Source organism: Pangasianodon hypophthalmus, chromosome 1 (genome assembly GCF_027358585.1).
Source record: "Pangasianodon hypophthalmus isolate fPanHyp1 chromosome 1, fPanHyp1.pri, whole genome shotgun sequence".
NCBI lineage: Eukaryota > Metazoa > Chordata > Actinopteri > Siluriformes > Pangasiidae > Pangasianodon > Pangasianodon hypophthalmus.
Genome location: NC_069710.1, coordinates 34,906,047 through 35,049,630, shown reverse-complemented (window position 1 = coordinate 35,049,630; position 143,584 = coordinate 34,906,047). Strand labels below are relative to the sequence as shown.

General features: G+C 39.4%; 8 protein-coding genes across 12 annotated transcripts in view; 7 read left to right on the top strand and 1 right to left on the bottom strand.

The window, feature by feature from the left end:
• dnah3 (dynein axonemal heavy chain 3) overlaps positions 1–13,659 on the top strand; it is a 43,304-nt gene extending 29,645 nt beyond the window's left edge. Inside the window, exons 43-61 of the mRNA XM_053234633.1 lie at positions 389–512; positions 949–1,105; positions 1,211–1,354; positions 2,222–2,891; positions 3,369–3,534; positions 3,918–4,134; positions 4,231–4,413; positions 4,795–4,993; positions 5,123–6,930; positions 7,096–7,429; positions 7,638–7,863; positions 8,010–8,254; positions 8,459–8,575; positions 9,935–10,092; positions 10,281–10,448; positions 10,609–10,751; positions 10,975–11,179; positions 11,842–11,979; positions 13,143–13,659. Coding sequence (XP_053090608.1) covers positions 389–512; positions 949–1,105; positions 1,211–1,354; positions 2,222–2,891; positions 3,369–3,534; positions 3,918–4,134; positions 4,231–4,413; positions 4,795–4,993; positions 5,123–6,930; positions 7,096–7,429; positions 7,638–7,863; positions 8,010–8,254; positions 8,459–8,575; positions 9,935–10,092; positions 10,281–10,448; positions 10,609–10,751; positions 10,975–11,179; positions 11,842–11,979; positions 13,143–13,496 — 5,756 coding nt within the window. The 3' untranslated portion in view covers positions 13,497–13,659. The remainder of the gene's footprint in view (positions 1–388; positions 513–948; positions 1,106–1,210; positions 1,355–2,221; positions 2,892–3,368; positions 3,535–3,917; positions 4,135–4,230; positions 4,414–4,794; positions 4,994–5,122; positions 6,931–7,095; positions 7,430–7,637; positions 7,864–8,009; positions 8,255–8,458; positions 8,576–9,934; positions 10,093–10,280; positions 10,449–10,608; positions 10,752–10,974; positions 11,180–11,841; positions 11,980–13,142) is intronic.
• A 3,708-nt stretch (positions 13,660–17,367) lies between these two features.
• LOC113524634 (calpain-1 catalytic subunit-like) lies at positions 17,368–36,252 on the top strand. 3 transcript variants are annotated; one of them, XM_053235664.1, is made up of 16 exons: positions 17,368–17,687; positions 18,224–18,502; positions 19,482–19,521; positions 19,802–20,032; positions 21,172–21,241; positions 21,962–22,080; positions 23,137–23,270; positions 23,395–23,569; positions 24,390–24,464; positions 25,853–25,938; positions 28,716–28,790; positions 30,030–30,187; positions 30,566–30,729; positions 32,333–32,344; positions 33,422–33,609; positions 35,739–36,252. In XM_053235664.1, exons 4-16 carry the CDS (start codon positions 19,811–19,813, stop codon positions 35,752–35,754), a joined length of 1,494 nt encoding a protein of 497 aa, XP_053091639.1. In that variant the 5' UTR covers positions 17,368–17,687; positions 18,224–18,502; positions 19,482–19,521; positions 19,802–19,810; the 3' UTR covers positions 35,755–36,252. The 3 variants fall into 3 exon arrangements, with proteins under 3 accessions (XP_053091639.1, XP_053091638.1, XP_053091640.1); XM_053235663.1 differs by lacking the exon at positions 19,482–19,521 and having other exon boundaries at positions 17,370–17,687; XM_053235665.1 differs by lacking the exons at positions 19,482–19,521; positions 32,333–32,344 and having other exon boundaries at positions 17,370–17,687.
• A 2,063-nt stretch (positions 36,253–38,315) lies between these two features.
• On the top strand, positions 38,316–53,057 carry LOC113524637 (calpain-8). The gene is made up of 10 exons (XM_026910980.3): positions 38,316–38,497; positions 40,457–40,685; positions 43,313–43,382; positions 43,973–44,091; positions 44,499–44,632; positions 44,708–44,882; positions 47,708–47,782; positions 48,932–49,017; positions 52,130–52,204; positions 52,584–53,057. Exons 2-10 carry the CDS (start codon positions 40,467–40,469, stop codon positions 52,657–52,659), a joined length of 1,029 nt encoding a protein of 342 aa, XP_026766781.1. The 5' UTR covers positions 38,316–38,497; positions 40,457–40,466; the 3' UTR covers positions 52,660–53,057.
• A 3,288-nt stretch (positions 53,058–56,345) lies between these two features.
• Positions 56,346–83,700, top strand: LOC117595702 (uncharacterized). Of its 2 annotated transcripts, XM_053235648.1 has the most exons (17): positions 56,348–56,583; positions 56,748–56,829; positions 57,165–57,281; positions 59,208–59,324; positions 59,505–59,562; positions 59,706–59,754; positions 62,135–63,899; positions 68,590–68,763; positions 71,661–71,837; positions 71,950–72,126; positions 72,694–72,771; positions 76,429–76,486; positions 77,460–77,664; positions 78,189–79,959; positions 81,127–81,303; positions 83,095–83,271; positions 83,369–83,700. In XM_053235648.1, the coding sequence occupies exons 2-17, from the start codon at positions 56,777–56,779 to the stop codon at positions 83,505–83,507; spliced, it is 5,292 nt and encodes a 1,763-aa protein (XP_053091623.1). In that variant the 5' UTR covers positions 56,348–56,583; positions 56,748–56,776; the 3' UTR covers positions 83,508–83,700. The 2 variants fall into 2 exon arrangements, with proteins under 2 accessions (XP_053091627.1, XP_053091623.1); XM_053235652.1 differs by lacking the exon at positions 83,095–83,271 and having other exon boundaries at positions 56,346–56,583.
• Positions 83,701–87,168: 3,468 nt separating this feature from the next.
• LOC113524631 (NLR family CARD domain-containing protein 3-like) lies at positions 87,169–97,322 on the top strand. Its single transcript, XM_053235658.1, has 10 exons — positions 87,169–87,235; positions 87,347–87,404; positions 89,135–89,254; positions 90,818–90,872; positions 91,616–91,820; positions 91,969–93,736; positions 95,608–95,784; positions 96,214–96,387; positions 96,574–96,750; positions 97,054–97,322. Exons 2-10 carry the CDS (start codon positions 87,352–87,354, stop codon positions 97,097–97,099), a joined length of 2,775 nt encoding a protein of 924 aa, XP_053091633.1. The 5' UTR covers positions 87,169–87,235; positions 87,347–87,351; the 3' UTR covers positions 97,100–97,322.
• Positions 97,323–108,925: 11,603 nt separating this feature from the next.
• LOC113524648 (NLR family CARD domain-containing protein 3-like) lies at positions 108,926–122,051 on the top strand. The gene is made up of 10 exons (XM_053235659.1): positions 108,926–108,997; positions 109,121–109,178; positions 112,350–112,469; positions 114,555–114,609; positions 115,134–115,338; positions 115,487–117,254; positions 119,512–119,688; positions 120,566–120,739; positions 120,931–121,107; positions 121,425–122,051. Exons 2-10 carry the CDS (start codon positions 109,126–109,128, stop codon positions 121,468–121,470), a joined length of 2,775 nt encoding a protein of 924 aa, XP_053091634.1. The 5' UTR covers positions 108,926–108,997; positions 109,121–109,125; the 3' UTR covers positions 121,471–122,051.
• A 10,870-nt stretch (positions 122,052–132,921) lies between these two features.
• Positions 132,922–139,442, bottom strand: lyrm1 (LYR motif containing 1). Of its 2 annotated transcripts, none has more exons than XM_034305491.2 (5): positions 139,037–139,442; positions 136,596–136,763; positions 135,255–135,315; positions 134,087–134,118; positions 132,922–133,994 (listed from the first exon to the last, which is right to left on the bottom strand). In XM_034305491.2, the coding sequence occupies exons 2-5, from the start codon at positions 136,755–136,757 to the stop codon at positions 133,881–133,883; spliced, it is 369 nt and encodes a 122-aa protein (XP_034161382.2). In that variant the 5' UTR covers positions 136,758–136,763; positions 139,037–139,442; the 3' UTR covers positions 132,922–133,880. The 2 variants fall into 2 exon arrangements, with proteins under 2 accessions (XP_034161382.2, XP_026766784.3); XM_026910983.3 differs by lacking the exon at positions 139,037–139,442 and adding an exon at positions 138,581–138,728.
• Positions 139,443–141,566: 2,124 nt separating this feature from the next.
• dcun1d3 (defective in cullin neddylation 1 domain containing 3) overlaps positions 141,567–143,584 on the top strand; it is an 18,780-nt gene continuing 16,762 nt past the window's right edge. The window contains exon 1 of the mRNA XM_053235635.1: positions 141,567–141,905. The gene's annotated coding sequence lies outside the window, so the exon portion shown is untranslated. The remainder of the gene's footprint in view (positions 141,906–143,584) is intronic.

Sequence of the window (143,584 nt, the reverse complement as noted above, 5' to 3'; positions counted from 1 at the left end):
TCACTGTCTCTCTCTCTGTCTCTCCCTCTCTCTCTGTCTCTCCCTCTCTCTCTCTGTCTCTCTCTCTCTGTCTCTCCCTCTCTCTATCTATCTCTCTCTGTCTCTCTCTCTATCTATCTCTCTCTGTCTATCTCTCTCTGTCTCTCTCTCTCTGTCTCTCCCTCTCTCTCTCTCTCTCTCTCTCTGTCTCTCTATCTATCTCTCTCTCTCTCTCTCTGTCTCTCTATCTATCTCTCTCTGTCTCTCTCTCTATCTATCTCTCTCTGTCTCTCCCTCTCTCTCTCTGTCTCTCTCTCTGTCTCTCCCTCTCTCTCTCTGTCTCTCTCTCTCTGTCTCTCTCTCTCTCTCTCTCTCTGTCTCTCTCTCGCTGTCTCTCTCTCTCTCTCAGGTCGTTTTACACGTCACCTGAACATTGTCTCCATCGACTCGTTTGATGATGAGACTCTCAGTAAGATCTTCACCTCCATCACTGACTGGCACTTCAGCACAGGATTCGACGCCACCTTCTACAGGTGTGTGTGTGTGTGTGTGTGTGTGTGTGAGACCACTTTATTCATCATACTCATTAATCTTCTCACAGTTAACTCACTATCAGCTCTTTATCATTTCGCTTTTCCCATAAGGAGCTCTGAGTCGTGTTATTGGATTTTTGTGATTTTTGAACTTGGACTGGTTCGGACTCAAAACTATTTTTTGTCGTATAAACTGAGCTTTAGCAATAAATGGGAAGCTAAACATAGATAACATCTACTGTAACATCTACATCTACATCTATAGTTCCTGATTTGGTTAGAAAAATACAGAGAATGCAGCAGGAACTAAAACTGATTACTCCAGTGGAAATGGAAGTGTCTCCGAGTTCAAATCCCAAAAAAAGATCCTGCTGTAGAAATGTGCTTACTGCTCCTGTGTGTGTGTGTGTGTGTGTGTGTGTGTGTGTGTGTGTAGGCTGGGGAAGATCCTGGTTCAGGCCACGATGGCGGTGTATAAGGACGCGATGGAGAGTTTCCTGCCCACTCCGTCCAAATCTCACTACATATTCAACCTCAGAGACTTTGCCAGGGTTGTCAAAGGAGTGCTGCTGTGCCCACACACACACATGCAGGTAACACACACACACACACACACACACACACACCTACACACACACATACACACACAGGTTGCCTCAGGTAGCAGTACTTAGCGTGTATATTGATGTTCATGTCAGGATGGTGATAAACTGATCAGGTTGTGGATCCATGAGGTTTACCGCGTCTTCTACGATCGTCTGATCGACAGCGAGGACAGAAAGACGTTCTTCAACATCGTCCGAGAGAGAACGTCTGCCTTCTTCAAACAGACCCTGGATAAGGTACACATCATCTTCATCATCATCTTCATCATCATCATCATCATCATCATCATCAGCCCACTGTGGGCGTGTCCCAAACCACACACCTGATTCACTGTACACTCCACATCATCTTCATCTTCATCATCATCATCATCAGTCCACTGTGGGCGTGTCCCATACCACACACCTGATTCACTGTACACTCCACATCATCATCTTCATCATCATCATCATCAGTCCACTGTGGGCGTGTCCCAAACCACACACCTGATTCACTGTACACTCCTCATCATCATCTTCATCATCATCATCATCAGTCCACTGTGGGCGTGTCCCAAACCAACCATATTACCTATTTACTATGTAGTTCACACAAACACATCTCTCTCTCTCCCTTTCTCTCTCTCTCTCTCTCTCTCCCTTTCTCTCTCTCTCTCTCTCTCTCTCTGTCTCTGTCTCTCTTTCTGTCTCTCTCTCTCTTTCTGTCTCTCTCTGTCTCTCTCTGTCTCTGTCTCTCTCTGTCTCTCTCTCTCTCTCTCTCTGTCTCTGTCTCTCTCTGTCTCTGTCTCTCTCTCTGTCTCTCTCTCTCTTTCTGTCTCTCTCTGTCTCTCTCTGTCTCTGTCTCTCTCTGTCTCTCTCTCTCTCTCTCTCTGTCTCTGTCTCTCTCTGTCTCTGTCTCTCTCTCTCTCTCTCTCTCTCTCTCTGTGTCTCTGTCTCTCTCTCTCTGTCTCTCTCTCTCTCTCTCTCTCTCTCTCTCTCTGTGTCTCTGTCTCTCTCTCTCTGTGTCTCTGTCTCTCTCTCTCTCTCTCTCTCTCTCTCTCTCTCTGTCTCTCTCTCTCTCTCTGTGTGTCTCTCTCTCTCTCTCTCTCTCTCTCTCTCTCTCAGCTCCTGTGCCATCTCTCTCCGAGTGGTAAAGTGTCAGATGAGAGCATTAGGTCCCTCTTTTTCGGTGACTATGCCACACCGGAATCGGACGCGAACAGGATCTATGATGAGATCCGAGACCTTCGCTCCCTCACCAGCGTCATGGAGCATCACCTGCAGGAGTTTAACAGCATGAGCACGGCCCCTATGAGCCTCGTCATGTTCCAGTTCGCCATCGAGCACATCTCCCGCATCTGCCGCGTGCTGAAGCAGGACAACGGCCACTTGCTCCTCGTGGGCATCGGAGGATCCGGCCGCAGCAGTGCCGCCAAACTCGCCACCTTCATCAACCAATACGAGCTCTTCCAAATCGAGCTGACCAAGAACTACGGCAGGGTCGAGTGGAGGGACGACCTGAAGCGCGTGATGACCAAGGCTGGGGTGGAGGGGAAAAAGACCACCTTCCTCTTGGGGGACGGACAGATGAAGGATGAGATGTTTGTGGAGGACGTGAACACGCTTCTAAACACCGGAGACGTGCCCAACATGTTCGCACAGGATGAGCGCGCTGAAATCGTGGAGAAGATGCAGAGCGTCGCCAAGATCGAGGGGAAAAAAATCGACGCCACGCCTCTCTCTATGTACAACTTCTTCATCGACAGGGTCAAAGAGAACCTGCATATCGTCCTGGGTACTACACACACACACACACACACGCACACACACGGTGCATATTATCTTTACCTGCATTTACCACATGCCTAGCTATCATAAGTCATCTAAGAACATCAGAAGAACATGCATTCACTTCAAGGTGTGCTGTTATAGGAAAATAATCAACGGTGATGACGTGGCTTGATGACTCTGCTACTGTTACCACCATTATTTTTATACGAAAACATGTTCCAAAGTGTTTTATTCCTCTTATACCACAGCAATTTACTAATGTTTTTTAATTAATTAAAGAATGATGCATCAATTTTTTTATCCATTTACGGTTACATTTAATGTTGAGGAAAATCCATGAGACGAGTTAGTTCCTATAGCAGCCTCTCTTTTTTCTCTCTCTTGAAGTTAATAAGCCAAAAAAAACACTCACATATTCCTTTCTGTTTTCATGCATGTACCTCACACACACTGTGACACTGGTTATGGACGCGTGGCACAGCGATGAGCCCGATCGGCGACGCGTTTCGGAACCGTCTGCGCATGTTCCCGTCTCTGATTAACTGCTGCACGATCGACTGGTTCCAGGCGTGGCCTACAGACGCACTGGAGATGGTCGCTCACAAGTTCCTGGAAGACGTGGAGCTGGAGAATCACATCAGGACAGAGTGAGTGTGTGACCTTTGACCTGCAGCAGGGTTACAACTGGTGCTGTAATTTATACGTCACCGTCTGTGGTTCTGCTTCGGACTGACTCCGGACTGATGTTGCCCATAGTGACAAATCAGCAACTGTGAGAATTTTACTAGCGATGTAACTGAATACAAACACGTTATTCAGAATGAACAGATAATGTGTTTTAAACAGATACACACGTTTATTTGTTAGTTTGTTGAATTTGTCCAGGTCTCCAGAACCAACCTTAAGTGCCAGATTTCCCATGAACTTGATCTTGCATGTGCATGAGAGTATTTTATTCTTTTGTCTGTCTCTCTCTCTCTCTCTCTCTCTCTCTCTCTCTCTACCACATTCTCCACTGTCCCTCTCTCAGGGTGGTGGAGATGTGTAAGACGTTTCAGGAGAGCGTGCAGAAGCTCTCAGAGCAGTATTACTCACAGCTGCGCAGGCATAATTACGTCACTCCTACCTCCTACCTAGAGCTGATCCTCACCTTTAAGACACTTCTGAAGGCCAAGCGCAGTGAGGTGGACACTTTCAGGAACCGCTACCTGATTGGTCTGGACAAACTCGACTTCGCCGCCTCACAGGTCACAAACATTGACATATTGAATACGCACAGAATGTTAGATAGATAGTAATCTATTACGCTCGTGTGTGTGTGTGTGTGTGTGTGTGTGAAACAGGTGGCAGTGATGCAGCAGGAGCTGACTGCTCTTCAGCCCGAGCTGATCCGAACCTCGGCTGAGACAGATGAGATGATGGTGAAGATCGAGAAGGAGACGGTTGAGGTGGATGCGAAGAAAGAGCTCGTCGCCGCTGATGAGAAAATAGCCAATGAGGCTGCGGCAGCTGCAAAAGCCATTAAGGTTTAGGAATATTTCACTTATTATCTTTTATTCTAACTCACATTCCTCAGATTTGTAAAAATAAAATCAGTTACATTTCCAAGTTTAATCCAACAGAAGCTCTTTCTGCTCACAGACAGAGCTGATTAAAAATAAACGGGTATTGAATGGTGTGATGCCTTTGCCATAAAATAATGCTTTTAGAAATATGTAGATAATAGAAATGATGTGTAGAAGTAATTTTAAGTATTAGTATCTTTAGAAAGAATAAAAAAAACAATTCGTCAGGATGAGTTTGAGGAGCTGTAAAGAAGATGCATGGTGGACTAGTAACTATTAACAAATGATTCCTGTATTTATTAATTGATTGTGGATTTGATAAATTACCCAATCACTTGTCAGGACGAGTGTGAGGGAGACCTTGCAGAAGCAATGCCAGCACTGGAAGCAGCTCTTTCGGCTCTGGACACGCTGAAACCAGCTGACATCACAGTGGTGAAGTCCATGCAGAACCCTCCTGGTCCTGTTAAACTCGTCATGGAGTCCATCTGCGTAATGAAGGGTATCAAACCCGAGAGGAAACCCGATCCTGGAGGTTCTGGTGAGAGAAAAAGAGTTATCTAAACTAGTTTCTGGCAAGAATTAGTGAAAAACATCACAGCTTCACAAGAGAAGGAATGGGACAGATGCTAACATCACCTTCTTGTTTTCTTGTCTCCTTTCCACATAGGTAAGATGATCGAGGATTTTTGGGGTCCATCCAAGAAGCTGCTGGGGGACATGAAGTTCCTGGAAAACCTCAAAGCCTTTGACAAAGACAACATCCCCGCCGCCAACATCAAGAAGATCCGTGAGAAGTTTATTGACAATCCTGATTTTCAACCTGTGCTGATCAAAAACGTCTCGTCTGCCTGTGAGGGTTTGTGCAAGTGGGTCCGGGCCATGGAGGTGTATGAACGTGTGGCCAAAGTGGTGGCCCCAAAGAAAGAGAGGCTCTGCAAGGCAGAGGAAGAGCTGGCAGTTCAAATGAAGACTCTCGAAGTGAAACGTGGCGAGCTGAAAGCTGTGGAGGACCGTCTGTGCGCTCTGAATGACACGTTTGCTGCGATGATGCAGAAGAAGAAGGACCTGGAAGACAACATCGAGCTGTGCTCACAGAAACTGATCCGGGCTGAGAAGCTGATCGGTGGACTGGGAGGAGAAAAGGACAGGTGGACAGAAGCAGCACGGCTCCTGGGAATCAAATACACCAACCTGACCGGGGATGTGCTTCTTTCTTCAGCCACAGTGTCGTACCTGGGGGCTTTCACAGTGGATTACCGGGTGGAATGCCAGGAGGAATGGCATAAGATTTGCATGAAAAGGAAAGTACCATGTTCTGAAGACTTCACACTTAGCAACACGCTTGGCAATCAAGTCCTGATCCGGGCATGGAGGATTGCTGGGTTACCCGTAGACTCTTTCTCCACAGACAATGGCATCATTGTGTCAAATTCTCGCCGCTGGCCACTCATGATAGACCCTCAGGGACAGGCCAACAAGTGGATCAAGAACATGGAGAAGACCAACAAGTTGGCCATCATCAAGCTCTCTGATAGCAACTATGTGCGAACCTTAGAAAATGCCATCCAGTTTGGAACCCCGGTTCTCCTGGAGAACGTGGGTGAGGAGCTGGATGCTGTTCTAGAGCCAGTTCTCCTGAAGCAGACATTCAAGCAGCAAGGTGTGGAATACCTGAAGCTGGGTGAGAACATCATCGAATATTCCCACGACTTCCGGTTCTATATGACCACTGGGTTGAGGAACCCACACTACCTGCCTGAAGTGGCCGTGAAGGTGTGTTTGCTGAATTTTATGATCACACCGCTAGGGCTGCAAGACCAGCTTCTCGGCATTGTCGCTGCTAAAGAGAAACCAGAACTGGAGGAAAAGAAAAACCAACTCATCCTAGAGAGTGCAGCCAACAGCAAGCAGCTTAAAGAGATCGAGGACAAGATACTGGAGGTTCTCTCCTCATCCCAAGGGAACATCCTGGAAGACGAGACGGCCATCAAGGTGCTATCGTCCTCCAAGGTTCTGTCTGAGGAGATCTCAGAGAAGCAGAAGATAGCGAGTGAAACGGAGCAGGAGATCGACAGGACTAGGATGGGATATCGCCCCGTGGCTGAGCACTCATCCATCCTGTTCTTCTGCATCTCTGAGCTGGCCAACATTGAGCCAATGTACCAATACTCGCTCACATGGTTTATCGGCCTCTATCTTCTCTCCATCGCTCAAAGTGCACCAAGCGAAGACTTAACTACTCGCATTGCTAACATCCTGGAGCACTTCACTGTCAGCATCTACAACAATGTGTGTCGCTCGCTCTTTGAGAAGGACAAGCTGCTCTTCTCACTGCTTCTCACTGTCGGAATCATGCAGGGCAAAGGTCAAATCAACGACCTCATCTGGCGCTTCCTGCTCACCGGCGGCGTTGCGCTTGACAACCCGCACCCAAACCCCGCCCCCGAGTGGCTGTCAGACAAAGCGTGGTCAGAGGTGCAGTCTCTAGTTCCAGCATTCTTTACCAAACTTAACCTAAAGTTGTCTAAGTGCCATTTTTTTATTATGTGTATGTAATGAATTATTTTGTACTCTGTTTTTATAATTAAGTGTAATCTCGATTTTTGATTATCGACTATGTTTCCTTCTGTGTCCCATCAGGTGGTCCGAGCCTCAAAGCTCCCAAGCCTTGAAGGTCTCTTTGAAGACGTGCGTGACAACGTGGCTGAGTGGAAGCAGGTGTACGACTCCAGCCGGCCGCACGAGGAGCGCTTCCCAGGCAAATGGCACACCCTGGTGGGCATGGAGCGTATGGTGGTGCTGCGCTGCTTCCGCCCCGACAAACTCGTCCCTGCTGTGCAGCAGTTCATCGTGGAGAACATGGGACGAACCTACATCGAACCGCCGACTTTTGACCTGGCAAAAAGCTACAGTGACTCCAACTGCTGCACGCCGCTAATCTTTATACTCTCACCAGGGTCCGATCCCACCGCAGGTGTGTGTGTATGATATTATGTACAGTATATTGGAGATATTCTTTTACCCTCATGCTTATTGTACCACTCTGAGAGGTGGCTACTATTACATTTTTGAGCAGCCTGTATTGCATACACGCCGTTTCTCCTCGACTTGGCCTGTATTTAATATATAAACTCAAGAAACCATGTGCAGTTGATTCCCATCTCTGCCTCTCTTGCCCTCAGTGTTGTTGAAGTTTGCAGAAGACTTGAATATGGGGGGCAGTAAGACCCAGGCTGTGTCCCTCGGTCAGGGACAGGGTCCTGTCGCTGCTAGCATCATCAACTCTGCTCTTAGCAACGGAACATGGGTTGTCCTACAAAACTGTCACCTAGCAACCAGCTGGATGCCAACGCTGGAGAAGATCTGTGAGGAGGTTATCACGCCCGAGAACACAAACCCTAATTTCAGGTGAGAAACGTGTCTCTCTTTCTGTCTCCACCTTTCCTCTCTCCATTTCTGTCTGTCTCTCCTTCTCACTCTCAGTGCTTCTCTCCATATCTCTCCACCGTGTTCCTCCACGTGTTCCTCTGTCTCTCTCTGTCTCCATATCTCAGGCTGTGGTTGACCAGTTACCCGTGTGAGAAGTTTCCGGTCAGTATCCTGCAGAATGGAGTGAAGATGACTAACGAGCCTCCTAAAGGTCTGAGAGCCAATCTGCTGCGCTCCTACCTCACTGACCCACTGTGTGACCCCGCCTTCTTCGATAGCTCCACCCAACCCCACGCCTGGAGGAAGCTGCTCTTTGGCCTCTGCTTCTTCCACGCTCTAGTCCAGGAGAGGAGAACCTACGGCCCGCTAGGTCACCTGTCCCTCTCTGTCTCACCTGTCTATCTGTCAGTCTCAGAACCTTTCCCCCTCTCCGTTCTCTTTATAAAGTATCCAAATAAGGTCATTTTGACTTGTCAGTCCTGTATATTCTTTATTTAAAAGTTAATTAATCAGTTATTACTTTTTATTGACGTTTGTGTTTCGTTTGTAAACAGACGTTTGTGTCATTGTGCAGGCTGGAATATCCCATATGAGTTTAATGAGTCGGATCTGAGGATCAGCATGCGTCAGATTCAGATGTTCCTGGATGAGTATGAGGAGATTCCTCTCGAGGCACTGACTTACCTGACCGGTGTGTGTGTGTGTGTGTGTGTGTGTGTGTGTGTGTGTGTGTTTATCCGTAGTAGTCTCTCTCTGTCTTAAAAACCAAGCATAGATTTGCTTGACATTTTAATACACAGTTGCTGTTATATCAGAGTTTTTGTTTAAAATTTAAGGCATAAACCAGGAAGGGTAAGGAGCACTCTTCAGGAGCTTGAACACATTTAGCTGTTTTCTTTACAAGGTAGAAATTTGAGCTCTAATCAGATCAGACATTTCCAGTATTAAATACGTGATCGCTGTTTCTTAAACCTTACATGAAAAACAAGACAGCAGAACCAGTGGAGCTCTCATGGAACCACATCTTCTGTGTTGGCTGAAATGAACGATTATTGTGCAGACTGAAAGCTGAGCTGAAGGGATTGTCAGTGAGGAGGCTACAGGAGAATGTGGTGGTGTTTATGCAGATGATATGACAGGTTTTATTAGACACTAAGAGGATGTTCAAGTTCTCAGTTTATTGATGCAGGTGCATCTTCAGCCTGGGCCAACTGGGGCAACCAGCAGTGGGGAAAAGTAAAACTGACGTGTCTAGACGTCTTCTCAGAAACAGATATTAGTCTTGCCCTTCTGCTTCAGGCAGGCTCTGGGACAGAGCTATGGAGGAGGCCTGAAGTCCCACCACTCTTTACCCTGTTCTGCAGCTGTGGAAGATGGAGGATGGAGCTCTTTTGTCTTTTAAAACTCACAACATACATCCATGCCGGTATGAAGGTGTTGTTTGGAACCTGCATCAAAGTGATGTACAGAGGCTCTGTGGCATGAGTTAAGGAGTCACTGTGGTCAGGGTCGCTGGTGTCGGACTCTTCCCCACGAGGCTTGCTCCAGGTCCACCAACGGACCTGCGGCACAAACCGACCCACCTACAGGGAGAGAATGTCTGTCCTACGGCACAGAGAAAGCATTTCATCACCTTTAATTATAAGCATTTGATTAGATAGCTTGCTGTCTGGCTCACAAGTAAAAACAAAAATCAAGGAAGGGGGTACTGGAAAAAAAAATGCTAGATACACTAGTTAAAATCAGACTCAAAATCAAATTTCCTTTTTTTTTAAATATGACACACAGACTCCAAGAGTTCTGTCAGGTTCTCTTGATGAAGAGAAAGCAATTTAACATTTCTATAAAGAGCACCAAATCTCTTTTTGTCAGCTAGAGCAATGTTTTTGTCAAGAATTGAGATATTTGATTGAGAGATTTGATCTGCTAATAAAGGCACTTTTAAAGTCAATCTTATAGTCTATCTTTCTCTTTCTCTCTCACCCTGTCCTTCTTTCTCTTTTTTCCTCTCTCTCTCTCTCTCTCTCTCTCTCTCGCTCTCTCTCTGCAGGTGAGTGTAATTATGGTGGTAGGGTGACTGATGATAAGGATCGCAGGCTTCTGCTCTCGCTGCTCTCCACCTTCTACTGCTCTGAGCTCATACAGCAGGACAGATACAGAGTGTGTGAGGGAGACATGTACTATGTACCACCGCATGGACCCTACCAGGTACACACACACACACACACACACAGACACACACACACACGGAAGTTCTAAACTTCTAGAGTCGAAGTGTAAATTACTAACGTTTCACCAAAACCAGTGTGACATATGGAGCGTAAATGTTGATCTGCATTATGTTGGAAAAAATAAATTAATTTCACTTTACCCTTTACACTTTTTCCGTTGGTCAGAGTTACGTCGACTACATCCGCAGCCTGCCAATCACAGCCGAGCCTGGGGTATTCGGTCTCCACAGCAACGCTGACATCACCAAGGACAACCAGGAGACCAATCAGCTTTTAAACGGGGTGTTACTCACTCTGCCCAGGCAAACAGGGGGCGGAGCCAAATCTCCTCAGGTGGGTGTGGTCAGTTCTACACTACTCGCTGCTCACTGGCTGATAACATCAGACTTTATTGTCCACGTACGATCTGGAATAAGGATATTAATAGTTTACATATGTATGTATATTTACTTGTATATATTGTTTGTGTGTGTGTGTGTGTGTGTGAGAACAGGAAGTGGTAGATGAGTTGGCTGAGGATATCATGTCAAAGTTACCACCAGATTTCAACACTGAGAAGGTGATGGCTAAGTATCCAGTGATGTACGAGGAGTCCATGAACACGGTACTGCGGCAGGAGATCATACGCTTTAACAGGTGCACACACACACACACACACACACACACACACACACACACACGTTTAGTTTGCTATCTTTGTGCTATCTTTCATACTTATTATAGTGAATGAGCACTCAGATAGCTATGATTGTACAGGTGGGACAATTTCCTTCTGAGGGATCTGAAATTTCATAACAGTGAAATACTGATACTCAGATACACACTCACACACCCTGATACACACCCTGATGCTCGGCAGGTTGACAGAGGTGGTTCGCAGCAGCCTGGTCAACATCCGGAAGGCTCTGAAGGGGCAGGTGGTGATGTCCGCGGAGCTGGAGAACGTTTTTAACAGCATGCTGGTGGGGAAGGTTCCTGCCATGTGGGCCGCTAAATCTTACCCGTCCCTCAAACCTCTCGGCAGCTACGTCTCTGACCTGCTGTCCAGACTGCACTTCCTACAGGTGTGTAAATCCAGCCAGTGACACACGCACGGCAGGTGCAGGTTCGAACATGGTGTTGCACATAAAACCAAGTTTAAAACCAGAAAGTAAATTACGGGTAGTTTATAAAGCGCTGTTGAATTCTGGATTGTGATTGGTCAGAAGGTGTTGATTCATTTTCCATCACAGAAGCTCTGACAGTAGTGCACTTTATCGTTACTTTATCGTACAGCAGACGCTCCACATAAACAGATTTAAAAAAAAAGTGTAGTAGTTGATGTGGTGAGGTTTTCTGTAAGGAGATGTTTACGTAACATGTATGGAAGGAGTCTCCAGTGTCAGCGCTTTGTAACAGTCAGAGGTAAAGCTGGAACTTTAAGTTTTCCCACATCTTCAGGACAGAGGAGTTTACGCTAACATGTAACAAGCTGCGTTTTTTTTTTGTCTTATTAAAGGAGCATTAGGTAAGATTGGTCTTTTTTTTTTTAAGATTAAGTCTCTGATGATTACAAGGATGCGTTTAATATTTGATTTTTAAATTATTTTTTACTCTTTGAGCCCGTCCCATTTCCCTTCCGTGTTCACAAAGCTCCGCCCCCAAAAATAATCCCCCCAGAAATAATCAACGTTCGGGTTGGTAACAGTAACTCTGCTTTGCTTGTGTGTGTGTGTGTGTGTGTTAGGAGTGGATAGATAACGGACCTCCGGCTGTGTTCTGGCTCTCCGGGTTCTACTTCACACAGTCCTTCCTGACCGGAGTGTCTCAGAACTTTGCACGCAAATACACCATCCCCATCGACTACATCGGCTTTGAGTTTGAGGTAGGAGCATGTGTGTGTGTGTGTGTGTGTGTTTGTAGGTGTATTTACACTCTAATTATTATTATTATTATTTTTTTAAATGCGTTGCGTTCCATTTTGTAACTTTTTAAAAATATTCTAACCTACTGGACCACCATGTAGAGCTCACCAAGAGCACGGTGTGATAATAGAGGAGACCTAAGAGGAAACATTTAGTGATTTGGAAGCTACTGGTTTCTTTCGGTTCCTGTGGCCTTGCATTCGTTAGACCATTCATGGACCATTGAATGTGTGACTTTGGTCTGTTTGGTGTCCTGTACGAGACTGATTACTCTTTAGTGATCTTTAAATTTCACAGAGAAGAGAAAGGAGGAAAAAGATCCATAAACACCTGAGTAATCACCTGAGTTCAGCATGTCTGGTCAGATCCGATGGCGAGTCACTCACAGGACTAAAATGTGTGAAGTTCCAGCTAAAATTCATTGCTTACAAAAGGTCCAACATGACTGCGTTACCTTTTAATCTTTATCTATTAATGATCAGTTCATAGCTGCACTGTAAATAAGCCATCAGATTCACATTACGAGACATACAATACAGCTGTTCTGAAATTGACGTGAAGAATAAACGCACACTTCTCTGTTCAGTCGTCTTTAAACATTCTGTTTTTGTCTTCCGTTCACCAATCATGATCAAGAGATGATAAATCAGATCTATAAAGAGCTGTGAAAATCACTTTATCTCTGTAGCTAGTGTCTGGACCAGTCAGCTGCTTTCAGTTTTTTTTTCATACGTTTATCCGCTCTGCTGCAGAGATTTCTCCAGGTACTCAGTTTAAAGCATGTCCTACTCAGATGGCGTGGATTTCCAGTTTCAACCCCCCTGAAAACTGGTTAACACAACACACATACAGCGCTTATTATGATGTTAATAAAAGCTCAAAGTCAAATGAACACACGTATTACTTTGTCTATTCACATTCACATCAGCTATGGTGATAAAAGATGAAAGCTAAATCAGTCCGGATCTGGTTTTATGGTTTTAGGGTGAGTCTTAATTTCCGTTTTATTACTAACATATTTTTTTCAATCATATTCAGGTTTTTAATTTTCTACTTAATGTTATTGATAGCTCTTCTGTCTACACCTTTTCCCTCTCTGTCTCTCTCTCTCTCTTTATCTCAGGTGACGAAGCAGGAGAGTGAGATGGAGGTAAAGCCCGAGGACGGTGCGTACGTTCGCGGTTTATTCCTGGAGGGAGCTCGGTGGGATCGGGAGCGCATGGTCATCGGAGAATCGCTTCCCAAGATCCTCTTCGACACGCTGCCCATCATCTGGCTGAAGCCTGGAGAGAGCAGCAAGTTCCTGCACGAGAACGTGTACGTGTGTCCCGTGTACAAAACCAGTGCGAGGAGAGGCACGCTGTCCACCACCGGACACTCCACCAACTACGTCCTGCCCATCGAGCTGTCCTCAGACCGGCCTCAGAAACACTGGATCAACCGCGGGGTGGCTGCTCTCTGCCAGCTGGACGACTGAGCACACACACACACACACACACACACAGAATACATACATCACCACTACTAACACGTACATTATACACATGCATACATTTACACACACACTTACACATCCACACATATGTACACTACACACTACAGTAACGTATTTACAGTGTTGGGGCTAATAAACACGTATAGAAAGCTTCCTGTGTAAACACTGTCTTATTGCTCTAGTTCCTCTGGGTTGCAGATGTTCTGTGTGTTAACTCCAGTCTCGATGTTAGTATCTCTAACTCCTCAGCACAGTGAATAAGGCAGTAAGGCCATCATTCGTCGAATTCTGGATTCTGATTGGCCAGGAGACGATTTTCTATAACAGCAGCTGCAAATCATTAGCGCACTCACTTCCTTGTTTAGTACTCACACGCCCTTTTTCTCATTCCTGAACATACGAATGTTACTGATACACTGAAAAACACTACGATCTGTTAAATCTCCAGGTCATTGAAAAGGAATGTGCGTAGTGAACAGGTTTAAGTGATGAGAAGTCTGGATTAAAAATGCAGCACTTTTCATCCTTCTACAGCAGCACTTAGGCGCAGATGTTCAGACCACAGGTGAGAATTTTACATCTCGTCCTCTCTGCACTCCTCTGCCACTCGCCACACTAGCACACATCCGGACGTCTCATCCTCTCTTCCTCATGTTCATGTCCCTGGCTCAATCCTAGCGCTTGCTCCTTTATCACACTGCACCAGAACTCTTAGTACTCCAGTATTCATAAGCACTCATGGTGTCACTCCAACCCGTGGGATCCACACCAGGTGTGCGCTTTTGGTTTTTAATATTTGAAGAAATTTACTGACGCGATTACTCACTGAAGTCACACATCACACAGGCCTTTTGTTTTCCACATACACAAGCAGTCATTCATTCATTTTCCTTCCACTGGTGTGTGTCATGCTGGTACCAGGCTGAGAAGGACAGGCCAGACTGTGAGGACTAATCTGTCCAGTCAGACGTCTCTGATACACCTCTATACACACAGTGCTTTCTGTAATGAACAGCTGTGTCTGTACGAGTGTGAAGTGTGGACAGTTATCTGAAAAAAGTACACCCTGTTTCAACCAGCATGCTACAGTTAAATAATAATTCCATCTCTGAACTCACAGCTATAAAATGTCCTTTCACATTTTGTATAAAAACTATGAGAACTGAAACAATGATAGCAAGTGCATTTTATGCGTAAAGCACATTTTAAGCGACGAACGTTGACCAAAGTGCTGTGCGTAGTAAAGAACATATAAAACATAAGTTGAAAGAAAAACAAAACGAGGTTGAGGTTGTATTAACATTGTGTGGTTCTGAGTGACTGTTTTGGTGGCGTTTTGAGAAATACATGTACGCAGTTTCATAATACTGTAGTTCCTTTCATAATACTGAGGTAACTGGGAAATTCTGTAGTAACGCAGTGTAGCAAAGACAACTGACTCAACTGGAGAACACAGCAGGCTCTTGGTGAACACGTGAGCTGTTATTTGGCTCGTGCCACAACACGAAAAAGGCTTGGCTGCTTTCCAGTGGCTAAAGATGTCATGTTTTATTCTCAGCTCACCATCACACACAGAGAGAGAGAGAGAGAGAGAGAGGGACAAAGCAGCTGGTTAATATAATAATAATAATAATAATAATAATAAGTGTTTCCTGCTGTAGACTCCCACTAAACCACGCCCCCACCTTCCACACTCAGCATCTCAGCTGCTAACTATGGCAACGAGAGATATGAAGAAATATGAACTATGGCCCTGAGACACAGACAGAAGGAAAAGCTCCTAATCCTGTAGACATTATTGAGCTCTAGTCACCTTATCACACCACACTCTGCTGCTTTCACACTAAATATTTAAAGTTTTAGACTTCTGTGTGTCACTGCACTGTCAAAACAACAAAACACACCATCACAATGTATACAATCTTCTTCAGTATTATACAGTAGGTTTTTATTTCCATGTCTATTTCACTTCCGCTTTTCTTATTTGGTCTGACGTTAAATCTGTGACATTAACTTTGTGGCATAATGTGTTGTTTGTTTAGCGTAGTTTATATTGTATTATATTATATTTTCCTCCTGTCATATTTACAGCATCTACTCTGACATCTACTCCTTCAAACTCTTTTAAATTCTTTTAAACTCTTCTAAACTTGCGTAATTATGTTTAAACAGCAGCTGATTGAGAATCAGAGAGCGTTTCAGAGAGGATTAACCCTGTTAAAAGAGCTGAATGTGGAGCGTGAGAGCCGTGGGGCCGTTGCACAAACAGGTTCAGCTGCATTCCCTCCATCTGAACTGATGAAAGGAAATCGTGTAGGAGCTCCAGATAAGAACGAGTGGCTGTGTTTCACATACATGAAGTTAGAATTAAAACTAATAAAGTAATAAGAGCTAACCCCGGCCCTCACGCTAACCGTAACTGACCGTGATAGATACAGCGAGACACTAACATGCTTCGGTACTGCGAGGCAAAATCACCTGCTTGTGCTGGTTCCTCACTTAATCACGATAAACCAACAGCCGTGTCTCATTTTATCTTCAGCGTCACAGTCACTCAGAGCAGCAGAGAGACGCTCTATGAGAACATGCGAAAGCAGCCTGCAGCTATGTTTCGGAAGAAATCTCAGCAACATTCTCTAACTTTAGAGATTTTTAACTTAAACCTTCTGGCTGTTTAAATAAGAATGTGTCTCTGATTGTATCTGCAAAGTGCCGGAGAGGCCAGAGATAACCTGCGGCCACGGCAGCACTTTGAGGTGCAGAAGAACCTCCGTTATTCAGGGCAGAGTAGTAATGTGCTGAATTTCTGTGTACGTGGATTACGCATGTGGAAAAGCTGTAATAATTAACATGGCTTTGAAACCACGCAAGAAAAGGTACTTTTACACAGTGTGTTAGTGTAGGACAGAGGGAGAGGGAGAGGGAGAGGGAGAGAAAGAGAGAAGTGGGGGGGTGAGAGAGAGACAGAGAGAAAGACAGAAGGAGATAGAGGGAGAGAGAAAGAGAGAGGGAGACACAGGGACAGAGGAAGAGACAGAGAGACGGAGGGAGGGAGGAAGAGAGTGACATTGTTTTATATTTTTCTTACCTTTATTAGTAAATTCACTTTTATTCTGTAATTTTACTCATTTTATCCTTCTTTTTTCAATTATTCTGTATATATTGCCTTTATATTGTCCTTAATTTATGTACATCGTTTGCACTAGAGACAGAGACAGAGAGAAAGAGAGAGAGAGAGAGAGAGAGGGAGGGAGGGACGGGGGGAGGGACAGAGAGAGGCAGAGGGGGGGGGGGGAGAGCGAGAGGGTGGAGGAACAGAGAGAGACAGAGAGAGAGAGAGAGAGAGAGAGGGAGAAGGAGAGAGAGAGAGAGAGGGGGGGGAGGAACAGAGAGAGAGAGAACGAGAGAGAAAGAGAGAGAGAAAGAGAGAGAGTGGGGGGGACAGAGAGAGAGAGAAGGAGAGAGAGAGAGAGAAGGAGAGAGAGAGAGAGAGAGGGGGGAGGAACAGAGAGAGAGAGAACGAGAGAGAAGGAGAGAGAAAGAGAGAGAGAGCGAGGGGGGGACAGAGAGAGAGAGAACGAGAGAGAAGGAGAGAGAAAGAGAGAGAGAGCGAGGGGGGGACAGAGAGAGAGAGAGAGTGGGAGGGAGAGAAAAGGAGAGAGAGAGAGAAAGAGCGGGGGGGGGACAGAGAGAGAGAGGGACAGAGAGAAAGAGAGAGAGAGCGAGAGAGAAGGAGAGAGAGAGAAAGAGAGAGAGAGCGAGAGAGAAGGAGAGAGAGCAGTGTAACAGAGCTGAACATTGCTGTTAGTTATTGATGTTGACTCAGTTCCTCTCTATAAGAACTATAAGAACTATAAGAACTATAAGATCTACTGTACACAAATATTCCAAATGAGTTTGTTCAATTCATCATTACTTTTAGCTTCTCTCCTATTTAGTTTTAGAATTTTGTTTAATTTCATTATTATTTAAATATCAAGCAGAAGATGAACATTCGTTAGAACCCTGGACTATATGAGCATTTTTCTCCATCTGCATCTGTGTGTAAAACCTCCTAAAGCTAGTAGAGCTAGCGCACAGCGCACCGTCCGGTACAGAAGTGTAGCGAAGACATTTCAGAAACTCTGTAAATAAATCCAGAGAGTGAGAATAAAACCATGCGTGTTTTTCAAGGTAAGTTAACAACCACTTATTTATTTGTTTATTTATTTATGGATGAACCTGTGATTGATGATGTCAGGACACTCTGTCACACGGAAATAACCAACAAATTCCAGACCAACAAATACCGAGTCGAAGGAGTGCATTTTAAACACAACGCTGAACATTGTGTGTTTTTAAAATCACTGATATTTTATCACACAATCAAGCCATTCGATCTTCAGAAGTCTTTCTGCTTCTAATGTTCTAATGTGCATCTTATTTCCCAGCAATAAACTGTAGCATTACATTAAACCGGTTTACTTTAGGCTCTTTAACTATTATACATCACAACATATTCACAAACATTAATTAATTTCCACACTTTCCTCACTTTTTGCCATTTTTACTCCCTTTTCAGACTTGAATATGTTACTAATAAACCTATCAGTAACTCAGAACTATACAGAAACATCGTGTCTATCATTAATGACCATTTCTGAGATGTTATTTATGTCCGTGTCTTTTGCTGTCACTTATGTCATTTTTTTCCCCTCTTAACACGTGAGGCATCACTTCCTGTTCCTGTTGTGCTACAGAAAGCGCTTCATTGCGTGCTCAGTAAGTAAACTTCATGGCATTTGGGATTGTAGAGTCTTCCAGCTCAGCAGGTCTCATCAGGACTCGTCTCACCTGTTCTGTCAGTACGAGACGTCCCTCTGGGTCAGGTCTCGGGAGAATTCCTGCGTTTCGTCATTAGCGCTATAAGAGTCAAGGTCAGCCCTCTCTAACTGTTCCGACCTCAGGATCACTCTCAGCACACTTTCAGACGTACCTGTGATTCTCAGGTAAGAGCATTTCATTTCATTCTCTCTGGCTAGAGTCAGGTTCGGCTTCAGTGTTGCTTTTATGGAAGGAAGTAAACAGAATGTAAATGAGTGCTTTATGGAAAACAGTTTTTGGAAATGTTGTTCTCATCACCACAAAAGATCCAATATCTACAGAAGTAAGCCATTAGGGCAACAATTTTAATAATTAATAATGCACACACTCATACTAGACATTTTACACATAGCTGTGTAATTAATAACTACACATTCCTAAGCACTGAAAACAGGTTTTGTTGTAAACCCTCGCACACATCCACACACACACACACACACACACACACTTGTGCAAACACACACTAGACAATAACAGGCAGGTGTTATTGTGAGCCTGGACAATAGCAGTTACATAATCAGAACAAAAGGGAAAAAATGACAAACAACTGTAAATAATTGAATAGGTTAGTGAGGTGATTTGTCTGTAACTCTGATACTCAAAAATACTCCTTCTCTCTGTCAACATTATTAATGAATTAATCATGTCCCAGTTTCTGAACAAAGTGGGTCCCATATCGATCAGAGACTACTTTATCAAATCGTACCATATCGTACTGTAGCAGATCAAATAGCGAATCGTTGCCTTACGAATCGAAATCATACCTTATATGGAAGCGTGAAGTTGCTACACTGATACACCGCTAGTATTTAGAGGCATGAAACCATAACGCTGCTTTCTGATTGGTCGAACTCCGTGTACACAGATCCTTTACTTTCCTACATATTGCGTAATTCTATGATCATCCAGTCTGTAAAAGATTATGGCAGAAAACACGTGTTCACATATAAATGTAATCAGTAACTTATAATTTTATTTCTAGAGAGAAATAGCTGTAAAATGTTTGGTCAAAGGAGTTAAACGTCCGTTAGCGTATGTCACTGAACCGTAAACACAGTGATGTCTGCTGCTTTTGAAAGCTCGTCTCACACCGTTTCATTTCAGGTAACGTTGCATCATCGTCATTTGCATAACCTTACAGCAGGTAAAATACCCAGAACTATTATTTGCAAGTTAAAGTGACAGCAGAACAATCAAAACACTGTTATTATGGAAGTGTTTAGCATGATTAAAAAAGCTTCAGAAACATGTTTAGTATTATTTAACCTTTAAATTGTGTGTAGATGTGAGAAGTTTAACAATATTATAATGGAATACTTTTTACACGTTGTTAATTGTTAACTTTTTTTCCTTGAATAAGCCTTTTTTTCTATACCCATCAAACCTAAACTAATAAAAATTATTTTTTTTCCCCTAAAAACAAGAATCCCATAATGCCTCATGATTTAGTGAAGGAAGAGGATTTGATGGATGCAGCAGGACCTCACTCCAACGCCGCAAGATTTTTGGGGCAGAATTATGAAGAGCTCCACAGAGATTTTGTTCAACATAAAGCAAGATTCCTTGATGATAAATTTCTGCCAAATGAGAGCTCCATCGGTGAAGGCCTGCTGTCTGACTCGGACATGGCAAGAGTGGAGTGGAAAAGACCAACGGTGGGTTAGGCTTAAACATGATAATAATAACAATAACAATAATAATAATAATAATAATAATAATTCAAAGAAAGTGTTATTCAACATAAAGTAAATTGTAATTTATGGGACTGAAAACCTTTTTCAATTTTGTGAGTACTGATGGATGAATGAAAGTTTCGTCGACCCATGAATTGTGTCTAAATATCTAAATAATTGGCTACAAACTCTTATATTTCTCTTAACCTTTTTCTATAAAGTGCTGAAAAGTTGTATGAGCGTCACAGAGGCCCAGTGGCATCACTGAAAACTGTAAAAGGCAGTGAGTTAAAGGCTCTTATCAGTGGTGTCCCTCAGTTCAAAGGACTGATTTCAGTGTTTTCCATTGTTCCAGGGTTTAGAGGTAGAGTTAACAAAAACTCAAGATACTTTGCTAGAATATTTTGAGCAGTAAACAGATAGATAGATAGATAGATAGATAGTCATTGCAGAATCGTAGAGTACCATCACTTTTAGAGACCAAAACTACAGGACTGTTCCTCTCTACTGTAAAGATTCTTCACTTCCCTTTCCCTGGGTCAGCTGTTTTTTTTTTTTTTTTTGGACAGACTATTCTTCTTTATTTTTAGACAGGCTACTTACACAGTGTAACTTTAAACCATACATATGTGCATATGCAGCAACATTTTGACCTAAAGACCTTTTGAACTGCTGCACTAGTTTCCTCACTTTACTCTTTTAATGGCCTTCATGGTTTTGAGCAGGTAGTAAGGACCAAGCCATCCGAAAACAAAAAACAAAAAAAATGAACAAACTTGTTTTCATGTGACGTCAGTGAAAGCAAAATGGTGTCAAATGACTTCAAGATAAGTGAAAAAGCAAACTGATCATATCACTTTTGTGCTCGAGATACATTCTGCTGGCTCATAGCTGTCCATCTTGAAATTCTCAACTACACATTTCTGAGGTGTACTATTACTTTCTTACCATTTTATCCCAAGATTCTGTCAGGGATTTCAATATCTGCAAAAAAAAAGTACATCCAAACAAAATCTTAGAAGTTTGATTTCACCAGTAACATTTTTTGCATTTCTTGTGCACTTGATATCAGATATTAATGAAATGTGCATGTGATTTATTTCTGCTTTTCCTCTTTACAGAAAATGGTGTCTGATCCTCATCTTGTTGTAGGTGACGAGTCGAGGTTTGACCTTGCCCAGGGAGAGCTTGGTGAGTCTTAGGTTCACAAAACAAGTTAGTTCCTGTTGTCACTTACGTTATAGCAGCTATAAACACTCATTCCCTCACCAGCCTCTCTTTATTCTCTCTCTTCATGTTAATAAGACAAAAAAATAAACGCAGTTTGTTCCTCATGTTACTGAGAAACCGCAAAGAAGCGTAAACTCCTCTGTCCTGAAGATGTCGTAAAGCTTAAAGTTACAGCTTTACCTCTGACTGTTACAAAGCGCTGACACTGGAGACTCCTTCCATAAATGATAAATAAACATCTCATTACAGAAAACTTCACCATAACAACAATTACACACATTTTTTAATCTGTTTATGTGGAGCATCCGCTGTACACGTCCCTGTGAATGAGCTGCTACTACTCAATTACTACTGTCAGAGCTGCTGTTGTAGAAAACTAATCAACACCTTCTGACCAATCAGAAATCAGAATTCAACAGTACAGTGGTATAAAGGAGATTAATTAACCTTTATGGATGTCAGAGAGCATTATGTTTTCTCTGTTTCCTGTACTCTAGCTGTTCCTCACTGTAACAGACCAAATCCCTTCCTTCTGATTAACCCCCATCGCTTTGTTTTTCCTCAGTCTAATCTATTATATGGTTATTTTTTTTATTTCTTGTGTATGTGATATTCTACAGTGATTCCTGGTTTGCTAGTCTTCTGAATTTCTCTGGGATTTATTTGTAAATTTTTTTTTAGGAAACTGCTGGTTTCTGGCTGCGATCGGCGCGATTACGTTTCAGCCAAGCATTATGGATCAGATCATCCCTGCAGGCCAGTCGTTCAGAAGGGATTACGCTGGAATATTTCATTTTAGGGTGTGTATATCAATCAATCAATCCTACACCACTAACTGCTCATTAATACACAATACCATGCAATAATAAACACGGTATAATTAACACAGCAAATGCATATTGCATTTTTTTCAGATCAATTATTTCATTGCCTGATCTGATTTATAATTATAACATCATTGCAGGATCAGGTTGTAACAGAATATACAGCACTGTGCAAAAGTCTTGGCACCCTGTTATTTTTTTTAGTACAAACTACATTATTGATTCAGTACAAAACCTTTTTAGATTCCAAACATTAGTTTTCCGGCACAAAATGAAATGTCGCAGAAAAATGTTTGTATGTCAGTAAAGAAAGCAGCAGATTCCATAAGAGACACTTTTCAGATAAAAACATAATGAAGGCTGCTGGGTTTCGCTGCAGAAATAAGAAGCGAGTCGACAGTCAAAGTCTCCAGAAGAACTGTGGCTGCTTCTGCAAGATGCTCAGTAACACTTCCAGCTCATTTCCTTATAAAACTGCACAAACAGCACCTCAGATACTGTTTTATTTATTTACAGCGAAGGATCATCACCAAATATTGACTTTGTTTCTTTTATTACTGTTTACTGCTCTTTATAGGATTTTATTTAATGTAGAAACATTTAATTCCATTATTTTTGAAGGCGTCTTTACTCTACAGCATTTCTTTGCATGTGTCTAAGACTTTTACACAGAACTGTAACTGCATTACTTGTTCTCTTAGCTATCTAGAAAACACTGTTGGATAGATAGATAGATAGATAGATAGATAGATAGATAGATAAATAGATAGATAGATAGATAGATAGGCATTGCAGAATTGAAGAGTACCATCACTTTTAGAAACCAAAACTTCAGGACTGTTCCTCTCTACTTTAAAGCTTCCTCACTTCCCTTTCCCTGGGGCAGCTGTTTTTTGTTTTTTTTTGGACAGACTACTAGATAGATAGATAGATAGATAGATAGATAGATAGATAGATAGATAGGCATTGCAGAATTGAAGCGTACCAGCACTTTTATAATTATAATTTCAATTTTGTTGTACTTCTTTTCAGATCTGGAGGTTTGGGAAGTGGGTGGATGTTGTGATAGATGATAAATTACCCACAATCGATGGACAACTGATCTTCGTTCACTGCAAAACTCGCAATGAGTTCTGGCCTGCGCTGCTGGAGAAAGCCTACGCCAAGTACGTCACATTCATTTGTTCACATTCATGGGCTGAAATACTGTAGTGTGTGGCTCCTGTACAGATCTCCATGGAGGTTTTGGTGTGTGTGTGTGTGTGTGTGTGTGTGTGTGTGTGTGTATAGAGTGTGTGGCTCCTATGCAGATCTTCATGGTGGTTTGATATCTGAGGCTCTGCGTGATTTCACTGGAGGAGTGTATATAACACTCACACTGAAGGCGGATCATCCGGAGCACTGGGATATCATGCGACGAGCAGAAAAAAACCACTCATGTATGGGCTGTGGATCACACCCAGGGGTAAACACACACACACACACACACACACACACACATGTATACACACTCAATACACATTTAACAAAATATTACATGTACAGTCACAGACTCAATTTCTATTCTGAAAGACTTTCATACTAGATGAAGCTGATTCTACACAAATCTAAGCTGGGAATTATTTTTCTTTTGCCTTAATGGATTGTTAATACTTTGAAGTCACTTTGCATTAAGTGACGATGTGTATGAGCCCAAACAAGATCCGATTCGATTAGTTTAGAGCCACGTGACGGCTCAAAGAGACCGATCGTGACTTGATATTGGACGCTGCTGAGGCCAGAGTTGAACATGGCGTTAAAATCCCCCAGACGAAGCTCTGGACATCACATCCATCATTAAGCTAGAATTTTATCATCAGTAAGGTATGAGGAGTTTCCGTGCCGCACTGCGCTCTCGGCTAATCCGCGATTTCAGCCGAGCCTCCAGCTCATCCACACGAGTGCATTTTGAGAATCGTCCTTAAACAGTGTAATATGATACACAATTGTATTATTTTATTTTGATTTATTTCATTCTGTTGTTGAAAGCACAGTCTAAAAAAAGCATTTACTGCACAAACAAAACAGCCTAAAAACCAATCACATCCCTAAACGATTTTGTTTAAATTTTGGAAAAGATGAATAGTTGACTACATTTTTGAAGAGTAAAAATTAATATTCATGCAACCCATAACATTCTGATTACAATACACACACAGATACACACCTATTATGTGATGTGGGACACACACACTTAATTAACACTCACTCCACTCATACTGTCTTTGCACCATGTACTTTTTCAGGCCACTTCTGCTAATACAGAGCTTCCCAACGGTATAGTGGAGGGTCACGCCTACACCGTTACTGGAGTTACCAAGGTACGAGTCTGAAACGCTTTTTTAACTAAAATCTCTCAGGGCCAGATATAAGCATTGAAATTAACACAGTTTACTGGAGCTGTAGCTCATCACACATGCTCCTCCTGGGATCCTACTAATGCTGTGAGAGAGTGGAAATGATCAACCACAGATCTGTTTTTAAAACGCTGGAGGAAATGAAAGTTCAGTAACAAAGTGCAAAATATGTTAATAATGAAGTTCTTATTAAATGATTCTAATGAAAAGTCTGAACAGAATAATCTACAGCGTGTCCCGAAAGTCTCCACACACAGGGGAGTGTGTTTTCCAGCTCCACGTCAGTTGTGTCTTCCTCAGTGGATCTTCTTTCTTGAACGTTCGCTTCTCGGTCGGTTTCTGCAACACTTCATTGTTGTGTGTGTGTGTGTGTGTGTGTGTGTGTGTGTGTGTGTGATGTGATCGCCATGTTTCCTGTTAAAGGCTGTGAGAATGATTTCAATACCTTCTTCTTTTGTCAAAGGCATTCTGAAACTGCCTCAAGATCTCTTCAATCATCAAGTCAATTATTCATTTCAGTGCCACGTTCACGTTCCAAAACCAAAGGCTTTCTCAGTCCCAGGCTCTGGAATAGTCTCCCTTTTCATACAAGATCATCCTCCTCTAGTGATATATTCAAATCCTCTTTGAAGACTTTTATTCTTTATCTTTTAATTCAGTCTGAGCCTGGAAAATGTCCATCTGTCTTTAGGTATTTTGTATTGTTAAATGTTTCTTGTGTATAGATTTGCTTCATACTACTTGTACACCACTTTGGTTTCAACTTCAGTTGTTTTTAAATGTGCTTTATAAATGAATAAACTAAACTAAATTAAAGACTATCTAAAAAAAATATATATATATATATATCATATAAACTAAGTATGAAAAGTTTTGGAAGACATTTTGCTGTATGGAGACTTTTGGAACACTTTGTACTTTGTATAAAAGTGTGTAATTAAACCGTAAACTTCTCATTTTCGATGTAGAATAGTTACTTCACCAATGTCATAAAATGGTTTAATACGAGAACATTTATGTGAATGAATTAAAAAAAACAACAACAACAATCTGCATTCACAGTCCAAAAGTAGTTCAGTTCAGTCAATTAAGTCACTAAGCAGCTTTACAGAAATCCGGATATCGATTTACATCTGGCTTTGTGAGGTGGAAGACACACGCAAAACAAGGTGGATTGTGTAATCAGTCACACTTCCTGTTTCTCCATCCTTTTAATTCATCCTTAAAGGTGCACCCTCCATGTTTTTGCATGTTTTGCATAACAGGTTAATACTCCTGGCCTTGAATGAGTTAAGAGGATATTTGGATTTATAAGTAAAGAGTGTGTGTGTGTGTGTGTGTGTGTTTAACAGGTGATGAGTGAAGGAGAACCAGTTAAACTGGTGCGTCTCCTGAATCCGTGGGGACATAAAGAGTGGAACGGCGACTGGAGCGACAGGTAGGAGGTTACGCAGTTTCAGCTGCAGGTTCATTTTATTCTGCTTTCTCATGCTGACGTGCAGTGTTACATCACACCGGATGTACGTTAAATTAAGCGTGACTCCCCGTGGCACTTCATTGTTACTCACTGTTTCACAACAACCGAAAACCCTTCAGCGTGTTGTTTTATGTGCATTATGTAATATCAGAGAAAACAGATCAGGAAACACTGAAACAAAACACAACTCCTCCACTCAACAATGCTAATATAACAAGCTAATATAACAATATAGCTAATATAACAACGCTAATATAACTCCTAATATAACAATATAGCTAATATAACAACGCTAATATAACTCCTAATATAACTCCTAATATAACAATATAGCTAATATAACAAGCTAATATAACTCCTAATATAACTCCTAATATAACAATATAGCTAATATAACAACGCTAATATAACTCCTAAAATAACTCCTATAATAACAATATAGCTAATATAACAACGCTAATATAACTCCTAATATAACTCCTAATATAACTCCTAATATAACTCCTATTATAACAATATAGCTAATATAACTCCTAATATAACTCCTAATATAACAATATAGCTAATATAACAACGCTAATATAACTCCTAATATAACTCCTATTATAACTCCTATTATAACAATATAGCTAATATAACAACGCTAATATAACTCCTAATATAACAATATAGCTAATATAACAACGCTAATATAACTCCTAATATAACTCCTATTATAACAATATAGCTAATATAACAACGCTAATATAACTCCTAATATAACTCCTAATATAACAATATAGCTAATATAATAACGCTAATATAACTCCTATTAAAACTCCTATTATAACTCCTATTATAACAATATAGCTAATATAACTCCTATTATAACTCCTAATATAGCAATATAGCTAATATAACTCCTAATATAACAACACTAACTCCTAATATAACAATATAGCTACAATAACAACGATAATATAACTTCTAATATAACAATATAGCTAATATAAAAATGCTAATATAACTCCTAATATAACAACGCTAATATAACTGCTAATTTAACAAGATAGCTACAATAACAACGCTAATATAACAACGCTAATATAACAATGTAGTTAGGACTTTGGACTATACAGACTTTGGCCACTAGATGGAGACATTCTGCCTTTGTGTTTTTTTTTTTTGCCTTGTTAACCTGCGTTGTTAAGCTGCTCCTGCCGCTGCCTTTTGTTACCAAGTGCTTTACCTTTTGCTGCCTTTTTGACTTTTTGCCATCTTTTTCTGCTGTTGCTTTTTTTTGGAGTCTTTCATCATTTTTTCCTCTTTGGATCTTTTGTGAATTTTCTCTTATTACTACTTGCCTTTTTTGGATTCATCTGTTTTACATTTGGATTGTTTTTGGATCTCTGTTTACTCTTTTGTCAGAGTCAAACTTTATCTCTTCATCTCTTTATCTCCTGGAGTGTCTCAGCTCACTTGTTCCAAATCCTTATTTTAAATATTGCTTCAGCGTAATTCTTATTAGACTACATTCACTGCATCACTAAACAATAATACAACTCCAGTTGATCCAAAGTGCTGTACATAACATCATACAGCATCACATTAAACTCAGACTAAGAATAAAAATACGTTTTAAGAGATGATTTAAAGATGGCGTGAAAGGGGAGAGTGATCCAGAGTTTGGGAGAAACCGTGGAAAAGATTCGATCGTCCTTGGTCTTGGTACGACAACGAGAGACAGATAGAAGAAGATCTTAGTGTTCTGGTAGGAGAGGAAAAGTGAAGAAGGTCAATAATGTACTGTGGAGGAAGACCAGAAAGCGCTTTTCGGAAATTCTTTCTGTATCTGTGTCAACTCTTCAGTGATCAACAACAATAATTAACAAATACAGACAAATACAATCACTGCCATCGATGTAAAATGACAACTGTGATATCACAAAAATGGATTTAACAGAGCTATACTGGAGGATATAAAAGATCTTTGTGCATGGTCAGTCTGTAATAATGGTACCCTGTTCCTTAGACCAGATGGTAATAACTCATACTCTCCATAAAGACGATGTGATGCATCCTGAAGAAGTTCATTGCTTTTCCTCACAGCTCGAAATTCACATAGTTTTATCATACTATGCTGTTGTTTACCTGCAATCTTACTAGCCATATTAACACTTTTATTTAGTTTGTTCTTATTTACTACAGACAGTGAGAAATACCAAGCAACAAAGCTGAAAGTCAAAATACTCTCCACAAATGAACGATAGAATAGAGCCAACGTGTACGTATGTATCCACCCCGAACTGTCGAAGCTTACGCGTGAAATACAATGGTTGCAGCCCTTTCTTGTAAACAGCTGCTGTATTTACATCCCATGTCAGTTTTACATCAATGATTGTCCCTAGATATTCATATTCATTTACCACTTCAATGCCTTCACCATTAACAGTTACTTGTTGGTGTGTGTCTCTTCTCATTCTGAAGTCAAAAATCATTTCTTTAGTATTTCTGATGTTTAACTGAAGGAAACTAGATTCACACCAATCAACAAACTCATCCACACCTCTACGATACTCCACTTCATCTTCAGTGATCAAACCAACAATTGCCGTATCATCTGCATGTCTGAAACAGACCCAGATATGTGTGTGTGTGTGTGTGTGTGTGTGTGTGTATGTGGTACAGTCTTCCAGATCACATGTATTCATTTAATTTCTTTCCCAAAATGACGTTATATGTCTCTCTCTGTTCTTCAGGTCACCGCTGTGGGGATCTGTTAACCCCGAGGAATGCACAAAGCTCTTACAGAATAAAGATGATGGAGAGTTCTGGTATGCATTATTTATCATTTCATTCACAAACTGTCTCCTAGAGATTGTATAGTTTTACTTAAACCTTTTTTTTTTACACAAAAATTGAACTATATATACAAAACACTGTTTTTCAGACTTATTGGCACCTTTACTATTAATATTTTGTGACACCAGCCCTGGAGAGAATATCAGCCCTGAGTCTCTTGTTGTTCTCTTGTGATGTTTAATAAGGTTGGAGATTGATGTAGAGCATCTCAGACACTCCTCCATTTTAAACTCATTTATATTAAGTGCATATGGACGTCTCGCTTCAATTCCACAGGCTCTCAGTAGGCTTCACATCTGAGATGCTCACTGCTAAATGTTCATTTTGTGTTTCTTTAACCACTTCTATGTTAATTTCGGAGTGCGTTTGGCTCAACCTCTTCTTGAAAACTCTATCTATGGCCGAGTCTTCATCAAGAGCTTCCAGGTTCTGGGCTTAAATATATCCTGACTGGGAGTTTGGATTCAAATCATCACTGATCCACCTCCAGGTGCTTGTACTTGTGTTCGCTGTCCTTTAGTCACCAGACATCCCGATGGTGTGCAGGAGCAAATAAAAAGAAAAGGTTGATGCTGATTGTAGCTGTAAAGACACTCGGTGCAGTTCAGCCACTGCATTTTGCTTTCAGGACGAGGTTCTACACAGCTCGCTGGAACCAACGTGACATTTAACAGCTGATTTAATGTGAACATGACAACCACAAGAAACTGTGAAATCCTATAACTTTTATCTTTTTTCCCTCTTTTCTCCATACACACAGTATTTACACACTAGGGCAAGAGATTATATACAGATGAATGCAACAACAGGAATGACAGTTTGTTTTCATTTATTTCTTACATTCCTCCAGGAAATCATTAATGAAATAATTAATTAATAAATAATTAATTAATGAAATAACACCTATGGAATTCTGCAGTAACCAAGAACCAAGTGTTAAACAAATCAACACTTTCTGCATCTTCTGAACCCGCTTCCTCCAGGAGACTTTCTCACTGCTTCTCCTAAAGGAACCTTTTAAACGAAAATTTCTTATTCCTGAAAACAATTCAAGTGTAAATAAAAACTACTTGTAAAATATACTAATTAAAAACGTCTTATATTATGATTGTGAAATAGATTTCTTCTTCACTATCTGCGTTTATCTTAGAAGCAACCGGGAGCTTTTACATTACGTTACTGTATATCTCATGGTGCTTTTCTTTCTTCAGGATGTCAATGCAGGATTTCTGCAGAAGCTTTGCTAGCGTGGATATCTGCTGTCAGAGTCCAGTGTTCCTCGATGGATCTTCAGAAACAAGCTGGATGACGGTAACATATGAAGGCCGGTGGGACGAGAAGACAGCCGGGGGATCCATGGAGAACAAAAGTATGTATTTATGTACAGCACAGTAACAGCACAGAGATCTTCCAGATCCTGGATCTCCTGTATTTATGATCATATTCATTTTAATACACATTAAAACTACAGGAGAAAATCTGAAACGCCATGTTTATGCTCAGACACCGCTGGTTAGAGGATATGATGAAGATCAGACACTAATAGCAGGAGCCACATGTCCAGTGTCCCAGAATAGGTTATGAATTATTAACTTATTATCCAATTAATTAATTAATTAATTGGATCTCCAGGTGAAAGCGTGGTGTGGACACAGATGTGGCACTGTGAGAGGGTAAATGAGTATAGGCAGAGTTTTATATATTTTGTGGTGATTATTCTAACTATTTTCCGCTCTTATATATTTAGAGAGTTTCTGGATGAACCCTCAGTATCAGGTGAAGATTCCTGCGATAGAGACGGACGGCGCTGATTCTCAGGGGTTAAACCTGCTGGTGTCTCTCATGCAGAAACCCACCAGCAGACACAGATGCCTCGTCAAAAACCATCCCATTGGGTTCAGCGTGTTTGCGGTCAGTGTCTCCTCTCAGTTTTAGCATTTTTAAAGTGTGTGTGTGTGTGTGTGTGTGTGTGAAACTGCATTACGTTCATGTTAAGTATGTTCATTTAGGAATGAATGAAACCTGACTTACGGATAGTAATAAACAGGCTAGCTCGTTTACAAATAAACAACTAACCTGATCTGCTTTTTTACTCTGAGCTTCATAAAAAATGATTTAAAAATTATATTATAAATTAAGCGAAAAAAAAAAGAGGAGTGTGTTTCACGTTATAACTGTGATACTAAGCCTCTACTCCTACTACTACAAAGTTAATATTGAATAAACAAGGTATATAGACAGTATGTGTGGGTCAAATAAAAAAAATATATATATATATATTATATATATATATTTTTTTAATTCTGAATTGTTTGTTTAATAGGTGTCACAAAAGTACATCATTTCTCTACACAATCTCCATTTCTTTCAGTCCGAGTGATCAGATTCCTCGGGGGAAAAAAATTTGGATTCAATTCTACTTTATGTCGCACTTTTAAGGTCTTCGTTTGATTCGCCTTCGTAAAAACCTTAAAAACAGAAGAAAGTCGTATTTTATTGTTACAGTGTTGTGTTATTAATTGTGGGATTTAGAGCAGTTACAGTTTGTTTCTCTTACCAGGTCGAGTTATATCTGTTAATGAAGAGTTTCAGGAAACACTCACTCTGCAAATCATGATACTGTAGCAAGTGAAAACATCCTGAATATGTGAAAATATATATAATTATTATTTTGTTGAGAGTATTATACATTATAAATCAAATATAGGATTATTCAGGCTTTTTTTAGATGCTTTTACACATTTCAAGATTGACATTTTCTCATTCTGTTGGCAGATAAATTTGTTTCCTTCTAGAAATAAATGCTTAAAATTAGAAACATTATTTCAAGCTGGAAATTTGTTAAAAATAAATAAATAAGAAAAAGAAAATTTTGAAAAAAAGTCTTGAAATAGGTTTAATTATCATATATTCAGTTTATTGTAATCTTATAATTACAATAATTATTGTATTATATATATTATTATTATATTTATGCTCATAGTTTTCATAGCTTTATAGTTTCTTTATATTTACGCTTCTCATTTCATAACTGTCTCTTCTCTCTTTTACTTTCTTATCTTACCTTACAATATTTACCTTATTAACATTATTTTTTATTTCCTGTATTTTACTGTTATTACTAACCTCCAGTACAAAAAATACTAGACACATTTGACTACATTTAAGATATTTTCACTTGCTAAGATATCATTTTAACCAGCTCGTGTGTGACACACTTTGTCTGTTTATGTCTAAAATCCATCCAAATCAAATCAGTGTTAATCCACGCACATTTTCTCAACACTGATACGATATGTAGATGATCTGAACTGTGCTCTGTATCACTGTTCTCTGCATTATTATTATTATTATTATTATTATTATTATTATTATTATTATTATTATTATTATGTTATCACACTATTACATAACTATTACATGATTATCAGAAATGTAATTAATATAAAATGCCCTGTTCACTGTGTCTGTTTCATGAAAAGTGTATGAATTGTTTGTCTTCTTGTTCTTCCAGGTTCCTCCAGAGGTATGTAAAGCTTTATTTTATATATATATATTTATATAAAATATATATAAATATATTTACTCAGCTCACATTATTACAGGGTTCCCACCAGGGCCACGCCTCAGATTATTCCCTTTACGCTGTACTCAGAGATCATACACTATCTACTCAGATAGCTGATCTGATGTGGGCTGAAGTCTTCACAGAAACAATCAGAGAGTGCAGAATCCCACCTTCTGACCTTAAGCTCTTAATCAAACAGTAATATATTATACAAATGGCAAGCGGAATGGGAAAAATGTCGGAATAGCAAATCGTTTGGAAAAAAAAAAATTGTAGTTGGAAAAATATGCACCTACCCTTTTAAATCTAGATCGAGTCGTGTACACGAAGTGCTGCGTAGGTCACACCAGACTGACCCGTGGATATTTACTGAAGGACAAAGAACCACCAAAATTCAATTCAATTCAATTTTATTTGTATAGCGCTTTTAACAATGGACATTGTCACAAAGCAGCTTTACAGAAATGAATGGATTCACAAAAATATATTGTAAATATTTGAATTTATCACTGAGAATTTATAAAAATGCCAATATCGTAACACTCCCTTAACTGTAAAACATATTTTGTTGGTCTGCTCTATTTTTAATGTCATGACACAACGGCTTTAATCAGGACAAACTTTGAAAGACTTGTCAAAATTTTACGATTTTTAATCACAAGCACATTTAAAGAATCTTTTATAGAGTCGTCATGTTGCACAGAAATGTCCGACTTTTTATTTTTATTGAATTTTTTTTTTAATGATTAATACAAACTTTGAAAGACTTGTTTTGGAAGGTGGACCCAGGAAAATGTAATTAGATTTTTATTCATTTTTATCACATGTAATTTAAAGAATCTTTTATATCTGAAATATCTGACTTTTTATTTTATTGAATGTTTGATTAATATGTGTATTTGCCATGAAATAGCCCTTGAAGCTGATACGGCAATAAACTCTAATACAAACACACACACACAAAAAAAACCTCATGTGGGCTGAAAACACATCAGATCTAACATTAACGTTCACCATCTACTCTTTCTCCTTCAGCTAAAGGACCAGAAAGAGTTTCCTGCTCCCTTTTTCTCCTCCAGCGCTCCAGTGGTCCAGTCCAAGATCCGATCCAACACCAGAGAGGTTATGGCGTTCTGGAGACTGAAACCCGGCCACTATCTCGTCGTACCGTTCACTCAAAAACCCAACGAGATTGGCTCCTTCGTCCTCACGCTGCACTCAAAGTAAGCGCAGAACTCAGACAGCCGTGTCCATAAAGGGCCTAATGTGCAAATTTATACGTGTGTTATTTTCCCAAACTGTAGAAACGATCCAGAAAATGTGGTCGATCAGCCGAAAGATGTCTGTTTAAAGTTACTTCTTTTATTTTGCACCAGCGACCAAAAGGTATCTCCAGAAATCATCAAGCTCATTCTAAGAAGGTTTTAAAAACTGGCTTTCTTTTTAAAGTCAAGATCTTTTTTAAAAATGTAGTATAAACCTGGACAGATGTGTGTGTGTGTGTGTGTGTGTGTGTGTGTGTGTGTGGGTTCATAATTTGTTCATTATAATCATAATCGTATAATATATATATATTTAAAATATACCTCAGTGCTGGACAGAACGTGTTAATGGCTGTAGTAGATTTAGTATATGGATATTTAATTTAATTTTTTTTACAATACTTTTTTAACTTTTGCTAACTAATAATATGAAACGTTATTATTTACTAGTTACTTGTTCACTTTTGTCACTGATGATGAAGTAGAACTGGATTATATCTTATAAATAATGGGTGTTTATTATGCAGTGCAGTTTGCAGTGATTTGATTTTAGGTATAAAAATGCTGGAATATTCATTTCGGAATGTGTGCAGTGTAAAATGTGTGACCATGTAAATTCAATTTTAAGAGAATTTAATAATTTAATAATTTTAGATGTGAAGATATGAAAAATAGATTTTACTTTATAAATGGCTAAAGAGGAATGGAAACTCACACTCCAAATCTTTTCTCTGCCCAAACTCTTATATACAGAGTGTATAATCTCAATTTTCTATAGATACGTTTGTAAAATGATAAAATCTTTTATTATTATTATTATTATTATTATTATTATTCTGCTGTAATTGTGTAACGACACACAGGTTCAGCGATGTACATTTCTGTGCAAAAGTCTTAGGCACGTGTAAAGAAACGCTGTAGAGTAAAGACGCCTTCAAAAATAATGAAATTAAATGTTTCTACATTTAAAAAATCCTATAAAGAGCAGTAAAGAGTAATAAATGAAACAAAGTCAATATTTGGTGATGATCCTTCACTTTAAATAAATAAAGCAGTATCTGAGGTGCAGTGTGTGCAGTTTTCTAAGGAAATGAGCTGGAAGTGTTACTGAGCATCTTGCAGAAGCAGCCACAGTTCTTCTGGAGACTTTGACTGTCGACTCGCTTCTTATTTCTGCAGCGAAACCCAGCAGCCTTCATTCTGTTTTTATCTGAAAAGTGTCTCTTATGGAATCTGCTGCTTTCTTTACTGACATACAAACATTTTTCTGTAACATTTCATTTTGTGCTGGAAAACTAATGTTTGGAATCTAAAATGTTTTTGTACTGAATCAATAATGTAGAAGTCAGAAAATAAACATCTATAACAAAGTCTGTACTAAAAAAAAATAATAGGGTGCCAAGACTTTTGCACAGTGCTGTATGACTAGCTAATAACTGTTGTATATATCTTGTGTTATTTTATATGTAGAGTAGAGGAGTGAATCTCAATCATGACTCACTGATTAAAATAACCTTCAGAATTGGTTTGATAATCGTATATCAAGGCTAGAGGACTCAGTGGCTTCGTGGTTAGAACTCCGGGGTTGGGGGTTCGATTCCTGCCTCCATCCCGTGTGTGTGGAGTTTGCATGTTCTCCTGTTCTTCAGGGGTTTCCTCTGGGTTCTCCAGTTTCCTCCCCAGTCCAAAGGCATCTCTAAATTGTGTGATTGTGCCCTGAGATGGGTTGGTACCCCGTCCAGTGTGTCCCCTGCCTTGTGCCCCGAGTCCCCTGGGATAGACTCCAGATCCTGTGTAGGATAAATGACACAGAGGATGGATGGATGGAGGGATGGGTATCAAGGTTGTTTTCTGATGCTGGAGTCAAAAAGTCCTTGAGACAAAAGGATTGACTCAGTGAAAACTGATTAGTTCCGCTTGGTGAAGGACAAATAGCATTTCTTAAAAAAAGTTTGTGATTCTGGTTGTTTAAGATAAATAACGTTCCTGCATTCAGAGTGAAGTTTATAGAACTGGGAAATAAACGTGATGCTGTGAATATGTCTGGAGTTTTATTTATTCTCAATGATCTGTGTTTCTCTTGTTCGCAGGCGTAAACCCCACTGATGATGTGACGCTGAAAACAGACGTGCATTTATCAAAAGCAGGGAAAAAAACAACCAGGACAAAACTTCACTTCTCTGGCTATATTTTTGTGTTTTTTTTTTTTTTTTTTTGCTAATTTGGTTGCATGTAAATCATTTCTTTCCTCTTTGTGCTCAGGTGATATCTTGTTCAGAAAAGAAGGATTTAAAAATGTGCTTTTTAATAACAGTTATAATAACAGTTGTGATGCGCTTCTCTCTCTCTCGGCACAGCCAGTGAAAACACTGTGTTAGTTCACACTACAGTAACACACCAGATAACAGATGCTGTAAACTCTTTTCATTCAGATTGTTATTTCTACCATTTAAACATCAAGTTCGAATCTGCAGATAAAATCTAAACGCTTATGATTGAGAGGATCTGACCTAACAGGCCACATGAAAACATGAAACATGAAATTGTGTACTGTAGCATAAAGATGTAAATTATAAAATTTAAATAAATTTTATTTTCACATCATGTATGTCTTTGAAGTTTATTTCCCGGTTGTTTCCTCACACAACCGCCAAGAAGCGTAAACTCCTCTGTCCTGAAGAAGTCTTACAGCTTAAAGCTACAGCTTTACCTCTGACTGTTACAAAGCGCTGACACTGGAGACTCCTTCCATCATACAGCTTAAAGCTACAGCTTTACCTCTGACTGTTACAAAGCACTGACACTGGAGACTCCTTCCATCATACAGCTTAAAGCTACAGCTTTACCTCTGACTGTTACAAAGCACTGACACTGGAGACTCCTTCCATCATACAGCTTAAAGCTACAGCTTTACCTCTGACTGTTACAAAGCGCTGACACTGGAGACTCCTTCCATCATACAGCTTAAAGCTACAGCTTTACCTCTGACTGTTACAAAGCGCTGACACTGGAGACTCCTTCCATCATACAGCTTAAAGCTACAGCTTTACCTCTGACTGTTACAAAGCGCTGACACTGGAGACATCTTCCATCATACAGCTTAAAGCTACAGCTTTACCTCTGACTGTTACAAAGCGCTGACACTGGAGACTCCTTCCATCATACAGCTTAAAGTTACAGCTTTACCTCTGACTGTTACAAAGCGCTGACACTGGAGACTCCTTCCATCATACAGCTTAAAGTTACAGCTTTACCTCTGACTGTTACAAAGCACTGACACTGGAGACTCCTTCCATCATACAGCTTAAAGTTACAGCTTTACCTCTGACTGTTACAAAGCGCTGACACTGGAGACTCCTTCCATCACACAGCTTAAAGTTACAGCTTTACCTCTGACTGTTACAAAGCACTGAGACTGGAGACTCCTTCCATCACACAGCTTAAAGTTACAGCTTTACCTCTGACTGTTACAAAGCACTGACACTGGAGACTCCTTCCATTAATGTTACATAAACACATTTCTCCTTACAGAAACATCACCAGATCAACGATTACACACGTTTTTAACGATTACACACGTTTATCTGGAGTGTCCACCAGAATCCACACTTCAAGGTTTGTTAATAAACAATGGCGGATCTTTTCAGAAAGGAGGAATTTGTTTGTGGCGTTAAAGTGCAGACTTTAATATAAGATAAGATAATATAAAATAAGAGGCAAAAGTCTTAACAATTTCTGCTTTTCTGCTCGCTGCCTTCTGTTATTATTCAAGTGTAATATCGCCACCTAGTGGACATTCAAGATACTACGTCTTTATCTAATACTGTGTATTTGATTTAGATGAAATGTTTATGTATTTAGTTAAACATGCAACTTTTATATGAAACATTTTTTTAAAAATTAAAAAAATAAATTTTAATTTATTTTAAAATGAGTTTCCTGCACTGTGTCCTGCACAGTTTCGCACTTTCTCTGCTTTCTCTCAGCATGTTTAAGAGCCAGGGAAATGTTAATAAGCTCGATCACATCAGATGTGTTTGGAGCAGGAAAAAAAAAAAATGAATCTGTGCAAGACAGGACTGGAGATGAGAATCCCTGCCAGACTTTTAATATGTCTTTAATATCTGTTTATCTTTTTTTATCCCAGTGGCTTGACTGGTGTACCTTATAACAAACTTTAAAAGTTTTAACTCCCACATTGTTTACTTTTTCATTTCCTTTTTTGTTTATTACTGTATTTTTAATCACTTAATTTGTTGATTAAATGGCTGTAAGGCACTTTCATGAGCTACCATGGTCAGGAAAAGTGCTCTCTAAATAAATTCGAATCTCCTTCTTCTTCTTCCTCTTATTATTATTATTATTATTATTATTATTATTATTATTATTAAAAATAAACCATTTTCTCAGCTGCAATGATGACCTTAGTCTAGTTTTTCTAGAATAATCCATAATAAAATTATAATCATTTATGAAAACAATAACATGAACAACATATCTAATGACATTGTAATGTTGTGGATACGTAGATTGTTAATAATAACAATAATAATAATAATAATAATAATAATAATAATGATAATAAAAGCAGTTAAAGCACATGAAAGCACTGAGTGGAAAGAGAATGTGAGTGAGTTATCTTCAGCTCTGTGGTATGTTAATGAAGCCCTGCAGCATACAGCTCTATAGAAATAAACTCCTCCCATATAAACACAGCTGCAGTCACTCTACTCACAGGATTTAAAGCTGTTTTCAAACAGGAGGGGAACAAAGTCACCTGGGAACTGAGAGCTGCGTCTCACGGAGAGCTGCGAGACGAGAGACAACACTCAGGTATACACACACTCAGGTAAGAACTATTTATATGTTATTACTGCTGAGCCAGAAAGAAATTAAACTGAAGAAGTACGCTAGATGCATCTAATTTTTCATTCCTGTTATGATTGTGAAAACTTGAAACTGCTGAAAGTGTAAAGTTAAACTTGCACAGCAGACAAATACTAACTCCTGCAGTGTTCAGTCATTTCCAGCTGAACACTGAGGATTTAACCATGCACCCTTACAGTACACACTTTGTGTTTGTGTTTGTTTTTGTCATTAGCTCTTAATATTTTGTGTTTTCTGAAATCATAATTTAAAGAGATTTTTTAATGGATTTTCCAGTGCAGTCCTGTAGAGTCTAATGGGCTTCTGTGAAATTTACATCTCTAATCATCTGTAATGATGCTGAACTTCAGGATGTCTGCGAGAAACCATGATTTTAACTGCAACACCATCTGAAAATATGCATAACATTCTACTACATATACAACAAGACAGCTAATGACCCAACAAGTGACTCTCAGAAACTATTAAAACCAGTAGATCTTAATGAGACAGACATATCCAATATCTATGTCCATTAGGGCCGGTTCATATCGATTGTTATCTCGATTTGATACGTCTGTGTATTAAACAATACATTCAACACTCTGTAGTAACTTTTTAAACTTAATCAAGCCCACATTCTCTCCTCTATAAAAGTTCCTCTTTATGGGTCACTCCATGAAACCTGCAGCCAAACTGTAACCTGAGGCTAAAATTCCAGAAAAAGGAATTTTGAAGAACACTCCCACTCTTACGCTGACATTACCATCAGACAGAATGGCATATGGGTCAGAAGATAACACCTCCACTCCAACATGAGCTATGAGGCATCACATTTACTGTGCTGTGTGTGTAACAAAGACACGAAAGACATGAAAAATTGTATTTCAAAAATAGGAAAACATTTGATCAGTCAATAAAGAACATTATAAGAAGTTTGGACCAAACTCAAGATCTCAAGATTAACTTGTTAACTTGAATATTTCAAGATAAGTCTTGAGTCTATTTTCATTCCAATCAAAAAGAAGGAGTCAGAACACTGAAGTTGTGAATTTATTGGGTACAGAGTGCATCACTAAGACGTTAGGGTAAGACCAGATCAGTTATTTTTAGTTTTTATGATAATGTCGTCACAATATGTACTAATTCAGAGACTTGACTCCACCCTGCATAAACGCAGTGAGTGTAACACGGACAGCAAATTTCTGAAATGTTCCCACATTACGGTGCATTTTGGCACATTATCCAGTCAGTGCAAAAGAACACAATGGATGTATAAATGTACAAAGAAATAATATTTTGAAAGAGTTGCTTAACACCAACCTATTTTCTGTTTCATTGGAGTGTGTAACAATAATCAGAGGGTCAAAAACCTTTAACAGCACACTACTGGTAAGGTATACTGTAGACGGATGTAACCCAGCTTAGGTTTCACTCACACCTCCAGGGTTAGGGGTTCGATTCCCTTCTCCGCCCTGTGTGCAGAGTTTGCATGTTCTCTCCCTTCTTTGGGGGTTTCCTCCAGGTACGTCGGTTTCCTTCCCAGTCCAAAGATGTGCATTATAGGCTGATTTGCATCTATAAATTGTCCATAGCGATTGTGGATTGGCACCCCATCCAGGGTGTCCCGAGTCCCCCGCCTTGTGTCCCGAGGTCACGGTACAGAGAATGGATGGATGGATGGATAGTTTCATTAATCGTTACCGCCTACAGGCTGAGAAAGAGCCAATCCCCATTCTTCCCCAGCCTCTCATCTGTCTCTCTTGAAGTCAATAAGAAAAAGACGTATTCGAACAAAGTGCATTAATATAAACCTGTGATTTGCAGCTGCACTCTCTGCCAGAGCTGCTGTTATAGAAAATTATTCAACATCTCTGTGGTATAAATCACGTTGTTTCGCTTCAGTTGAGTTTGCAGTGTTTTTGTGTTTCTCTTTAATCAGATTTCTCCACATGGCTCCTCAGAAGAATAAACGGCGCAGGCTGAATGTGGCCGGTTCTCGCCAAAACCCGCAGAGCTTTCAGGCTCAGGATTTTCTCAAACTGCGTCAGAAATGTCTGAGTAGTAACGCCAAGTTTGTGGACGATAAGTTTCCTGCAGATCGGCGCGCCATCGGCTCGGGCCTGCTGCCGCTTACCAAAGTGGGCAAAGTGGTGTGGAAGAGGCCTTCGGTATGTTCCCATTTCTCACAACTGAATTCATGTCTACACATTACCATAATATACAGTGTAATGTTTAAAATAAAGAGCTTATTTAGCATACTGAAGTTTGCTAATCATCTACAGAAGAATAGCTGGGAGTCCCAAAAAAACATTAAAAAGAAAAAAATGTCCTAAAGCTCACAATGATTATGGTATGATTTTGTTGATGCCATAGCCCATCAGTAATTTAATCAACCTGCCCTTCATTTGTGGTGGAATCTTTTCTGCACAAAAGCTCTTGAGGGTTTTGATGCCAAAAAATAGACTTTATTACAAAGCAACAAAGTCGAGCTGGTCTGTGGAGCAGCCACCAGACTCCGTCCCAGCACACTCTTTTATGCAGTTTTACAGCGCTTATCTCTCTCTAGGCGGAGTCCCTCTTTTCATAATCAGCTCATGCCTTCTGGTCTTGCGCCACTCCTCCCTCCTCCCTATAAAAGCAACCAGGTTGTTTTTATATACTGTATATATAATCATATTCCTTTCCTGCTGAATCTCAAAAACCTTCAGCCATCTTTTTAACAGTAACGTACTTGTCATAATCATGCATCTATATACGCTGATTAACAAATGGTTTCACTCTTAAAATAATAGTAGATATACCTGCTTCCTTGATTAACATACAGTGCTGTGCAAAAGTCTTGGCACCCCCTTTTTTTTTAGTACAAACTTTGTTATAGATATGTTTTAGTATTTTCTATGGAAATATAAATAACGTATTAAATAACATATAATTAAATAACGTATAATTCAAGCCTAGAATGTTATTAATATTTTGAAATTTAATACTTACAGTGGTAATATTTAATAAAATATCATGAATGTGTGTAAAAATAGCTAATATTGTAACAGTATGAAGATATAGATTAGCTGACTCAGTTTCTGTGATGGATAAAAGCAACTGCTCTGCTTTATTTCGCCAAAATACAGAACAACTGGTCTTAACTCATTCTGTCCCAGAGCTCCATCTGTCCTTATTAGGAAATTTGTTTTTCCCAAAAAAAATAGTTACTTACTAAATAATAATTACTAACCCTAGTCGCTACTTTAATTAATTACTAACAGTATTCTTTTTTCTCATCATCTCCTGATTCATTTAGGAACTTGATTTTTATTCTTGAATATTAATAAGTAAAAAAAATGTACTGTACGTTTGTAATTGGAAATAAGGCTTGTAAATCAGTTGTATTAGCATATATTCAGTTTAGATTTACTTAAAAGTAATACTAAAAAATTGCTAGTACAGGGGAATGCTGTCTCTCACTGAGAAGCTAGCCCCAGGGCCTCGTTTGGTTCTGTTCTGGTTTTATGGAGAAGTTTCTGTCTTCCTGCTCACGCAGTTTCCAACACGTCTCGATTCACACACTGAATGAGGAATTCTAACCAGACTGCATTCATGTTCAAACATGTGTGTGTTTTTATTACTACACAACAGTCTGCTAGTCACAGTGAGCCTCGTTTATCCAGCTGGATAAGAACACACTTATATTTAAAACCTTTGAAAAAATCATTTACACAAGAAATGTTGCATTTTGAAAAGGTCAGGAAAAATGTTCCTGCTTCTGAGTGTGTGTAAATTATAGTCAGTCAGACAGACAGACAGACAGACAGACATGTTTTAAACTGGATTGAGAATCCCCTTATTGACCTGGGGTTTCTAACTGAATGGCTTCAACACAGAGATTGGATTTTATTAATTAACTAACATTTAATAAACCACTTAATGACTTTCTGTTAGCAAATAAAAGCTGGCAGTAAATTCGGTCAGTAAAACAGTTTGATCTGATTTTAGCCTTGAGCTTTGGGACTTTTTTTTGTCTTAAAGTTGCATTCTTATTTCTGAATTTTAACAAAGAAATCAGCTGATTTAACTCTGTAATGTGAAGATTGGATGCTCACTTTGTCTAATAATAAGGAACAATTATTATTTAAAATTATATTTCTACTATTTACAAATAGTCAGTATGGATTTAGTGGATTTTATGTGACCAGCTAGTTACACAGACGCTTCCTCAGTTCGGTGTTAGACCCACTCTATTATCTTAAAGAAGGTAAGTCAGTGAGGCATTAATGAATGATTAATGGTTAATGTATTTTTAAGTTGCCTCCTAAATTCTTCAATCAATAATTTAACATCTAGCCCTGGTGAAGTGTGGAATTTCCTAGCATAGCGTTTAGCTAAATAACCTGGCTAGTTAACTAGCTATCTAACATTAATATAAAATACAATTTTCACACTATCTCAACAACCTCGACTGTGGTGGTTACAGACCTGCTTCCTGTATTTTCTGCTGTTTTATTGCTGATTTATGGAATTGTAAATAAAGTGATAACTATCGTTATTATAACTATAGCTGAATGAGAAGGGTGATGTTAGTAGCACCTCCGTTTCCCTCCATCTCTTATTGAAGAGGAATTTCGCGCTGTGTTTCCTTCATGGCTGTTTTTATTCATTAGCACTGAGATGATGAGATGATAAATTATGGATTGTGTTAGTTATGTTTTAGTTGCTGTAAAATTTAAAGAAACAGCTAACAACAATGGGGCAAAACATTGTGAAATAATCATAAAAATAATGTTTTTTTTTTTTTTAACAGGAACTAGTGGATGATCCTTGTCTTATTGTAGATGGCGAGTCCAGGTTTGACTTCTCTCAAGGAGATCTTGGTGAGTAAAATTTAAATTCTTAGTTACCTAGAAATGTTCTTTAAAAACTTTAGTTGGCTTCTGTATATCAGCATGTCATGTTAGATTAACTAGTTAACAAAGTTCAGTTAATCAGTCAATCTGCTCTCTGCTTTGCTTCACAGCCACTTTCTGTACTTTGTAAATGATGTATTTTGTTTAACACATTTCTAGTTCAAATTTCTGCTCATTAAAACATATTTTTTATTGTGTATTGCTGAAAGAGATGGTACGAGTTCTGCTTTTTTTTTTTTTTTTTACATTTAAATGTACAAACAGCAGATGCATAATGTAAATAATATAAAGCACATCAATTATGTTCCCTATAAAATAAATAAATAAATAAATGGATATTTTAAACAAACATTTATTTCTTTTTTTTTTAAAAAAAAAACAAGCTTCACATATATAAAGCATTAACTAATAATCATATATATGTATATATAAGTTGTTATATATAGTTGTTATATATATACATATATATGAAATATCGGTGTGAGTCTATATCGGGGGACTGAAAAGGGAATATAAGTTGTTGTAAAAATCATATTTATTTTTGTTCCTGTGTTTAGGAAACTGCTGGTTTTTGGCTGCAATTGGAGCAATAACATTCCAGAAGGACGTCATGGACCAAGTCATTCCTGACGATCAGTCGTTTGATAAGGATTATGCAGGCATATTTCATTTCAGGGTGAGTAGAGCAATCCTGTTTTTGTCATATTAACTTCAAAAGAGAGAGAGAATAAAGAGAGGCTGGTGAGAGAACGACTGTTTATAGCTGCTGTAACGTAAGTGACAACAGGAACTAAATCAGTAAATGTAACTATAAATGGATAAAATATACATATCAGTCTTTAATCAATAAAACGTTGAAACTGTTGACAAGTTGTTGTGGTGTAAGAGGAATAAAACACTTGGGGATGTACTGTTATAGGAAAATAATCATCTTCAGTAACTCCGCTTCATCACACCACCACATCACTTTTACTATAACAGCAACACAACACACAGTGTGTATTCCATACTTAATAAACCCAACTTTTGCTTTTATTTACGAACCCTGAACGTATTTCTGACAGTCTGGTTACTTCTGCGCAGTTCTACAGAAACGGGGAGTGGGTGGATGTTGTGATAGACGACCAGTTACCAACACTCAGCGGACAACTGATCTTCGTTCACTGCAAAACCCGTAATGAGTTCTGGCCTGCGCTGCTGGAGAAAGCCTACGCTAAGTACGTCTAATAACAACCATTAATCTTTAATATTTAAAATACTGTATAAGTTACAGTGATGTATTTTTTTGCCAGAGTGTGTGGTTCGTATGCAGCAATGAATGGTGGCTTTATATCCGATGGTCTGCATGATTTCACCGGCGGAGCGTACAAAACATTCAACCTGACCAAAGCTTCTGAAAATCTCTGGGATCTGATGGATCAGGCAGTGAAGCGCAGAGCTGTAATGGGGTGTGGAACACCTCCAGGGGTAATTATTCACACACACACACATTATTGTTTGTATCTTGCACTAAAATGGTATCATGGATGTCCCTGTTCATGTTAACAGGATGTTGGATGTCTGGTTCCTGTGCTAACAGATTAAAACGATCAACTACATTAATGTAAATATATAATTAATCCAGTTTAACTACATTAGACAACCAGCTAGTTACACAAGACGTTCCTCAGGGTTCAGTGTTAGACCCACTCTCATATACAGTCAGGTCCATAAGTATTTGGACAGAAACACCAATAGTGTTTGTAATAGTGAGAGTTCCCATGAACAGCTACCAAATGCAAATTCAACACTTGGAATCATCTCCAGATGTTTTATCTCCTTAATTTGTCATGAAATAACGAGGAAACAGGCCACAACTGGCTATGAACCTGCTTATCAGTCAATTGTCCAGTTCCTTTAGAGCCTGTGGAAATGGAGAAAATGGAAAACGGTTAATGCAATATTTTTCTTAATTCTCTTGAATTAAAGCTGAAAGTCTACACTTCAATCACATCTTGACTGCTTCATTTCAAATCCACTGTGGTGGAGTACGGAGACAAAATTACGAACATCGTGTCACTGTCCAAATACTTATGGACCTGACTGTATAATATTAGAGGGAATTCAGTAAATCACTAGCGAAGGATTATTAGTTAATGCTTTTTTTTTTTAATCACTCCTACCTTCTTTAATTATCAATGAAACATATAATGTAGATGTGATTCGTCTTTTTCTTAGCATAACAGCTAGCTAAATAACTTCGCAAGTTCTGTGCCACTGCTTGTTGATGTACGTAGCTAGCTAAAGTGACTGCAGTGGTTACAGACCTGCTTCCTGTTATGAGGAGTGTGAGATTTCTACTTTTATTCACTGTTTTCATTAGGGCATTGTGTAATCTGAAAGAAAAAAATGCTGATTTATTAAATTAACACTAAACTTAAAAGTCTTACCATCTTTTTTTTTTTTTACATCTGTGCTCCTCGGGTTGGATGTCGAAGTCACACGAATGGTTGAATTTCTCACATTATTTTCATGTTAATTTCTATTACAGTGCTGTGAGAAAAAAAAATGCAGGTTGTGCAAGAGTAGTATTTCATCTTGATATCTGGAGATGTAACACTACAAAGTGTGGAAAAGTTGAACAGGTTTAAAAGGCAGGGCAGTGATATAATATAAACCAGACACTAAAATCTATATTTAAATATGTTAAGGATAAAAAAACATTACAGATATTACAGATAACATGACTAACATCACACTTTATTTTATTACACAGTGACCTGAATGTTAAAGCTGTAACCTGGCTCTCTGTTTGCAGTGAATTATTGGTTTAAAAAATGTTCAAAAAGAATTCATCTGAATGGAAGTAAAATAAAGAATACCTCAAGCAGTAATTTAAACAATAAAGATTCTTTATTGTTGTTCTCTTTATTCTTTACCAACGATCTGTTTAAAAGGAATTTGCGTGAGAACAAACGTGTGAAGATGAACTCGTCCTCCAGACTGCACACTCTCTGCTTCCTGCACTAACATGCCTGATTATGAGCTCAGAACTGCGCTGGTGCGTGTTCAGTCTCCAGCACTGGAAATATTTATTAAACATGATATAGGAGGCAGTTTAACTCACATTCTCGGATTCTTTATTCCATATTCAAACACTCCTGAGGCAAATAATATTCACTGCTTCACTGATTACTATGATTAGATGTGGAAGAAAGACTTGTCTCAACAGTTCTGAGACTGAATGATACTAAATCTTATGCTGCATTCATGGAACTCTGGCTTGTATTTTCTGACTTAGAACTTGAACTTGTTTAACCTCAATAGATTTTAAAAATGCCCAGGTGAATTGGTTTAGAGCTACTGTAGACGCAGGCTACAGTATTCCGTCATAGTAGTATAGAAATAAAAAACACAAAAGCACAGAACAAATGAACCGTTTAATTACTGACTCATCAAAGTTATTAATACAGTGTCTCCCATATATATACAGTTCTGTGTAAAAGTCTTAGGCGCATGCAAAGAAATGCTGTAGAGCAAAGACGCCTTCAAAAATAATGAAATTAAATGTTTCTACATTAAAAAAACTCCTATAAAGAGCAATAAACAGTAATAAATGAAACAAAGTCAGTATTTAATGTGACGATCCTTCACTTTAAATAAATAAAGCAGTATCTGAGGTGCAGTGTGTGCAGTTTTATAAGGAAATGAGCTGGAAGTGTTACTGAGCATCTTGCAGAAGCAGCCACAGTTCTTCTGGAGACTTTGACTGTCGACTCGCTTCTTATTTCTGCAGCGAAACCCAGCAGCCTTCATTATGTTTTTATCTGAAAAGTGTCTCTTATGGAATCTGCTGCTTTCTTTACTGACATACAAACATTTTTCTGGAACATTTCATTTTGTGCTGGAAAACTAATGTTTGGAATCTAAAATGGTTTTGTACTGAATCAATAATGTAGAAGCCAGAAAATAAACATCTATAACAAAGTTTGTACTAAAAGAAAAAATAGGGTGCCTAAGACTTTTACGCAGTACTGTATATCCTCTTAAACTTTTACATTTTGTGGTGTTACAGCCTGGAATTGTGCCTCGATATTCAGAAAAATGCATCTAGATTTTTTATTTAACATATTCGACTTTACTTTAGATAGCTATGAATTCTCGCATTAGGGGTCGTAGCCTGTCCTTCAACTGTAAAGTGGAATTTAACTGCAGCTTCCTGTTGGGATGATGGCGGTTTGGTTCCTGCACTTTACATGCTCAGCCCTTATATTTACTTTATTTTTCAGTACTGTTATTTGTTTATTTTTCAGCCCACTCCCGCTAACACGGTGCTTCCCAACGGCATCGTGCAGGGACACGCCTACACCATTACTGGAGTCACCAAGGTGAGTCACTAAGCTGTGTTTTATATCAGTGTGTGTTTACAAGGATTTTTAACACCTCTGGGCATTTTCTCATGACTCTATCCTGCCAGTTTACTTGCATTATAATAATCAACTAATAATTAAAGAATGACAAAAAAAAACAGCAAAAAAATGGTCATTTTAAAAAATATATATCTGTGTTTATATATGAGTGTGTATGTAGACATTTGTTGTGTTATTTATATATGAATATTTTATATTGTAAATACATTTACAGTCACTTGTCTACCACAATATACTGGAGTCATAGATTTTAATGTAATATTCATTTGTTCACTTATGGTTTGTTTTATAGATATATTTCTTAAAGTGTATATCCAAACACTACAGCTTACTGAAACAGATAAAGATGGATTCAGACTTCAACCAAAACCTATTCAGAATCGTATATTTGTGTTTTCTAATGAAGTCTCGAAATCCTTCCAATATTCAATCCACTTAACGAAAAGTTTTGTCTAAAAAATACATGTTTCTGGCTTTAACAACGTTTTTAAACATGAGTTTTAAATTAAAAAATGATTAATAAAAACAAACATTAATACAATTCAATAAACAACAATACAACAAACAATACAGTTGAAAAAATACATCTATTTAATTATGGTGTTTTTGAATATATCCAGTTTTTAAAACTGCACTAATCATGTGGAATAAATGCTAAAGTGTCTTTAAGGATGAAGAATAATGTTATATGTAATTAACAGATTAAAGTTTGTATCATTTATTATTTAAAAAGAAGATTTATAAAACAAAATAGCACCTGTATAACTAGGAAATCATTTATGAATGCAATGTATTAGAATTATTAATATGATTTCATAGTTATTCAGAAATGAAAAGATTTGAATAAATATAGAATAAAATGAAATAACCTTAGATTAAGTGATTTAGTCTTAATAAATTCATCTAAAATGGCTGTACAGTGTAGAATAAAGATCAGTCTACTCACCTGACGCTACACACCTGTGTGCACGTCCTCCATCACAGCTACACATCCTGTAAAGATGAGAGAGTAAACATGAGAGAGTTTTATTTACAGTTGACTACATTCATGTTCCATGTGTTGAAAAAAGTGTTTAGCTGAAAAATTATGCATTTTTTCTTTCTCAGGTTAAGTCTCAGGGTAAGATGGTGAGACTGGTGAGACTGCTGAACCCCTGGGGAAAAGGAGAGTGGAAGGGAGACTGGAGTGATAAGTAAGTTTCTACTTTAATCACACTCATGTCTCGAGGATCACAGTTTAATAAGCACACATTATAGCAAAGCGCTGATAAAAATATGCACCTACCCTTTTAAATCCAGACATGATCGAGTCGTGTACACAAAGTGCTGCGTAGGTCACACCACCTCACGCTGCATCCGCAAAGCCACCAGCACTGTGGATGATCCCACACACCCCTCTCACACACTCTTCACCCTCCTGCCGTCTGGCAAACGGTACCGAAGCATTCGGGCCTCATAACCAGACTGTGCAATAGTTTCTTCCCCCAAACCATCAGACTCCTCAACACTCAGAAACTGGACTGAAGGAACACACACACACACACACACACACACACACACACACACACACACACAACTAAGCATCCTCCATCCTCTTTGCAAGTTTTTTGCACATTACATTATGCTGCTACAAATATTTATTATACTGTACATAAGCTGCTAGTTGAGGTCAAAAGTTTACATCCCCCTTTCAGAATCTGCAAAATGTTAATTATTTTACCAAAATAAGAGGATCATACAAAATGCATGTCATTGTTTATTTAATATAATGGTATATTACAGAAGGTTCAAAAGCTCACTGATGCTCCAGAAGGAAAAAACATGCATTAAGAGCCGGGGGGTGAAAACTTTTGAACAGAATGGAGATGTGTACATTTTTCTTATTTTGCCTAAATATCATATTTTTTCATTTAGTACTGCCCTTCAGAGGCTACAGAAGATAGTTACATGTTTCCCAGAAGACAAAATAAGTTAAATTTACCCTGATCTTGAAATTCAAAAAGTTTTCACCCCCCGGCTCTTAGTGCATGTTTTTCCTTCTGGAGCTTCAGTGAGCGTTTGAACCTTCTGTAATAGTTGCATACGAGTCCCTCAGTCGTCCTCAGTGTGAAAAGATGGATCTCAAAATCATACAGTCATTGTTGGAAAGGGTTCAAATACACAAAAATGCTGGAAAACCAAAGAATTTGTGGGAGCTGAAGGATTTTTCTGAAGAACAGCAGGCAGTTTAACTGTTCAGGACAAACAAGGGACTCAGGAACAACTATCAGTAAACAAAAAAACACAGCTGTGGATCATTCAGGTAACAACACAGTATTAAGAATCAAGGGGATGTAAACTTTTGAACAGGGTCATTTTTATAAATTCAACTATTATTTTCTCTTGTGGACTTTATGTAAACATCTTTTATGTGAAATATCTTATTCAGGTCAGCACTAAATAAACAATAACATGCATTTTGTATGATCCCTCTTATTTTTTTATAATCGCACTATCCGTTGCACCCAGATGAGGACGGGTTCCTTTTTGAGTCTGGTTCCTCTCAAGGTTTCTTCCTCACGTCGTCTCAGGGAGTTTTTCCTCACCACCGTCGCCTCTGGCTCGCTCATTAGGGATAAATTCACATATTTACTATATATCTTTTTTTTGTGAATCCATTAATTTCTGTAAAGCTGCTTTGTGACAATGTCCATTGTTAAAAGCGCTATACAAATAAAATTGAATTGAATTTTGGTAAAATAAGTAACATTTTGCAGATTCTGAAAGGGGGATGTAAACTTTTGACCTCAACTGTATGCACTATTTCAGCTACTTGTATTGTACTCTTGTACTATTTGCACTATTGTCACTAGATTCACATTCTAACAGAACTATGTACTGGTCGGCGCTGCACTGGGACTTACTGCGCCCATTGTCTATCCCAGTAGTCACTGTACTGTCTTGTGCTGTCTGCACATGTTTGCACTTGTGCACTTTATGTATAAATTTATGTAGTTCCCTTGTAGTTCTGTGTTGTTCTGTGTTTGTCTTATGTAGCACTCTGGTCCTGGAGAAAACGTCGTTTCGCTTCACTATGTACTAACTGGCTGTATATGGCTGAAATGACAATAAACTCCACTTGACTTGACTTGAACTTGACCAGACTGACATGTGGATATTTACAGAAGGACAAAGAACCACCAAAATGCCAATATCGTAACACTCCCTTGACCGTAAAACATATTTTTTTGGTCTGCTCTACTTTTAATGTCATGAGACAACACCTTCAATCAGGACAAACTTTGAAAGACTTTGAAAGACTTTTTATTTTATTGAATGTTTGATTAATATGTGTATTTGCCATGAAATAGCCATTGAAGCTGATACGGCAATAAACTCTAATACAAACACACACACAACCCAAAGCGCTGCTGAGTTCTGGATTCTGATTGGTCAGAAGGTGTGGATTAATTTCAGCAGCTCTGACAGTAGTGCAGCTGTGAAGTACAGGCAAAACGAAGCAAAGAATCACAGGGAAGATAAATTGTTCATTCTGTTAATTCAGTAACATTAATAAGACAATCCACAATATAAAGGTAAAAACAAACAAACAACAACAACAACAACAAACCTCAGTAGATTCATTCCAGTCACAAATAAGTCAGTTATAAAATCAAGGTGATATGTTCTGACTTTCTTTTCCTGGATGTGAATTAATTCTGAATTAATTGAAGCTCTTTTATTGTGCTTAATGTTACCGTTTCTATAGCAACAGCTCATTTACAGTGGATGCTCCACATAATGGATAAAAAATATGTGTAATCGTTGAAATTGTGAAGTTTTCTGTCAAGAGATGTTTGTTTAACATTTATGGAAGGAGTCTCAAGACACTTAGTGACATGTCATTATAGAAAAATAATTATTATTTTAATATAATAACATCCACTCACACTTTTTTCTTATTTAATTAGTAAAGTGAGATTTAAATTTACACAAAAAACATGTTTTCTTATAAACATATTTGTTGTAAGGGCTGTAACCAGGGGTAAGACCTGTGATTAGGGAAACACTGTTTGATAATGACCTCTAGTGGTCAGTTGAATCATATGATGTGTGTGTGTGTGTGTGTGTGTGTGTGTGTGCGTGTGTACATTTACAGTCTGTGGTTGTTATTCATGCTGCTTGTGTAAATATGTGTTTGATTAGATCAGAAATTCAGTGAAGCATCTATGTTATATGCATGATCGTGTGAGTTAAATCTTTTTGTGATGTATTTTTATGAAATATGTGATTTATTTATTTATTTATTTATTTATTTATTTTCAGATCACCTCTGTGGAAGGAGGTGAGCAGCCAGGATCGTGAAACATGGCTGGAGGATAAAAACAATGGAGAGTTTTGGTAGGTCTAATAATAATAAAGTATAAAATACCTTTATATACGTTGTACATTTAGAGAAATATATACAGCACACATTTTACATATTTATGTAAAACACATTTTATGTATTTATCCATGAATTCATTTATTTCTACAAGCTTTTATACTGTATAATTTTTTAATATACATTTTTAAAAAAAGTGGGGAAACACACCCCCTAGTGTTGGTAGTGTAAATTACACCTAAGTTCTGAATATTATCACATTTAAAAGGTATTTTGTTTACAGTATGTGGATCTGATTTATTTATTTTTAATAAATTTACTGAGAAAACAGGAGCATATTCATACAATTTTAAAATCTATTTATCTATCTATCTATCTATCTATTTGCTGTTGCAGGATGTCGATGGAGGATTTCTGCAGGAGTTATGATGAGCTGGATATCTGCTGTATTGGTGTTGACTTTCTCATTTAAGCCACTGCATTCTGTCTATATTTCAGTAAACTATATATCTGTGTATAATCTGACATTTTCCTTACTGACCACAGAATAGCTTGCTGTACTGCATTTCACTTCTGTCCTTAAGTTCTGTTCATTTTCATTTAATAATTTTGACTTTCATTTACTACATTTCAAAAAATAAATTCTACAGTACAAATAGTCTACATTATAAACAGATCAGTTAGTCTACGATCTACGTAATTATTTAAAGTCATACAGTAAGGCAGGATGTGCATTGCTCTGCTTTAGGGGCGTGTTTACAATGTAGGATGTGAATGAATCTGTCGATCATGGATTTCAAATAAATTATCTTCTATTCAAGATTATTATTCTCATAAAGGTAGTTCTAAAATAAAGGCATTCTGAGTTAATTTTTGTTGTTGTTGTGATGTACAGTACTGTGCAAAAGTCTTAGGCACATGTAAAAAGCAAAGACGCCTTCAAAAATAATGAAATTAAATGTTTCTACATTTAAAAAATCCTATAAAGAGCAGTATACTGCAAAAACTGACATCTTAATAAGTAAAAATATCTTGAATATAATCAGATTTATCTAGTATTTCCTATTATAAAATTACAATCAACCAATTATAAGATTATTAAAGCTATTTCTGGACATTTTTTACTCATTTCACACGTTACATTTTCTTGTTCTATTTGCAGATAATTTTGCTTCTTTTTAGAAATAAATGCTTAAAATTAGCAAAATTATCTGCCAATAGAAGAAGACTATTTCAAGCTTGAAAATAGTAAAAAATGTCTAGAACTAGGTTTTAGTATTCTTACATTTGGTTTGTTGTAATATCGTAATAGGAAATACTAGATAAATTTGACTATATTCAAGATATTTTCACTTGCTAAGATGTCATTTTTTGCAGTGTAAACAGTAATAAATGAAACAAAGTCAATATTTAATGTGACGATCCTTCGCTTTAAATAAATAAAGCAGTATCTGAGGTGCAGTGTGTGCAGTTTTATAAGGAAATGAGCTGGAAGTGTTACTGAGCATCTTGCAGAAGCAGCCACAGTTCTTCTGGAGACTTTGACTGTCGACTCGCTTCTTATTTCTGCAGCGAAACCCAGCAGCCTTCATTATGTTTTTATCTGAAAAGTGTCTCTTATGGAATCTGCTGCTTTCTTTACTGACATACAAACATTTTTCTGTAACATTTCATTTTGTGCTGGAAAACTAATGTTTGGAATCTAAAATGCTTTTGTACTGAATCAATAATGTAGAAGTCAGAAAATAAAAATCTATAACAAAGTTTGTACTAAAAAAAATAGGGTGCTTCAGACTGAAAATATTCTATAAATATTCTATATTATACATTTTTTCCCCCAATAGCACACATTTCCATTCAAATCTGCTATTTAGATAAAACAGTTCTAAACTATAAACACAGAGACGAAACACTCACCTGTAACATGCATCAGAGAAAGAAAGGGCTTGTGGTCATTCATGTAGTCCAGACAGAACTACTATATGTACAGAGTACAGTGTGAATGAATGCAATTGCATGCTGATAGCGAAAAGATTTATTTTGTAATTTGCAAAAAGTTGAAACAACTCAACTTTCCTTGCTGTTTTGCATCGTTTTGCGAATCTCTGTTGAAAGTGTAATGGAGAGAAATTTCAGGGGACACTTTCGCGTGTAAGTGGACACAGCCTAAGTTTGTGCATTTTGCCATCCAATTACTTAAAAAAATTAATTATTATTCTTACTAATTCAAAAATGTAACATGTGCCAACAGCACAAGGAGGGTTGTGAATGATTACTTGAGGTATTTATTAATACGTTTCTGAATTGTACGTGTGGTTGGTTGTTTGCATTTAAAAAAAAAAAAAAAAAAAGCTCTTAATGTTCAAGAATTGCCATTGTTTTTGTTTTGTTTTTTTCCAAAAACACAGCAATAAGTGACATAAAATCTCTTGTTAGATGTATGTTTCATTGCTTAGCTACATTTCATGTTCATCCAGGCAATTTGTATCAACATTAAGTTACTAGCTAATGGGGAAGAGATTAGGAATATACTCATTATTATTAGTTCTTGTCGAAAAGCGACTAATACATGGTTAGTTACCACAATCTGTGTGTATTTAGAGTTTTTTCTTATTTGTGGTTTTTCAGCTGATATCTGCTCTCCATGTACAAAATTATCCCCACATGGTGTCAGAAGTTAATATGTAAGTTACTGGAAAATTTTTGGCTTATGTTTTGAAAGACATGGCAAAGTTTTTGCCACTGGATCCTTTGAATTTTGCAAGGAGAAAGTCTCTTTCAGGTTAACGTACTTTTCATTATAATTTATAATATAATATAATATAATATAACCAGACATTAAAATGTAGCTGCTACTGTTTACATCACCTACACTGAATCTGAATCACTGAAAATGAAACCAGGCATGTGATTAAACTGGCTGATTAAACTGGTCAATATGACCACAGCTTGATCTGGTATAGAGTTTCACTTCATATTTTCATCTGCCAATATATAATTATTGTAGTTTTCTGCTAATAAATAATGGTGACATTTGATTACAGAAGCCATTCTGAGTAACTAAAACCCTGAATGTGTTTATATATTGTATTACTTTTAATTGTTGAAACACCTTTTTTATTATGAAGAAAACTGATGAGCAGGGACATGTACATACAATTTCTATCTATCTATCTATCTATCTATCTATCTATCTATCTATGTCGATGGAGGATTTCTATGATGAGCTGGATATCTGCTGTATTGGTGTTGACTTTCTCATTTAACCCACTGCATTCTGTCTATATTTCAGTACACTATAACTCTTCGTATTCTGATATTTTTTTATTACTGACCACAGCGCTACACATAACTGAGCTTGCTGTACTGCATTTCAAAGTTTGTTTTTCATCAATCTGCACTTTTTCATTTCATTTTGTCTGTCAATTTATTACATTTCAAAAGAAAAATGTTCTACATTTTAAAGAGATCAGTTCTTCTATGAGCTACGTAATTATTTTCAGTCACAAAGTAAGGTGATGATTTTGCATCAGACGCCTTTAAACAGTTCAAGTGCTTCCTAAAACCGTAACAACAAAAAGAGGGTTGCGAAAGATCACTTCATGTGTTTATTATTACATTTCTGCATTTTATGTGTGACTGGCTGCCTGTCTTTACCAGAAAGATAAAAAAAAATAAAAACTTAAAGTTCAAGAACTGTCCTTTGAGGTTTACAATAACTGAACTGTAAATATATTGGTGTGTGCTTGCATTTCCTGAAAGTTCACACAAACCAGAAAAATGTAAACATTGAACCTATTAAAAGTGTCAACTGATTTAAAAATAAAAATGTATGCTTATTTTATTGCCAGGACCCTCAGAAAAGCATACTGTATACTGTATATACTGTATGTTTTGTATATAGCATGTGTGCTTCTTGTCTACCCACCTCTGACTTCATATTCGGAAAATATTTACCAAGCTAGAAAATTCAGAAGATGCAAAACAGACCTTTTAGTTGGTTTGAAGGCTAAAAACTGGTTAGTGTTATTACTCAATACTGGTACAGTAGAACAGTATAAGTACGCGACTTGAGACACTAGTTTGTTTACTCACAAAAAGTGTGTCACGTACTGCCCCTTGTGGTTTCAAAGCCTTCTAATGACGTGAACAAGTGACACCACAGGATATGCGCAGCAGCCATCTTGCATGCACATAGTTAAAAGTAAGTATAATTCAACCTCAAGGAGTGGGCTGGTGTTGTGTGTCTGCGTGTGTGTGTGTGTGTGTGTGTGTGTGTTCATCCTGCTTCCTGCTCTATACCGCTGTTGTTTCTCCTCTGTGAACTATACCAGTTCAATCCAGTTTAACTGAAAGCGAAACTCCATTTTTGACAACTGTTCAGGAGAAAAACACAGTAAGTATCTAACTCTAAAGCTACAATATGTGATTGTTATGAATCTACACTAGATGAACAGCTTAGCTTAGCTTTTTAGCTTAGATTAGCTTAGAATTTAAATTAAAGGTTGCATGTGTATAAAGGAGAGAGTGGAAAAGAGCTGTGTGTGTGTGTGTGTGTAGGTTTACAGGTGTAATCTGTAGGAGGAGACATGACCTCCAAAATGAGTGTGTCTGGGGAACAGGACTTAAAGAAAAACAAGAGGTGAGTGAAGGGTGTGACTCAGTGAAAAACAGAAATGTTCTCACATTCACCAACACTAAACAGATCAGACTCTGATGTGTTTCTGTGAAAAGTGACGAGTGAATAGTTTAATTCAGCAGCTTTGTCTCAAGATGTTCAAAAGCAGCTGATGATTAGTGACATTAAGCTACTGAGCAACACGTCTAACCCCAAGTTGTCCCTGTAGCTGGATAAAGTATGAAGGTTAAAGAATCGTATCAGTGTTAATAAGGAATATCATCAGATTTTAACTACAGTTGAATTATTCAGTATTGCTGCAGAACAGTAATAATGATGCAGTGGTTGTGTGTGTTTAGTCTGATTCAGGGTGAGAGATCAGACTCACCTGAACCCAGCTGTGTGTCCATGAAGAGTGACTGGTCAATGGACCATCTAATAGACTTCAGAGACACAGACTGTGCTACTGATCTGAGGTGAGGAGGACACACACACACACACACACACACACACATATACAGTACTGTGTAAAAGTCTTAGGCACATGCAAAGAAATGCTGTAGAGCAAAGATGCCTTCAAAAATGATTAAATTAAATGCTTCTACATTAAAAAAATGAATAAATGAAACGAAGTCAATATTTAATGTGACGATCCTTCGCTTTAAAATAAAGCAGTATCTGAGGTGCAGTGTGTGCAGTTTTATAAGGAAATGAGCTGGAAGTGTTACTGAGCATCTTGCAGAAGCAGCCACAGTTCTTCTGGAGACTTTGACTGTCGACTCGCTTCTTATTTCTGCAGCGAAACCCAGCAGCCTTCATTATGTTTTTATCTGAAAAGTGTCTCTTATGGAATCTGCTGCTTTCTTTACCGACATACAAACATTTTTCTGTAACATTTCATTTTGTGCTGGAAAACTAATGTTTGGAATCTAAAAAGGTTTTGTACTGACTCCATAATGCAGAACAGTACAATAAACATCTATAAAAAAAAAAAAGTTTGTATTAAAAAAATAGGTTGCCTAAGACTTTTGCACAGTACTGTGTACAGCCACAAATCGGTAGATAACTCACAGAGCGGTGCTACCGAGTGCTGAAGCAAGTAGTGCGTAAAAATCACCTATCCTCTGTTGAGTCACTCACTACAGAGTTTCAAACTGCTTCTGGAAGCAACATCAGCACAAGAACTGTGCATCAGAACCTTCTTGAAATGTGTTTCATAGCCGCACACAAGCACAAGCCTAAGATCACTATGTACAATGCCAAGTGTGAGCTGGAGTGGTGTAAAGCACCAACACTGGACTCTGGAGCAGTGGAAATGCGTTCTGTGGAGTGATGAATCACGCTTCACTATTTGGCAGCCTGATGGACGAATCTGGGTTCAGGTGGATACCAGGAGAAAGTGACCTACTGGACTGCAGAGTGCCAACAGTAAAGTGTGGTGGAGGAGCGGTAATGGTTTGAGGCTGTTTTTCAGGGTTTGGGCTCCTTAGGTCCAGTGAAGGGGAATGTTAATGCTACAGAATAAAAAGACAATTTAGACAATTGTATGGTTCCAACTTTTTGACAATAGTTTGAGGAAGACCCAAACCTGTTCCAGCATGACAATGCTCCTGTGCACAAAGCGAGCTCCATGAAGACATGGTGTGTGAAGGTTGGAGTGGAAGAACTCGAGTGTCCTGCACAGAGCCCTGACCTCAACCCCACTGAACACCTTTGGGATGAACTGGAACACCGACTGAACCCCAGACCTCCTCGACATCCCAACATCAGCACCTGATCTCACTAATGCTCTTGTAGCTGAATGAACACAAATCCCCACAGCCACACTCCAACATCTAGTGGGAAGACTTCGCAGAATAGTGGAGGCTGTTACAGCTGCTTGGGAAGATCATATGGTTGTGATAGTCAGGTGTCCACATACTTTTGGCCATGTAGTGTATATATTTTCCCCTATTTTTCTCCCTAATCTTAGTTTTGGCCAATTGACAACATACCAGTCAGCTCTCCCTTACAGTTACAAGTGAGGAGGGTGAAGGCTAACATGTGCTTCCTCTGAAACAAGTGAAGCCAACTGCATCTTTTTGATCTGCTGTTCATGCTGTGCCACAGGCCAGCGTGACACTCTTGGAGGAAAGCACTATCTACACTCTTCCAAATATACAAGCTCACAGACACCCAGTGTTACTGTGATTGACAGGGGAGAGAGAGTATCCCCCATCCACCCAGAGAGTATGGCCAGTTTTAATCTCTTGATGATGTGGCATCTTTTCCGTTGCTCCATTCTGGAGCCCTTAATTCCTAATTGTATCTACTTAGTTTTCCACATAGTATTCAGCTTTCAGCATAGTATTCAAGTGTCACTCGACATTTTAATCTACAGATTGCTCCCTTCTGTGCCTCAGGCCAGTGAGGACTAAGAGATCAGACTCTGCAGAACCCAGCTGTGTGTCCAGGAAGAGTGAAGAGTCAATGGAGCATCCAAAAAACCTCAGAGACAGAGACTGTACTACTGATCTGAGGTGAGTACAGATTAATATATTGGAGCATTAATCTGAGATTTTAACACATTTAATGAAGTTATGAAATGTGATGTGATTATTTTATTTACTGGCACCTTAATAAATTCATTATGTCTATAAAATATATAAACATGATAAATAGCTGTGGTTAAACTTTGTGTGTTTTTGGTATGTTTACAGATCACAAGAGCATGAAACAAAAATCATTTCCAGGAATAATCTGGAGCCCACACTCAAGGTGTGTGTGTGTGTGTGTGTGTGTCAGTGAGAGAGAGAGTGAGAGAGAGAGAGAGAAACTGGACAGACATAAAAATGAATTGTCTAGCAGATTGTTTATGTTAGGACTTTTGAGATGTTCTCTAATGGTTTATTTCTAATCAGGAGCTGGGAGACAACGAGCAGATGAGATCCGAGAACATCCTGAGTCCAGGTTATCAAGCATGCTCTGATAATAATGACTTTATTTATATAGCACCTTTCATACATTTAAAATGCAGCTCAAAGTGCTTTATGCTACGAAGTAAAAAGCTGAGAAATAAAGAAACAAAAATAAAATAACATATAACAACAATATAAATATATAAAAAACAAAAAGAATAAAGATACAATAATTAAAATAATACATAAAAGGTGAAAGAACATGGCAGGAAAAATAAAACCAAGAATAAAATCTAATTAAAAGCTGAAGTGCAAAAAAAAAAACTGTTTTTTAAGCAGTGATATATAGAGCTTGAGAAAGTTTTAATGGTAATATATTCAGATCTTTGCTGAATGAAAAACAAAAGCTTGCTTCACCACTCTTCACACAAGTTTCATACATGGAATATGGACAAGACCAGCACTAGATGATCCTAAGATATGATGTTGAACATAGTTTATCAGGTATTCAGAGATGTAGGTGCTTTACTCTGCTAAATTAATCCACTTATCCTAGGCAGAGTGACAGAAATAGTCAAATTCTAAAAAAAAAAAAAATTATTTCTTACTATTAATTTGTTTTTTTCCTTCACAGAAAATATGTGTGTAAAAACTTTACAGCAACATCTACAGGCATGACAAGTGTGTAAAAGATAAGAATCTGTACTTTGAACCCTTGCATGCTCATTGCATGAGGTAGGTCTTTAGACGTCGTTTGAAGACTGCAAGTGACTCAGCTGTTCAGATATCTAGAGGAAGTTCATTCACCACCAGGGTGCCAGAACAGAAAAGAGTCTTGATGCATGCCTTCCTTCTACCCTGGTCACTTTAATAGGAACACCTGTACACCTGCTCAGTTATCCTATCAGCCAATCATGTGGCAGCAGCACAATGCATAAAATCATGCAGATACAGGTCAAGAGTTTCAGTTAGTGTTTACATCAAACATCAGAATGAGGAAAAAGTGTGATCTCTGTGACTTTAACCATGGCATGGTTGTTGTTACCAGATGGGCAGGTTTGAGTTTTTCAGAAACTGCTGATCTCCTGGGATTTTCGCACACAACAGTCTCTAGAGTTTACACAGAATATGATTGGCTGATTAGATAACTGCGTGATTAGATAACTGCATGAATGTGCAGATGTACAGGTGTTCCTAATAAAGTGAGTATATATTTGTATATATTGAAGCGCACCAGACGGGCTTTAAAAGGACAGAACACAATGGACATGGCTCGTATTTGAGTTCTGAGTTAACAGCAACAGATTCCAAATGCAATTGTCCCACTTGAAATTAACTGTAGACCTTTTATCTGCTTACTTGTAAGTGAAACAATGAGGGAATAACATACGCCTGGCCATGCAACAGCTGAGCAGCCTATCAACCAATTACTTTTGGTACCATATAAAATTTGTGTAATTCCTATACCGATCACCTGATTTGTAATGAAATCCTCTCAATTTTACCTGAAAGTCTGCACTTTGAGCTTCATTATTTTATTTACATATTTACATATATACTGTGGTAGAATAACAAAACTTTGTCAGCGTCCAAATATTTATGTACCTGACAGTACACTGTACACCAGGGATTCCCAAACTTTTTGGGCAAACAACCCCAAATGGACATGATGAATTTTCTGCGACCACAAGTCTTGATCACCCAACAAATTTATAATAAGATATGTGTAACGTAAGTAACTAAAAACCAAATAAATATTCCTCACACTGATTTAACAGTCTAGTGTGAAGTATTGTGTTGTTATAGAAAATAATCCACACTGTGGTGTGTTACGGCCTGATGTGAAGCAGAAGGGTCTGCTTTATACTCAGCAGCTACAGAAGCAGAAGCTGCATGAGCATCCCTGTTCACACACTCGCTGCATATCTTACGTACATCTGGAAGATTTTTCCTAAAAGTGGCATAACTAGACAAAACAATCTCTTTTCATCAGGTTTCCAAGTCAATCTGTAAAATGTTTAGCGATTTCAAGCACAGTGGCATTAAAAACCCTGACAAGCTCTGCCTCTCTTAAACATTACGCTGTGGTAGTGTTATGGGCTGACATTCTGATCTTATATTCAAAAGAATTTATTAAGATGGCTAGCACTCAAAACAGACCTTTCTGTAGGTTTGAAGGCAACATAAGTTATTTAAAATTCAACTCTTCCTAATAGGAAAAAAACACTAACTGTAATACGAAATCCAGTTAGTATTCATACTCATTAATGGTCTTGAATAGTACATAAGTATGCAATTTGAGACACAACACTAGTTTGTGTAGAGAGCGAACCCACATGGGAACCCTTGCTATACACTTTACAGTTTTAAATAGATGATGAAATAAATATTGCATGCAGTAAAATATTTTTTGTTAAAATTCTGTTTATTAGACTCTCCATACCAGCAAAAACTCAAATCCATACTGAGAGAGAAAAGTAAAAGAATTAATGAAGGAATCTCACAGCATGGAAGCTCAGCACTTCTGAATGAGATCTACACAGATCTCTACATCACAGAGGGTTGGAGTGGAGACGTCAATAATGAACATGAGGTGAGACAGATTGAGACAGCGTCCAGGAGACCAGCAACACAGGAGACACCCATCAAATGTAATGAGCTCTTTAAAGACAAGTCCATCAGAAGTGTGCTGACTAAAGGAGTTGCTGGAATTGGAAAAACAGTCTCTGTGCAGAAGTTCCTTCTGGACTGGGCTGAAGGAAAAGCAAATCAGGACATCACCTTCATGTTTCCACTTCCCTTTAGAGAGCTGAATTTGTTGAAGCAGAAAAATCTCAGTCTGATGAATCTTCTTCATCACTTTTTCCCAGAAATAAAAGAATTACAATTAATAGACTGTAATTTTCACAAAGTGATATTCATCTTTGATGGACTGGATGAGTGTCGACTTCCTCTAAATTTCCAGAACAATGAGAGATTGTGTGATGTGACAGAGTCAGCCTCAGTGGATGTGCTGCTGACAAACCTCATCAAGGGGAATCTGCTTCCCTCTGCTCTCCTCTGGATAACCTCTCGACCAGGAGCAGCCAATCAGATCCCTCCTGAGTGTGTAGACCAGGTAACAGAGGTACGAGGGTTCAGTGATCCTCAGAAAGAGGAGTACTTCAGGAAGAGGATCAGTGCTCAGAGCCTGGCCACTAAAATCATCACACACATGAAGTCTTCAAGAAGCCTCTACATCATGTGCCACATCCCAGTCTTCTGCTGGATTTCAGCCACTGTTCTAGAGAGAATTTTGGGAGAAGCAGAGAATGGAGAGATCCCCAAGACTCTGACTCAAATGTTCACACACTTCCTGATCTTTCAGATCAAACACAAGGACCAAAAGTTCCATCAGAAATGTGACCCTGATCCTCAGCAGACCAGAGAGAGTATCCTGGCACTGGGAAAACTGGCTTTCCAACAGCTGGAGAAAGGAAACCTGATCTTCTATGAGGAAGACCTGAGAGAGTGTGGCATTGATGTCAGAGAAGTGTCAGTGTACTCAGGAGTGTGTACCCAAATCTTCAGAGAGGAGTTTGAGCTTCACATGGGGAAGGTGTTCAGCTTTGTACATCTGAGTGTTCAGGAGTTTCTGGCTGCTTTATATGCACTTGTCTCCAGTATCAACAAAAATATTGCAAAACAACAAATCACTGATCTGTCTGATCTTTTCAACAAGTCAAACATGTCTGATTTCCTGAGAAGTGCAGTGGACAGGGCCTTACAGAGTGAGAATGGACACCTGGACCTTTTCCTCCGCTTCCTTCTGGGTCTCTCACTGGAGTCCAATCAGACTCTCTTACGAGACCTGATGCCCCAGACAGGAAGCAGCTCTCACAGCAAACAGAAAACAGTCGAGTACATCAAGGAGAAGATCAGGGAGAATCCATCTCCAGAGAAATCCATCAATCTGTTCCACTGTCTGAATGAACTGAATGATCATTCTTTAGTACAGGAAGTACAGACTTATGTGAATACTATATATTTCAGTTGTCTCGATGGAGCCAATTTCTCTCCTGCTCAGTGGTCAGCTTTGGTGTTTGTGTTGCTGAACTCAGAAGAATCTTTGGATGTGTTTAATTTGAGGAAATATCACCGATCAGATGAATGTCTTCTAAGATTGCTGCCAGTGGTTAAAGCATCTAGAAAAGCTGCGTGAGTATTTCCTTTTTAATTCAAAGATATATTATTGCAGTTTTTGTTATTTCAGTGTAACAGTAATGATACTGCTGTTATTATAATAGTGCATGTGATCTACTTGGGTCCTGAAGTTGGCAATCATCTCTTTAGACTGATCAACATTAAGATATAGATTGTTGTGTCTACACCATTCTGTGAGGTCCTGGAGGTGGTTGATCCTGACGGACTTGGGTATCCCAGTCAAAAAGTCCAGGATCCAGTTGCAGTGGGGGGTAATCAGAGCCAGTAGGCTCAGCTTTGTTATCAGTTTCTGTGGGATGCTTATGGTAAATCCTAAACTGAAGTCTACAAACAGCATCCTTATACAGTTTTTAAATCCTTATTGTCCAGATCGGTCAGAGAAAGGTGGATGGTAGCAGATATGGCGTCCTCTGTTGAACGCTTGGGATGGTAGGCGTACTGAAATGGGTCCAGTGTGGTGGGAAGACTGCTCTATATGTGTTTCATGACTAGCCACTCGAAGCACTTTAAGGTGCTGGGTGTAGCAGAGGGGGTCAGGGAGAGTGGTGGCAGTGGTGGCATTCTGCTGTTGGAGGGCCAGCAACATTTGGGTGGCAGTACAGAGCCCCTGTGCCAGCTCTTGAGTCACTGTCTGCAGCTGGAGGCTGGTCTCCAGCAGGTATCGTAGCATTGGGTCCATGGTGGTGGTCTGGTCTGCGTTCATGTGTTCTCCACCAGTGTAGCAACTTGCAGCTAAGGCAGACAGAACACAGACAAAGGACACACAGGATTAGTGCAGTGAATAAGTGCTCTTTATTAATTTGAAAATGGTGTGAGGGGGTGTGGAGGTGTAGGTGAAGGGAGAGTGAGGCTGGAGGTCTTCTCTGAGCCATGGGGAAGTAGCAGGGCTGTGGGCTTATGGCACAGCGCGGAAAGGAAGTGGTTTCCTCCATGCTGTTGTCGGTCTCTGGTGGAAGGTGCTTTCCAAAACATCATTTCTGAAGTGGCGCTGTCTTTCAGCACCTGGGCAGTAGTCGTGTGAGGAGCGTGCAGAGTTTTCTGTGCCAGAACTGGAGGCCCGCCACCATACAGCCTTATCTGGAAGCCTTTCTTTCAATTACAAACCTTTTTACTGTCCATGTGAGTTTTTATAATTCATCCTGGTAAATATTTATATCACAGCTCCCTGTGAGGGAGGCTCTTCAACACCTCAGCTGAATATGGATCAGAATCAACTGTATGCTAGTTTTATTATTAGAAAAGAACTTTAACAGAGCAAAGCTCAGTCCCAAACCAACTAAGTACAGACAGCATAAGTATCCCACCAGAGGCAAAAACACTCTGGACAATTGCTATCTTCTTCTAAGAGATGCTTACTATTCTAAACTCTTGCAGCTGTAGGACACTCTGATCACTCCCTAGTTCACATGCTTCTCACCTATGGGGATAAACTAATACCTGCTGTGCCGGTTGGTTACCACTTATGAGTAGATGAACTAGAGAGACAAAGCTGGAACTACAGCACTGCTTTTACCACACTGAATGGTGTGATGACACAGACACTGTGTCATCATACATTGGTTTTGTGAGTACATTCAGTCAGGTACATACATATTTGGACATTGACAAAGTTATTGTTATTTTAGCTGTATACTCCTGTATTTTGGAGTTGAAAGTAATTAATAAATAAAATCATGTGCTGTGTTGGATGCTTTTGAAGTATGCTTTGGGTCAATGTCCATCTGCACTGTGATGCATTATGGTACAAGTTGATCTTTGTTTCATCTGTCCATCAGAATTTCCAAAACTATACTTTTTTTTAGATACTGTTTTGACAAGTACAGTCTTGACAAACTCAAACAGGAAGACCAGATTAGAGTTTGTCAAAACTGTACTGGCTTTTTTATATAGTGTTTTGACAAACTCTAATCTGGTGACCAGTGGTACGTGGTATATCTCATGGTAAACCCTCTGTATTTTACTATGGTGAAGGCTTCTCTTGATTTTTGATTTTGACATTCCTGGAGGGTTTTCTTCATCTAGCCAAATGTTGTGAGCATTTTTTCTTTACCAGGGGAAGAATTTTTCTGTCACCCACCACAGATGTTTTCTGTTGTGTTCCTGAGCTTACCAGTGCATTCTTTCGTTTTAAGAATGTACCAAATAGTTGATTTGCCACCCATGCTTATGCTATCTGTCTGATGGGTTTGCCAAAGCCAGTTGATAATTATTCCCCATTGGTTGATGCACCATGCATGGATAGAATTTTGAAAAGTGAACTTCAGATGAAGTTGGATGAATCAGTATTCTGGACAGTGTCGCAGTGCTGCTAACAGACTTTCTATCATCCGCTGTGTGACAAAACCATGACAGTGGAAATAAGATATTTGATTAATTTCAAGCAGTGGCTCTGTGGGCCTGAATTTCTGTGTAAAAGAAGAAAGGCTCACATTCAGTTTCCACATCTACACAGTAAAAATATAACATGAACCATTAAGCAAACTAATAGAGTACATTCTGAAGACGATATCAAGGGAGGGCAGGAGTATACAAAATAGCAACTTGACCTGAAGACAGAATATCACCGTTTTTACTTATCTGGTAACAAGAGCTATACATCTAGTAATTGCCAATTTATTGTCTCCTGTATTAATGCTATTAGAAGATTTATCATTGAAGAGGCCCAGTAACAAGTATAAGAACTGACCAAAGACTTCATAGGAGCACAAAGAGAACTAGAAGAAGCATTAAAAAAGACTTGAACAAATATAAAATTCATGACATACTGGCAAATGTAAATGTGAAAAAGTTTTTCAATCCATCACATGCAGCACACCATGGAGGAATATGGGAAAGGTTGGTTAGATCAGTCTAGAAAATTCTTCACTCAATTATCTAGGAACAAATACTAGATGATGAAAGACAGTTTCTTGTCATGTATGATGTGGAATCAATCATCAATGGTTGACCACTTACTTACAATGTCTTATGATGCTCAGGATTTGGAATGATTTAGACCCACCCATCTATTTTGATGAAAGGAGGAGGCCTGGTGTGCAGTCTGCATTCCTGTCACCATCCCAAAGGTGTTCAGTGGGGTTGAGGTCAGGGCTCTGTGAAATTTTAATGCTACAGCATACAAAGACATCCCATACAATTGTGTACTTTGTGGCAACAGTTTGTGGAAGGCCCACATATGGGTGTGATGGTCAGGTGTCCACAAACTTTGGCCATAATGTGTGTATAGCCAGAGCCAATTGATAATTATTCCCTTTTGGTTGATGTTTTCAACAATTGTTCAACAGCAAGAAAGCCAATCCTGTTTCAAATGCTGCACCATCATACAAAAATAAACCCTACATTTCAGCACTAAATGACAGCAGGCTAGTTACTTTGACATCTGTGTTGATGAAGTTCTTTGAGATCCTGGTGTTGGTTCACCTGAAGGACACACAGGCGCAATGCTGGGCAAACAGATCAGTGGACAATGCAGTCAAATTGGGACAGTATTTCCTACCACAACACCTTGACCAAATAAGAGCCTACATATGTTAGGGTCATGGTTGTGGACTTTGGCTCAGTGTTTGTGAGATGTGTGCAATAAGCAATCATCTTGTTGTGCCACTAACTATCCCTGATAGTATCACTTGTGGCTTTGCTGGGGAATAGGCTACAGCTACATTCAAGGGGAAAATACAGGGACATAGTCAGACATACATACCATGTGTTGTGTACACATAATGTCAATACATTAAGAGACAGTAAGAGACAGCACAGCACCGACCAGTTCACAGTTCTAGTATGAAAGTGTCAGATATAACAGATGCAAAAGAATAACAATATAATAGATTACTGTGAATGTCAATATAACTATGACATAGTATTCAGCAGATAAGCTTATACCATATATGGACACAGCAGTTATTGGGGTATCAGCCAGGTAGAGAGTACAGTAATGACAAAAAAATTAAATACAGTATTTTTATAAATACAGTAGCAGAAAAAAAATGCAGGTAGTAAATACAGAAATGTGCAAAAAGTTCAAAGGGAGTGGGATGGTGTTTTGTGTGTGTGTGTGTTGTCAGTCCATCTATCTGTCAGTCTATCAGTATTGAGGAGTCTGATGAAGAAGCTGTAGCACAGTCTACCGAATGCTTTGGTACCATTTGCCAGACGGCAGGCGAGTGAAGAGATTGTGGTGCGTGGGGTCATTCATAATGCTGGTGGCATTGCGAATGCAGCGTGTGGTGTAAATGTCTATGATGGAGGGAAGAGAGGCCCCGATGATCTTCTCAGCTGTCCTCACTGTACACTGCAGGGTATTGCAAACCGAGACGGTGCAATTTCCAGACAAGGCAGTGATGCAGCTGCTCAGGATGCTTTTGATTTATCCTGTATGTCACACTGGATAAATTGTTTGTGATGATCTTATGCCGTGAATGTACACTGATTATTTTTAACCAATAGAGAATGACATTAGACCTTTAATCCCAGTTATTCTAGTGAAAAATACTTACAGGCCATAATTTGAGGTTTGTGATTGTGTCAGACCAGTAAATTTCTGTTTTATGTCTATCACTCTTTTGCTGTATGTTTTAAATGTTAGTGTTCCATATCCAATATAAAACATTAAGTTATATGTGAAAGTATCTCTCTTTTGTGTTTGAAATGTCAGTGTTCTGATATATCATCATTTCTCTCCCAGGCTGTATGACTGTAATCTGACAGGGGAAAGCTGTAGAGCTCTGTCCTCAGTTCTCAGCTCAAACTCCTCCAGTCTGAGAGAACTGGACCTGGGTGAGAATAACCTGCAGGATTCAGGAGTGAAGCTGCTCTCTGCTGGACTGGAGAATCCACACTGTAAACTGGAGATACTGAGGTCAGATCATCACTTTCACATTTTGTTTATATTATTGTCAATATGGGATATTACAGAATATATTTTATCATTTAAAAACCAGACATGTGAATGTATTAAAAACAGACACGTGTATGTATATCCCACCTAGCCACTTACCTCACTCCCTTTCCCTGGCAGTCAGAGATAGAACCTGCCCATACTCTGGCAAGAAACCTAATCAGAAGCAGTTGAGTCAACTTGTGATTGTGGCAGAAATAGCAAAGGGGTTAATTTAAATTACCCTAAACATTTAAATAAGCTAAAGAAAATGAAGACTTTAATTCTAAATGTATACAGCAACTCAAAATTGCTCAGAGCTCCCACCACAATATTCAAATGGCTTTAATTAATACACAGCTGTTCCCTCTGAGATGGTCCACACTGGTGTTCCACACTTAGTAATTCACTTTCAGATTTATAGGCTGTTGTTTTTTTAGATAAAGGGAAAGTGTCCATTTTGCAGGTCTCAGTTACATGAGAATTCAGTAAGTATCATGGTCCTATCTTGGTCTTTAACTTCCAAATTCATTCAGTCAAATGCAGCACTTTAACCAGAATCCAGGTCTCCTTTAAACCCAGTATTAATGTATAGACAGTCTTGTGGCAGGGAATACAAAGGAACTGTAATGCAGCAGGTGCCTTCTCAGGCAGATCTGCAGCCACCTGCATGGGCTTTTATAACATGGCGATCTCAGGAAGGTAATCAGCGTAAATGTGCAGCACCTGGCCGCGCCTTTTTATAAGCCCTCTGAGTGCCTCACTCTGCGTGTGGACATAGAGCTGTGCCAGGTAACAGAGCAGTGCCAGGCTACTCTGATTGGTAGTTTTTGAAAATGTAAATAGAGAAGAAAAAAATACTGATGCTTAGAAAGAAAAGGAAAGGGAGAGAAAATATTGAGGGAGAGAAAGAAAAGGGAGCTCAGAATTAAAGAGGAAGTCAAGTTGGCAGAAAACTAAAGAGGAGGATAGACTGAGAATCCTCTGAGATAAATATTCGGCCCTCTTAAGGGCCTCTTCCTTTCGCATTTGGTGCCTTTAAGTTTGGCCAGAAGGAAGGCCACTTTGAGTTGTTTTTTCCTGCCTCGGTGTGGTGCTTTTGAGTTGAGCCATTGGCTCTGAGTTTTCCTCGATCCAATTAACACAATCCTGTGGAGTTAGCTCATTGGCTAACATTATGGCTTGCGGTTCACAACCTCTCTGGTTTGTGTCCCATGCTAGGTGTTTGCATTTTAGGCAGAGCCTTTTTGATCTGTCTCTGCACTTGGCTCCATTCCACGCCATATATTGTCCTCCTGGACAAGCGGGCCCTGCACGACGCTCTTGAACATCCTATCGCCTAGCCCCCATAACAAGAACATGGCTTAAATGCAGTTCACATGTTGGTTCATGGTTTTTTCTCTTGAAACTTCTATTCTAAAGTTGAACAAAGCACCTTCCACCACACATACATACAAATGGTTGCACCCTTCCCCGACTTATGCTCACTTCACTGTGCATCAACTAAATAATGGGATTTTTCCATTCATCTAATGGTGCCGAACTGTTTACAGGCAGTTCTCCCATGAAGCGCCATATAGTAGCTCCAACATCCATCCCTCTTGTGCACACACAATTTTATTTTTATGCTTTTATTCTCATGCAGCCGCATCTAACAGGATATAAATGTGCTTACACTTTTCTTGTGGACTGCAGAAATACACAAAACACACATTTTCCTTTCCACAATTTTCTATTTCCCTACCTGACTCCCTCAACCATCTCTACCAATACCTGATTTGCTGCTCTTTACTAGCTGCTGATTGGCTACCACCAAGTCAACACACAGGTTATAATCCGCAAGGTACAGCTGTTAAGGAAACATTCCACAAATGCAGTGTATGTCTTTTATCCAAATAATGTCACACCTGTATAGTCAATCACAGATACAATTTATTCTATTCTAATATTGAAATGGTTGATAATCTGGTTAAAGTATAAAATATATACATATATATGAATGGATTTATTTGCAATGCATTCTGGGTATACTGATTTCAGCATCTGCATGCTCCCTACAGGTACACTGTGTGATGTTATTAGGTTAATTTTTACACTGGTACGTCTTAGTTGGCATGGTGGCAGAGTCCCTAGTGTGGCAGGCTTACAGCTCCAGGATCTCCAGTTCAATCCTGAGATCTGGTTACTGTCTATGTAGAGTTTTGCATGTACTCCCCATGTATGTGTGAGTTTCCTCTGGGTTATTCGGTTTCTTCTCACTGTCCAAAAACATGCAGTTAGGTAGATTGGCTATGTTAAATTTCCCTTAGGTGCGAATGATGCCCTGTGATGGACTGCAGTCCCGTCAGATGTGAACTCTCCCACCTTGCTCCTGATGTTCCTGGGTCAGGCTCACAATCCACCATGACTCTGATCACTTAAGATGAATAAATGAATGTATAAATGGTACACCCCAGAAAATTACAGAGAACGCAATTTGTTTGTAATATTTTAAACAAGGGGTTAATTTAAGAAACCAGTGGTTATGTCTGTGTCTGCAACACCCCATCAAGAGAACTCCAATTCCCATGAACCCCTCCCAGCAAAAATTCATTAGGTTGCATTCTGATAGTTAATTTGGAAAGTAGAGGTGACTAATGCTTTGTAGTGCACCACAGATAAGTGTGAGAAAAGAAGTTACATCAAAATACTGGTTGCAGATTACAGCATTAAAAAAATTAGCTTGTAAGTCTATTGTTTCCACATAAATATATTAAGCTTAAATATATATCAGCCCTGGTCTCATATTAGCTGATGCAAATTAAACGTTATGGTGTATACACACACACACACACACATTCAGAAGTTAGTGTTCTGATATATCATCATTTCTCTCCCAGGCTGTATCACTGTAATCTCACAGAGGAAAGCTGTAGAGCTCTGTCCTCAGTTCTCAGCTCAAACTCCTCCAGTCTGAGAGAACTGGACCTGAGTAAGAATTATAACCTGCAGGATTCAGGAGTGAAGCTGCTCTCTGCTGGACTGGAGAATCCACACTGTACACTGGAGACACTGAGGTCAGATCATCAGTTTTTATGGTGGATAAACATTAATTATTGTGTGTGTGTGTGTGTGTGTGCAGGCATGTTGATCTGTAAGTGTGAGCAGTTTTTTTCTCCTTCTCTACAGGCTGGAATGGTGCAGTATTACAGATGAAGGTTGTGCTGCTCTGGTTTCAGCTCTGAAGTCAAACACCTCATCACACCTGAGAGAACTGAATCTCAAACACAATAAACCAGGAGAATCAGGAGTTAAACTGCTCTCTGATCTACGGAAAGATCCACACTGTAAATTGAAGACATTAGAGTAAGTTATTGACTTCCTATCTGTTATAAAGTCTTGAGTTGTGTTATATATGTGTATATTAATGTGAGTATGGTAGTTCATCATTCCTATTTACGGAAATTGTTTCCTGTTTACACACCTACCATATGAAGAGGAAAGTTAGAGGAATATGTATAGTGTATGAGACTCTGTGTCCCCCAAATGCAATAATTAGTGATAAGTGTTCATTCAGTTTATATGTCATGCTGTCAAGCTTAAATGTAAGGTGTGTTCATGTGTTTGTATGTGTGTGTCTTTGTGTTGGTATTATATGAAAAAGACTGGATATTTATGTTAAAAAATATGTAAGTGTATGGTGTGTGCACAGTTTTGGCTCATCTCTTGCCTTCTGTGGTTATCTACTGCCCTTTCTTGTCTGATAATTAACACAGTCAGTCCAGTTTGAGTTATAGTGAAACTCCATTTTATGATAAGAGGATTATAAAATGTTTCTTGAGAAAAACAAATCTCTAATATGTAAATATAAAACTATAATATGTGAATGTTATGAATTTAACATACTGATATGGTGTGTGTGTGTGTGTGCAGGTTTACAGGTGTAATCATGGGAGACATGACCTCCAAAATGAGTCTTTCTGGGGAACAGGACACAAAGAAAGACGAGAAGTGAGTGAAGGGTGTGACTCTGTGAAATACATAAGTGTTGTCCCTTCTTTGGACGAAAGAATTATATGAGTGCTAATAACCTATTATAGTTTTTTTCTATAATTGTTTACAAATATTTCTCAATACAGATCAGCACTGCAGTTAACCTTATGTTCAAAATGCAGTAAACTAGCATAACACTTCATACACACCTCAAAATCAACTCATTACTCATTACCAGAACACAAGCAAAGGTTCTCTCTCAACAATTACAGTATCCTTCATAACTAAATGACCTGAAAAACACTAACATCTGGCAACATTACAAAATTTATCATTCTGTCTTTTTTTATATAAACTAATATTTCATTACAAAATAAGAACATGGTACTTATTAATTTTATCTATATTTTATATTATGTATATCTGCTGTACATACATAGACACATATATGATATCTATCTAGCACTAAGGATATGCTTTAAAGTGATGCACTTCATTTATGTGATTCAGTTGTGTACATCATTCCAGCATGAACAACTATCAACACCAGTTTGTCTTTCAATATATTTTCTCTGCAGAAAATTCAAATAATTGTAATGATGTGATATTTTATTCATGTGAAAACGATGTGTTCGTTCAATGTATAACCATTTTGTTCAATGCTAGTTAACTGTGTCCTTTTAGCCACATTTGTCATACTTCATGTCCTCCTGTATACATGTGCTATACACCTTCTCTATTGCGGATTATGTCCATATCTATATAAAAAATCATTCCAGAGATGTCCACTTTTGTGTAGAGGTTGACATAGTGGAAAACAAAACACCTATGTCTTAAGGTAAATTGGGAATCAGCTGTGATTTTGAACTTTGGATATTGAATAGTTCTGAAAACAGTATGTAAACATGTGAAAAATGTGCTGTAGATAGACAAAGTTTTGTTGGAGGTTGAGTTTGGGTGAGAAAAGAATTCATGAATTTTGAAAGATGAGGTTAATTAATGCCTTTTGTGTCAAAGCAATGAAAACTCTTCCAGTGTTCAGTCCACACTGATGGCTGTTGTGATAAATGTATGAGTAGTTTTTAAAGTGTGAACTCAGTATTGATAGATACATGTAACTAAATGTAAAATCCTGTAATCAGACTTTAACCATTCACAAAGAGAAAAGGTGAAAGGACTGGAAAAGCAGAACAGTAATAATTATACAGCATGATAATTCAGTATACAGGGTAAGAGATCAGACTTGCCTGAACACAGCTGTGTGTCCATGAAGTCCAACTGGTCAGATCCTTCAAAAGACAATTTTATTGATCTGAGATCAGATCTGCATTCACTGATCTGGAGAGTTTGTGGTGTTACAGAATTGAAGAGAAATAATGAGATTTTAACGACTTGTGACGCTTAGCTCTTGGAGAGGTGATTTTATTAAGTTCTTTTCAACAAAGAAAACAGTCAAGGTGAAGAGGTGCAGTGGTGCTCTGGTTGCTGGGGAGGTGAAGGTGATGATAGGGCTTGGAGGCGTGTGCAGCGAGGTAAATACGACAGCTGCAGCGGGACCCAAGGGGGCTCTGCAGATACCTGGCAGGCAGTCTGAGTCAGTAGTGGTCATTCTGGGCGTTGTCTTCCTTGTCGTCGGCAAGGAAAAATGAGGCAATCATTAGTTGTCTACCTGCTGCCAGTCGGGAGCAACTTTTATACTCTCACAGAGTCTCCACAACGGTAGAGAATTGCTGCTCTCTTCATTGGCTGCCAGCCATGCCTCATTACTCCGCCCTCAGCAGCCACACACTTTCTTTCTGTCCAAAACACTGGTGGTGCTGAAGCAGCACTGTCCGTTCAGCACCATCGGGCAGTAGTGTGAGGAGCGCTTGCTGTTTTCCCGGCTCAGGCTGCCGGCCCATCGTCACACTGCTCCCCCACACCTCCAAGCCTCCTGCTGGCGTGAGCTAACCGCAGAGTGCTTACCGGCGAGACAGGCCATCGCGTTGGAACACCACCCGGTGCTGTACCTGGAAGTTGAAATCCTGCAATGATAAGAACCAGCATGTTACACGAGCATTAGTGTCTTTTGCCCTGGCCATCCACTGAGGGGGGCATGATCTGTGACCAGGATGAAGGGGCGGCCTGCCAGGTAATACCAGAGTTCTTCTACTGCCCATTTAATGGCCAGGGCCACTCATTCTACTGCAACATAATTCTTCTCGGCGGTGGTCAGCTTCCAACTTGCGTATAGGACCGGGTGTTCCACCCCCTCGAAGGTTTGGGATAGCACCGCCCCAGTCCTGTCTCGGAGACATCGGTGTGGACTGTGAAGGGGAGGTCGAAGTCAGGATTGCGGAAAGCTGGTGAGCTGGTTAGCGCCGTCTTCAAAGCCTCAAATGCCTCCACAGCCTCCCGACTCCAGTGCACCTAGCCCGGTTGGCCTTTTCTAGTAAGGTCTGAGAGGGGAGAGGCAATCGAAGGGAACTTGGTCAAAAAATGTCAATAATATCCCACCAAAGCCAAAAAGGCACGTACCTGTTTCTTTGTCGCGGGATGTGGGTAATCGTGGACAGCTACTATATTCTTCTCCTGGGGCATAAGAAGGTCTAGGCCGATGCAGTACCCCAGTTACAGTGTCTCTGTGAGCCCCAAGTGACACTTCCAGGGGTTGGCGGTTAGCCCTGACTTCTGGCTGAAGAGGAGGAGGAGGAGGAGCTCTTGGGCGATGTTCTGGGAGGTGGCTTTCTGCAGGGGGACTGCCTTGGGGTATAGGGTGGTGTAATCCATGATGACTAAGATATACTCATGGCCCCAAAGATTTTGGAAGCGGACCTGCCAGATCCATGCCTACTCATTTGAAAGGGACAGCAATGATGGGGAGTGGGATCAACAGAGCAGACCAGGCCACTGGGGGCCTGTACATTGGCATTCGGGGCACTGTTTACAGAAGGCTTTTACCTCGGCATCCATTCCTGGCCAGAGGAAGCAGTCTTTTAGTTTCTCCAGGGTGTTTCGGGGCCTCAGGAGGCCGCCCAGTGGGTGAGACTGGGTCAGGTACAGAAGGCCGGGTGTTCTAGAACGGGAGACTACCAGCAAGTCGCAGGGATCTCCTCTGCGTTCAGTGCAGTAATAGAGAAGGCCCCCCCACACTAGGAAATATGACAATGGTAGACATTGAGCTGGATCCTGCTGGACCCATTCAATCACCTGGCTTCAGTAATGTTTCAGTCGATTGGCCGCCTTCTGCTTCCCCATGCTGAAGGGGCTACCTGCCACTGGTCGTGAGGCCCTTTTTATACTCTTATGGAGGCTCCACGACAGAAGAGAATTGCTGCTCACTTCATTGTCTGCCAGCCATGCGTCATTACTCCGCCCTCGGCAGCCACACGCTTTCTTTCTGTCCAAAACATGGGGCAGTAGCGTGAGGAGCGCTTGCTGTTTTCCCCGAGCAGGCTGCCGGCCCATCGTCACAAACTTTAATGAAATTATGAAATGTGATGTTATTATTTAATTTACTGGCATCTTAATAAATGCTCTTTTCTCTAAATTAACTCATTTAGTTAATCCTTAATTAAATATAGTATATTAAAATATGGTCATGGTGTTAAATATCTGTGTATTTATTTGTTTCTGTTTGCCGCTATGAATATGTTGTCCAGTCCTTGATAAAATTAGTGTTTTGTTTGTTCACAGATCTCAAGAGAATAAATCAAAAATCACCTACAGAAGTCATCTGGAGTCCATATTCAAGGTGTGTGAAGATTATAAATGGTAACAAGGTTTTGCATGTTTTTGAATGTGTGTGTTGCATTGGTATGTGAGTGAGTGTGAACAAAGTGTGCACTAATGCTTGGTGTGCGAACAAAGGGAGCGTCCTGATGACAAAATACTGGGAAATTAAAAGTTAGGGATCCCTGCCACTTTAGCTTCAGTTAATCAGTCACCGTTTCTGAATGAGTGGATTGAAAAGTGTCAGAGGTTTCATTTAAAACTTGCAAGTATTGGCCTTTTATATTTTTAAAAATGTTTAAAAAATTTTAAAAAATGTTTAAAAATTGTCTAACACACCATTATTTCAACCGTGATTCATTCATCTCTGGCATTTCAATAAGAAATACTGGGTACTTTAAGGATATTACAATTCTAAAAAAAAAAATTTAAAAACACAAGGTAAAAAGACAATAAATATAAAAACTGACAAGTAGAACTTGATGCCAACAGCGGAGATGGGAGCAGTAAAGACACTCAACAGCAAGACCACAGAGTCAGTATTTTGGTCAGAAACAATTTAAATGTCCAGATTTAATTCCCATGATCTCTCTGACTATTCTTGATCATTTTAATCTAACCAATCCAGAATCAAATTACTGCCACAATTTAAAAATGTACTACACAGGCTCCAAATAAGCTTTTTTACTTGAAATTTAAAAAAAAAAAATTTCCTCTAGGCACTTAACCCCAAATGTTCAGTCTCACTGTGCTTGTGCACATCTGTTCGCTGACTCACATGGTCATAATCGACATGTCGAAGCTCCAGTGTGATCTGCAATCTGAGGAATGGTCTCAGTAGGATCCATGTGGATCAATTCAGACTGGAGAAAATTAAAAAGAGAAAATGTTATTTTGAGTTGTACAAAATGGTCCAGCCACCTCAACGTACAGCAGTACTGAACAGAAACATTATGGGAATTTTTCAATTTTTCATACTTTCTATTTCTAATCAGGAGCTGGAGCACAAAGTCATCACTCTGATAAAGAAAGAGCTGAAGAGATTTAAGAAGCTCCTGAGTCCAGATTACCCAGCATGCTCTGAGAAGGAGGTGGAGGATGAGGAGGATCAGAGCAGTGTCAGAGAGGGAGTGCTGAAGATCACACTGCACGTCCTGAAGAACATGAACCACACAGATCTCGCTAACACACTCCAGAACAGTAAGAACTCATGGGGTTATAACATCACTTTAATTTTAGAAGCACAGGTTTATATTTATCATACAAATCTCACCTTAATGAAGCAATTATATTATTTATTATTATTATCACTGTGCTCAATATTAGATCAGAACTTGACATTAAATATGACCTACAGAGGATATTTTTTGCCATATTGTCCACTGTACAATGTACACTCTATTTTCTGTATTTATTCTATTTATTGACTTTTTCACTGTCAGACAATGTGTACTGATCTCACTGTCTGCTGTTTCATGTTGTCCCATGTTAATTGTAGCACCATGATTCTGTGGGAACTATTTTTGTTCTTAAAATTATATCTGTATTTAATAAGAGGAATTACAAAAATCATTTGACTTGCTGTGTCTGAAAATATCAGTAGCTCATAGAGATGGACATAAAATTTACAGTATATATATATATATATATATATATATATATATATATATATATATATATATATATATATATATATATGATTTTATTATATATATATTTTTTAGAATCTATCTCTACATACCAGAAAAAACTCAAATCCAAACTGAGAGAGAAATGTAAAAGAATTAATGAAGGAATCTCACAGCATGGAAACTCAGCACTTCTGAATGAGATCTACACAGATCTCTACATCACAGAGGGTTGGTGTGGAGACGTCAATAATGAACATGAGGTGAGACAGATTGAGACAGCGTCCAGGAGACCAGCAACACAGGAGACACCCATCAAATGTAATGAGCTCTTTAAAGACAAGTCCATCAGAAGTGTGCTGACTAAAGGAGTTGCTGGAATTGGAAAAACAGTCTCTGTGCAGAAGTTCATTCTGGACTGGGCTGAAGGAAAAGCAAATCAGGACGTCACCTTCATGTTTCCACTTCCCTTTAGGGAGCTGAATCTGATGAAGCAGAAAAATCTCAGTCTGATGAATCTTCTTCATCACTTTTTCCCAAAAATAAAAGAATTAGAGTTAATAGACTGTAATGTTCACAAAGTGATATTCGTCTTTGATGGTCTGGATGAGTGTCGACTTCCTCTAAATTTCCAGAGCAATGAGAGTTTGTCTGATGTTACAGAGTCAGCCTCAGTGGATGTGCTGCTGACAAACCTCATCAAGGGGAATCTGCTTCCCTCTGCTCTCCTCTGGATAACCTCTCGACCAGGAGCAGCCAATCAGATCCCTCCTGAGTGTGTAGACCAGGTAACAGAGGTACGAGGGTTCAGTGATCCTCAGAAAGAGGAGTACTTCAGGAAGAGGATCAGTGATGAGAGCCTGGCCAATAAAATCATCACACACATGAAGTCTTCAAGAAGCCTCTACATCATGTGCCACATCCCAGTCTTCTGCTGGATCTCAGCCACTGTTCTAGAGAGAATGTTGTGTGAAGCAGAGAGTGGAGAGATCCCCAAGACTCTGACTCAAATGTTCACACACTTCCTGATCTTTCAGATCAAACACAAGGACCAAAAGTACCATCAGAAATGTGACCCTGATCCTCAGAAGACCAGAGAGAGTATCCTGGCACTGGGAAAACTGGCTTTCCAACAGCTGGAGAAAGGAAACCTGATCTTCTATGAGGAAGACCTGAGAGAGTGTGGCATTGATGTCAGTGAAGTGTCAGTGTACTCAGGAGTGTGTACCCAAATCTTCAGAGAGGAGTTTGGGCTGCACCTGGGGAAGATGTTCAGCTTTGTACATCTGAGTGTTCAGGAGTTTCTGGCTGCTTTATACGCATTTCTCTCCTTCATGAGCAGAAATGTAACAGAACAACAAATCACTGATCTGTCTGATCTTTTCAACAAGTCAAACATGTCTGATTTCCTGAGAAGTGCAGTGGACAAGGCCTTACAGAGTGAGAATGGACACCTGGACCTGTTCCTCCGCTTCCTTCTGGGTCTCTCACTGGAGTCCAATCAAACTCTCTTACGAGACCTAATGCCCCAGACAGGAAGCAGCTCTCACAGCAAACAGGAAACAGTCAAGTACATCAAGAATAAGATCAGGGAGAATCCATCTCCAGAGAAATCCATCAATCTGTTCCACTGTCTGAATGAACTGAATGATCATTCTCTAGTGCAGGAAGTACAGCATTACCTGAACAGAAAAGATTCCCGGTGTCTCAGTGGAGTCAGTCTCTCTCCTGCTCAGTGGTCAGCTCTGGCGTTTGTGTTGCTGAACTCAGACGAGAATCTGGATGTGTTTGATTTGAGTAAATATCAAAGATCAGAGGAATGTCTTCTGAGGCTGATGCCAGTGGTCAAAGCATCCAGAAAAGCTGTGTGAGTACTTTTTTAGAGAATTGTTTACAATTATTTTTTACATAAATGTATTACTCTATTCAGTTCATTGTTATTATGTTGGTAAAGAGAGTAATGGAGCTTGATAAAGAGAATATTATTTTTTATGACCTAGTCTAAGGTTAGGCCAAAACACAAGGAGGTAAAATATGAATGTGTGCTCAAATGTGAGCATCACACAGACGAATGAATCCAAGAGACAAAAAGAAGTGTACTAGACAAAATGATATTGTGTTACAACAATCATTATAACCTCATATGGGACCAAGGCCAAAAAATCTAAAAAATAATAATAAAACTGGGATAAATTAGTACAACAAACTAGATTTCCTATGAAAAGAAAGAAAAGAAACAAAAGACTTGCTTTACTCCCTAACTAATCCAAAAACATAGAAAAAACCTTAAACTCCCAACATAAATGCCAGACAACTATTGGTGGTATTAAAGAAAAAAAAAATTTGTGAGTTCATTCAAGAGTTCACTAATCAGAAAAAAAATGAAGTAAGCTCTTCCATCTAGTTATGTCACCATTAATATCAGTGGGGAGGCCGTTTGAAAGGAAAAATGCCTCTCAAAAGAATTTAAATAATTGGAGAAATTGGCCAATGATTTGAAATACTATCACTCAAGAGATTTGTTCTTTTGCCAGTTCAGGAAGCCTACATGTGGCCTTCACTTCAGTTTAGACATTCAGACACAGCCTCTGCCATTGTAAGGCCATGGTTAATAACATGATCCACAACTTCCTCCTCTACAGTATACTGCTGTCTTCCCCTCACTACACAACTATGCATCCTTACTCCTCCTCCTCTTCTTCCACCGCTTCCATGAGCTTGTAGTTGCTCCTGTTCTCTAAACTTGCACTGATTATTTCCACCACTAGAGGAAGACATTAGACCTTTAATCCCAGTCATTCTGGCATAAATAATTACAGGCTTTAACTTGAAGTTTGTGGTGATGTGGAAAAATTTTCTGTTATATTTCTCGCATTTGCTCTGTTTATATGTGTGTTGTGTGTGTGTTTTGGATGTGAGTGTTCTGACATAAAACTCCAAATGAAAATATTATAATGTACTAACTGAAAATAAATAATGTGCCTATTTTGTGTTTGGATGTCAGTGTTCTGATATATCATCATTTCTCTCCCAGACTGTGTGGCTGTAATCTGACAGAGGAAAGCTATAGAGCTCTGTCCTCAGTTCTCAGCTCAAACTCCTCCAGTCTGAGAGAACTGGACCTGAGTAACAATTATAACCTGCAGGATTCAGGAGTGAAGCTGCTCTCTGCTGGACTGGAGAATCCACACTGTACACTGGAGACACTGAGGTCAGATCATCACTTTCACATTTTATTTGTTATATTTTTTGATATGCTGTAAAATTATTAATTGTACCACTTTTTAGCAATCCTTTATGTCATCTTTATGTAATTCCTGAATTAGGTGCACACATTTAGTGTGATTAAATTAGTTTAAGGCAATATAACGCATAGCATTCCTTTAGTGCTTAAATCTTTGCTTATTTTACTGTTAATGCATCTTCCTGCCAACTCGTCCACAAAGAAACAGTACCTGGGCGGACTTTATTCATGGTGGGAAGATGGAATGTACTATTGTGGGTTTGGTGCTGGGGGCACAGAATTTGCTAATTTATTTGTTGCTATTGATTCTTTGCATTTTGTTAAAGTTTTTCAGATGCATTTTGATCATTTACATTTCTATTTACTTTTATATTCAGAATAAGTCTGAACTAATATGTGCTTGGAATGTTCATTCTTGTATACTTTGCATGTTGAGTGTCTTTATTGTTCCCTCTTTTTTGTTAATTGTGGTGCTGGACACCAGGAAGATATGTTGCTCACAGGCAGCATATATAGCTCACCCGGCTTCACCTAAAATTTCACTCAAATGCAGCAATGAAATGGTTCCCAAAGTGTCTATATTATTCATCACTCTTGGTGGAATTCAATATTTTAGTGACTCAACTGATCAAATATCTCACTGCAATATCACACAACATGTTCATTAAACTCAAACTCTTTCCAATGAACAGTGTAGCCTGTGTGAAATTCTCCTTTGTCTGTTAGGTGTTTGTGTATTCGACATTTTAATGGGACGAAAGATTAAGGTCAGATTGTCCTCATGTCTAATCTGTTCTACTGAAGCATGTGATCAGACAACACTCCAATGAATTTGATCTAAAATGGATCAAAAGGTTTTGCACAAACGTGTGGAGTCCATGGCAGCTGGAGTGCACACCGTCATTATAGCAAAAAAGGGATGTAACAAACACTAAGAAACTCTGAATTCATCTAAATAATTCAAAGATTCTACTTTTCACTCAGGATGTTGTCAGTAATATAATTTGTACTGAAAATTGTTGTATTAAATTACATTGTTACCTCATGCATCAATCTAATGTTGTCTTGTCTGACATGAGTATCTCAGTACTCACTAGCAACATCACACTGCATTATTTTCAGTAATCGCGTCTACTTAATTTTGACATCTGTGTAATTTTGAGGCTAGAGCAGATTTCCTTTTTACACACTAATTTACTGTGTGTTGGTGTGTTAGCGCCTGGGAGGATAAACCCTTGTAATTTTGTTGAACCATAACTTCTGCTTCTGTATCTCTCAGTCATCCCTCTGTGATCCATTACAATTTCAAACAACGAGTTAATTTAAGAAACAAACAATGTTTTAAGTCATAGAGATTGTTTAAATAACTAAAAATGTTGTCAGGCAAAATAACAAAATAATTTTTCCATCCAGCTATTTTTGTGTTGTTTAGTTGGAAAAGCTGGATGGATACAAAACAAATTATCTATAAACCTTCACAGTTTCACTGAAACTGTTCTATTTTCTAAACTATTTTCTTCTGTTGATACAGTTTGAGCAAAATGAAATTGAAAGGCCTTTGTCTTATAAACAATGTTCATTTTCATTACACAATTCTACACTGAGGTTAGACACAGTGAAATTAATCAGTAAATCACAATGTTCAAGTAATAACAAGGTTGTAGCTACTGATACTTTAAGGCTTCATTTGAATATAAAAAAAGCTGAACTCTCACACACACACATCTGTATTTTACTATTTCATCATTTCTCTCCCAGGCTGCGTTACTGTAATCTCACAGGGGAAAGCTGTAGAGCTCTGTCCTCAGTTCTCAGCTCAAACTCCTCCAGTCTGAGAGAACTGGACCTGAGTCACAATAATAACCTGCAGGATTCAGGAGTGAAGCTGCTCTCTGCTGGACTGGAGAATCCACACTGTACACTGGAGATACTGAGGTCAGATCATCACTTTCACACTCTGGATATACATAGTGTGTGTGTGTGTGTGTGTGTGTGTGTGTAGGTAGATCTATAAGTGTTGATCTCTCTACAGGTTGGAAGGCTGCAGTATTACAGGTGAAGGTTGTGCTGCTCTGGTTTCAGCTCTGAAGGCAAACACCTCATCACACCTGAGAGAACTGAATCTGAACCTCAATGAACCAGGAGAATCAGGAGTGAAGCTGCTCTCTTAGAGTACACAATCACCGGCTCATATGTTGTGAATGTCTGTGGTTATTTTGCACTTTATCATGTTGTATTTTTTTGCACCTTACCTTCATCATTGATTGTATTTTTTTTTTTTGCACTGTTTGTTATTTGTGAATATGCGTTGAATGTATAGATTTTTCTAGTGAATCAACGTCTTTGCTGCTGTAACACCCAAAATGTCCCCTTGGGGATTGTGTGTGTGTGTTTGTGTGGTTTTCTCGATTGAGACAGTTCTCCTGCACAAGTTTCACATGAACCCTTTCATTTCTGGCCATCAGGAGTGAGCAAACTACCAAAATAATGAGTGACCCAAGGTCTTCAATCCAGGCCTCATCTACTGGTCCTAAAAATGTACAAACAAGGTGATAAGGAAAGAAACACAGAACACATTAGTTTAATAAAAAATACATCACTCTAACAGGTGGCAGAAACATCAGGGTTTGGTGTCCATCATAATGCAGCGATGGACTCCTTTCCAAAAAAAAGGACTCCCTAAAAAAAACTAATTTTTTTAAGTTAAAAAAATGTAAAAAATCACCAGTCAGAGTTTATTCCAAGACTAAAGAGAAGCACACAGCAAATATTATACAGATATAACTAATATTATATAATATTATATATTATATTATATAAGTTTAATAGAAGAGGTTTTATGCATACACAGAGAGAGAGAGAGAGAGAGTAGTTCCTTTGTGATTACATATATATATGTTGAAATAAACAGAGCAAAATCACTGGCTAAGTTATATTAATATATTATTATTTACAATTTAATGATTGGCACAGCCACTAATACCATTATGAATATTCATCAGATCCTGTACTTCTGCTTCCATGTGAGCGGGAGGATGACCAAGATGGCGATGAACAAACTGGTTCAAACCAGATCAGTTGGTATCACTACTTTAGGGCTATGTGTTTAGGTTTAACGAACAAGCTGTTTTTGAGAAATGGAGCCATGTGTTATGAAGACCTTGAAATACTCCCCATCCTTATCATTCTACCTGCTTTATGTGGACCAGCAGAAGATGAGGTCACATATGTTCAAAACAAATAGAACACCATACCCATGCATTTAAATGTACAAACAGCAGATGCATTATGTTAAAAAAAACAATCATGTTCCCTACAAAAGAAAGCACCCACCCCAAAGATGGAAGCATCAATGTCCACTATGAAAGGGGCATCAGAGTCGGGCATTCAACACACAGGAGCTGAAGTCAGCCTCCGCTTTAGGGCCTCGAAAGCCTCCTATGCCTCTGCTGTCCAGGTAAACCTACCCTGGGTTTTCTTGGTCAGGGTGCACAGTGGGGTGGCCAGGGTACTGAAATTCTTCACGAAGCACCAGAAGAAATTTGTAAAGCCCAAGAACCGCTGGACCACCCAGACCGAGGTGGGCTCAGGCCACTCCTTGACCGCTTTAGTCTTGATGAGGTCCATATTCAACCCCTTAGGAAATACAAGAAAGCCCAAGAAGGAGATAGTGGTGACTTGAAACTGAGACTTCTCGAGCTTGATGTATGGCTGGTTTTGAAAGAGGAGCTGGAGGACCCGACAGACGTGTACCATGCTCATTTAATGAGTTGCTAAAGTTGCTCAGTGAATAGGGTAGCCAGGGCCTGCTCGTGTTTCCCCAGTGCTGTGGCTTGGCCAACAATCTGCCCTATCTGCTCCAAATTTGCTGGCTCATGTTCTGGTGCAGACATTCTGTTACGGAGATGGGCTTGGTACGAGATGGAAAACAGTACCAAGCAGGGCCTGCTATCCGAATGGAGAAAAGATGGAAAGGATTACAAATCTGAAGGAGAAGCGCTTACTGGCCATGATGCCACCTCAAATAATGACAGCAGCAGAACAGCACGAACCAGGGAGCTAGAATGCCACGGTCCAGTGCGCTAACCACTATGCTACTTGCTGGGATAGTGGCATACTTAGGTCCAGGTGGTCACAAATTTGCCTAAGAAGGCACCCACAACATTACAGTGGAACATGTATCAAACTTCAGGCCCATGGGCCAAACACGGCAGGCTGCCTCGTCTCATTCGACCTGCATGTTCTTACAAAAATAATACTGAAATACTTTGGAAGTGACAAAGGAAGGTACAGTGAGCATCTACACAAACAATTGTATGCAAATATAAAAAATCTTTGGACAATTCAGACACTGCATTTTTCAGGAAAGAGACCCAAATTAATTCCCATGGCCAAATTTTGGTCTCAAAGATTCAACTGAACCCCAAGACAAGAACAAAGGGACTGGTCAAGGAGCTGGAGGCATCAGATACCAAAGTGGGTACATCAACCTTTAAGAGTGAAGGTTATCTAGAAATACTGAAGTAATACCTCAGGGCAGAAAGTTAAAACTTGGTCGCAAATGGGTCTTACAGTAGGACAGTAATCCTAAGCATACCTCCAAAGTTGTAAAGTCAGTTTTGCCTGCTGGTCTGCTGCCTAGCCCTGGCTCTTGATTGCCTGTTCCAATCAAAAGGTGTAGGCTCTTTATTAGTACCTAGAATAATATAATAATAGTAGGGGGCAATGCTCCCAGTTATGGAACAGCCTTCCAATTACTTTGGTAGTACAAAAACTTTCCTTTGTACTACTGAATGTTTTTAGCTGATAGCATCAGTGCTACACTGTTACTTTGGTATTAATTTAGTATTTCTTGTGTGTGTGTGTGTGTAAGTAAATTGTATGTAGTTCTCTATGTGTTTGCATGTGTGGCTGCGTATAAGTGCATGGTTGGAGGTGTGAGAGTATGTGTGTGTGTTTGTGTGTGTGTTAGCGTGTGTGTGTCACAATAACAGTCTATATAAAAACTATCTCTACAAATGTCCTCCTAATGTAGTGTGAGACTTTTGTCCTCATAATATGATAATTACGTAAACATGTGTGTACATGAATTTGAACTGACTTGTGAATTTGATCATGAATTTGATCTGTGTGTGTGTGTGTGTGTGTGTGTGTGTGTGTGTGTGTGTGTGTGTGTGTGGGAACGCCTACCTGCCATAACTAGCACTACTGCTAATCCAGGAGTCACAGCTCCCACTTTCAATCTACTTTGAACATTAAAACTCTCTAACCTGAACTCTAACCCACATGCCTCCTGTTTTTATTTTATTTTATTTTGTATTTCTATAAAACACACTTTCACTCATTTTTTGCAAGATTTTGTCATTTCTTTTTGATTGAGTGTCTTCATAGCTTTAACCAGTTTCCTTCCTTTTTTTGAACCAGTTTGTTAACACTGACATTAACACCTTAGTACCTTAGTGCAATACCTTAGTTTTATTTTAATTTTAATTTCTATTGTTATATTTAAAATGTATAAATCTTACCGGATCACACTGTTCAAATGTGCAATATGTTAAGTGCAATATCTCAGCTGCTTTACTATCTTAACTGAACTGACCTGATCATTTATGTTAATATTTATATCCTTTTATATTTATTGTCCCTTACTCCTTTTATTTTATTCTTATGCACCATTAGGAGGGACACTCAATTTCGCTGTACCCTGTGCAATGACAATAAAGAGTCTATCTGTCTAACAAGAGTGTACTTCTTTTGTGCGACTTTTCTGCTTGATTTCACCTCCCACTTTGTAACTCCTCATAAATATGTGTTGAATAACCAGTCAAGCCAGTTGAAGTAAAAGCAAAACTCACTTTAGAGCTGAGAGGACTGTAAACATTTTCAGGTGAAAAACACAGTGAGTATCTAAATCTAAAGCTATAATATGTGAATGTTATGAATTTACACTAGATGAAGAACAGTTCATTTATGTTGGAGTGAAATAAGTGTGTGTGTGTGTGATTTGTAGGAGACATGGCCTCAAAAATGAGTGTCTCTGGGGAACAGGACACAAAGAAAGATGAGAGGTGAGTGAAGAGTGTAACTCCGTGAAATAAATAAACACTAAATAAATCCCAAAGGTATTTTTTTTCTCAGGAGTCATAATACTTAAAATCTAATAGTGATTCCAGCTCATGTTTAATTTAGATAGAATGTTTTTAAATTAATGTCTCATGAAAGTTACCAGTCATCATCACAGTGAGAAAGTTTTAGCACTACACGACATCAGGAACAAATTACTTAACGTTAAAGGAATATTTTCTGTCTGTTGTTCACAGGTCAGTTTACAGAGTTAATCACTGTTAAATCAAGTTAAACTTCCTTTAATTAAAGTGGGATTGAAAATGCTTGATACTAGTCAAGTATACTTGCATATTTTAGTATTTAAAAGTACATTAGAATATACATTAGAATGCTGATACTAACATGGTTAAACTTTTAAGACTCTTAAATAAACATAATTAAATTGGCAGCTCTAAGTACTTTGACTCTTATTCATAAACGTTGCACTGACATGGTTGTAGATTTGAGAATAAGGAATGGCATATTAACAAATCTGTGTCTAATTCATGAAACTGGCATTTGTCATAAAAGTGAGTAATAATTTGAGCTCAAATGATTCAGATTTGGCTGCATGGAAACAAGCTCAGATTTATACACGCTGTGACCGGATATGAGTTTGATCATACAGATATGCGACAGACGAAATTAACAAATAAGAAAAATGTCAGTAAATTTTGTGTGTTCTTGTCTTATGTGCACATTTGACAAGTTGAAAACCAGCAGGAGACATATGTGAGACTAATGTGTTTTTTTTACACACGAGAAAAACACGAGAGACTTAAGCAAACATCTATAGTACTGTGCAAAAGTCAGAGCAAAGATGCCTTCAAAAATAATGAAATTAAATGTTTCTACATTTAAAAAAAATACTAAAGAGCAGTAAACAGTAATAAATGAAACAACATCAATATTTGGCATGACGATCCTTCGCTTTAAGAAAAAATAGTAGTCTCAGGTGCAGTGTGTGCAGTTTTATAAGGAAATGAGCTGGAAGTGTTACTGAGCATCTTGCAGAAGCAGCCACAGTTCTTCTGGAGACTTTGACTGTCGACTCGCTTCTTATTTCTGCAGCGAAACCCAGCAGCCTTCATTATGTTTTTATCTGAAAAGTGTCTCTTATGGAATCTGCTGCTTTCTTTACTGACATACAAACATTTTTCTGTAACATTTCATTTTGTGCTGGAAAACTAATGTTTGGAATCTAAAATGTTTTTCTACTGAATCAATAATGTAGAAGTCAGAAAATAAACAACTATAACAAAAGTTTGTACAAAAAAAAAATGCCAAGACTTTTGCACAGTACTGTATATCCCCTTTTTAAAATTTGATCTCATTAATGTCTAGAAGACGCTACAGTGATTATAATGTCTTCCTTGATATGTTTGTCTTTTCCTTTGGTATCAGACTGAAGAACACTGATTTTATTTAAAGTGAAATGAAGTATCTCAGCTTCAGATCTCCTGAGTATAAACACTCCCTCATTCATGTCACATTACTGGAATTATGTAAATACGTAGTCCTTCTTTGTTTTTAGTCTTTGCTCCTGTTTATCTTTTCAGAGATCATTCTGTTCTGTTCTGGAATTAACAGTGACGCATTCACATTGTTTTGCTGTTATCACGTCATTATTACAATGAGAAAATGATGCAGAAGGTGCATAACAGATATATATTTAATGTTGGGTGTCTTTTAGTCTGATTCATCAGGGTAAAACATCAGATTCACCTGAGCCCAGCTGTGTGTCCATGAAGAGTGAAAAGTCAATAGAAGCTCTAATAGTGTTCAGAGATGGAGACTCCAGTACTGAGCGAAGGTAAGGATGATTTGTGGAATAAAACATTGAACAAGTAAGAGTGAAAAACATAAACCAAAATGTTGTGTATCATGGAAAGGCACCATATATTAAAGACACTAGTATTCCATATAGACCCCATAATGCAAATTTCATGTTCACATTGTCATACGTATTCAGAATACATGTATATGTATATGAAACACTTCAAATATTCTGCTCGGTAACATGCTCCTACAGCTAGCGTACAGTCATACAACAAATGTATGAAAAAAAACATACGTCACAGCATCAGGAGGTGACAGTTGCAAATATGTGGGAAAAATATCTTGCACAGGTTTTAGATTGTATGAATAGCATTAGTGCAAATTGCCTAATATGATATAAAACCCATAATGTAGTTGAAGTAGTTGTACAGAGGTATGAGGATGACAGTATAGATCACTGAAGTGTGCAAAAAATACAAATAGTAAGTAAAATAATGGAAAATATACAAGTATAGGAGGAGAATGCTGAACATAGAGTGTATTGCTGTTGTATAGACAGGTTCAGTGCAATGAGGTATGAAAATCCAGCATCGGTTCACACCTGCTGGAATCCTTATGGCCTGAGGGAAGACGCCATCCTTGAGACATGATGTGTGGGCTCAGATGCTTTTGAAGCATTTGCAACAGGGAAGAGCAGAGCACGAGCTGAGCGAGAATAGTCCATAATTGTAGACTGGGATCTCGTCCTTCATCTGGCTAAGTAGAACTGCTGGAGTTGAGGGAGACCTGTGCTAATGATTTTTGATGCAGTTCTCACAATCCTAAAAGAAGTATTAGCTCTAATATCACCTCAGAAGGAAAAGATGTGCTGTGCCTTTCTCAGGATGCTGGTGGTTTTAGGGAACAGGAGAGGAAGTCTGACAGCTCAACACCCAGGAATCTAAAACTGCTGACAGTTTCCACAGCTGAACAGTTGATGTTGATACGAGAATACCACAATTAGCTCTTTAGATTTACAGATATTCAGAGCCAGGTTGTTGTAGTGGCACCAGGTGGCCATTATTGGTTATGAGTTTGTTAATGATGCTGAACTGTATTCAATAGACAGTATCCTGGCATAGTGTTTTCTTGTCCAGATGTGTCAGGGTTGAGTGCAGAGTGATTGAAATGGTGATCTACAGAGCAGTTGTGGTGATATTGCTGTGTATGAATAAAATAACTTTTCCAGGCTCTTCATCATGGAAGATGTGAGAGTGAAGGGCCTACAATCATTCAGGGAGGAGACTGGGGTATGTTTTTAATCCAGAGCACATGTGGTTTTCTTGAAGCATACAGGAGCCATGCATGTAGAGAGCGAGAGGTTAAAAATGTCCAAGAAATGTCTTTAAAACATGGGTTGGGGAGATGCAGCTCAATCTGATTAAACTAATTAAATGTATTACTTGAAGATTACTTTATAAAAAATCATGATTCATCAAACAGTCAATAAGGTATTCATGTTTTAATTATAAATAGGACAGTACTAAACATTGGTTCATACATTTATTGGTCTGTTTTGTAGATTAAATATGTAATGTAGACCTATCTGTGTTCACAGACCCCAGAAAAGTGCAGTAAAAATAAGCAGCATTAACCTGGAGTCTATATTTAAGGTGCGTATGTGTATTTTGTGTGTGTAAATTGTGTCTGATGGAAAGTATCTTTATTCGATGACCACAGCAGCCCTAAGTATGAGAATGTGTTAGTGAGAAAGCTTATTAACTGAGTGTGTGAGCTGCTGTGAATTGAGCACACACAAAGCTATTCATGAACGCAAAGCAGTGTGTCAAGACAATTTTACTTTGAATGAGATCAAGGTCGGCTTCCAGAAGAAATGGGATTGTTGGAGAGTAAGGAATTAATCATAGCTGTGGGAAGAAGGGCTTATTTCCTCCCGCAAAGCCTCACGATTCCACCTGTATCACAAGCAGAGTGTAGCTTTCTACGAGTGAGTGAAAGTGAAGCACATGTGTCACAGAAGCTTCATGCTCAATTCACTGACCATGAATAGCATCGTGGGCATACAACTCACAGCACCTTGTGTTCCCTGTAAATAAGCATGCTTGCTAATACTTTCCCACATGTCTGGCCAGCTGCCCTTGTTTTCTCTATAAAAGATACTGTGTCAACGTGACATGCATAACCAGCATGTTGTAAAGCTGAAGGTCTTATTTTTCTTTTCTTAAGACTTCAGTAATGTACAATTTTACCAGCATGCAGCAGCATTATGATTATTTAGATAGAATAGAAACGTGTCTTTAGGAATCACGGTGACACTGTTTCCCCTCATATAAGTGGTTCTTTCTGAGAAAACAACAAAATAACATTTCTTGCTGTATTGTTTATTTCTCATCAGGATCTGGAGCACAAAGTCATCACTCTGTTAAAGAATGAGCTGAAGAGATTTAAGAAGCTCCTGAGTCCAGATTACCCAGCATGCTCTGAGAGGGAGGTGGAGGATGAGGAGGATCAGAGCAGTGTCAGAGAGGGAGCGCTGAAGATCACACTGCACGTCCTGAAGAACATGAACCACACAGATCTCGCTAACACACTGCAGAACAGTAAGAGCTCATGGAGTTATAACATCACTGTAACTTTAGAGGAAGGAAACATCTTAGTAATAAAGTTCCTGTACAATCTGTTAGCTCAGTACTGACATTAAATATACACATTGTGATATACACAGAATTTTATTGTTCTTTTTAATAGAACTTGCCTCTGCTAATCAAAAGCTCAAATCCAGTCTAAACGAGAAATGTAAAAGAATTAATGAAGGAATCTCACAGCATGGAAGCTCAGCACTTCTGAAAGAGATCTACACAGAGCTCTACATCACAGAGGGTTGGAGTGGAGATGTCAATAATGAACATGAGGTGAGACAGATTGAGACAGCGTCCAGGAGACCAGCAACACAGGAGACACCCATCAAATGTAATGAGCTCTTTAAAGACAAGTCCATCAGAAGTGTGCTGACTAAAGGAGTTGCTGGAATTGGAAAAACAGTCTCTGTGCAGAAGTTCATTCTGGACTGGGCTGAAGGAAATGCAAATCAGGACGTCACCTTCATGTTTCCACTCCCCTTTAGGGAGCTGAATTTGATGAAGCAGAAAAATCTCAGTCTGATGAAACTTCTTCATCACTTTTTCCCAGAAATAAAAGAATTACAATTAATAGACTGTAATTTTCACAAAGTGGTGTTTATCTTTGATGGTCTGGATGAGTGTCGACTTCCTCTAAATTTCCAGAACAATGAGAGATTGTGTGATGTGACAGAGTCAGCCTCAGTGGATGTGCTGCTGACAAACCTCATCAAGGGGAATCTGCTTCCCTCTGCTCTCCTCTGGATAACATCTCGACCAGGAGCAGCCAATCAGATCCCTCCTGAGTGTGTAAACCAGGTAACAGAGGTACGAGGCTTCAGTGATCCTCAGAAAGAGGAGTACTTCAGGAAGAGGATCCGTGATCAGAGCCTGGCCAATAAAATCATCACACACATGAAGTCTTCAAGAAGCCTCTACATCATGTGCCACATCCCAGTCTTCTGCTGGATTTCAGCCACTGTTCTAGAGAGAATGTTGGGTGAAGCAGAGAGTGGAGAGATCCCCAAGACTCTGACTCAAATGTTCACACACTTCCTGATCTTTCAGATCATACACAAGGACCAAAAGTTCCATCAGAAATGTGACCCTGATCCTCAGAAGACCAGAGAGAGTATCCTGGCACTGGGAAAACTGGCTTTCCAACAGCTGGAGAAAGGAAACCTGATCTTCTATGAGGAAGACCTGAGAGAGTGTGGCATTGATGTCAGAGAAGTGTCCGTGTACTCAGGAGTGTGTACCCAAATCTTCAGAGAGGAGTTTGGGCTTCACCTTGGGAAGATGTTCAGCTTTGTACATCTGAGTGTTCAGGAGTTTCTGGCTGCTTTATACGCATTTCTCGCCTTCATCAGCAGAAATGTAACAGAACAACAAACCACTGATCTGTCTGATCTTTTCACCAAATCAAACATGTCTGTTTTCCTCAGCGGTGCAGTGGACAAGGCCTTACAGAGTGAGAATGGACACCTGGACCTTTTCCTCCGCTTCCTTCTGGGTCTCTCACTGGAGTCCAATCAGACTCTCTTACGAGACCTAATGCCCCAGACAGGAAGCAGCTCTCACAGCAAACAGGAAACAGTCGAGTACATCAAGGAGAAGATCAGGGAGAATCCATCTCCAGAGAAATGTATCAATCTGTTCCACTGTCTGAATGAACTGAATGATCATTCTCTAGTGCAGGAAGTACAGCATTACCTGAACAGTGAAAATTACTGGTGTCTCAGTGGAGTCAGACTCTCTCCTGCTCAGTGGTCAGCTCTAGTGTTTGTGTTGCTGAACTCAGACGAGAATCTGGATGAGTTTGTTTTGAAGAAATATCAGTTAAAAGATGACTGTCTTCTGAAGTTGATGCCAGTCGTGAAAATATCAAGAAAAGCAGTGTGAGTAATTTTTATTTCATAAATGTATTTTATTATTTTGTTGTGAAATCAGCTCACTGTAATTCTGTATGTAAAGAGAATCAGGGAGCTTTTTGAAGAAATCTTTATATAAGTAGTGATTTTTCCCCTTATTTTTAAAATAATTGTATTTAATTTGTACAATTAAATACCTGATCTTGTTATTTTATTAGGGAAATTAAGTTTGTACTATCTTTACTAACATTATAACTGTGAAATGCTAGTGTAGTGGTAGACTGGTTGTGGTCTTAAGACCACAAGTTAATGGTCTCAGTCTTGTCATAAACTCAGGTGAAATTTTATAAGGTCTCAACATATTTTTCAACACCACTTGAGGCCATAACATGAACAAGTACATTGCATGAACAAGTACTTTGTAATGTTCCAGACAGGAAGCAGCTCTCACAGTACTGTGCAAAAGTCTTGGCAAGTTGCTCAGTAACACTTACAGCTCATTTCCTTATAAAACTGCACACACTGCACCTCAGATACTGTTTTATTTTAAAATGAAGGATCATCACATTAAATATTGACTTTGTTTCATTTATTACTGTTTACTGCTCTTTATAGTATTTTTTTAATGACATTTAATTTCATTATTTTTGAAGGCATCTTTGCTCTACAGCATTTCTGTACATGTGCCTAAGACTATTGCACAGTACTGTATATATAAAATTATTTATATTATTCCCATGGCATTATTCAAGTTTAGTCAAAATTAGTGAATATTTAAGGTCTCATTTAACTGTGCAGACACATGGTTTTGTGCGTAAACCACGTATACGCAGGTTTCTATGCATTGAATGGGATTTATTATGTTTTGCTTATGCGTGAGGATGGAAATATATTTCCACATACTCCTGACCACCTAGTGGTAGAAAAGTGTAATAGCATGTGAGCTGACTATTAGGAGCTTCCGTCACACTTATTGTCAATCATATCAGTATAACTGAGGGAGTAATTACTGATTTTGGTGCTCGCAGGGTGCAGACAGATAACACAGATGGAATGTAAAATAAAATCATATAAAAGGAACATTTAAAGATCGATTAGGATTATGGCTCACACAGCTTTATGGATGGAGGAACATGTTTTAGCACCGCTGGAAACTCTATGCTGAGAGTGCGGTTCAGATACCTCCATGAGATCGTGTTTGTGGAATCAACCCTGGAGAGTTGGATGGTGCAGCACCACTCCTTTCTCAGCTAGTCCTTCCTGCAGGTCCTTAGTGTCATTCGGGGCTTTTCTGCCCAGCATACAGGGAGCTCACAGATCTTCTTAACTGTCATTTCTTAATGACATTTTGGGCAGTCACAACTGTGAACTGAAAGCACTTTGATGTCTTTTTATAAACTTCTTCTGCTTTGTGGGCATCAATTACATTTATCTTCAGATCCTCAGTGGATCAGTGGATCAGGGAGCCCATGGTTGTTCAGTGTTAGTAGAATGTTTGAACAGTCAGAGAGGTTCTTACATTCTGAAACTGTTATTTCCAGTGACAATTCTTGACCTGCCTAATGAGTCAGTTACAGCCCTTTGAGATAATTAAGTTCTGAAACTGTACAACTGGAAGGATATCTAAATTTTTGCTCATGTCATTGTTGGCATTACTAATTCTGTCAAATATAAAGAAACTGTGGATTAATATTTATAGAAAAATGTCATTTTTTAAGATAGCTTGCTGCAGTGGTTATGAATACATCTTTTCACTTCAAAAATCAACAAAATATGTGAATTGGTCAACCTTTGCATACAATTATAGATAAAAATATTTTAGATACTAAGTTAAAGAAAAAAATATATTTTTGTGTTTGAGATGTCAGTGTTCTGATGTATCATCATTTCTATCCCAGACTGCGTTGGTGTAATCTGACAGAGAAAAGCTGTAGAGTTCTGTCTTCAGTTCTCAGCTCAAACTCCTCCAGTCTGAGAGAACTGGACCTGAGCTGCAATTATAAACTGAAGGATTCAGGAGTCAAGCTGCTCTCTGCTGGATTGCAGGATCCACACTGTAAACTGGAGATACTGAAGTAAGATCACTTTGAAACTGCATATAAATTTTTAAGATAAGAAAAAATAGGATAGCATTAGTTAAGATAAGAGTTTTTATTAAAGTTCTTGTTTCTTCTAAATAAGTTCTGAGTTTCTATGTATGTCTCCCCATTTGGGTTTTCTCCAGGTTCTCTGGTTGGATTTGCTAAGATAAATTGCCCCAGGTGTGAATGGGTGTGTTTAATAATCAGTTTGTTTGTCGTGCATGCTTATGAATACTTACTTTTTGTTCATACAAACACATTATGTGTGTAAAGCTGAAGTTGATACGTGCACCAGAATTATATTAAATAACAAAAACCAAAGTGCTAAATACTTATTTCACCACACTGTAAATACACAGGTAAATGCTGTACACACGCATATTGAGGCATCATTGTTCTGATATGTCATCTTTTCTCTCCCAGTCTGCGAGAGTGTTTGCTCACAGAGGAAAGCTGTAGAGCTCTGTCCTCAGTTCTCAGCTCAAACTCCTCCAGTCTGAGAGATCTGGACCTGAGCTACAATAACCTGCAGGATTCAGGAGTGAGGCTGCTCTCTGCTGGACTGCAGAGTCCACACTGTAAACTGGAGATACTGAGGTCAGATCATCACTGTAGATACAGCATTTCTGTCATATGACTGTTTTATATGACTGTTGTCTGGCTATGAGCATGATTTTAATCAAGCAGTACTAATAATGCAAATAATAAATACATGACAAATAATAATAAACACACCATGGGCTGTGGAGAGCATAACTGGTTTGTGTGTGTGTGTGTTTGCAGGTTGGTAGGCTGCAGTATTACAGGTGAAGGTTTTGCTGCTCTGGTTTCAGCTCTGAGGTCAAACCCCTCATCACACCTGAGAGAACTGCATGTGTACTGGAATAAACCAGGAGAATCAGGAGTGAAGCTCCTCTATGATCTAATAAAGCACCCATACTGTAACCTGGAGAAAATACAGTGAGTTACTGATTTACTGACTTCTAACACACACACACACACACAGATGTGACAGTGTTCATTGTGAATATAGATTTGCATGTAGAATAAACTCTCTGTTGTACCGAGTATTTCATTTAATCCTCTTTTAGTTGATAGTTTACTGTGTGTATTTGTACTATAAGTACTGAACACAGGAAATGCGGAACATTTAAAACAGCTTAAAGATTCTACACTCACATTGTATGATGTGTTTGTTACCAGTGGTTCACTATAAATGTCTGATTGTGTGACTGATTCTTGCCATTTCCCCCTTCTTCACAGGTTGGAGCAGTTTTTCAGTCTCACATGTGAAAAATTATGCGGATAAACGTAATGCAGTACAAAGTGTTTTAAAGAACAGCTGGGAAACCTGAAACTCTGATGTCTTACTTTTCTCCTTTATTGACAATGAAAATTTAGCTTTAATAATGATTTGATCTGGTTAATCAGATGGTGTATGTAAGAATGTACCTGTCAGAACTTTATTTTTTCTCCAGAGTTTCATGTTTACAAACAATCAGAGAAGTAATAAAGTAAACCTACATATGCGTTATCTACTATCATGTAGCTAAAATACATAAACTGAACAGTAATTAATCTTTTCTTATTAAAACTGTTTAACAGCAAAACAGAACCTTATTGTACATATAATGTGCCATTTAATTTAGATTTGTCCCTATAAAAAGTTTTACAATAGTTATAACTGAAGCAGGGTACAGATATATTAAGTTAATTTCCTGTTCATGCTGATACAGATGTATAATTTGGGTAATTTTGTACATAATTATGCTTCAATGATTCACACATTAATAAACGTACAGCATTTAATAATGTATGTTCAATAATTAAGTTAATTAAAGTGTGTGTGTGTGTGTGTGGTGTACAGTTGCACTCAGAATTATTCAACTTCTCTTGAGACTGTAAGGATTTAGAAATTCAAGCTTTTCTGAAGACCTAGAATATTTTAAAATTACTTGTGATGAGTGACATATTCAAATAGAAAGCTAAAATGTATGATGTTATAATTCTTAGTAAAAGGACATTTTAATACAACTATTTCATAATTATTTAACCCCTATTCAATATTGCTGCTATAGTCGACGTCCCCAACCTGTCATGTGACCTGAAAAGGCCCTTGCCCCTTGGTGAGTAATTTCAAGCTTGCCATAGCTAATAAAACGAGCACTTTATCTCCTGGTGCAAAGTCCCGTAGCTGAGTACCCCTGTTATACAGCCGGGATGGACATTCTTGTGCCTGGAGCAAATTCTCCTGGGTTACATGGCTTAAAGTGTGGAGTTTTGCTATCAGGTCAAGAACGTAACGAATTTCATCTTTACTGTTGGAAGGTCCCTCCTCCCAGTTTTTCCAAATGACGTCAAGCATGCCGCGAGGCTTCCGCCCATACAACGGGGAAAACCCTGTGGAGGCTTGCAGGACTGCACATAACAGGGGCTCTAGCCACTCATCCCACTTTCGTGCATCATCGTGAACGAACTTATGAATCATGTTTTTCAATGTTTGATTGAATTGTTCCATGCTGGTGTGAATAGATTTAATCCCCAACAACTTGTAAAGCTTGCGTAGTGTTCGTGACATAAATGATCAGTCAGGATCTCTTTCAGGATCCCAACTTGGGAGATAACACGGAATAGTGCCTCTGCAACATTACGTGCGGAGATGTTGCACAGAGGCACTGCTTCTGGGTATCGCGTTGCATAGTCCACTAGAACCAATACAAAGCGATGCCTTCATGCAGTTCGCTCTAATGGTCCAACAAGGTCCATGCCAATTCTTTCGAAGGGGACCTCAATTAAGGGGAATGGGCATAAGGTTGCCTTTGGGGTGGCCGGTGGATTCACCAGCTGACATTCACGACATGCCGTGCACCACCTGCGAACATCACCACAAATGCTTGCCAGTAGAAGTGGGCCATGAGATGGTCCAGAGTTTTTGTCCTGTCCTAAGTGCCAGATTATGGTGAGCCGTCGGGAATAATAATTCCTGACAGCTCTTCAGAACCAACAACTGGGTCATATCCTCTTGTGTTTGAGTGTCCTACATCACTCGAGATAACCTACACTATATGGTCAAAAGTTTGTGGACACCTGACTATCACACCTATATGTGGACCTTCCCCAAACTGTTGCCACAAAGTTTGAAGCACACAATTGTATGGGATGTCTTTGTATGCTGTAACATTACAGTTTCCTGTTACTGGAACCAAGGGGTCTAGTCCAAATCCATTTCAGCATGACAGTCCCCCTGTGCACAAAGTGAGGTCCATGAAGACATTTCCAAGGTTGGAGTGGAAGAAATCGAGTGTCCTGCACAGAACCCTGACCTCAACCCCACTTAACACCTTTGGGATGAGCAGGAATGTAGACTGCACACCAGGCGTCCTTGCTCGACATCAGTGGCTGAACCTCACTAATGCTCTTGTAGCTGAATGGACACAAAACCCCACAGCCCAGGTCAGGTGTCCCAATATATTTGTCCATATAGTGTATCTTTAATAATCAGAAAATAATCTGCTCCAAGGGGAAATCCTCGAGGGAAATCTCCGCCAAGAGAGGAGGGGCCAAGCTCCCCCTGCTCTCGATGTCCCCCTGACGTGAAGCTGATGTCGACGGCCCCGGCACTGCTTCCCCAGCCAACACTGAGTACATCCCACACCGTTTTCCACTACTACGGGACCCATCCACAAATGGTTTTCTTGCTAACATTCGGAACCCCGGCCAATTTGTCCCCAGAATTAGTGGATGGGTAAGGCGAGCACTACCCGCTGCCTCTACTCTATATTTTTGCTCCAGGAAGTGAATAAAGACTGGCACTAGTGGATATTCGGGAATATCCCCATGCACACACCTCACCTTCACCAAACGTGCCTTCCCCAATACCTCACCTTGAACCAAGCATTGGTGGGTTGAGGTCTGTTTACAGCCCGAATCCACCAATGCATGGTATGTACCCCTTGAACACTCACCGGTATGCGGTACATCCCGGCTTGATCAGGGGCAGCCTGCGGCGTGTCGGGGATCCAGACCAATGCACCCATCTCCATGACATGGCAGTGGTCCTGAGAATACCCAGGCTTCCCGCAGCACCAGCAGACCGGCCCAGGCCTTACTCCCAGGCCTGCGGCCCCAGTTTCACCCACCTGGGGGAGAGAGGAGACAAACACAGGGGGAGAGGAGGGGGAGAGAAAGTACGGGCTTGGGGAATGGGTTTCAGGGGAATTCGCCCCTGTTTCCATGGAGCTGGTGTAGCAGGAAATTTCACTACAACGTAGGGGAAGATTATGTTCCACAATGTATCTTGGACGACAAAATCTGGGAAATGACAAGATCTAGGTCTTCAACCCCTAGTACATTTAATTCCTGTACTTATTTAAGTATGTTTTTATCTGCCTTGCTAAGTACGCCTTTGTCTTTTGTAGCGGCGACTGATGAGGATTGAGGCTCTGGAATTTAATAACGTACACGGTAGCTCCCAGAGTAAGAAGTAATATTAACCCTTCTTCCCCTCTATCAGCCCACAAGACAGGAGGAATGCCCCTACTCCAAGATAACAGAAGTTTGGGTTTATTTTTACAGTGTTTGGTAAACACAAAGAAAACACAAGAATAACAGAGAATAAAGAAACACAAATAAACTCTTCACTTGTGGATAGTCCAATGGAAATGTACAAAATTTTTACTTAACTCAAACTTGCGTTTAGAGTCTCTTTGTTTACTGCTGTAATCCCCACAACAATGAGAATCAAGGAAACAGTACCCTCAAAAAGTTCAGATGATATTCAGTTAAACCAATAGTTCATAGTAAATTTTTACACCTCACTTCACAGAATTTTTATATGACAATCAACATACCTGAGTAAGAGTCATAACCCAATATTAGTCTTTTACCTCACCGCAGAACTGGGCTGGTGTTGGAACGTCCGTATATGGCAGGGTAATCAGTTCACCCAATGGAAACCTGTTAATATCAAGTCTTTTCCTTTTAGAAAAAAACAAGAAAGAACAGTTCAGAGAAAATCAGCAAAAATCACTGTCCACACGAATGCTTCCGGTAGACAGGAAAATCTTTCAACACACAAAAAAACAGAGGTGGTTTTGTTCAAAAGCAAGCTCTGTTCCCATTTCAGAAAGTCTATTCAAGTGTCCATCCAAAAAAAATAATAATAATAATTTCAAAAGTCTTGAGACGAAAACACTAGAACATCAAAATTCAACTATGAAATAGAGAAAAGGAAAAAATAATACTAAGTTCCAGAGCAACGGTTTAAAACTCAAAACAGGAAAATCAGTACTGTCAAAAGAGCATCAAAGAGTCTGCAATGCCGTTCGCGTCCACACAGCGGCAGTAACGTGTCAAAAATGGCATGTGAAGAATTTTCTCGCAACAATAGCAGCAGAAGTCACTCATTCAGAAATCAGCTTCATTTGAAGAACAACAAAAATACTGTCTGTGTATTTCTTCCGGATGTCAACTGTAGTTGAACAAAAATGAATAAAATTCACAGTACCTCAGCTCGCTCAGACAGAGACAAACACTCACGCAAACACCATCTCAGCAAACGCGATGAGCGACGCCCCTCTCGTATCACACAGACACACAACTCGGTTCCACAGAAATCACACTCCCGTGATAAGACTCGCAACAAGCTCGGTTCAGCTCCTCCTCAGCTCACCTTGATACTCGCCAAATGCTGTCCACGTAAAAGCAAAGGAATCGAGAAGTGGGCTTTATTTCTTTTACTCTTTGCATCTCTGGCACTCTCCGTTCGTCGTGCGCACACACCTCGAGCTTGCACCTCGAGCTCGTAGTTTTTCTATGCACCCTCGTTTTTCACTCCCGTCATGCTGACATCACTTCCGGTCTCAGTTTTTCAAAAAAAAAAACCCTTTAAAATAAAATTCTTTGAATACCACCACACAGGCACAAGGAAAGGGTGAGGAGGTGGGGGAGAGACACAAGAGTGAGAGAGAGAGAGAGAGAGAGAGTGAGAGAGAGAGAGAGGGAGAAGGGAAGGGCTCATCTGCCCCAGAATACACCGCCATGTGGCCTTCTGCCAGCTGGATTGCCTCATTGAGTGATGCCGGTTGGTGGCACTGGACCCACTCTGCCTTCCCTTCCGTAAGTCAGGCAATAAACTGTTCCAGTACCACGAGGTCGATCTCACGAGGTCGCACCGCATCCCTTAGCCAGCAGCCTCCTCCAACAGGTATTCTGGAGCTTCTGGGCAAACACAAACAGGCAGCCAAGCTGACGAAAGGTCAGCATACAGAAGTGCTTATGGCGCAGCTGGAAGTGTGCCTGATGCTGGGTCTGGTGATGGCTGGTGAGGGACGAGATGATGTCAGACAGTGGTGAGGACTCCATGATGGCGTCTTCCTCAAGATCCTGGGTTTTGGCACCAGTGTACCAAACCTCACGAGTTCAGGTGGAAATGAGGAAGCAGGAGGCAGGCTTGGAACAACTCAGAGGTGTTTTATTCTCAAATTTCACTTCCACTTTCAGTGGTCTGTTTTACTTCCACACACACATACGCACGCACCCACATGGTTCTGTGCTGGATAGTTCTCTCTCGCTCCCTTTTATCCTCGCCCCAGCTCACTGCAACACAGAACACTCATTAGTAAAATTCCCTATTCCTTACCACTAAGCTTCTCCCGCTCCGCCCTCGATTCACAAATGGGCGCTTGACCATGCCCCCACTTCCACACATATGTAAGTTTAAAACTCATGCTACAGCAGCAAACCTACTCCAGTATAAAAATAAATAATTAAAAATAAATGAAAAAAATTACCAACAGGAATCTGATATGTGAGCAAGACATCTGAGAAAAATGCCTGTCTTACTTCCAACAACCTGCTGGAGCAGGAACAAATGTATCAGTGATCGTGATAGGAAGAACACTACAGTTGCAAGGACTTCATGCCCGGATACCTCGATGTAGTTCTGGGAGACAGTTTTATAGAGTGATTAAACTAAACAAGTATGAAAAAAAAATTTACCAAGAGGAATTTGATATGTGAACAGGACATCTGAGAAAAATCACCACAACACTCTATGCCTGTGAATCCTCCAGATCTGCTCCTTTACCTAAGAAAAATCTATTCACAAAAGGCTTGACTAAACAATTATATTTTCAGCTGAGTCTTAAACACTGAGACTGTGTCTGAGTCCTGAACACTAAGTGGAAGGCTGTTCCATAACTGTGGGGCTTTGTAAGAGAAAGCTCTAGCCCATGCTGTAGCCTTCACTATTCAAGGTACCAACAAATAGCCCGCACCTTTTGATCAAATTAGGCATGGCGGATCATAAAAGACCAAAAGTTCACTCAGGTACTGCAGCGTGAGACTATTCCTGCTCATGCTGAAACAGAAAGGCTATCCAGAGTTACTACGTAAATGTAATGCAGTACTGTATGCATTTTATTTTGTATGTGTTGGGTTATGGGCTTAGGACTTACTAACCCTGTAAATGCCTGCAGATGAGCCTAGTGCTTCGTATCCCTGTGGTGTGCCCTGCAGAGGAGTGCAAGAAAACACTATACGTGCCATCAAACTGGATACAGATCACAACATTCGAAAAAATAAAAAATCACAAGAAACAAACAAATGATAAAGTTTGTTGTTTCTACATATATAATAAAACTGCATTAATACCAATGCATTTAAATCATTATAGCTTTTTTCACAGGCAGAACAAGATTCATTGGTCAAAATTGTTTTTTCTGTGATTGGGCACAAACATATTCAGACAGCAGTGTTCTAATATATCATCATTTCTCCTCCAGGCTGTGTCTGTGTAATCTCAGAAAGGAAAGCTATAGAGCTCTGTCCTCAGTTCTCAGCTCAATCTCCTCCAGTCTGAGAGAACTGGACCTGAGAGGCAATAAACTGCAGGATTCAGGAGTGAAGCTGCTCTCTGCTGGACTGGAGAATCCACACTGTACACTGGAGATACTGAAGTTAGATCATCACTTCATCGTGAATACATATCTACCACATACACACACACACACACACACACACACACACACACACACACACACACTGCTTGTATGGTAGAGTAGTAGTAGTAGAATATCACCAGAAGTCACCAGAAGACAGTGAGGAGTTCACAACATCTAAAGACCTAGGGTAAAATCTTAAAAATAGGCAGTAGGAATTCACAGGTAGAATTCAGTAGGATTTCATTTTCTGGACAATGCTTATAAGAGTTTGCATATTAATGGTGCAAAATGGCTTGGGAAGTCCTCCAAGATGGCACGAGTATGGCTGCCATGCTGTGAGCTCCAACCCAGTTTTTTGTTTGTTTTGTCTGCAATTTTTGTTTTTCATGTTGGAAGTCATCAGCCTCGGTGTCTGTGACAAACATATACTTTTAAAAATTAGCTCAGAAATCACACGCCTCAAACCAGACTTTGAGTCCCACAATGCCGACCTGCTGTTTACAAATGCTGCAGCGGAGCCCTTTGTCTGGGTTGCCCGACAGTGACCGCATGTGACCTGCTGCCTGCCTCGCTCGACCCACTGCAGTTTGCTTATCGTAACCCTCCACTGATGGTGCTATTGCCTTCACCCTACACACTGCTCTCTTCCACCTGGACAAAAAGAGCAAATATGTGAGAATGCTGTTTGTGGACTACAGCTCAGCATTCAATACCATTTTGACCTCCAAGCTTGACTTGAAACTCCAGACTCTGGGCATGAACAACTCCCTGTGCAGCTAGATCCTGGACTTCCTGTCAGGGAGATGCCAGGTGGTCAGAATTGGCAGCAACAACTTCTCCCTGGACCCTTCCTAACCTCAACATTGGAGCCCCACAGGGCTGTGTTCTCAGCCCTCTCCAGTACTCCTTATACAACTACGACTTTGTGGCCATACACAGCTTCAATGTCATTGTCAAGGTTGCAGATGACACAACAGTGGTAGGTCTGATCACTGACAATGATGAGACAGCCTACAGAGGAGAGATGCACACTTTGACACACTGGTGCCAGGAAAACAACCTCTCGCTCAACATCAAAAAGACCAAGGAGCTTGTAGTGGACTTTGGGAGACAGGACATGGAGCACATTCCCATCGCCATCAAAAGGATGCCAGTGGAGCAGGTCAACAGCTGCTCCAAGTTGCACTGTGTTCATATCACTGAGGACGTCACATGGTCCACTCACACTGAGGCAGTGGTGAAGAAAGCTCACCAGCAGCTCTTCTTCCTCAGAAGGCTGTTCGGTATGAGCCCCAACATCCTCAAATCATACTACATCTGTACTGTGCAGAGCATCCTGACTGGCTGCATCACCACCTGGTATGGGAACAGCACCGCCCTCAACCACAAAGCTCTGCAGAAAGTGGTGTGGACAGCCCAGCACATCATCAGATGTAAGCTTCCTTCCCTCCAGGACATCTACACCAGGAAGTGTATGAGGAAAGCACAGAGGATCATTAGAGACTCCAGCCACCCGAGCCATGGACTGCTCTCACTGCTACCATCAGGCAGACGGTATTGCAGCATCAGATCCCACACCAGCAGGTTGTGGGACAGCTTCTTCTTGCAGGCCATCAGACTGTTGAACACTAACCAATAACATCACCACAAGCACAACCCATTCAATCTTCCATGCACTGCACTTTATGATTTACACTTACATTTACACTGGACTCTGTCTGTGTTAAATGTTTACAGTTTGCTACTTTTTGTACTACGTAAGAGTTCATTTATCATTTTTGCACTGTGTCTGGGTAGGAGTGTGGAACTGAAACACAAGAACTTCATTGTATATAGATGCTTAAAGCACTCTTTATGCATGTGATAATAAACTTAAAACTTCAAAATGAATGCAACGCAGACATAGGAAGTACAAAAGGACAGTCTGTAAATCGAATGCAGATGGAATATAAGAAAATCGTCTCAGCTAAAACATGTAGGTCTTTTCTTTATACAAAACAAAAGTATTAGAATAAATTAGAAAATGACTGGGCTGAGGCCACTCCTTGACCGCTTTAGTCTTGATGAGGTCCATATTCAACCCTTTAGGAAATACAAGAAAGCCCAAGGAGGAGATAGTGGTGACTTGAAACTGAGACTTCTTGAGCTTGACGTATGGGTGGTTTTGAAAGAGGAGCTGGAGGACCCGACAGACCTGTACCATGCTCGTTTAATGAGTTGCTAAAGTTGCTCATGTTCTGGTGCAGACATTCTGTTACGGAGATGGGCTTGGTACGAGATGGAAAACAGTACCGAGCAGGGCCTGCTATCTGAATGGATAAAAGATGGAAAGAAAGAACTGGATTACAAATCCGAAGGAGAAGCGCTGGCCATGATACCACCTCAAATAACGACAGCAGGAGCAGAGCACAAACCAGGGAGCTGGAATGCCACACACGGTCCAGTGCGCTAACCACTATGCTACTTGCTGGGATAGTGGTGTACGCACGTGCAGGTGGCCGCAGATTTGCCTGAGAAGGCACCCACAACATTACAATGGAACATGTGTCAAACATGTGTCAAACACGGCAGGCTGCCTCGTCTCATTCGACCTGCATGTTCTTTCAAGGAAGTGACAAAGGAAGGTACAGTGAGCATCTACACAAACAATTGTATGCAAATATAAAAAAAATCTTTGGACAATTCAGACACTGCATTTTTCAGGAAAGAGACCCAAATTAATTCCCATGGCCAAATTCTGGTCTCAAAGATTCAACTGAACCCCAAGACAAGAACAAAGGGACTGGTCAAGGAGCTGGAGGCATCAGGTACCAAAGTAGGTACATCAACCTTTAAGAGTGAAGGTTATCTAGAAATACTGAAGGAATATCTCAGGGCAGAAAGTTAAAACTTGGTCGCAAATGGGTCTTACAGTAGGACAGTAATCCTAAGCATACCTCCAAAGTTGTAAAGTCAGTTTTGCCTGCTGGTCTGCTGCCTAGCCCTGGCTCTTGATTGTCACTGATTAAATAGGTTTATTCTAAGACTATGACTTATGACCTATGACTCAATTCCACTGGGCAATTATAACTGAAGTTAGCAACAACACGAGTAGCCACCATAATGCATAATGCATGATTATCTATTTTTGTGTTAGCAACGTTACTAGCCATATTACTAGTAGTTACATAGGTAAGGACATGTGCTTGCTCATGGACATTAACTAGATTTCCTGCCACAGTTGGGCTCTTTTGGTCCAGGCATGGAACTTCTCTGCTGTCTGTTTTGTAGTAAATACAGAGAGAATTGCCATTTTCATTGGCAGAAGACCCAATAAGTCCACTTTCAAGAGCAGAGCTGTATGTTTCTGCAAAACTAGTTATGTTAGTCATCATCCCCCCAACCCATCTTATCGATACTGCAGTGGCTCACAGTAAAATTTTGCATTGATTATAAAATACTACTAATGAGCTCTAATGCATTGAATGGACTTAGACCACAGTACCTGACCAAACCTTTTTATTTTGTGTTCTGCCATGCCTGTTCCAATCAAATGGTGTAGGCTCTTTATTAGTACCTAGAATAATATAATAATAGTAGGGGACAATGCTCCCAGTTATGTAACAGCCTTCCAATTAACTTGGTAGTACAAAACTTTCCTTTGTACTACTGAATGTTTTTAGCTGATAGCATCAGTGCTACACTGTTACTTTGGTATTAATTTAGTGTTTCTTGTGTGTGTGTGTGTGTGTGTGTGTGCAGGTAAGTGGTGGTGAGTGAGTAAATTGTATGTAGTTCTCTATGTGTTTGCATGTGTGGCTGTGTATAAGTACATGGCAGGAGGTGTGTGTATACGTGTGTGTGTGTGTGTGTGTGTGTGTGTTAGCGTGTGTGTGTCACAATAACAGTCTATATAAAAATCTCTACAATGTCCTCCTAATGTAGTGTGAGACTTTTGTCCTCATAATATGATAATTACGTAAACATGTGTGTACATGAATTTGAACTGACTTGTGAATTTGATCATGAATTTGATCTGTGTGTGTGTGTGTGTGTGTGTGTGTGTGTGTGGGAACGCCTACCTGCCATAACTAGCACTACTGCTAATCCAGGAGTCACAGCTCCCACTTTCAATCTACTTTGAACATTAAAACTCTCTAACCTGAACTCTAACCCACATGCCTCCTGTTTTTATTTTATTTTATTTTGTATTTCTATAAAACACACTTTCACTCATTTTTTGCAAGATTTTGTCATTTCTTTTTGATTGAGTGTCTTCATAGCTTTAACCTGTTTCCTTCCTTTTTTTGAACCAGTTTTCCTTTCTCATTTTGTTTGCACAATTGTTTGACCTTTGCTTATTTTGCTTTTTTTGACTATGCTTCTTCCTAACTATTCGAAGTTTAGAGTTTTTAAATATTTTACATGCAACTACATTCAACTGCCTCAGTGTTCATGAAAATACTTGTTTGGGTGTGTAGTTGATGAAGGTATGTGTAGGTTTTGGATCTCTGACGCTATCGGAATGTGTTGTTTGTGTGTGTGTGCATTTGTTCTGAATACTGCAGGGTGTATGTGTGTGTGTGCAGTGTTTGGTACTTTCTGGCACATACTCACTTTAAGTACTCACAGATACAAACAGACAAACTCTAAATAATTTACACAATAATTGACAGTCACATAAAATTCATTAGGTGTAACATCATGTGGAGGAAAGTAGTCTAAACCACAAACCTCATATAAACCTTGTATAAACCTCATATAAAGGCCTTTTGTGTATGAGGATGTTTAAATACTGTATATATCTGTGTTTGTTAACACTGACATTAACACCTTAGTACCTTAGTGCAATACCTTAGTTTTATTTTAATTTTAATTTCTATTGTTATATTTAAAATGTATAAATCTTACCGGATCACACTGTTCAAATGTGCAATATGTTAAGTGCAATATCTCAGCTGCTTTACTATCTTAACTGAACTGACCTGATCATTTATGTTAATATTTATATCCTTTTATATTTATTGTCCCTTACTCCTTTTATTTTATTCTTATGCACCATTAGGAGGGACACTCAATTTCGCTGTACCCTGTGCAATGACAATAAAGAATCTATCTGTCTAACAAGAGTGTATTTCTTTTGTGTGACTTTTCTGCTTGATTTCACCTCCCACTTTGTAACTCCTCATAAATATGTGTTGAATAACCAGTCAAGCCAGTTGAAGTAAAAGCAAAACTCACTTTAGAGCTGAGAGGACTGTAAACTTTTTCAGGTGAAAAACACAGTGAGTATCTAAATCTAAAGCTATAATATGTGAATGTTATTAATGTACACTAGACGAAGAACAGTTCATTTATGTTGGAGTGAAATAAATGTGTGTGTGTGTGTGTGTGTGTTTGATTTGTAGGAGACATGTCCTCAAAAATGAGTGTCTCTGGGGAACAGGACACAAATAAAGATGAGAGGTGAGTGAAGAGTGTAACTCGGTGAAATAAATAAACACTAAATAAATCCCAAAGGTATTTTTTTCTCAGGAGTCTTAATACTTAAAATCTAATAGTGATTCCAGCTCATGTTTAATTTAGACATAATTTTTTTAAATTAATGTCTCATGAAAGTTATCAGTCATCATCACAGTGAGAAAGTTTTAGCACTACACGACATCAGGAACAAATTACTTAACGTTAAAGGAATATTTTCTGTCTGTTGTTCACAGGTCAGTTTACAGAGTTAATCACTGTTAAATCAAGTTAAACTTCTTTTAATTAAAATGGGATTGAAAATGCTTGATACTAGTCAAGTATACTTGCATATTTTAGTGTTAAAAAGTACATTAGAATATACATTAGAATGCTGGTACTAACATGGTTAAACTTTTAATACTCTTAAATAAACATAATTAAATTGGCAGCTCTAAGTACTAACTGGCTCTTATTGATAAACGTTGCACTGACATGGTTGCAGATTTGAGAATAAGGAATGGTATATTAACAAAACTGGCATTTGGCAAAAAAGTGAGTAATAATTTGAGCTCAAATGATTCAGATTTGGCTGCATGGAAACAAGCTCAGATTTATACACGCTTTGACCGGATATGAGTTTGATCATACAGATATGCGACAGATGAAATTAACAAATAAGAAATATGTCAGTAAATTTTGTGTGTTCTTGTCTTATGTGCACATTTCAATTCAAAGATTCAAAGCGTTTATTGTCATGTGCACAGTGAGGAAACCAAGTTTCCCTGAACAATGAAATTCTTTCTTTGTTGTCTACATTGAATGCCAAGATAACACAAACTATGTAGAAATAAAAATAAAAAACAGACATATACATACATACATACAAGCATAGTAAAGTGTAGCTATGTTACAGAAGTAGAAATATAGATTATGTATATAGAAATATAGGCTATGTACATCTGTATGTGTGAGTGTGCAATGTTGACTTGTGCAAAACAATAGTGCAGTACATGTAGTAACAGTAATGTGTTCACATGTAGCAGTAACATGAAGTATATCTCTATGTGCAATATTGACTTATGCACAAAACAATAACAATAACAAATACAAAAACAAAAACAATAGTACAGTAGCCTGTAGCAAATTGAGTGCAACTACACAATAACAATAGCAGCTGTCACATTTAACAATGTGCAAATCGAAATGAAGCTTCTTGATAAGAAATAACAGCAGTAACATTTACAAATGTGCAAATTGAGCTGTAGCAGTTCAGTTCACCTATCCTATGAGATATGTGAGACTAGTCTGTGTCCACTGGCTACCCATTTAAAAGTCTAATGGCTGAGGGGAAGAAGGAGTTCCTTAGTCTGGAGGTTCTGCATTTCACACTCCTGTACCTCCGTCCCGAGGGCAGGAGTGTGAACAGTCCGTATTGTGGGTGGTTTGGGTCCTTAAGGATGGAGGCAGCTCTCCTGTGGACTCTGCGGTGGTAAATAGTGGGCAGAGAGGGCAGTGGAGTCCTGATGATCTTCTCAGCAGTCCTCACCACTCTCTGTAGACGTTTGCGATCCCTCATCGTAGTGCTGCCGTACCACACAGTGATGCAGCTGGTCAAGACGCTCTCAACAACGCAGCTGTAGAAGTTGTTGAGGATCTTAGGCGACATGCCAAACTTCATTTGACGTACAGAACATTGATAATTAATAGCAAAATGTGGTATGTTTCTAAGATCTCTACTGAAAACCAGCAGGAGACATACATGGGACTACTGTGTTTTTTTTACACACGAGAAAAACACGAGAGACTAAAGCGAACATCTATAGTACTGTGCAAAAGTCAGAGCAAAGATGCCTTCAAAAATAATCAAATTAAATGTTTCTATATTTTAAAAAAATACTGTAAAGAGCAGTAAACAGTAATAAATGAAACAACATTTTACATTTACATTTATGGCATTTGGCAGACGCCCTTATCCAGAGCGAATTACAATAGTGCTTTGAATTCTATCAAAATTACATTCTGATATTGGCTCACTAGGTCACAAACTAGGAATACCATCAGTCCAAAACTCTGTTGGGGAGATTTTTTTTTTTTTTTTGTGAAAGTGCTAACTTAGGTACTTTATGAAGAGGTAACGTTGTTTGAAGACTGCCAGTGACTCAGCTGTTCGGACATCTAGGGGAAGTTCATTCCACCACCTTGGTGCGAGAACAGAGAAGAGTCTCGATGCATGCCTTCCTTGTACCCTGAGAGATGGTGGGACCAGTCGAGCAGTGCTAGAGGATCGGAGGGAGCGTGGTGGCGCTCGAGGTGTGATAAGTGCTTTGAGATAAGTGGGTGCTGGTCCGTTTTTGGCTTTGTAGGCAAGCATCAGTGTTTTTAATTTTTATTTGGTGTGACAATCCTTCGCTTTAAAAAAATAAAAATAGTAGTCTCAGGTGCAGTGTGTGCAGTTTTATAAGGAAATGAGCTGGAAATGTTACTGAGCATCTTGAAGAAGCAGCCACAGTTCTTCTGGAGACTTTGACTGTCGACTCGCTTCTTATTTCTGCAGCGAAACCCAGCAGCCTTCATTATGTTTCTTTACTGACATACAAACATTTTTCTGTAACATTTCATTTTGTGCTGGAAAACTAATGTTTGGAATCTAAAATGTTTTTCTACTGAATCAATAATCTAGAAGTCATAAAATAAACATCTATAACAAAGTTTGTACTAAAAAAAAAGGTTCCCAAGACTTTTGCACAGTACTGTATATCCACTTTTTTTAAATTTGATCTCATTAATGTCTAGAAGACACTACAGTGATTATAATAATGTCATCCTTGATATGTTTGTCTTTTCCTTTGGTATCAGACTCTGATGAACACTGATTTTATTTAAAGTGAAATAAAGTATCTCAGCTTCAGATCTCTTGAGTATAAACACTTCCTCATTCATGTCACATTACTGGAGTTATGTAATGGCCATCAACACATTGACTTTCAGCACATAGATCTTCTTTGTTTTTAGTCTTTGCTCCTGTTTATCTCTTTTCTGTTTAACATTCTGTTCTGTTCTGGAATTAACAGTGACGCATTCACATTGTTTTGCTGTCATCACCTTTTTATTACAATGAGAAAATAATGAAGAAGGTGCATAACAGAGATATATTTAATGTTGGCTGTGTTTTAGTCTGATTCATCAGGGTAAAACATCAGATTCACCTGAACCCAGCTGTGTGTCCATGAAGAGTGATCAGTCAATGAAAGCTCCAATAGTGTTCGGAGACAGAGACTCCAGTACTGAACAAAGGTAAGGATGATTTGTGGAATAAAACATTGAACAAGTAAGAGTGAAAAACATAAACCAAAATGTTGTGTATTGTGGAAAGGCACCATCCAAACACTATATTTTAGAGTTGTTTTTTTTTTTAATTCATGACTAGTTACTCTGTACTCCATATAGACCCCATTATGCAAATTTCATGTTCACGTTGTCATAAGTATTTAGAATACAGAGTATATGAAACACTTAAATTATTCTGCTCGGTAGCATGCTCCTACAGCTAGCATACAGTCATACAACAAATGTATTAAAAAAAAACATACGTCACTGTCAGAGTTTTGGTCCTTTTTCAGTGTTTTTTTTTTGTTGTTGTCATGTTTTTTTTCCCCACTAGATGTCGCCCAGCCTTAGTTTTCTTTGTTGTAATTGGTTTCATTGCTTTCACCTGTGTCTTGTTCCCGTTCTGTGTATTTAAGCCGTCCCTTTTGCCTTTGTTCCCCGCTTGGTTATTGTTGTTTCTGAAGCCCCTGTTGTCTTTCTCGTCGCTTCTTTCGAACTAAATATCTTCTGTGTTTTTTCCCTAGCTCCATCATCTTGTTTTTTGTCTTTTTTCCCTTTTTCTTTTTTTTCATTTTTTGCTGTTTTCAGTTCCCCTGCCTCGTCTTCGTTTTTGAGATCCGTTACCTTCTTGTTTCTCCCCGTTTTGCCCTTGTGTTATTTTGTTGGCTCAACGGTAAAACGTCCGTCCCTCACGCCAGCGACCCGGGTTCGATCCCCGGTCCTGACACGTCACAGCATCATGAGGTGACAGTTGCAAATATGTGGGAAAAATAAGTTTTAGATTGCATAAATAGCATTAGTGCAAATTGCCTAATATGATATAAAACCCATAATGTAGTTGAAGTAGTTGTACAGAGGTATGAGGATCACAGTATAGATCATTGAAGTGTGCAAAATATACAAATAGTGAGTAAAATAATGGAAAATATACAAGAATAGGAGGAGAATGCTACATGTAAATGTGAATGTACAGTGTATTGCTGTTGTATAGACAGGTTCAGTTCAATGAGGTATGAAAATTTAGGATTGAGGATCCTTATGGCCTGAGGGAAGACGCCATCCTTGAGACATGATGTGTGGGCTCAGATGCTTCTGAAGCATTTGCTATAGGGAAGAGCAGAGCACGAGCTGAGCGAGAAGAGTCCATGATTGTAGACTGGGATCTCGTCCTTCATCTGGCTAAGTAGAACTGCTGGAGTTGAGGGAGACCTGTGCTAATGATTTTTGATGCAGTTCTGACAAAGAAGTATTAGCTCTTATATCACCTCAGAAGGAAAAGATGTGCTGTGCCTTTCTGAGGATGCTGGTGGTTTTAGGGAACAGGAGAGGATGTCTGACAGCTGAAAACCCAGGAATCTAAAACTGCTGACAGTTTCCACAGCTGAATAGTTGATGTTGATACGAAAATATCACAATTAGCTCTTTAGATTTATGGAATTTCAGAGACAGGTTGTTGTAGTGGCACCAGGTGGCCAGGTCAAGCATCTCCTTCCAGTAAGCAGACTTATCATTATTGGTTATGAGTTTGTTAATGATGCTGAACTGTATTCAATAGACAGTATCCTGGCATAGTGTTTTCTTGTCCAGATGTGCCAGAGTTGAGTGCAGAGTGAGTGAAATTGTGATCTACAGAGCAGTTGTGGTGATATTGCTGTGTATGAATAAAATACCTTTTCCAGGCACTTCATCATGGAAGATGTGAAAGTGAAGGGCCTACAATCATTCAGGGTGGAGACTGGCGTTTGTTTTTAGGCCAGAGCACATGTGGTTTTCTTGAAGCATACAGGAGCCATGCATGTAGAGAGCGAGAGGTTAAAAATGTCCAAGAAATGTCTTTAAAACATAAGATGGGGAGATGCAGCTCAATCTGATTAAACTAATTAAATGTATTACTTGAAGATTACTTTATAAAAAATCATGCTACATTCATCAAACAATCAATAAGGTATTCATATTTTAATTATAAATAGGACAGTACTAAACATTGGTTTATACATTTATTGGTCTGTTTTGTACATTAAATATGTAATGTAGACCTACCTGTGTTCACAGACCCCAGAAAAGTGCCGTAAAAATAAGCAGCATTAACCTGGAGTCTATATTTAAGGTGCGTATGTGTATTTTGTGTGTGTAAATTGTGTCTGATGGAAAGTATCTTTATTCGATGACCACAGCAGCCCTAAGTATGAGAATGTGTTAGTGAGAAAGCTTATTAACTGAGTGTGTGTGAGCTGCTGTGAATTGAGCACACACAAAGCTATTCGTGAACGCAAAGCAGTGTATCAAGTCAATTTTAGCTTTCTATGAGTGAGTGAAAGTGAAGCACATGTGTCACAGAAGCTTCATGCTCAATTCACTGACCACGAATAGCATCGTGGGCATACAACTCACAGCACCTTGTGTTCCCTGTAAATAAGCATGCTTGCTAATACTTTCCCACATGTCTGGCCAGCTGCCCTTGTTTTCTCTATAAAAGATACTGTGACATGCATAACCAGCATGTTGTAAAGCTGAAGGTCTTATTTTTGCTTTTCTTAGGATTTCAGTAATGCACAATTTTACCATATAAGTGGTTCTTTCCGAGAAAACAACAAAATGACATTTCTTGCTGTATTGTTTATTTCTCATCAGGATCTGGAGCACAAAGTCATCACTCTGTTAAAGAATGAGCTGAAGAGATTTAAGAAGCTCCTGAGTCCAGATTACCCAGCATGCTCTGAGAGGGAGGTGGAGGATGAGGAGGATCAGAGCAGTGTCAGAGAGGGAGCGCTGAAGATCACACTGCACGTCCTGAAGAACATGAACCACACAGATCTCGCTAACACACTGCAGAACAGTAAGAGCTCATGGAGTTATAACATCACTGTAACTTTAGAGGAAGGAAACATCTTAGTAATAAAGTTCCTGTACAATCTGTTAGCTTAGTACTGACATTAAATATACACATTGTGATATACACAGAATTTTATTGTTCTTTTTCATAGAACTTGTCTCTGGTAATCAAAAGCTCAAATCCAGTCTAAACGAGAAATATAAAAGAATTAATGAAGGAATCTCACATCATGGAACCTCAGCACTTCTGAATGAGATCTTCACAGATCTCTACATCACAGAGGGTTGGAGTGGAGACGTCAATTATGAACATGAGGTGAGACAGATAGAGACAGCGTCCAGGAGACCAGCAACACAGGAGACACCCATCAAATGTAATGACCTCTTTAAAGACAAGTCCATCAGAAGTGTGCTGACTAAAGGAGTTGCTGGAATTGGAAAAACAGTCTCTGTGCAGAAGTTCATTCTGAACTGGGCTGAAGGAAAAGCAAATCAGGACGTCACCTTCATGTTTCCACTTCCCTTTAGGGAGCTGAATTTGTTGAAGCATAAAAATCTCAGTCTGATCAAACTTCTTCATCACTTTTTCCCAGAAATAAAAGAATTACAATTAATAGACTGTGAGATTAACAAATCCATGTTCATCTTTGATGGTCTGGATGAGTGTCGACTTCCCCTAAATTTCCAGAACAATGAGAGTTTGTATGATGTGTCAGACTCAGCCTCAGTGGATGTGCTGCTGACAAACCTCATCAAGGGGAATCTGCTTCCCTCTGCTCTCCTCTGGATAACCTCTCGACCAGGAGCAGCCAATCAGATCCCTTCTGAGTGTGTAGACCAGGTAACAGAGGTACGAGGGTTCAGTGATCCTCAGAAAGAGGAGTACTTCAGGAAGAGGATCAGTGATCAGAGCCTGGCCAATAAAATCATCACACACATGAAGTCTTCAAGAAGCCTCTACATCATGTGCCACATCCCAGTCTTCTGCTGGATTTCAGCCACTGTTCTAGAGAGCATGTTGGTTGAAGCAGAGAGTGGAGAGATCCCCAAGACTCTGACTCAAATGTTCACACACTTCCTGATCTTTCAGATCAAACACAAGGAAAAAAAGTACCATCAGAAATGTGACCCTGATCCACGGAAGACCAGAAAGAGTATCCTGGCACTGGGAAAACTGGCTTTCCAACAGCTGGAGAAAAGAAACCTGATCTTCTATGAGGAAGACCTGAGAGAGTGTGGCATTGATGTCAGAGAAGTGTCAGTGTACTCAGGAGTGTGTACCCAAATCTTCAGAGAGGAGTTTGGGCTTCACCTGGGGAAGATGTTCAGCTTTGTACATCTGAGTGTTCAGGAGTTTCTGGCCGCTTTATACGCATTTCTCTCCTTCATCAGCAGAAATGTAACAGAACAACAAACCACTGATCTGTCTGATCTTTTCAGAAAGTCAAACATGTCTGATTTCCTCAGGAGTGCAGTGGACAAGGCCTTACAGAGTGAGAATGGTCACCTGGACCTTTTCCTCCGCTTCCTTCTGTGTCTCTCTCTGGAGTCCAATCAGTCTCTCTTACGAGACCTAATGCCCCAGATAGGAAGCAGCTCTCACAGCAAACAGGAAACAGTCGACTACATCAAGGAGAAGATCAGGGAGAATCCATCTCCAGAGAAATCCATCAATCTGTTCCACTGTCTGAATGAACTGAATGATCATTCTCTAGTGCAAGAAGTACAGCATTACCTGAAAAGAGGAGATGACTGGTGTCTCAGTGGAGTCAGACTCTCTCCTGCTCAGTGGTCAGCTCTGGTGTTTGTGTTGCTGAACTCAGACGAGAATCTGGATGAGTTTGTTTTGAAGAAATATCAGTTAAAAGATGACTGTCTTCTGAAGTTGATGCCAGTCGTGAAAATATCAAGAAAAGCAGTGTGAGTAATTTTTATTTCATAAATGTATTTTATTATTTCGTTGTGACACTAATGAAGCTTCACTGATTGGAATAAAGCTTATCAATAATTACTCAAATCAGCTGACTATAATTCTGCATGTAAGGAGAATCAGGGATCTTTTTGAAGAAATTTTTATATAAGTAGTGATTTTTTCCCTTATTTTTAAAATCAATTTTCTTTGCTTTGTACAATTAAATACCTAATCTTGTTATTTTATTTGGGAAATTAAGTTTGTACTATCTTTACTAACATTATAACTGTGAAATACTAGTGTAGTGGTAGACTGGTTGTGGTCTTAAGACCACAAGTTAATGGTCTCAGTCTTGTCATAAACTCAGGTGAAATTTTATAAGGTCTCAACATATTTTTCAACACCACTTGAGACCATAATATCATTTGCATGAACAAGTACTTTGTAATGTTCCAGACAGGAAGCAGCTCTCACAGTACTGTGCAAAAGTCTTAGGCACTCTTTTTTTTTTTTTGGTACAAACTTTGTTATAGATGTTTATTTTCTGACTTCTACATTATTGATTCAGTACAAAAACATTTTCGATTCCAAACATTAGTTTTCCAGCACAAAATGAAATGTTACAGAAAACTGTTTGTATGTCAGTAAAGAAAGCAGCAGATTCCATAAGAGACACTTTTCAGATAAAAACATAATGAAGGCTGCTGGGTTTCGCTGCAGAAATAAGAAGCGAGTCGACAGTCAAAGTCTCCAGAAGAACTGTGGCTGCTTCTGCAAGATGCTCAGTAACACTTCCAGCTCATTTCCTTATAAAACTGCAAAACTGCACCTCAGATACTGTTTTATTTTTAAAGCGAAGGATCGTCACACCAAATATTGACTTTGTTTCATTTATTACTGTTTACTTCTCTTTATAGTATTTTTTTTTAATGTAGAAACATTTAATTTCATTATTTTTGAAGGCATCTTTGCTCTACAGCATTTCTTTGCATGTGTCTAAGACCTTTGCACAGAACTGTATATATAAAATTATTTATATTATTCCCATGGCATTAGTCAAGTTTAGTCAAAATTAGTGAATATTTAAGGTCTCATTTAACTGTGCAGACACATAGTTTTGTGCATAAACCATGTATACGCATGTTTCTATGCATTGAATGGGATTTATTATGTTTTGCTTATGCGTGAGGATGGAAGTATATTTCCGCACACTCCTGACCATGCATATGCACAAACACCTAGTGGTAGAAAAGTGTAATAGCAGGTGAGCTGACTATTATTAGGAGTTTATAGGATTATTATTAGGAGATTCCATCCCACTTATTGTCAATCATACAATAACTGATAGTATAATAGTATAACTGAGGGAGTAATTACTGATTTTGGTGCTCGCAGGGTGCAGACAGATAACACAGATGGAATGTAAAATAAAATCATATAAAAGGAACATTTAAAGATCGATTAGGATTATGGCTCACACAGCTTTGTGGAGGGAGGAACATGTTTTAGCACCGCTGGAAACTCTATGCTGAGAGTGCGGTTCAGATACCTCCATGAGATCATGTTTGTGGAAGCAACCCTGGAGAGTAGGATGGTGCAGCACCACTCCTTTCTCAGCTAATCCTTCCTGCAGGTCCTTAGTGTCATTTGGGGATTTTGTTTTGCTTTTCTGCCCAGCATACAGGGAGCTCACAGATCTTCTTAACTGTCATTTCTTAATGACATTTTGGACAGTCACAATTGTTAACTGAAAGCACTTTGATGTCTTTTTATAAACTTCTTCTGCTTTGTAGGCATCCATTACATTTATTTTCAGATCTTCAGTGGATCAGGGAGCCCATGGTTGTTCAGTGTTAGTAGAATGTTTGAACAGTCAGAGAGGTTCTTACATTCTGAAACTGTTATTTCCAATGACAATTCTGGACCTGCCTAATGAGTCAGTTACAGCCCTTTGAGATAATTAAGTTCTGAAACTGTACAACTGGAAGGATATCTAAATTTTTGCTCATGTCATTGTTGGCATTACTAATTCTGTCAAATATAAAGAAACTGTGGATTAATATTTGTAGAAAAATTTCATTTTTTAGACAGTTTGTTGCAAGGGTTATGAATACTTCTTTTCAATTTCAAAAATATAAATATGTGAATTGGTCAACCTTTGCATACAACTATAGATAAAAATATTTTAGATACTAAGTTAAAGAAAAAAATATATTTTTGTGTTTGAGATGTCAGTGTTCTGATATATCATCATTTCTATCCCAGATTGCGTCAGTGTAATCTCACAGAGAAAAGCTGTGGAGTTCTGTCTTCAGTTCTCAGCTCAACCCGCTCCAGTCTGAGAGAACTGGACCTGAGTTGCAATTATAAACTGAAGGATTCAGGAGTGAAGCTGCTCTCTGCTGGACTGCAGGATCCACACTGTAAACTGGAGATACTGAAGTAAGATCACTTTTACACAGGATATAAATTTTTAAAATAAGATAAAATAGGATAGCATTAGTTAAGATAAGAGTTTTTATTAAAGTTGGTGCAACCAAGTTCTTGTTTCTTCCAAATAATTTCTGAGTTTCTATGCATGTCTCCCCGTGTCCATTTGGGTTTTCTCCAGGTTCTCTGGTTGGATTTGCTAAGATAAATTGCCCCAGGTGTGAACTGGTGTGTCAATGTATATGAACGGTGTTTGATTCAGGTTATATTCCCACCTCACGCCTTGATAAGGTTTTAGATCCACCACAGCCCTATTCAGAGTAAAGCAATTACTGAAAGTAACCAAGTGAATATGCAGAATCTCATCAGCCAAGGAACTGATTCTGGGGAGAAAATGAACATTTCAACAAGAAAACAGCCCCAAACTTACAGCCAAATTAACTCCAGAAGGCCTTGCATGGTCTTGCTAATCTCCTGATCTGAATCCCATTGAACATTTATGGAGGATTTTGAAATTGCAAGTCCATCAGTGGGACTGTCATAACCTGGGGGAACTAAGGACCACACAAAGCTAATTACTTCTTACTGTAGACATCTCGAAGCTGTAATTGCCAACAACAGCTTTGTAGCAAAGTACTAATGTTGTTCATTTGTGGTGTCTTTTTTGCATCAGTTTGTTTGTCGTGCATGCTTATGAATACTTACTTTTTGTTCATACAAAGACATTATGTGTGTAAAGCTGAAGTGGATACGTGCACTGGAATTATATTAAATAACAAAAACCAAAGTGCTAAATACTTATTTCACCTCACTGTAAATACACAGTTAAATGCTGTACACACACATATTCAGGCATCATTGTTCTGATATATCATCTTTTCTCTCCCAGTCTGCGTGAGTGTTTACTCACAGAGGAAAGCTGTAGAGCTCTGTCCTCAGTTCTCAGCTCAAACTCCTCCAGTCTGAGAGAACTGGACCTGAGTTACAATAACCTGCAGGATTCAGGAGTGAAGCTGCTCTCTGCTGGACTGGAGAATCCACACTGTACACTGGAGACACTGAGGTCAGATCATCACTGTAGATACAGTATTTCTGTCATATGACTGTTTTAGATTACATTTTGTCTGGCTATGAGCATGATTTTAATTAAGCAGTACTAATAAAGCAAATAATAAATACAGTACATAAAAAATAATAAACACACCATGGGCTGTGGAGAGCATAACTGGTTTGTGTGTGTGTGTGTGTGTGCAGGTTGGTAGGCTGCAGTATTACAGCTGAAGGTTTTGCGGCTCTGGTTTCAGCTCTGAGGTCAAACCCCTCATCACACCTGAGAGAACTGCATGTGTACTGGAATAAACCAGGAGAATCAGGAGTGAAGCTGCTCTCTGATCTAATAAAGCACCCACGCTGTAACCTGAAGAAAATACAGTGAGTTACTGATTTACTGTCTTCTTACACACACACACACACACACACACACACACACGTGACAATATTCATTGTTAATATAGATTTGCATGTAGAATAAACTCTCTGTTGTATTTAGTATTTCATTTAATCCTCTGTTAGTTGATAGTTTACTGTGTGTATTTGTACTATAAATACTGAACACAGGAAATGCGGAACATTTAAAACAGCCTAAAGATTCTACACGCACACACTGTATGATGTGTTTGTGTACCAGTGTTTCGCTATAAATGTCTGATTGTGTGACTGATTCTTGCCCTTTTCCCCCTTCTTCACAGGTTGGAGCAGTTTTTCAGTCTCACACGTGGAAAATTATGCGGATAAACGTAATGCAGTACAAAGTGTTTTAAAGAACAGCTGGGAAACCTGAAATTCTGATGTCTTACTTTTCTCCTTTATTGACAATGAAGATTTAGCTTTAATAATGATTTGATCTGGTTAATCAGATGGTGTATGTAAGAATGTTCCTGTCAGAACTTTATTTTTTCTCCAGAGTTTCATGTTTACAAACAATCAGAGAAGTAATAAAGTAAACCTACATATGCGTTATCTACTATCATGTAGCTAAAATACATAAACTGAACAGTAATTAATCTTTTCTTATTAAAACTGTTTAACAGCAAAACAGAACCTTATTGTACATATAATGTGCCATTTAATTTAGATTTGTCCCTATACAAAGTTTTACAATAGTTATAACTGAAGCAGGGTACAGATTTATTAAGTTAATTTCCTGTTCATGCTGATACAGATGTATAATTTGGGTAATTTTGTACATAATTATGCTTCAATGATTCACACATTAATAAACGTACAGCATATAATAATATATGTTCAATAATTAAGGTAATTAAAGTGTGTGTGTGTGTGTGGTGTATAGTTGCACTCAGAATTATTCAACTTCTCTTGAGACTGTAAGGATTTAGAAATTCAAGCTTTTCTGAAGACCTAGAATATTTTAAAATTACTTGTGATGAGTGACATATTCAAATAGAAAGCTAAAATGTATGATGTTATAATTCTTAGTAAAAGGACATTTTAATACAACTATTTCATAATTATTTAACCCCTATTCAATATTGCTGCTATAGTCGACGTCCCCAACCTGTCATGTGACCTGAAAAGGCCCTTGCCCCTTGGCGAGTAATTTCGAGCTTGCCATGGGTAATAAAACGAGCACTTTATCTCCTGGTGCAAAGTCCCGTAGCTGAGTACCCCTGTTATACAGCTGGGATGGACATTCTTGTGCCTGGAGCAAATTCTCCTGGGTTACATGGCTTAAAGTGTGGAGTTTTGCTATCAGGTCAAGAACGTAACGAATTTCATTTTTACTGTTGGAAGGTCCCTCCTCCCAGTTTTTCCAAATGACGTCAAGCATGCCGCGAGGCTTCCGCCCATACAACGGGGAAAACCCTGTGGAGGCTTGCAGGACTGCACATAACAGGGGCTCTAGCCACTTATCCCACTTTCGTGCATCATCGTGAACGAACTTATGAATCATGTTTTTCAATATTTGATTGAATTGTTCCATGCTGGTGTGAATAGATTTAATCCCCAACAACTTGTAAAGCTTGCGTAGTGTTCGTGACATAAATGATCAGTCAGGATCTCTTTCAGGATCCCAACTTAGGAGATAACACGGAAGAGTGCCTCTGCATCATTACGTGCGGAGATGTTGCACAGAGGCACTGCTTCTGGGTATCGCGTTGCATAGTCCACTAGAACCAATACAAAGCGATGCCTTCATGCAGTTCGCTCTAATGGTCCAACAAGGTCCATGCCAATTCTTTCGAAGGGGACCTCAATTAAGGGGAATGGGCACAAGGTCACCTTTGGGGCGGCCGGTGGATTCACCAGCTGACATTCACGACATGCCGTGCACCACCTGTGAACATCACCACAAATGCCTGCCAGTAGAAGTGGGCCATGAGATGGTCCAGAGTTTTTATCCTGTCCTAAGTGCCAGATTATGGTGAGCCGTCTGGAATAATAATTCCTGACAGCTCTTCGGAACCAACAACTGGGTCATCTTCTCTTGTGTTTGAGTGTCCTATGTCACTCGAGATAACCTACACTATATGGTCAAAAGTTTGTGGACACCTGACTATCACACCCATATGTGGGCTTCCCCAATCTGTTGCCACAAAGTTTGAAGCACACAATTGTATCGATGTTTTTGTATGCTGTAGCATTACAGTTTCCTGTCACTGGAACCAAGGGGTCTAGTCCAAATCCATCTCAGCATGACAATGCCCCTGTGCACGAAGTAAGGTCCATCAAGACATGGTGTGTTAAGGTTGGAGTGGAAGAAATTGACTGTCCTGCACAGAACCCTGACCTCAACCCCACTGAACACCTTTGGGATGAGCAGGAATGCAGACTGCACACCAGGCCTCCTTATGCTCGTACAAGAGCATAAGTGAGGTCAGGCATCAGTGCCTGAACCTCACTTATGCTCTTGTAGCTGAATGGACACAAATCCCCACAGCCCTGGTCAGGTGTCCCAATACTTTTGTCCATATAGTGTATCTTTAATAATCGAAAAATAATCTGCTCCAAGGGGAAATCCTCGAGGGAAATCTCTGCCAAGAGAGGAGGGGCCAAGCTCCCCCTGCTCTCGATGTCCCCCTGATGTGGAGCTGACGTCGACGGCCCCGGCACTGCTTCCCCAGCCAATTCTGAGCACATCCCACACCGTTTTCCACTACTACGGGACCCATCCACAAATGTTTCTCTTGCTAACATTCGGAACCCCCGCCAATTTGTCCCCACGATTAGTGGATGGGTAAGGCGGGCACTAGCCACTGCTTCTACTCTATATTTTTGCTCCAGGAAGTGAATAAAGACCGGCACTAGTGGATATTCGGGAACATCCCCATGCACACACCTCACGGTCACTAAACGTGCCTTCCCCAATACCTCGTCTGCCCCAGAATACGTCACCATGTGGCCTTCTGCCAGCTGGATTGCCTCACTGAGTGATACCGGTTGGTGGCACTGGACCCACCATGCCTTCCCTTCTGGAAGTCAGCTGACAAACTGCTCCAGTACCACGAGGTCGATCACATCCTCGGCAACGCATCCCTCAGCCAGCACCCTCCTCTGACAGATATTCCGGAGCTTCTGGGCAAACACAAAAAGGCAGCCGAGCTTGCGGAAGGTCAGCATACAGAAGTGCTTATGGTGCTGTTCTGGGGTGCATCCAACCCGTTGCAAAACCACCTTTTTCAGGTTCCTGGTAGTCCAGCATGTTGGCGACCAGCAGCTGCTGGGCAGTGAGTTGGGCTTCACCCGTCAGGAGCAGCAACATTCGGGCCTCCCACTGACTCTCGGGCCAGACCCATGCCACTGCAGAGCGCTTACACGGCTCCAGAAATGCTTCCAGATCATCCTGGTGAGGGCGAAGTGGGGCATGGCTATGGCAGCCACCGGATCCACAGCTGAGGTACCAGCCTGCTGGACGAGGCCCTGGAGCACCTGTCGATCCGCTGCCTGGGCGTTGAGCACTTCCTTGATTTGCTGCTCCTGGTCTCGGCGCAGCTGGAGGAGTGCCTGATGCTGGGTCTGGTGATGGCTGGCGAGGGATGAGATGATGTCAGACAGTGAGGACTCCATAATGGTGTCTTCCTCAAGATCCTGGGTTTTGGCACCAGTGTACCAAACCTCACGGGTTCGGGTGGAAATGAGGAAGCAGGCTTGTAACAACTCGGAGACTTTTTATTCTCAAATTTTACTTCCACTTTCAGTGGTGTGTTTTACTTCCACACACATACGCACACACCCACGCGGCTCTGTGCTAGATAGTTCTCTCTCTCTCTCGAGGCGCTCCTCTCTCTCCCTTTTATCCTTGCCCCAGCTCACTGCAACACAGAATGCTCATTACTAAAATTCCCCACAGGTGTGTATTCCCTACCACTACGCTTCTCCCACTCCGTCCTCGATTCACAAATGGGTGCTCGACCATGCCCCCGCTTCCACACATATGTAAGTTTAAAGCTCATGCTACAGCACCAAACCTACTCGAGTATAAAATAAATAAAAATAAATGACAAAAATTACCAACAGGAATGATATGTGAACAAGACATCTGAGGAAAATGCCTGTCTTACTGCCAATGACCTGCTGAAGCAGGAACAAATGTATCAGTGATCCTGATAGGAAGAACACTACAGTTGCAAGGACTTCATCCCTGGACACCTCAATGTAGTTCTGGGAGACAGTTTTATAGATTGATTAAACTAAACAAGTATGAAAAAAAAATTTACCAAGAGGAATTTGATATGTGAACAGGACATCTGAGAAAAATCACCACAACACTCTATGCCTGTGAACCCTCCAGATCTGCTCCTTTACCTAAGAAAAATCTATTCACAAAAGGCTTGACTAAACAAATATATTTTCAGCTGGGTCTTAAACACTGAGACTGTGTCTGAGCCCTGAACACTAAGTGGAAGGCTGTTCCATAACTGTGGGGCTTTGTAAGAGAAAGCTCTACCTCCTGCTGTAGCCTTCACTATTCAAGGTACCAACAAATAGCCTGCACCTTCTGATCAAATTAGGCATGGCGGATCATAAAAGACCAAAAGTTCGCTCAGGTACTGCGGCGAGAGACTATTCCTGCTCATGCTGAAACAGAAAGGCTATCCAGAGTTACTACATAAATGTAATGTAGTACTGTATGCATTTTATTTTGTATGTGTTGGGTTGTGGGCTTAGGACTTACTAACTCTGTAAATGCCTGCAGATGAGCCTAGTGCTTCGTATCCTGTGGTGTGCCCTGCAGATGAGTGCAAGAAAACATTATATGTGCCATCAAACTGGATGCAGATCACAAAATTTGTAAAAAAAAAAAAAAAAAAAAATTACAAGAAACAGACAAATGATAAAGTTTATTATTTCTACATATATAGTAAAACTGCATTAAAACTTCAAAATATGTTCAACACTTTTCACGCAATACACAAGCAGACTGGGTTTTGGACCATTGCTACTCTCCCTTCCGGGATGCCTACAAATCCCTCCCCCACCCACCTTTCAGCAAATCACAAATCATTCTTCCATCCTGCTCCTGCCCACTTACAGGCAGAAGCTTAAACAGGAAGCATCTGCCCTCAGAACGATCCAGTGCTGGTCGGACCAAACAATCATTCCGACGGGTGAATATCCTCAAGGCCACAGTTCCAGATGGCATCCCTGGCCGCGCCCTCAAAGCATGCATGGGCCAATTAGCTGGTGTCTATACAGACATTTTCAACTTCTCCATCTACCTGTCTGTTGTCCCCACATGTTTTAAAATGTCCACCATTGTGCCCGTACCAAAGAAATCTATGGTAACCTGCTTGCATGCCTGGCAACCAGTTGCTTTGACCCCCACTGTCAGCAAATGCTTTGAGAGGCTCATCAGAGACTACATCTGCTCTGTGCTGCCTGCCTCGCTCGACCCACTGCAGTTTGCTTATCGTAACCCTCCACTGATGGTGCTATTGCCTTCACCCTACACACTGCTGTCTTCCACCTGGACAAAAAGAGCAAATATGTGAGAATACTGTTTGTGGACTACAGCTCAGCATTCAATACCATTTTGACCTCCAAGCTTGACTTGAAACTCTGGACTCTGGGCATGAACAACTCCCTGTGCAGCTAGATCCTGGACTTCCTGTCAGGGAGATGCCAGGTGGTCAGAATTGGCAGCACCAACTCCTCCCTGCTAACCTCAACATTGGAGCCCCACAGGGCTGTGTTCTCAGCCCTCTCCAGTACTCCTTATACAACTACGACTTTATGGCCATACACAGCTCCAATGTCATTGTCAAGTTTGCGGATGACACAACAGTGGTAGGTTGACAATGACAATGACAATGATGAGACAGCCTACAGAGAAGAGGTGCACACTTTGACACACTGGTGCCAGGAAAACAACCTCTCACTCAACATCAAAAAGACCAAGGAGCTTGTAGTGGACGTTGGGAGAGAGGACAGGGAACACATTCCCATCGCCATCAAAGGGATGCCAGTGGAGCAGGTCAACAGCTTCAAGTTGCACTGTGTTCATGTCACTGAGGACATCACATGGTCCAAACACACTGAGGCAGTGGTGAAGAAAGCTCACCAGCAGCTCTTCTTCCTCAGACAGCTGTTCGGTATGAGCCCCAACATCCTCAAATCATTCTACATCTGTACTGTGGAGAGCATCCTGACTGGCTGCATCACTGCCTGGTATGGGAACAGCACCGCCCTCAACCCCAAAGCTCTGCAGAAAGTGGTGTGGACAGCCCAGCACATCGTCAGAGGTGAACTTACTTCCCTCCAGGACATCTACACCAGGAAGTGTATGAGGAAAGCACAGAGGATCATTAGAGACTCCAGCCCCCTGAGCCATGGACTGCTCTCACTGCTACCATCAGGCAGACGGTATTGCAGCATCAGATCCCACACCAGCAGGTTGAAAGCCAGCTTCTTCTTGCAAGCCATCAGACTGTTGAACACTAACCAATAACATCACCACAAGCACAACCCACTCCATCTTCCATGCACTGCACTTTATCATTTACACTTAGATTTACACTGAACTCTGACTGATGGATATACTGATATCAGACTCTGACTGTCCTTGTACTGTATGTGCAATATCTACAATGTTTACAGTATATTATTATTTTTCTTGTTTAGAGCACATTAATAATTTTGCATGGTCTTTTGTCTGTGTTAAATGTTTAGAGTTTGCTACTTTTTGTACTACGTAAGAGTTCATTTATCATTTTTGCACTGTGTCTGGGTAGGAGTGTGTAACTGTAGCACAAGAATTTCATTGTACATAGATGCTTAAAGCACTCTTTATGCACATGACAATAAACATAAAACTTGAAAATGAATGCAACACAGACACAGGAGGTACAAAAGAACAGTCAGTAAATCGAGTGCAGATGGAATATAAGAAAATCATCTCAGCTAAAACATGTAGGTCTTTTCTTTATACAAAACAAAAGTATTTTGGGTTTGGGGAGAAACCACATAAATTACTTGCCAGGCAGCTACATAAATTAGAAAATGACTGGACAATTCATAAAATCAAGAACAAATTGGGATTACATCTTACCTCATCTATTGATATTAATAAAGGTTTCAAGGAAGTTTATACAACTCTTTATTCCTCTTTGTCTTATAATCCTTGCAATATTCCCAACACTGCTTCCTGTTCTTTCTACCATGTTTTAAAGTGTAAATATTGTCTACAATTGTCATGTCCACCATGAACAATTCCCCTCCAGATCACCAGAGGGAAACCTCTCTCATAGTTTGAATGTTTTTCTTGGTTGTTTCACTGATTTCCTGTGCACCCCTGCCTTGTGCTTCCTTTGATAATTTCCCCTTTGTAACTTCTGTGTTATCTTTTATCAGGGAACTCTAGAAATATGGTCTCATATGAATTGCCACACATTAAATTGTCCACACACACACACTCACACACACACAGTCAGATGTCAGTGCTTTGGTGCATCTTCATTTCTCTTGTAGGTTGTATCAGTGTGATCTCACAGAGGAAAGCTGTAGAGCTCTGTCCTCAGTTCTCAGCTCAAACTCCTCCAGTCTGAGAGAACTGGACAACTGGACCTGAGTAAGAATTATAAACTGCAGGATTCAGGAGTGAAGCTGCTCTCTGCTGGACTGGAGAATCCACACTGTACACTGGAGACACTGAGGTCAGATCATCACTTTCACACTGTGGATAAACATCTACCCCCAACCCAAACCCCCTGAAACATAAGCTAGACAGATGTGATATAAATCCAATAGAACATAGTATTAAATACTAAATAAAAGTGCATTTTCGTGTTTGAATTGTCAGGATTGTAATAAAATAATTTCCTTCAGACACTGTATCAGTGTAATGTCACTTTTATTATGCTAATGTTGGGATATTTGATCTTGGGATACATCTGGCTAAGCTACAAAATAAATTAAAATGTTTGCATGTCTGCCCCATACAAGTGCACTGTGGATGTTGTTAGATTAATTCATGCACTGGCACATCCTAGAAAAATGCTGAATGCCCAAGAGGTTTGTTAAAATTCAAACTAGGAGTTATTTTAAGAAATGAATAATGCTTTCGCTTCTGCTTACATAGATCTTATTTTAATTCAATTCAATTCAATTCAATTCAATTTTATTTGTATAGCGCTTTTAACAATGGACATTGTCACAAAGCAGCTTTACAGAAATAAATGGATTCACAAAAATATATTGTAAATATTTAAATTTATCACTGTGAATTTATCCCTAATGAGCAAGCCAGTGGCGACGGTGGCAAGGAAAAACTCCCCGAGATGATATGAGGAAGAAACCTTGAGAGGAACCAGGCTCAAAAGGGAACCCATCCTCATCTGGGTGCAACGGATAGTGCAATTATAAATAAATCCCTTCTATTGTGTACTATATGGACAAATAGTGCAATTGTGCAACCAATAAATTCATCACAGTATTTGCAAGAGGTCCGGCTGGTTAAAATCTATCCACTGTCCACTGATGGAGTCCTGAGTACGAAGCTGCTCGTGGCAACTGCAGCCCCAAAGCCACTACAGCAATCGCAGTCCCAAGCCATTACAGTACAGCTCCCTATATGTGATCCCCAAGCCATCTCCACAGCCCCCAGGTGGCCCCATCCCCAGCAATCCAAACAGTTCTTCAGGCAGTCCATATGGGGCCACCCCCAGCAGCAGCGAGCGAACTCAACCGATGAGAACTCCAACCAGAAGTAGGGCATCAGGATGGGTCAGGCAGCGAGGAGGAGCAGAAGGGGTCAGGATCACTGGCATTTTAATAAGGTCTATCACAAATGTTGTGGCCTACACAGCAGCACAAACACAAAGCAGTGTTACTAGCCAAGTATGTTTGTTTTATTTAGCTGGAAAAGCTGAATGGAAATTGACATAAAATTCAGCAAAATCTTTAGTGTCTCACTGAAAGAGTTTTACATCTGCTTGAGGTGTTTATTAGCTTTTGCTGGTAGAATTTGAAGGAAATGTACGGTAACTGGCATTCCTTTTTCTCATAAATGTTTTCAGTGAATATTACAGCTGTTGCGTTTGTTTTCATTACACAACGATTCTACTCTGAGGCTAAACACAGTGAAATTAATCAGTAAAGGACTGTGTGTAAATTTGGGATGACAGTGATGCCAAGACTAGCGTCTTAATACTCATAGTTTAAGAAGTCTTCTTTTGTATAAATAGTGAGTATTTGGAGACAAAGAAATCTAGAATTATATGTGAAATAAATAATTTGAGACTATTCTTTCTTTGGGTCCTGTTTAATAATAATAATCAAAGAACTCTCAGGCTTCTGTAAGTTAAGGGAAAACTGAAAGGTTTATGGTATAGTGTGACCAAGATTTTCTATAAATAAAGATACCTGCTGATTCAGAATGTATTATTACCATCTCTCTGTTACCTTTATTGGGAAAATGTAGAAATGTGGTCTAATATGAACTGCCACAATTTAAACAGTGTTGTTCATCATTTCTCTCCCAGGCTGTGTGAGTGTAATCTCACAGAGGAAAGCTGTAGAGCTCTGTCTCAGCTCAAACTCCTCCAGTCTGAGAGAACTGGACCTGAGTTACAATAACCTGCAGGATTCAGGAGTGAAGCTGCTCTCTGCTGGACTGGAGAATCCACACTGTACACTGGAGACACTGAGGTCAGATCATCACTTTCACACTGTGGATCCTGCATTTGTGTCATATGGCTGTTTTAGATTAATAAAATGTTGTCTGTCCTGGAGCACAATTTTAACAGAGCAGCAATAACTGCTATAGTTTTCCAGATTCAAAAATAACAAACAGTGGAATAAACGTGTAACAATCTGGATTTACTTCTGGCTTTCATACACACACTTCATGGGCTGTGAAGCATTGTGTGTGTGTGTGTGTGTGTGTGTGTGTGTGTGTGTGTGTTGATCTATAAATGTTGATCTCTCTACAGGCTGGAACGCTGCAGTATTACAGGTGAAGGTTGTGCTGCTCTGGTTTCAGCTCTGAAGTCAAACACCTCATCACACCTGAGAGAACTGAATCTGAACTACAATAAACCAGGAGAATCAGGAGTGAAGCTGCTCTCTGATCTACTGAAGGATCCACACTGTAAACTGGAGACACTACAGTGAGTTACTGAGTGTACACACGAACATACATACACACATACAGGTTTTATGTGTGTTTTAGGGGTATCAAGGTAATTCTGTACTTTAAATGATTTGTTATTTAATGTGATTTAAGTGCTGATGTATTATTTCCTCTTTGGGCAAATGCTTTGAGCTACGCATAGCAGATTTCATGCATATTTGCTCTGCATTCTGACTGAACATCCATTGAAAATGCCTGTCAAGAGAAAAGGTGGAAGGATGTGTGTAGCAGGGATGCTGCCAGTTCCTATGGCTATCCAGCTATTCTGGAAATGCTTGGATGGCTCTCTGATTTTATAAAGCGCTGTACTGCTGAGTGATTCAGTGAAGTTACTGTAAATGTGATGAAATGAAATTGATCTTAATAGAAAAGTGAATAATGGATGACGTTACCAAGTCCTATGAGAGTCAGCTGAAGTATAGTTTTAAATTTCAATGTAAATAGTAAATATAAAAGTTAAATATAAATGTAACTATTATTATATAAATCTTTAAATGTAAATGTAGAACATAAATGAGCCATTTTATTCTGATCTGTTCTGAGGATAAACTCTTACAGTACAATGTTTTGAAGAACAGCTGTGATGTCTTCTTTTCTCATTAGAGATAATGATGAAGTCATGATTTTGCTTTTATAATGTTTTAATCTGGTTAATTTGATTGTGTAAAATGTCAGGAAATTATGTATGTGATTGTAAATATTAACTATTTGAGATAAAGTAAGTAGACCTACATGTGAGTTTACATACGAGTAATTTGCTATAATGTAGCTGAAATAATTAAGCTGAACATTAATGAATTCTCTCCTATTTATCTTTATCAGCAAAACATTAAACATTAATGTATAATGTGGCATTAAACAGTTTTGTAAACACACAATATATACTTTGTGTTATAGATTTAATTTAAAATGGATTAAGTTTACTTTTTTGACCATTAATTTACATACAATAACTAATAATGATAAAGCAAAAACAAATTTTACGAAATCAAAAACTGAAATCTCTGATTTGGATAAATATTCAGAGCCTTTATTCAGTACTTTTTAGAAGCACCTTTAGCAGTAATTACAGCTTTGGTTCTTCATGGTTAAGTCTCTGTAAGCTTTACACACCTGGATTTGGGCAAATTCTTCCATTCTTCCTCTTGCGCTCAATCAGATTGGACGTGGCGCATCTGCAAACTGCCATCTTCAGGTCACTCCACAGATTTCTTGATCTGTGGGGTTCAAGTCTGAGCTTTGGCCACTCAAGGACATTTAGAGACTTGTCCTGAAGTCACTCGAGTGTTGTCTTAGCTGAAAGATGAATCTTTGCCCCTGTCTGATATCATATGCACTCTGGAGCAGGTTCTCTTTAAGAACCTCTCTGTATTTGACCGGATTCATCCATCGCTCAGTTCTGACCAGTGTCTCCATCCTTGCAGCTGAGAAGTGGTAGCTCAGTGGTTAAGACATTGGACTTCTGCTCAAAAGGTTGAAAGTTCAAATCCTAGCATCACCAAGCTGCCACCACTGGGCCCTTGAGCAAGGCCCTTAACCCTCAACTGCTCAGTTGTAATAAAAGAGATAATTGTAAGTCACTCTGGAGATCAGAGGTGTTGAGGCCAATAGACTTTATTCTTTCAAGAAGCAAGCCAAGAGAAAAGTTACCCAACTCTTCAGAAGGGCATTACATGGAAAAAAAACTTCCACATCCTGTTTTTCATAAAAAAAAAAAAGACCCAACATTTCCATACATGCTTATGTTGTTGTTTAAGGCAGCTTTACTCAATTAAACTTACAGCTTGTTCCTGCTCTCCCACATAGCAGGATACCGCTGCCTATGTAAGGTCACAAAGATCACTTTCAGGCCTCCGTGTCACCTTGTGCACTATACCGGTTCCATACATCTACAACATTGAGGATTAAATATTATCAAATCTGAGTACACATATTGTAGTTAATATTTTATGGTTACAATATTTCTATACAATATGCAGTATTGTCCTGTCATGCCCTCTAACTATCGACGACTGATGATAGTATCACCGGTAGGTTTGGTGGTGTGTACAGTAGGCTGCAGCTAGTGTGTGTGTGTGTGTGCTGCTGAGGAGGGAAAAGAAGGGAGCATTGTCAGATATACAGTACGTCACAAGTGTTGTATACACGTTACTTTATTACAGCGGAAAAAAACTCAGCCTTTCATAATAATGACTTGTAAGAAAGTGATCCCCAAAACAAATCCATAAATTAAGAGTTAGTGAGCTGTAATGGCTGAGCTGCATTATTGGAATATTTAGTGCATAGGATCCTTCATGAAGCAGAGTAGAGATGAAACCAGATGAAGAACCTGCTGCACAGCACATGAGACATTATTTCTTCTGCACATGAACAAAATGGCTGACTTTTTTTCAAAGAAAAAATTTCAGGCTAATATAATCTTCAGTTCTGCAATTATAGATATACATTCAGAAGTGTCATATTTCGTTTAAACACTCAAACACTATTTTATTCAACCTGGCAGTATATACACAGGCAATTTACAGACTGTGTGTGTGTGTGTGTGTGTGTGTGTGTGTTATGTCTCATCGTGGGACTGTAAGTACACAGGCTTGGCTTGTTTCCTGAGTCGCTGCTGTGCTCGAAGCTTTCTGCCTTTCTGAGTGGCCAAACCCATCGGAGGAAGATACAACTACAGAGAGGGAAATTATTATTATTATTATTATTATTGTTGTTGTTGTTGTTGATGTTGTTGTTGTTGTTGAATATTAGAGATTAACTTACAGGTCTGGGATACGGATTTCTGTAATGCAGTCCTTTCATAAACACATAAACACACAGAACTTTAAAAATTGTTCACTCCTAAAAGTATTTAAGTGTTTAAAAGTAAAAATTAAAAGGTTAATTTATGTTAGTAGAAGAAATATGAAGGTTAAGGTTAGGGATGGTGCTAATGGTTAGCATTCATACGTTTTTAGACCATTTAATTTATATGAAATTAAATCCAATTTAACCACGTTACTGTTATACGACTTCATAACTTTAAAAAGCAAGTGAAACTAATTACTCAGCTATGATTAGTTCTGCTAATAAACACTGTGTGTTTTTTTCTGTTGTAATGAAACACAGAGTGACATGGTGGAAGTTGATTATTTTCCTATAACAGCACGTCCCCACAAGTGTTTTATTCCACTTATTCCACAGCAAATTGCTAACGATTATAATTTTTTATTATTTTAATTTTAAAGAATGACACATCCTACTTTTTATCCATTTATCGTTCAAAGTTCATGAAATAAGTTAGTTAATAAGCTTGTCGTGTTACAGAGAAACCGCAAAGAAGCGTAAACTCCTCTGTCCTGAAGATGTCGGAAAACTTAAAGTTATAGCTTTACCTCTGACACTGGAGACTCCTTCCATAAATGTTACATAAACATCTCCTTACTTTGAGAACACTTCACCATATCAACCATTAAAACCTTTTTTATTCCATTTATTATCAGTGGAGCGCCGGCTGTTCACGTCCCTGTGAATGAGCTGTTGCTATAGAAACGATAACGTATTAGAACGAGCGCTTTAATATAAACCTGCACTACTGTCAGAGCTGCTGTTATAGAAAACTAATCAACACTACAGCGCTGTGGTGTATATAGAGCTAAGAAGTGAAAATAAAATACACAGAAATGTGATTGACAGAATCGATAGCCAGGCAAAATAAAAGAAAAATAATTTTTGAGATCCGTAACGAGTAGCTGGAAAGTAATTCAGTAAAAGGGTGAGTGTTAATTTTCACTTTCACAATTAATTTTACTATAAATATAGTATAAATCCTTTATAAATTAAGTATAAATCCTTAAAAGGTACTTAGGTGTAGTAAAGTAGTATTAATAAAGACAGCAGTGTGTGTGTGTTTGTGTTTGTGTGTGTGTGTGTGTGTGTGTGTGTCACTCACCGAGCTCTATTCGAGCCTCACACTCCGCTACACACCTACTGATTAACTCTGGGTCTGTCAGCTGAAACACACACACACACACACACACACAGACACACACACACACAGATTTACATTACATTGTTAAACTCAGTTTAATCTCTGACTGAAACTGACAAAATATTTACATTAATTCTATTACATTACTTTTTGTAGTTTCATTTTTACTACATTTGTAGAGCACTTTGAGCTTCCATGTGTATTATTATTATTATTATTATTATTATTATTATTATTATTTATTTGTGCAATATTGTGCAATATTAGTGCAGTAGTTTGTTCACTAATAATTAAAAAATGGACCCTGGAGCACTTTTAGTACTCGACAGCCCCGAGCCTGTTCCGTGTGGATCCACCAGAGGGCAGTGTGGTTTTAATTATTAAAAGTCTGGACACTAATGAGGAGGGTTTTTATTGGCCTGTAAGCGAGCAGGTTGTTCTGTTCTGCTCCACCATCTCAGTAAATTAGTGTTTCCACCAGAAACATCTACGTACCACAGAATCATCAGCATAGTTTAATAACACGCAGTCTGAGACACAGACCTGGTGTCCACTACGTGCACTGAGATTTATGAGACTTCATGTGTTCAAATAAATTCTGGCTCTTTTCACTCACTGAGTCAAATCATTTGGCTCATCTCACCAGGAAGAGTCGACTCTTTCGGCTCCTAAACGGCTCGTTTCCATTTTTTTTAAACTATGGAGAAGATCTGATCTGATCTGAAGCCGACTCTAATTGCAACTTGATCAAAGAGCTGACTCAATCTAACTGTAACTTTATCAAAGTGCTGACTCGATCAAACAGCTGAATCGATCTAATTGTAACTTGATCAAAGAGCTGACTCTAACTGCAACTTGATCAAATAGCTGACTCAATCTAACTCTAACTTTATCAAAGTGCTGACTCGATCAAACAGCTGACTCGAACTAATTGCAACTTGATCAAAGAGCTGACTCGATCTAATTGTAACTTGATCAAAGGGCTGACTCTAATTGCAACTTGATCAAAGAGCTGACTCTAATTGCAACTCAATCAAAGTGCAGACTCTATCTAATTGCAACTCGATCAAAGAGCTGACTCTAATTGTAACTTGATCAAAGAGCTGACTCGATCTATTTGCAACTCGATCAAAGAGCTGACTCTAATTGCAACTCGATCAAAAAGCTGACTCGATCAATTTGCAACTTGATCAAAGTGCTGACTCGTTCAAAGTGCTGACTCGATCAAAGAGCTGACTCATTTAGTGAGTCAACTTCAGACCTGACTCTGTGTGTGTGTGTGTGTGTGTGTGTGTTACGTACGTGTTGGTTCTGTCTGAACAGCGAGCGTGCCTCCTGTGTGATGTACTTCCTCTCTGTCTCTGTATCGTGTGCGAGTGCTGACTGAGCCTGCCAGCTGCGAGCGATCCTGAGAACCCGACGATACAGAGCCAGAACCTCCAAACGCCTCAACGCCATCACCATCAGCCACTACAGAGGGGAGACAGAGAACCACACACACACACACACACACACACACACACACACACACACAAAGCAGCTGAGTTACTAATGAACTCTTCTTGGTGTCCCTCTTCGTTCCTGTGTATGATGTTGTTCCTGAAATCTACTCTGGAATGAGAAGAACACGATGTCCTCCGTCACCCAATAATCTCAGCAGAACATGTTTCTTTTTTCCCTTAATATTGCACTGAAGCTTTTATGTGGCTGATGTAGCTGATAAGTAATGAGATCTTATGGCCTCCAGTTTAGCATGGTACACTAAATCCTCGTCCCACAGTGTGTTAATGTCCTCAGTCGGCTTTGTGGATGTGTTCAGTGTCTGAAACAGACCTTACAATGAGGTTTCTGACTCTGTATAGCCCACTGTTATCTCTAAACAAAGATAAAAATGACATCATGCCATGGGATATTAGACTAAACTGGAAACCACAGAGCATATTTAACCACACGAGTACGACACCTCATGGGCTCATCACCCCACCCTTCCTGTGATTTATGTGGGCCAGGGAACCTGGGTACATGGATGCACATGCTTTGGGCATTTCCAGATGTGCAAAAATGTTGGGATAGGGTGCTAAGATAAGATAAGATAAGATAAGATAAACTTTACTGATCCCACAGTGGGGAAATTCACTTATCAAAGCAGCTCACAGACAGTTAAACTGCAGGTATTAAAAACTAATGATAGGAAGAAAGAGAAGTTAAAGCTATAACTATATATACACCCTAGAAATAAAAGAAATAAAATTATATAGAATTATAAAATACTGCACATTTGAACATCACTGTAATGTGGTGGTGGTGGTGGTAATCTCGATGTTCTGTATGATGTCATACGTTTTCCTAAAGATCCTGCTCTTTTATTGCTGAAGGATAATTCTCAACTTCCTCTAAGTGGAAAAGAGCGTAAACTTTGGTTAGCGCTCATGACTGTCACAAAGAAATTATTAGTTCATAATAATTATTATGGGATGCATTCTTTACTTGAGTTACTGTATCTGGAACTGTCATCGGCACGGGTCGATCATGCCAAACATGATACCGTGTCTATGTGGAAGAACTCAGTATCTACAGTTAAAGATCTTTTGGGCTATTAATTAAATATTTTTCTTCCCTGCTGTGTGATCCTGATGTGCGATGGGATAGATGGGGTTGGGAGGAAGTACTAATTTGTTGGATAATCCTTTTCTCATGTATGCTTTTTTGAAAAATAAAACACTGACTTACAAACAATAAACTGGAAAAATATATATATATAATCAATAAAATTAACTGTATTTACTTGTAACTAGAATATCTGTGCTATGTTTTACATTGCAGTGATTTAGTTTAATCTGTCCTGCAATGCTGATATTTACATTTACATAAAATTATCATTTAGTATGGGATAAGAAAATGATCAATTCTCATTTTTTTCAGTATTCAGAATTATTTTATATAGTAGTATTTTAAACACCAGGAAGAGGTTTGCTTGCTTTATTGTATTTTCGGATCAAATTGGTTAAATAAATTTATGGTGTTTTTTTTAAACCACCTTTTTTTATTTAAATGCAACATGAACCAAAAAAAGATGACAACAATCAATCAAACAAACAAACAAACAAATAGAAAGAGGTGCAACCTATAGTGATTTAATAGGAAAACAAAACAATTCTGACATGCATAAAACTGTCAGAAATTGTATTTATTTTATTAAAAGATTTATTTATTTATTTATTTACAGTTACAGATAAACAATTACAATAATAACAATAACAATTAACAAAACAGAGAACCGCTGTTACCTCTTGTGTCAGTTTTATTCCACTGTCGCGAACTGATGACGCCATAAATGTTGGCCCGCTGTATTCGGGTTCGTCAAGTATGCGCTGCTATTGCGCAGCCTCGGTGCCTTTACACCGCCCCTAACTGCGTCACATATACGCAGGATCAATTTATATGTTTTTAGTTCAGCTATAACACGATATAATAACTTATTTTGAGAATTAACTCCTCCTGCAAACAAAGTAGATATATATCAGAAGATATTCTTACTATAAATGTAGAGTATAAAGATTTAAAGCTTTGTGGAGTATACAAAAATATGGCGTATTAAAGTGTACATGGACAGACTCTCAATGGCCTGTAATAACAGGTCTGGTACCCCATGTCAAGCAACCTTCACAGGATCCCATAAAGGACACAGTCATATACCTTTTCCAAGTCCATAAAACACATGTAGACTGGTTGGGCAAACTCACATGAGTCTTCCATGATCCTTTCAAGGGTGAAGAGCTGGTCCACTGTTCCACAGCCAGGATGGAATCCACATTGCTCCTCCTGAATACGAGGTTTGACTAATGTTCAGACCCTCCTCTCCAGTACCCTGGCATAGACCTTCCCAGGGAGGCTAAGGAGTGTGATCCCCCTAAATTTGGAACACACTCTCCAGTCACCCTTCTTAAACATAGGGACCACCACCCAGTCTGCCAAACCCAAGGTACTCTCCCTGACCTCCAAGCAATGTTGAAAAGGTGTGTCAGACAAGACATCTCAATAACATCAAGAGCCTTCAGGAACTCAGGGCAAATCTCATCCACTCCAGAAGCCCTGCCACTAAGGAGGTGTTTAACTGCCTCAGTGACCTCAACCCCTCTTCAGTGGAAGGCATGTCAGTGAGATTCAGGAGGTCCTCGAAGTACTCCTTCCACCGTCTGACTATGTCCCCAGTTGAGGTCAACAGTTCTCCATCCCCGCTGTAAACAGCGTGGGCAAAGTCCTGCTTCCCCCTCCTGAATCGCCTGACGGCTTGCCAGAAACTCTTCGAGGCCTAATGAAAATGAATTTTCCACGGCCTCACCAAACTCCTCCTATACTCTTATACAGGGGGCTCCGCCAAACACTCCCAGAAAACCCTCACTACATGCTTGGGCTTACCAGGTCTGTCTGCACATCTTCCCCTACCATCTTATCCAACTAACCACGAGGTGGTGATCAGTTGACAGCTCAGCTCTTCTCTTCACCTAAGTGTCCAGAACATACTGTCGCAAGTCTGATGATACAATCACATACTTGGCTTTGGGGCTGCAGTTGCCACGAGCAGCTTCGTACTCAGGACTCCATCAGTGGACAGTGGATAGATTTTAACCAGCCGGACTTCTCGCAAAAACTGTGATGAATTTATTGGTTGCACAATTGCACTATTTGTCCATATAGTACACAATAATAGAAGGGATTTATTTATAATCGCACTATCCGTTGCACCCAGATGAGGATGGGTTCCCTTTTGAGCCTGGTTCCTCTCAAGGTTTCTTCCTCATATCATCTCGGGGAGTTTTTCCTTGCCACCGTCGCCACTGGCTCGCTCATTAGGGATAAATTCACATATTTACAATATATTTTTGTGAATCCAGCTTTATTTCTGTAAAGCTGCTTTGTGACAATGTCCATTGTTAAAAGCGCTATACAAATAAATTTGAATTGAACTTGATCATCGAGCTGTGGCCTAGGGTGCTCTGACACCAAGTATACTTATGAACACCCCAATGTTCGCACATGGTATTCGTTATGGATAAACCGTGATTAGCACAGAAATCCAATAACAGAACATCACTGGTTCAGATCTGGCGAGCTGTTCCACCCAGTCACTCCCCTCCAGGTTTCACTGTCATTACCCATGTGACCGTTAAAGTCCCCCCAGTAAAACTATGAAGTCTCCTGTGGGGGCACCTTCCAGCACCCCACCCAAGTACTCCAACAAGGCCAAATACTCTGAACTCATGTTCGGTACATACGCACAAACAACAGTTAGAGTCTGTCCTCCGAGACGAAGCTGAAGGGAGGAAACCCTCACTTTCACTGTGGTGAACTCCAACATACCAGGTAAGGTCTGGGTAAGGTTTGTTTGGGTAACGTCCCAACTACCAGGTGCTCGCTGACAAGCTCCCTCCAAGGCCTGGCTCCAGGGTGGGGCCCCGGTTCCCCTATTCCGGGGAAGGTATCTGGGTCCTTGATTTTTTCTTTCATAAGTGTCTTATGAAAATATGAAAATTACTATTTAAACAAAATTAAAGCGCTCACTTATTTAAAGAGCCAACTCCATCAAAGAACTGACTCAATCAGGTTCATTCAAAGAGCCGACTTGATTAAAGAATCAAAACATTCAAAAAGCCAACTTGTTCAAATACCCGTCTCATTCAATTAGTTAAATAATTCAAAGAACCGACTCGTTTAGGGAGCTGACACGTTCAAAGAGCCGATTCAGTTAAAGAGTCGACTACTTTAAGGAGCTGACACGTTCAAAGAGCTCCTGCAATTAAAGAACCGACTCGTTTAGGGAGCTGACACGTTCAAAGTGCCGACTCATTTAAAGAGCCGACTCGTTTCGGGAGCTGACACGTTCAAAGAGCCGACACGTTCAAAGAATCGACTCATTTAAAGAGCCGACTCATTTAAAGAGCTGACTCGTTCCCAAACAACACATTTCTGTCTTAGACAGAGGTTACAAATAAGAGAAAGATAACACACAGAGTACATACACAGAAAAATAAGATTTATTTATTTATTTATTTATTTATTTATTTATTTATCAGAATCATATATTAAATAAATAAATATAATTTTCTTTCTAACAACATGGCAGTACAAAAACATTACAAATATATTTTTTTAAATAAAATTATAATTTATAATTTATGTCTAAAGTTGCATTCTGGTTGATTAGAGTAGATTTTCTTGTATAATTGAATATAATTATTTAATAAGCTATTTTATAAAACACGACACACCACGGTTCAGTCGAGGCTGGAGGAAGTGACGCAGGATGCGGAAGTGACGCGGGGAAAATTCCCATAATGTTCAGTCATTGAGTAAAGAAGAGCAGAAGAGGAACACAAAGGAGTGTGTGATGTCGGGTTCAGCGGAGTGTGTGTGTGTGTGTGTGTGTGTGTGTGTGTGTGAGTAAGAGTGAGAGTAAGAGTGAGAGTGTGTAAGTGTGTGTGTGTGTGTGTGTGTGTGTGTGTGTGTAGCATAGTAGCCTGATTACAGTAGGGACAGTGCTGTGTGTGTGTGTGTGTGTGTGTGTGTGTGTGTGAGACCCGAGGCTGATGTGAAATTCCTCACTGTGTAAAGGTGAGTTTTTTAAATCTCTGATTAAACTCTGTAATGAGTGTGTGTGTGTGTGTGTGTGTGAGAACTTTTACGCTGGTTAGCCTCAAGGCTAATGCTAACGCTAATGCTAACGCTAGTTTGTTTTAACTTTTGTTTTTATAAAGTTTTGATTCATTACTAATGAAACTATAATATCCGAGTTTTGACCTTCAAATAAACCTGAAGTCTTTTTTTTTTTTTTGTAAATAATAAACAGATTAAAGTGTGTAACGTTGACACACTAAATGCTAATTTCACAATAACTGTTTACTTTCAATGTTTACTTTATTAAAGTTTTATTTTTATACTTTAATAGTCTTAATAATGTATAATAATAAACAGACTAAAGCATTACTAAAGGATCATTGTGTCACGCTAGAATTCTGCACCTGTGTGTGTGTGTGTGTGTGTGTTTGTGTGTGTGTGTTTGTTTATTTATTTGTTTGTTTGTTTATTTACTTAGTTTTATAGTGTTTACTGTTTTTAAAGTGCACTCTGGGCTTTAAAGTGGCTGAAACACACTTCACTTTGATTAAAGTTAATGCTTCAGGGATAGTTTCAGTACAACTGAGCTTAAACTTATTAAACACACACACACACACACACACACACAGCACTCGGATAAACACACACACACACACACACACTGCGCTGTGTGTTTCCACTCCAGTGAAGTGTGACGGATTTTAAACATCGAAACACTTTATTCTGTTAAACTGATGTGTGTGTGTGGTGTGTGTGTGGTGTGTGTGTGGTGTGTGTGTGGTGTGTGTGTGGTGTGTGTGTGGTGTGTGTGTGGTGTGTGTGTGGAGTGTGTGTGTGTGTGTGGTGTGTGAGGGATATTAGATATAAAACAGAACAGTAGACACACAATCTAAATTATTTTATTATTAAAAAAGGGCTGGATGTGTTTGCTTTCATGTGTGCACGTTTGTAAGTGTGTATGCTTCAGTGTGTGTGTGTGTGCATGCACGCTCTTCAGTATGGGGGTGTGTGTATGCGCTTCGGTGTGTGTGTGTGTGTGTGTGTGTGTGTGTACGCTTCGGTGTGTGTGTGTGTGTGTGTGTACGCTTCGGTGTGTGTTTGTGTGTGTACGCTTGGGTGTGTTTGTGTGTGTATGCTTCGGTGTGTGTGTGTGTGTGTACGCTTCGGTGTGTGTGTGTGTACGCTTCGGTGTGTGTGTGTACGCTTCGGTGTGTGTGTGTGTACGCTTCGGTGTGTGTGTGTGTACGCTTCGGTGTGTGTGTGTGTGTGTGTACGCTTCGGTGTGTGTGTGTGTACGCTTCGGTGTGTGTGTGTGTGTGTACGCTTCGGTGTGTGTGTGTGTGTGTGTGTACGCTTCGGTGTGTGTGTGTGTGTGTGTACGCTTCGGTGTGTGTGTGTGTACGCTTCGGTGTGTGTGTGTGTGTGTACGCTTCGGTGTGTGTGTGTGTGTACGCTTCGGTGTGTGTGTGTGTGTACGCTTCGGTGTGTGTGTGTACGCTTCGGTGTGTGTGTGTACGCTTCGGTGTGTGTGTGTACGCTTCGGTGTGTGTGTGTGTGTGTACGCTTCGGTGTGTGTGTGTGTACGCTTCGGTGTGTGTGTGTGTGTGTACGCTTCGGTGTGTGTGTGTGTACGCTTCGGTGTGTGTGTGTGTACGCTTCGGTGTGTGTGTGTGTGT

What these genes read in the sequence shown, in the direction of transcription:
- LOC113524637 (XM_026910980.3), top strand. Translation starts at nt 40,467, where the DNA reads ATGGCTCCTCAGAAGAATAAACGGCGCAGGCTGAATGTGGCCGGTTCT. An exon ending in CTTCTCTCAAGGAGATCTTG is followed by an intron (nt 43,383 to 43,972) that starts GTGAGTAAAATT and finishes TCCTGTGTTTAG; the next exon opens with GAAACTGCTGGTTTTTGGCT. An exon ending in AAGGGAGACTGGAGTGATAA is followed by an intron (nt 49,018 to 52,129) that starts GTAAGTTTCTAC and finishes ATTTATTTTCAG; the next exon opens with ATCACCTCTGTGGAAGGAGG.
- LOC113524648 (XM_053235659.1), top strand. Translation starts at nt 109,126, where the DNA reads ATGTCCTCAAAAATGAGTGTCTCTGGGGAACAGGACACAAATAAAGAT. An exon ending in TGTAAACTGGAGATACTGAA is followed by an intron (nt 119,689 to 120,565) that starts GTAAGATCACTT and finishes TTTCTCTCCCAG; the next exon opens with TCTGCGTGAGTGTTTACTCA. An exon ending in TGTAACCTGAAGAAAATACA is followed by an intron (nt 121,108 to 121,424) that starts GTGAGTTACTGA and finishes CCTTCTTCACAG; the next exon opens with GTTGGAGCAGTTTTTCAGTC.
- LOC113524631 (XM_053235658.1), top strand. Translation starts at nt 87,352, where the DNA reads ATGGCCTCAAAAATGAGTGTCTCTGGGGAACAGGACACAAAGAAAGAT. An exon ending in ACCTGGAGTCTATATTTAAG is followed by an intron (nt 90,873 to 91,615) that starts GTGCGTATGTGT and finishes ATTTCTCATCAG; the next exon opens with GATCTGGAGCACAAAGTCAT. An exon ending in AAAATATCAAGAAAAGCAGT is followed by an intron (nt 93,737 to 95,607) that starts GTGAGTAATTTT and finishes TTTCTATCCCAG; the next exon opens with ACTGCGTTGGTGTAATCTGA.
- LOC117595702 (XM_053235648.1), top strand. Translation starts at nt 56,777, where the DNA reads ATGACCTCCAAAATGAGTGTGTCTGGGGAACAGGACTTAAAGAAAAAC. An exon ending in ATCTGGAGCCCACACTCAAG is followed by an intron (nt 59,563 to 59,705) that starts GTGTGTGTGTGT and finishes ATTTCTAATCAG; the next exon opens with GAGCTGGGAGACAACGAGCA. An exon ending in TGTACACTGGAGACACTGAG is followed by an intron (nt 71,838 to 71,949) that starts GTCAGATCATCA and finishes CCTTCTCTACAG; the next exon opens with GCTGGAATGGTGCAGTATTA.
- LOC113524634 (XM_053235664.1), top strand. Translation starts at nt 19,811, where the DNA reads ATGCCTCATGATTTAGTGAAGGAAGAGGATTTGATGGATGCAGCAGGA. An exon ending in CTGGAATATTTCATTTTAGG is followed by an intron (nt 22,081 to 23,136) that starts GTGTGTATATCA and finishes ACTTCTTTTCAG; the next exon opens with ATCTGGAGGTTTGGGAAGTG. An exon ending in CTGGAGAAAGCCTACGCCAA is followed by an intron (nt 23,271 to 23,394) that starts GTACGTCACATT and finishes GTGTGTGTATAG; the next exon opens with AGTGTGTGGCTCCTATGCAG.
- lyrm1 (XM_026910983.3), bottom strand. Translation starts at nt 138,625, where the DNA reads ATGGCGTCATCAGTTCGCGACAGTGGAATAAAACTGACACAAGAG. An exon ending in TGTTCAGACAGAACCAACAC is followed by an intron (nt 135,316 to 136,595) that starts GTACGTAACACA and finishes TGTGTGTTTCAG; the next exon opens with CTGACAGACCCAGAGTTAAT. An exon ending in TGAGGCTCGAATAGAGCTCG is followed by an intron (nt 134,119 to 135,254) that starts GTGAGTGACACA and finishes TGTTTATGAAAG; the next exon opens with GACTGCATTACAGAAATCCG.